General features: G+C 42.3%; 3 protein-coding genes across 5 annotated transcripts; all 3 read right to left on the reverse strand.

Annotated features, from left to right (window-relative positions):
- Positions 1-13504: 13504 nt before the first annotated feature.
- Positions 13505-73456, reverse strand: IL17REL (interleukin 17 receptor E like). The gene is made up of 14 exons (XM_056846484.1): positions 73450-73456; positions 71622-71725; positions 47881-47908; positions 45534-45683; positions 44543-44652; positions 40877-40991; positions 39028-39072; positions 31542-31681; positions 30294-30365; positions 27366-27420; positions 25722-25885; positions 24585-24629; positions 17349-17406; positions 13505-13683 (listed from the first exon to the last, which is right to left on the reverse strand). Exons 1-14 carry the CDS (start codon positions 73454-73456, stop codon positions 13505-13507), a joined length of 1272 nt encoding a protein of 423 aa, XP_056702462.1.
- Positions 73457-82616: 9160 nt separating this feature from the next.
- Positions 82617-108307, reverse strand: TTLL8 (tubulin tyrosine ligase like 8). Its single transcript, XM_056846010.1, has 14 exons — positions 108232-108307; positions 107375-107470; positions 102697-102788; positions 100285-100441; positions 97990-98057; positions 97500-97628; positions 96640-96754; positions 94904-95020; positions 92326-92506; positions 90002-90150; positions 88741-88987; positions 86229-86664; positions 84326-84800; positions 82617-82678 (listed from the first exon to the last, which is right to left on the reverse strand). The coding sequence occupies exons 1-14, from the start codon at positions 108305-108307 to the stop codon at positions 82668-82670; spliced, it is 2349 nt and encodes a 782-aa protein (XP_056701988.1). The 3' UTR covers positions 82617-82667.
- A 6962-nt stretch (positions 108308-115269) lies between these two features.
- On the reverse strand, positions 115270-132574 carry MLC1 (modulator of VRAC current 1). 3 transcript variants are annotated; one of them, XM_056846012.1, is made up of 12 exons: positions 132439-132574; positions 131257-131440; positions 128332-128421; positions 127035-127088; positions 126565-126666; positions 125685-125786; positions 121988-122059; positions 121778-121894; positions 121005-121061; positions 119804-119926; positions 116345-116509; positions 115270-115458 (listed from the first exon to the last, which is right to left on the reverse strand). In XM_056846012.1, exons 2-12 carry the CDS (start codon positions 131434-131436, stop codon positions 115384-115386), a joined length of 1137 nt encoding a protein of 378 aa, XP_056701990.1. In that variant the 5' UTR covers positions 131437-131440; positions 132439-132574; the 3' UTR covers positions 115270-115383. The 3 variants fall into 3 exon arrangements, with proteins under 3 accessions (XP_056701990.1, XP_056701989.1, XP_056701992.1); XM_056846011.1 differs by having other exon boundaries at positions 116345-116512; XM_056846014.1 differs by lacking the exon at positions 121005-121061 and having other exon boundaries at positions 116345-116512; positions 119804-119922; positions 121774-121894.
- Between the last annotated feature and the right edge of the window lie 7674 nt (positions 132575-140248).

Here is a 140248-nt window from a genome sequence, read left to right on the forward strand (position 1 = left end):
CACAACTTTTTCCCTGGCTTGCTTCTGGAGCCTCCCTTTGAACAGTAGTTATCCAACCTCCTCTGCGTTTGCCCACCTATCCATCCTAGTCTTCCTCTCCCTGCCCTTTAACATAGAACCTTCCCCGTTGGACCATGCCCAAGTGTCTGCCATTCTCAGCCTCTCTCTCCCCCGCCCCCACATTTAGTCCTTCTCACCCTGGGCCATGGCATGCCTGGCCCTCTACCCCAACCCCAAGTTTTAAAAGATAGGCTCAAGGGTGGCCTGTCCACTAGGCAGTTCTAAGCAATTGCCTAGGGTGCCAGCCATGGCAGGTGCCAGATTGCCTTCCCAGGCCCCCGCCCATCTGTAGCATCAGGGAGGCACCCCAGCCCAACTAGACAGTCAGCTCTGGGGAGCCTGCTCCCTCCCTCCATCAGGGGTGAAACAAAGTGGGCCCCCACTGATGCTTGGGGCAGGAAGGGGGCATGTGCTGGCTGCCAGGGACAAGGAGGACAGGTGATCTTCCTGCCTTCCCCATCACCACCACCACCACCACCACCTCCCTATGGCATGGTGAAAATCGAGGAGGGTGGACATCAGTGTGCTCTGCTGCAAAGTCTCACCCTGCTGCTGGAGGAGGGGAGGATGGACAGCATCTTCCCATCTCCCCCATTTCCCCAAGATACAAATAGGTGAAGAGGACCAGTCCTACCATCCTGCCTTCCCATGAGGGGCAGGAGGCAATGTAGGCCCCTTGGGCACCCTTGCCTAGAGCACCCCAAATCCTTGGGCTGTGCTTGGCTAGGCTCTGGAGAGCGTCCTGCCATTGAGCCGCTGCCACTTAGAAGGCCCTGTCTTTCATTGTCACCTGCCATGTATAGAAAATAGACATACAGAACAGAGCCTCGAATGGTGATAGCAGATAGGCAGGCTTCCATGAAGGCAGCAGGCCCTATTTTGCCTCTGACCATTTTAGGACTTTAAAATGAAGAAAAAATACTTTGATTTGTACCTAGAAATGAACTAGTAGTCAGGGAGAGTCTTTGAAAACTGACTAGATGCATTCTCCCTATCTTCCACCTGTTAATAATCATGGCTTTAATAGGAACATGGGTAGCCAGGGCAAGACCTTGCATTAAAAAACAAATAAACACCAATAGCCTTTCAAAGAAAGGCCCTGGGGGGTGAATTACTATTGCATTAACATTTCATCAATCATTAGCCTGACAAGCGTTTGGCAGAGAAAATTATTAACTTTTGTCATCCTTTTGCCATCCAAGCCAGGGCATGTGGGGTCACAACAGAAAATGTGCCCTTAGGGTGAATATCAGGGAAATTGCATCATATATACAAATGAGTTACAGAATTTCTTAGAAACGGTTTGGGGTGCGTGTTTCAAGCTGGCAGAGACTACACAGTGACGATGCGAGCACATTGGAATCAAGTTTTAAAATGGTTATGAAACATGGATAACTACAAACCAGTGTTTTATTTCTCATGCATAGAAATCACAACCCTCTGAGAGGGAAGCCTTCTCTTCCCTGATTAATCAGCACTGCAGGAAAGATGTGCACATTTTCAAGGGCATTATACACTACCTTCATAAGTTACTAGGTTCCATCATGTCATTGACAACTAAGTTCTGCTACTAAAGTAAGCCTTTTAGTGTAAACGACAGAGTGACATCGGGAACATTAAAAATAGTATTAAAAAACTGAACACATCCTGTTCATTAGCCTAAGTAGGGTATTTGATGAAATTAATATTAGCTTTGACTTTTGAACTGATTTCAGTCTGATTACAACATTCTTCTGGTAGCACCACAATGTCAGCTGTACAGTTTTGCTGTGCTTTCAGTTTTCAAGTTGTCTTTAAATGTCCATTTTCCCACATGGTGAAAGAAGACTCAGTGACTCAGCAGATATGCTACTGCCAGGCACTTCATCCCGCCAGAACACTTAACCTAAGTTTCTGCCATACAGCTTCAGCACTAGTTGGTGTTTTTCTGTAGTGTTTTTCCCAAACCCATTGCTGGCTCAGTGGCTTGTGGTGAGCTTTTGTCTGAGCTGTTTCAGTTATTGAGAAGTTAGCTTGATTTCAGGAATATGCAAATGCTTTGCTTACTTGCTGTAGGAGAAAGCACTAAGGGGAATAGAGAAAGGTTCCACAACTGTGTCCTATTTTCCCAAAAGACTAGGAAAGGCTTTCCTTGAATCCTCTGTAATGACTGTTGTATTCCTTGGAGTGAGATAAATTATAGATGGGAATGTGTTTTCTGTTGTATGTGGCACAATGATACTAAAGAACCTAGACAAAGTATTTTAGCTAAGGCCTTTTATGCCCAAGAGCCCTGTGGCGCAGAGCGGTAAGCTGCATTACCGCAGTCCAAGCTCTGCTCATGACCTGAGTTCTATCTCGATGGAAGACGGTTCCAGGTAGCCGGCTCAAGGTTGACTCAGCCTTCCATCTTTCCGAGGTCAGTAAAATGAGTACCCAGTTTGCTGGGGGTAAAGGGAAGATTACTGGGGAAGGCACTGACAAACCACCCCGTAAACAAAGTCTGCCTAGAAAATGTCGGGATGTGACATCACCCCATGGGTCAGGAATGACCCCGTGCTTGCACAGGGGACCTTTACCATTTTTTATGCACAGGTTGTTTCTGTGGCAATCAGCGCCCCCCCCCCCAAAAAAAAAAACTACTTCAGGGCTTTGGTTTCATTATGCATGTCTTTCTGACCTTTAGAAGTCACTTTGCTCTCTCCCCGTGAGGAAAACGAAAAGGTAAAGGGCTTACTTGTTCAGATAATGAACAGGAACACTTGAATGCATGAAGCTGCCCTATACAAGATCAGACTATTGGTTCATCATGGCCAGTACTGTGTACTATGGTCTCCATAGTCTTAGGTAAAAAAAAAAAAAATTCACATCACCTACTACCCAGTCCTTTAACTGGAGCTACCAGGGATTGAACCTGGGACTGTGCCACAGCCCCTCTTCAAACACATTGAACATCACAAGCACATATACCTGATACACATGAAGCTGCCTTATACTGAATCAGACCTTTGGTATATCATAGAATCATAGAGTTGGAAGGGGCCATACAGGCCATTAAGTCAAACCCCCTGCTCAATGCAGGATCAGCCTAAAGCAGGGGTCCTCAGCCCTTATGAGTTTCATCAGTCTTTGTTCCTCTAGTCTCCATTAACTAGCATCTTTGGCATTGTTCCTTCTCCTGAGACCTCTCTACCACTTTATCCTGTTTCCATTCTGATTTCCATCCTTTTCCATTATTGCCTCCTTCCATGGTCGAGAGGTGCAGCTTTCCTACAAGTCAACAGGCCATACAACATATACGTACCATCTTCCCTTTAGTTCGGAAGGTCAGGTTCTCCACAAAGCTACTACATGTATTTGAGAATAAACTTTATTTTGGATGTAATGAAATATTATACATAGAGAGCATAAATATAATAGCCAACTTTTGTCCAGAAATGTTGTACCTACACTTTTCAGTGCTCAGATATATTGAACAATGCAGCAGCTCCTGAATCTCCTGCCCCCACTGGTCCATTAGTCCTTTGCCCCACTTTTCTTCTATTCCCACAAACAGAAAGAATCTCATTTTGCAGACTGAGGTAGACAAGGGGCCCTGTAGATGGTGGGTAGGGGGTTGCAGCTATGGAAGCAACATGCTGCACTTTTTCCAAGCATATGAAGACCAAACAATCTTTTTAGATGCTTGGAAATGAACTGAGGACCATCACAGCTTCCTGAGCCATAAAAGACTCCAGCTGCCTCTGTGTATTAGAATTAATGCCCTATCTCAAGGGTCCCCAGCCTTTTTGAGTCTGTGGAGATCTTTGGAATTTTGACACAGGGTGGTGGGTGAAGCTACAGAATGGCTGCTGTAGGAGACGGAGCCAGCCAGAACATGACTGCCACAAGAGGCAGATCCACACACACCTAAGAAGCCTAGGTGCAGTGGAGATGAGGAGTAATTTTTAAGAAAATTCATTGGAAAAGAGGAATGAGAGAGAATAAAACCAATACTGTGGTGGCAGCTTCAACTGAAACATTTTCATATGCACAGCCAATCAGATTGACAGTAGCCAATTAGAAGCTCTGCTGGGCAAGAACCTCGCATTGCCCTACCTACTGTGTAAAAAACACTTGGATGGTACCAGAAAAGATGTTGGCAGACACCACTGAGCCCATGGGTGCCACATTGGGGACCCCAGCCCTATCAAAACATGTTTACACAAAAGTAAGCTCCACAGAGCTCAATTGCTCATTTTCTAGTAATCATGCTTAGGAGTGCAGCCATCTCTGGATACACAAGTCTGTCTCTGTATCTAAGGGTTGGGTTTCATTCCCTGGCAAGAAATACTCAGAAATAAAAACTCATAGGAAAAAAATACAACAAAAAAGTGTACATTTCAAACAAAAAATCTGTAAAAAAGCTCTTCTGTTCAATAACTCCTGGGAAGATGAATTTGAGTTTTATGTAAAGGCATACAAAAAAAAAAAGTAAAGACATATTGTGAATGACATGGTCTGCAAGCAATGGTAGTTGACATAGCAAACCAATCTGCACTGCTGGGTTTTTAAGTATCTTTCACATATTTCAGAAATGTGCTTATCCCACAGCACTGCTGTAATATTGAAATGCACACCACAAACAGGTTGGCAAGACGTCAGGACACTGTGCAAGGCATTTTTTTCAGCAAAAACTTGACCCTGTGAATAGTCTTGTTGAAGTCGCTCCACGAGGATGACTGGCATGAGGGGACCAAACATTTCAGCAACAATTAGGAGTACAGAAGCAATTCTGTTTCTGGGAAGGTTGCCAAGGACCTTGAAATGTTCTGCTACATTAATTACTTCTCCTCATCAATGCAAAGAATGGATACTCTTCATTCTGGAAATGAAGAAAAAGAGATATGAGACTTCTGAACTTTCTCTGTTTAAAAAATCAGTCATGCAGTACCGGCATTACCAGAAACTAGGGTTGCCAAAACAATTACTGACAACCAGCTAATGTACTTGATATGTCAACATAAGAAATTGCATGGGTGTATTTGTTTAGAATGTTCCATAACATTCCAAAATTACTGCTCACAAATGAAATTTTAAAAGTAATTTACTATTAGATGAATTATGGCAAAAGACCTCCAGAAAATTGCAGCCCTTGCCTAGTGATGCTCAACTGATCAGTGGGCAGAAATGGGGCCAAACAAGAGGTACAATTTTCCTGGGGAAAGAAAAAGAAGGCCTCAACTATTTACAGAAGTTCTGATTATAACGTTCCTGACAATTCTTAGAGCTACCAGGAAGTGACAAGGGTAGATCTAAAATTCACCAGAAACTCTATGTTTATTTTACCATAGAGTTTCTAGAGATTGCAAGAACTACCTAATCACTTCCAGGTAGCTCTAGGAATCACAAGGAATTCTATGGTCAGAACTTCCTGTAAGTAGGCAAGGCTTTATTTTTCTTTTTAATTTTTCTCCTGGGACACTGTTCCCCCCACAGTGCTCCCACTGGTGCCTGGCAACCCTGAGAAGAATCCATTAAGATGTGAAGCTATGAAGTTTTTAAATGCATTCAGAGTAATTGAATCAACATCATGAACTTCAACTGTCCCCCAATTATATTCTGATCCTAAACGAACCAACCAATCTGTACAGCCTAAAACCAAACACAAGTATATTAAAATTTATATTAAAATTTATCAAGGTTTCTGCAAATTGTGTATCAGAGGTGCCCAAACATGTTGAGCCTATGGGCATTGTTGGAATTTTGAAGTCAGGTAGAGGGCACCACCACAAAATGGCTGTCAGGGGGAAAGAATTGCAAAATGCTGGAAGATTCCAAGGCTAGCATCCTCCAATGTTGAATGCAGCTGTTACTGAATGGGTGGTCCCTGTAGACCCAAAACCTGTAGACCCAAAGGTAGACCTTATGGAGTTCTCTGAAATACCTCCTACTTCAATGAAATGGAAGAAAGTCAAGACTGGACCTTTACTTTAAGGAAGAGATGTTTTGAGGAGGAAGCAAGTGGGTTCCAGGAAATGCAATGAAGGGTATTATGGCACCTACAGGCACCGCAGTGGAGATCCCTGCAGTATATGTTTCAGTTCTTTCCATAGAACATTGAGTTTTGAATATGAATTAAAATAATGTTGAATTAATTGAAGCAGAAGATTTCAATGAGGGCCAGAATCCCAATTCCAGTAAATTAATGTGAGCCATACCAAATATTACCCTAAGCATTGCTAAGTAGACTGCAAACCAGTAATTTATAAGAGGTTTACAGGTCTTTGAATGTCATTATTGGATACTGCCCTTTTTTTGAATCTGTATCACTTTTTTGAATCTGCCCCATAAATTTGTCCAAAAAGGTGTGACACTGTTTCAGCCGCAAATCTAAGAAGAATGTGTTGCATGAACGTCTACAGCCATCATGGATGGGTTTGATCCATGACCATTGCCATATGTCTGTCTGTTTTTGGTATTTCAAGCCCCACTAGCTCATATTGTAAGGGCTGTTTTGAAAAAGAGCATATGCCTACCTCTGTGTTTTGATATGTGCTGCACCTTTTCTTTCCTGCCTCTTTCTGTGAAGAACTGCAAAACAAATATTATCAGTGAATATACTCTTTCAGATTCATTCAAATAGCTTTCTGTCTGACACATTAAAAAGCCCAGTTAGAAATAATCTACTATGAATCTTTGAGAGACTTGCCTAAATGGGTCCTGAAGAGTCAGCAGGCTGACTCGCAAGTTCAGACAGTGACAAGTTTAGACAACTTGGTTTATAACAGTGCGAGATGAGAAGGTCCCTTCATATTTTAAAATGGCTCATTCATCCACAAACATCCCCTGATGACAGCATCATCAGATTTGCATGTGTGAAACAGTCATCCCACAATGCTCCTGAAGGGAAGAGATTAGCAATTTCAACCATGAGTCAAATGATAAATCACCTCCTGGGACCAGGTCATGCCTGTATGAATCACCCACATTTTGTAATTCTGAATGGATATATATTTAAGCCCCTGACAACTAAATGCAAATATCTAGCGGAATGTCCAGAATGTGCTTTTCAGGGATGGTTTAAGGGATTTTTCTCACCCCTAAATTTTATTTATTTGTTTATATAGTTGGTGGAAGGTGCTGTCAAGTCGCAGCTGACTTATGGCGACACCATAGGGTTTTCAAAGCAAGAGATGAACAGAGGTGGTTTGCCATTGCCTGCTTCTGCGTAGCAACCCTGGAATTCTTTGGGGGCCTCCCATCCATGTACTAACCAAGGCTGACCCTGCTTAGCTTCCAAGATCTGACAAGACTGGGCTAGCTTGGACCATCCAGGTTAAATAGTTATACCCCATTTTTGCTCAGATTCAAAGTAGCTTACAACATTGTTCTCCCCTTTTAAAAAGTGATGCAGAAATGACTCAAGCATCAATTTTCTGAGGTCCCACTGTAACATGCAAAGAGGGTATTTGAATGTCTTCCTGACAAGGCAATGAGGTCACAGCTTGCACATCACCTTTCCAGAAATGCAGAACAGAAGATTATGCACTTCCTTTATCAAGCAAAGCTACCCTGAGAGAGGGCACCTCTCTCTTAGCCCAGATGACAATGCTTGCAATTCTCAACTTCCTACTCTGTTTAACAAGACATCTCTAACAAGGGGCTATTTATCATTTTGCTCTAACAAACTCTCCCCTCTACTTCCTCTTATTCAGTATGCAGCAGCTTTTGCTACTGTTGTTGGAACAATAACTATCGTGTGTATGGGCTCGCACAATAGCTATTTTAGGTCCTCAGCAATAAAATAATAAAACAAATACAGGGCAATCAGAATAAATGGGACTTTCTACTGAGAGAACATCCAGCCTTCATTAAGTGGATGAGTAATTGCTTTGTGTTTTCATTGTAATATCCAAAGGAGAACTTGCATGGTGGAAGTGGTTGAGCTACAAATTTCCATACAGTCTGAGCATCCTTCCTTTTTTACTCTTTTGGACATTTTGGAGGATGCAATAATGCCAGGATCATGTACCACTGCCCATCCAGAAGATGAAGAAGAGTTGGTTTTTATATGCCGACTTTCTCTACCACTTAAGGCAGAATCAAACCGGTTTACAATCACCTTCCCTTCCCCTCCCCATAACAGACACCCTGTGAGCTAGGTGAGGCTGAGAGAGCATGACTTGCCCCAGGTCACCCAGCTGGGTTCATGTGTAGGAGTGGGGAAACGAATCCACCAGATTAGCCTCCGCCACTCATGTGGAGGAGTGGGGAATCAAACCCTGTTCTCCAGATCAGACTCCACCGCTCCAAACCACTGCTCTTAACCACTACACCACCTTTTGGTACTTTTAAAAACAGGTCAGTCCTACCTTTATCCTACCACTCTACTGAGCAAACGTTGAAGCCTTTCTCCAGCCTGAGGAGCCTTCCTCCAATTTATGCTGGAAGAAGATGCCTTAGACTGGAGGAAGGTTCCTTGGGAAATGGTTGGATCCACCCCAACTTCTAAAACTGATCTAAGCCAGGACTCTAGTCTCCACTGAACATTCATAACCAGAAACCCTCAAGCATTAGGTTGTCTGTTAAAGCTGTACAAAACCTTTTCTATAATAATATAGCTCCACACTCTCACACAGTGAATAAATCTCTTTTTTCTCACTGTCTCTCCTGCTCCTCCAGAACTCAGGGTCCACATTTTCTGTCCACATATTAGTACCTGATAAAAACTGATATCCGAGGAGAGCAATCATAATGGCCAAGACAGCAAGCATTGCTACAGCACAGAGGATGTTGAAGGACATCTCATAATGTTGTTGACTTCGAGATGAAAAGGCTGCAACATTTTCAAAAAAAGTGTCCTTGTTTCTTAGTGAAAATATACAGATCGGCTCTTTAACTACTTGGGAAATTCCCAGCAGGCTAGTGTCATGCAGGGACACGGAAAGTCAGGAGCAAGCCAAGTTAAGCCCATTGTTTCTGGCAGCAGCTCTGAGCATGGTCAGTGTGGACCCAGCAGGCAGTCCCCATGACAGGTGTAGACTTCCCATCACCTCATCCTGTGCCACCACCAGGTAGACCAGCATCACTCAGCTCAGTCCTGGCTCATGGTGGCAGGAATTTTCATTCATTCATTTATTTATTTAGACTTATACCCCGCTCCCTATCGTAGCCAAAGCCAGGCTCAGAGCGGCTAACAGCCATTAAAACATAATACAATAATACAACAGAGACATAAATTAAATACAGATTCCAATTTAAAACCAGGATTTTCTGATAATAAAATCAATTTGGTGCCTAATTTATCAGCATACAGGTCCACGGCGAGCCCAGGGAAAGCAATCAGGGTCCCCAAACTGAATAAGATGGAAAAATAAGGAAGGGAGGCCAGCTATGATGGAAACCATTGCTGTCCTCAACTATAGCCCTGGCAGAACATCTTGGTTTTACAGGCCCTGTGGAACTGCACAAGTTCCCGCAGGGCCCTGGTCTCACTAGAGCAGGGGTGGGGAACCTTTTTTCTGCCAAGGGCCATTTGGATATTTATAACATCGTTCGCGGGCCACACAAAATTATCAACTTAAAATTAGCCTGCTGTATTTGGTCAGACGTTTAGCCAAGAGGCACGACTGGAGGCGGCTCCGAGTGTCTGCCACATAGAGCGACTCGCTTTTGAGCTCTGCTGTACCCAGCTGGGGCCAAGAGATTCAGGCAGGGCCGCATCCTTCTGAGCTAGAGATCTGCCAGGACCCATGAAGGGCCAGACCAAATGATTTCGCGGGCCTTATACGGCCCCCGGGCCTGACTTTCCCCACCCCTGCACTAGAGCAAGAGTGCCACCAGGCTGGGGCCAGGGACAAGAAAACCCTGGCCCTAGTTGAGGACAGCCGGACACTTTTCAGACCAGGGACCACCAGTACATTGTAATTTGCCAAACATAATGCTCTTTGGGGGGTGTACCAGGTGTAGGGTTGCCAACCTCCAGGTACTAGCTGGAGATCTCCTGCTATTACAACTGATCTCCGGCTGATAGAAATCAGTTCACCTGGAGAACGTGGCTGCTTTGGCAATTGGGCTCTATGGCATTGAAGTCCTTCCCATCCCTAAACCCCACCCTCCTCAGGCTCCACCCCAAAAACCTCCCACCAGTGGCAAAGTGGGACCTGGCAACCCTAAGCAAGAGAGAAGGTCCCGCAGATATGATGAAAGATGCAATTGAGGAATCTGTGTCCATCATTATGTGTTTATTTGTATTTTCATCTCTCTGTTCCTCCAAGGAGATTAGAGTGGCATATAACAAGCTCCCCTCCTCCTTTTTACCCTTATGACAACCTGTGAGGCAGGTTAGGCAGGTTAGGCTGAGCACGTATGACTGGCCAAGGTCATCCTTTACAGAAGTGTGGAGATTTGAACCTGGATCCCCCAGATCCTAGTCCAGTATTCTAACCACCACACCATGCTACACTTGTTGCTGCTAGCCAGGACTGAGTCAAGTGGCCCTAATTGGGGGGGGGGGCTGCTTAGCTCAGCTTGCTCCTGTGCTGCTCTAAAGGCCATCTGCCCCTGTTTAATAAGCAGACCCTTAATATCAGAATTTTCTTCATTAGAACATTTAGAATACTGGCTACTTTGTTTCCTAGTGATTTCAAGGAGATTGTTGAACAATGAATTGTTGGTAGTATCCAGTAATACCATTAAATATTTCTTATCTATTAATTCCTTTCCTATTTTCCCCTACTTTCCTAAAAAGGAATAAGTACTATAGGATCATATTGATCTTTGGGCCAGGCTACCCTACTCCCAAGACTACTTGTTATCCCTTTTGGCCCAATCATGACTGGCCTACCCAGCAGAACAGGGGAAACAGCTTTGATCTCACATTCATAGTGTAATTCACTTCATTCTAAGCAAATTCACAGATGATGGAGAACCACATGTAAAAACTGAGGAATCCTTGGGTCTGCCACCATGATTCCAGAGAAGCCATGCTTGCCAGCTAGGATTGCCAGCTCTGGGTTGGGAAATACCTGGAGATTGTAGGGGTGGAGCCGGAGGAAGGCAGGGTTTGAGGAGGGGAAGGACTTCAGTAGAGTGTAATGCCATAGAGTCCACCCTCCAAAATGTCCATTTTCTGAGGTGAACTGATCTCTGTTGCCTGGAGATCAGTTGTAATCCCAGGACATCTCCAGCTACTACCTGGAGGTTCGAGCTGAAACACTATGCTATAATTAGCCAACCTTCAATAAGCAAAAAAAAAATTGCTTCAATATTAATAATGATATTGATTACGTGGGTAAATAAAAATGAATTTATTTACCCACGTGCCGCCCTTTCTTCCAGTTTCTACTAGGTTACTATTTTTATTTAACTACCTGGAGGTTGGCAACCCTATTGCCAGCAAGTGCCATAGCTAGGAACCAATGCCTACACCTAGGCAGTGTCTGCAGGGCCACTGAAACTGCACTGGCCTTTTTGAGCCTCTGCCGTTATGGATGTATTTGGGCTCTGTTCACTACTCCAAAGGAGGTGCAAGTCCATGTGGCACCTTCATGTGAACACCGCCCATATAGGAGCCTAGCAAAGGTCCCCCACTCTCCAGAGGGGATTACATGCAAGCTGTTGTCATATGGCAACTAGCCCTGATCATAATGTTCATGTATAAATCTGCAGAGCAAAGGATGAGTGCAACCTCATGGTGGTCTCCAAAACCAACTGATTCTGCTGCATACCTGAGGGCACATTTTGCTTGTTTTTATGCAGCAGCTCTATTATTTCCAACACTTACCACAAGGCAAATCACAGACGTATGTAGGAATAGAATAATCCACATCTGTCCTCCACCCCTTGTCAAAGAAAGGAGGAAAAAGTCATTTCCATCTGTACAGTTAATGAAGGCTTATTTTAAACACAGATGCACACTTTTTTTTTCTTGCAACCACTGCATAATGTTGGGGAAACAATCAGTTTAATAAATAACATGTGGGAAATTTAGGTCAGGAGCAATAACCTGCATGCCTTTCAGCCCAGTTTATTTTATTTTCCCTTTACATAGTCTATATATCTCAGCTCAGGTTTTCTCAGGGAGCTTTAGCAGCTTCAACCCAAGGAGAACGAGAGAGCTGGGAGAAGCAAGGGTGATCAGAGCAACAAATTGTGTTCATGACCAATGACAGTGTAATTTCAGTTGTGATGCTGGAATGAAGCCACAACGTCAGGAGGCAGCAGAAGCATAGAATCATAGTTAGAAGGGGCCACAGAGGCCATCTAGTCCAACCTCCTGCTCAATGCAGGATCAGCCTAGAGCATCCCTGACAAGTGTTCATCAAGCCACTGCTTGAAGACTGCCACCTCCTCCCTAGGCAGTTGATTCTACTGCTGAACTACTATTACTGTAAAAAAAAAACTAATGTCCATCCGGTACCTTTCTGCCCATAATTTAAACCTGTTATTGCCAGTCCTACCCTCTGCTCCCAATAGGAACAGTTCTCTGCCCTCCTCTAAGTGACAGCCTTTCAAATGCTTAAAGAGAGCAATCGTGTCCCCCCTCAGCCTCCTCTTTTCCATAGAGCTGCCAACTCTGGGCTGGGAAATTCCTAGAGATTTGGGGGGGGGGGGTGCCTGGAGAGGGCAGAGTTTGGGGAGGGGATTGATTTTGCTCAACGTTGACCCACTAAAAATAACAACTATTTATCACTCTTCCCATCCTTTTGATGCTAAAATTATAAATTTAGCCTAATGATTAGCCTAATGGTATTTCACCCTCACAGGTGGTGTGCCAGTTGGAAATGTTTTTAGGGGGGAAATATATTAATTAAATAATTCATAAAAGCACAGTTTGGGTGAGTGGCAGCATGTTTAGATGATTAATAATGCTCTTTACAAACTTCAGACATATCATACTCAGAGCCAGCGTGGTGGAAGCAAACATGATGCTCTCCCCTGCTGATTGCTATTTCCACACAGCTACAGAATGAACCTTAAAGGCAGAATTTGTACCTGAATGCAGATATTCAAACCACATGTTTTTCCTGAAATGTTGACATATGCTGAAGTCAAACCACCCTGAAAAAAATCAAAAGTCCATAAGCCTCAAGGCAATGAAGATGAATAATCATGTCTCATTTCCTTATTTGATGCCTCTTATCTTAATTAAAAATACCTACAACGGTTTGCATTAGACCACTTCTTTTGTTCATTGTGGGAAGTAGCTGGAGCAGCTGACACAAATCTTGTTCCTTTAAGCCTTGTGCACTGTCTCAGGTAAGCACATGAAGCTAGCTTATACTGAGTAAAATCCCTGGTATATCATGGTCAGTATTGTCTACTCAAACTGGCAGTGGCTCTCCTGGGTCTCACATGGAGGTCTTTCACATCACCTACTACCTGCTCCTTTTAGCCAGAAATGCCAGGGATTGAACCAGGGACCTTTTGCATGCAAAGCTGATGCCCTACCACTTAGCCACATTTCCACCCCTAAGAAGCTTCAAGGGCTCTGTCTGGACAGGATGGCTACAATAGGCTGAAGCACCACTCGAGTGTCAGTGAAGATCCAGTGCTTCTGGCCTCTGTTGTAAGAGGTGCTTGAAGGCCAGTCCACATGCATGCATTTCACAACTTTCTTATTTTCTTGGCACGTGATACCAATCCTGTGATTTCTGAAAGCTACTTCAGAAAGCAATATCAATATTACCAAATGTCATAAAACACTTAAGACTGCATTCAGGCATCACAAACCATCATTTGTTTTTGTACAAAATCCAGCCAAAAATCCTCAGACTTGCACAGCCCCACCCCCAACCATATCAAGATGGAAAACTTTGTGGTATAGAAAGTCTTCCATCCAATTATTATTTGTTGAGGTGTTCAAGTTGAGTGTTTTAACAAACAGAGTTTTATTTCTTGCTTACAAACCAGAATTCTAAGCCAAGAATGAACTGTTTAGATTCTGAGTCTGTGGATAAGAAATTTATTCCAATTTCAGATGCCACAACACATTGAAGTCAGATGAAAAACTTTCCTCAGCAGGGTAATCTTTCAGCTCCACTTGCAAGGGGACAAAGAGGAAAGAAAGAAGGGAAGTGTTTGGGCCCAAGGATTTATGGCTCATTTTCTTAAGGAATAAAATGTGATTTGCTTGTGGCATTTGAATGTATATGAAGAGCCATGCTGGATGAGACACTGGTCCCTTTACTCCAGCAATTTTTTTCCCACACAGAAGCCAACCAGTTTCCCTAGAGGGTCAACAAATGGGGCATACTGGCCAAGACATTCACATGAACTCATGAAGCTGCCCTATGATAAATCAGACCATTGGTCCATCAAGGTCAGCATTAGTGGTGTGTATTAGAAAATGGTAAAATTTGGATTCGGGTATATTAGACCTTGTTCTTGTTTGGAGGTTCTAGCAGGGGAGCGCAGCTATCGTATACCCTTAATATTGTTTTATGGTGATCGTATGTTATTTTGATTAGATCAAATGACTGTAAATTAAAGATTGATTGATTGATTGATTGATTGGGTATATTCGACCTGAAAATTTTCAGGATTGCCAAAAAATCCCAAATCCTCTACCAGCAGGGGTTCTTTCGAAGGGCAGGGGTAAATGTCTGGGATTGAACCTGGGACCTTCTGCATGCCAAGGAGATACTCTATCAATGAGCCATAGCTCTTTCCCCTGATGTTGCCTACTAGCACTGGTATTCAGTGTTTTGTCCTTCAGATAAAGAAAATATGACATATTTGACCATGGAAGCTTTTTCTTGAGATCCCAAGCCCCCTCATCTTTCTTCATTTCTAATATAAAGACAAGTCTTTCTATTACAAATATATATAACTGATAATGAAGTGATATTATGTTAAGGAAATAACTCAAAAACGAAAGATAGTAACTCAGTGTAATAAAATCTACATAATTTCCCACAATCTTGGGCTGTACAGAACATAATGTACTTGAGAGTTGTTATTTAATGTAATTTTAAAAAAGAAAACATCTCATTTCACAATGTTATGTAGTTGTTCATTGTTATTAAAATATCTTGGGCTATGAAAATGTACAACTTGAGGTTTAGGTGTACTGAACTGGAGTACACAGATGTTTCCCACGGCATACCATGTTTTCTAACAATTTTGCCTCAAGCATGCTGGATGCAGCCAGGAGTTTTTAAGAAACAAAGATGGCACAAACCATTGAGACGGATTGTTGTATTCCAGCAGAGTCACACGAAGATGATTCAGTCATGTTACAAACAAGAACTGAAAACTGTGCCTCAACATTTGACATGAAGGCAACTTGTATCTGTTCTTCCGTCGTAAAGACTTTCATTGTCCAAGCTGAAACAAAAATAAATACATCAGTGTCACTGACAATGTGATCCAAATGAATTAGGGATTCTTTTATTATCAACATGCAATGTTGAATTGGATTCCATGACCTGTGAGCACAAGAATCAGGACTCTTTCTCACATTGCTTCCACACACAGTCCTATCCAACCCCAGAAAAGTTGATTCCCAGTTATCCTGGGGGGGTGGTATCCATGCTCCCACACCAGTCTTCTGACCTTGTCTTCCACCCAGTCCTTTTTCATCCCCCATAGATCAAAAAGTGAGGAAGGTCTCCACCACCTGAATTTTCCTCCTTTTTTTACCTGCATCCTGCACTGAGACAGCAGTTGGATGCCTTCCCATCAGCTGCTGTCCTGACCTTTTTAAAGAAAAAGCAACAAGTTACCTATGCTCCCTTAGAATGTCCAAGTTCTCATGAGAACTCCCATTCCACCAGACACTGGACTCTCTCCCAGCTTCTTCTATAGCTCTGCCCCACCACCCTCTTGAACAGCTGCTCAGTTGATAGAGCAGCAATGACCCAGAAACATCCTCCACTGCAGCAGCTGCTCAAACTCTCCTCCATCTAGTTGGAGGCAGGTAAGTCATCATGGCCAGACAACTAGGTCATGACACCTGCATGGACTAATAGCCACACTGATTGGGAAGCTGCAGTGGGGAAGGGGGATACAGTCAAATGGTCCCCTCTCTATTTTATTAGCAGAAGCCCATGCAAGTCTCTTGACCCAGAAATCAATTTTCCCAGGGTTGGATGGAACTGCTGGAGGGGGAGAGAATGTGAGAAATATCCATAACCATCAATGCCTTCTGCTGGCAGACTGAGGGATCTTTTTGACCAACATCCAACTTTATCTCTGAGTCTCAGCGCTGATAACCAAATGTCCATTTCTTCTCACAATATTATGATACTGTTATTATTTATTATCATTTATGGACTATTTACAGATGGGATTATGACCAATTACACAACTCTATCTCATGCATCAATGTCTAAGCTTTGAACACAGCTTGCAAAGTTCCCAACCCAGTGCTAATTCTATGAGCCTAATTTCGAAACCTAAGAGTGGAATCCCATGAATTTCACATTTACAACTTCTGCAAGACATACAGGCACTTCTACTGCTTCTTCCACAGTAGGCGGTACTAATGAAACTTACTAGTGTTTCCAATTTGATGGTTCTTAAAATCTATTCTTTTAAACACCCCTGAGATATGACAGGGTGTAGACTAGTGTGATGACACCTCCACATCTCCAGACCTAAAAACTAGGGATTTAAATTTCACACCCTACAAACTTCTTATGCTTGTTCTTACACTTTTATTTTTATATTTGAAGCTTTGGGGACTGATTAGCCTTCTCACCCTTAATGAGGGCAATGCCTGGACTCAAGGTCTCACCCAGCATTCTCTTGGCCTGTTATGAGGCGATTATAGCTTTGAAGGAACCACACAGTAGGCTTAATGAAAATAATGAAGAACCAGGGCTATTTCATTCGTATGTGCAGCTTGATTGTTTTGTTTGTTTGTTTTCCTTCCCTCCAGCCCTCTCAGTATTACAGTAACAAAGTTACTTGCATGCTGGGGCCTGTGAAAGCACAGACATGGTTTCTTGTTTGACTGTCTATAACAAGAAACAAAAGGGCTTTTAACTTTTAATTGTTTTTGACAGGAACAGTACCTAAACCCTACCTATCTTTATAATGCCAAAAGTCCCTAACGGACTCCTTGCTTAACCAGCAGACCTCCTAACCCTTCTCCCACCAAAATCCAACAACCCCCAACTCATGGGCAGACAACTAGGTTAAAGCAGTTAAACCACCAAATGCCACCATTTTTTTCAACATTCCAATCCACCTTTGGAAAGTGATTGAACTTGGAACAATCCATCAGAGCTAGGCAGTTTTGTTGTGCTATGGTTACTGTAAATCCAATAAATCCATTATTCATGTAAGGAGATATTTTAGAACCATGATGAATGTTTTACCTGGGGCAGTTCCACGAACAAACGGGCATCTAACCCAAGAGCCATGCTTCGTTGTAAACTGAAATTTTTTTAAAAAGTGGTTAGTTGCATGAATTTTACCCAGTCTGAATTTATAATTTCAGTAGAATGGTACAAAAGGTACATTGTTTACTCACCGAGAAGGTCCTTTCTGCTCTGAAGTAGAAGGTCATCTTGAGCTTTGGGTGTTTCTCGTCCCATTGCTTGGAGAGGCAGGACTTAATTTTAAACTACTTCCTGTCTCGGGGCGAGGAACGCCCACATTTCCAGTTTTTCTACTAAAAGCTCACGAGAGACAAGGAAAACAAGGAAAACCAACATAACAGCTAACACATAGTAACTGTCTAACTCTGTAACAGGAATGTAACAGTAACCCTTATAACATAGGAACACAACTCAGTGGTTAAACCACAAACATTAACAAGGACTCTATGCATTAGTATCATTTATCTTTGTATACCAGTAACTGCTTGGCTGAGTCCCGTTGGTCAGCCACCCTGGAAGATGATGATCTATCTCCGGGTGGGCAAGATGACCTTCTACTTCAGAGCGGAAAGGACCTTCTCGGTAAACAATGTACCTTTCCCGCTCTGAAGGAAGGTCATCTTGAGCTTTGGGATGTCTAAGAGCAATTGAATCGGGTGGGAATTAGTTGTCATCATCTTCCACCACGAGTTGTAAAATCCGTCTCCCAAGGGCTACTTCTGCCGATGCCATTGTATTGATACGGTGTTGCCTGATGAACGTGGAGACATTGGACCCCGTAGCCGTCTTACAGATTTCTTTTGTGGATGCTTGCTTAAAGAAGGCCACTGAGGTAACAGTACATCGCAGGGAGTGTGCAGTGATGCCGGATGGTACGTGCAGGACGCTGGCCAGGTATGCTTCTCTGATACGGCCGCGAATGGTCGAACTTATCGCTTGGCGTGACATGTGCATGCCTTTGTTGGGAGCTGATATTGAGATAAACAGAACTCCGTTTTCCTGATTGTAACTGTTCTTGAAATGTATATACTCAATGCCTGACGTAGATCTAAGGTATGCCAGTTACGTTCTTTGGGATTGGTTGGATTGGGGCAGAAGGGAGGGAGATGAATCTCCTGAGCATGGTGGTAATGCAAGTTCACTTTGGGAGTGAAGGAGGGGTCGATTCGAAGGGCCACCTTGTCTTCGTGGAATATGCATAGATCCTTGTGTATGGAAAGTACTCCCAACTCCGACACGCGTCTGGCCGAGGTGACCGCCATTAGGAACATCTTCAGTCTGAGGAAACGTCGTTCTGCGGAAACGTAAGGGAACTTTCCTCATTGGCTCGAATGGTTTCTAGGTGAGAGCTAAAGGAACCATGTTAAGCCTCCGAGTTGGAAAATGATGTGCCAACATGGGGAGTGGATTGCGCCACTCCCTTGATAAGGCTTTCACCTCCAGATGAGAAGACAGCGGAATCCCGTCAAGCTTTGGACATATTGAGACAATAGCTAAGATTGCTTCCGGAGAGTGGATGCTCTGAGATTTTGACGTACTCCGTCCTGTAAGAACACCAACAGTTGTGGCAAGGAAGGTGATCTGGGGTTGGCCGACTTTCATCCACATCACCTGGAGAAGGTCTTCCAAGTATACTCATATATCCTTTTAGTGGAAGGTTGTCTGGTTTGTAAAATGGTTGAGACTACATCTTGTGACAGGCCCGGGTCTAGAAGCCTAGTCCTCTCAACCTCCACGCGTTCCACTGGAACCATCCTGGGTCCGGGAGGATCAATGGACCTTGACGTAGGAGATCCCGGCTTATCGGTAACTGCCATGGAGTACGAATTGACATTTCCATCAGAGCTGGGAACCACGGCCGGCATGGCCAGTGTGGGGCTACCAGTATTATTTCTGCCCTCTCTGACCTGATCTTTCGGATGACTTTCGGAAGAATCGGCAGAGGAAGGAACCCGTACATCAGACCCTGAGGCCAGGGGAACAATAGATTGTCCGCTTGCTCCACATTCGGGTGGAAGAACCGGGAGAAAAATCTGTGAACTTGTTGATTCTGCGCGGAGGCGAACAGGCCCACATCGGGATACCAAATCGGTTGGTTATTAAGAGGAAGATGTGAGGGTCTAATGACCACTCCCCTTCCTGGATGGACTGGCGGCTGAGTCAATCCGCTTCTAGGATGTGTATGCCTCTGACATGTTCCACTCTCAAGGAAAGTAGATGTTTCTCCTCCCAGATCATGATGACAGAGGCTTCCTGATGCAAGCGTGAGGACCTGGATCCGCCCCGTTTGTTGATATGGGCCTGGGAGTCCACATTGTCGGTTTGTATGAGGACATGATTGTTCTTCAGGATGTGATGGAACTCCAGCAGAGCTACCTCACCGTTCTTAACTCCGAGAGATTGATGTGGAGTTGGTTTCTGAGGGGCCCAAATGCCCTGAGCAGAAGACTGGATGGGAGTCTCATGTAGGTAAGTCTGGCCCACTGTCAGATTGGTCTGGTCTATCCACCGTCTTAGTCTGGATCTGGCTGCTGGCCAGATGGATACGCTTGTCGATCTTGTGCGAAATGAGCAGCTTGAAGGGTCGTAGAGCTACCTGAAGGGGCCTGGTGTGGAACCGGGACCAGGGCACTAAGCCGATGCAGGATGTCATTAATCCTAGAAGTCTTGTGAGAGCCATGAGGTGATGTTGTGGAGCTTTGCCTGTGGACTTGGCCAGTAAAGCTATCTTGAGTGCCTCGGCCTCGGGTAGAAAGACCTTGGAGTCTATGAAGGCCCCCAGGTGAAGGATGCATTGGGCTGGAATCAGGTAGCTTTTGGCTCTGTTGATTAGGTAACCAAGACCCTGTAAGGTCTGAATGATTTGGTTGGTGTGTCTGGTGGCTAGCTGCTTGGCAGGTGCGCATACGAGGAGGTCGTTGAGGTAGGGATGCAGCTGGATCCCTTCCTTCCTCAAGGGGCGACAGCAGTCACTAGGACCTTTGAGGCGGATGTAAGACTGGAGGGCAAGGCTTTGAATTGCACCTGGAGGTTCATGTAATTGAACCTGAGAAGGCGCCGATGGGCAGTGTGAATAGGGATACGCGTATAGGCTTCGGTTTTTAGATCTATGGAAGTCATGTAGGTGCCAGGTCGCAGGGCTTCGACAATGGTTCTCAGCATCTCCATATGGAAATGACTTGTTGGGATGAAGCGAATGACAAATTTGAGATCTAAAATCGCCCTCCAGTCCCCGTTCTTTTCCTATTTGAAGGGAGGCAAAATGGCCTCCATAGTTCTCTTGTGTTTGTCTTTGGTTTGATATTGTGGGGACTTCACACTTCGATCTGGTGATTTCCTTTGAAACTCTATTGCATATCCCTGTTGGATTAATTGCAGAACCCAGGCATTCGCCTGGGCTCTGCCCCACTGTGGGAGGAACATTTGCAGTCTTCCCCCCACTACTGTGACGTTGGCGTCACTGTTTGTTCCTTCTTGGGAATTTGTCCGATTTGTCCCCTCTGAAGGTTGGGACTTGGGGGGTGCAGTTGAATCTATTGAACCTTTGAAAGGAGCCTCTCTGGGAGGGCCAGGAGGGATGCCGTTGATCCTGTCTAAACCTAGACAGCGTATGGGAGGAATGAAAGGACTGTTGGTATTGATTTGGCCTATAGTCCTTCCTATGGTTCTTTAACATATATCTGTTCTTGTCCTTGGTGTCGAACAGCATCTTATCTAATCTCTCTCCAAAGAGTTTTCCTCGCTTAAAAGGATGAGCCAGCAAAAATGGATTTAGATCTATAGTGAACGTGCCAAGATCGTAGCCACAAGGCCCTTCTAATAGCTGTGTTAGAAGCCACAGCTCTGGAGGCAAAGACTAGGGCATCTAGGGATGCATCTGCCATGAAGGAAGACGCCTGTAGAACTCTAGAAAGGCCTTCAGCCACCCTATTATCGGCTGTGGGCAAAAGCTTAATAAGCTTTTTTTTTGGTCCAAGCATTAGTGGCTCTGGCTATGAGTGCTGTGGTCGCGTTAGCCTGAATCGCCAAGGCTGAGGCCTCGTGCTCCTTTCTAGACAGCAAGTCCATTTTTCTGTCCACATATCATTAATAAATCCTCCCCCATCTTCAGTAAAAAAATCAGAAGACTGCAGGGCTGTAACTGGGGCATCTACAACAGGTAATTCTAGCATACCCATGGCCCCAGGATTAATCTCATACAGTTTCTTGGCATTGCCAGATAACTGTTAGTTATGGAGTGGCTTTTCCCACTCGGACCTTATTAGGTTCTGAAAGTGCTCTGGCAATGGAACCTTAAAAATGTGTGAATAACCTTGAGGAAAATAATCCTTGGATCCTTAGCGCCTGGCTTTTGGTTTGGGCTCATCAGAAGCCTCTGGCTCGCTTAATAGATCCAGGGCAAATAAGGCTTAGGCTAGCAGGGATTGAATAATCATCAGGGCTAAACAGCTTAGGCTGTTGCTCTTGAAATACAGGGAGCTCTTCGTCAGAGACAAAACCTCCTACCTCCTCGGTTGCAGATCCCCGGCCGAGAGAAGAACAGTCGTCACCAATGGTCAATTCATGCCTACTGGGGACTGATTTTTAGGGCGCCTTAGTTTACCATTGTTTGTTAGTGATAGAATGGCTGCAGCATGGCTCCTCTTGCATGGGATCTGAGCCTGCATAGGACTGAGAAGAGACTGAGCCCTGTACTCTCCCTTGAGTGTAAACTGTGGCGCCCCCTGGGTTTGGGATAGATAAAATCAAGGTCTGCAGCCTTTCAAAATGTCGTTTGAAAGTGTTTTCCACTATGAAAATCACCCTTTTCTCAGATAAACCCTTTCCTCAGTTAATTCCCCTGGGGCCCCACTCCCATCCGGGGGTGGGGGTACTTTACCCTTTGAAGTCTTGGAAGTATTTTTGCCAACTAAGCGATCGGAGGAACCAGCAGGGACCTTGGAAGGTTGAGGAGGCACTCAGCTTAGTGTGTCGTCTTGAATGTTTCCCGCTCTTTTTCGCGGTCGCCTTTGCCGCCACTTTTGAGCTTCCTTGGCTTCCCTCTCTGAAAGCCCGCCAGAGCGGCTAACAGTGGGAGCCGGCTTGTTATGGCCACTAAGCGCTGCATTGTGATCTGTGTCGGAGAGAAGTTTGACTTCCTCCGCTACTGCAGTCGCGGCGTCCATTTTTGGGCGCGTCTTTTTTTTTTTTTCCTTTTCACAAGCCCGATGCAAACCGCCTATGCCGCTGCGGAACGGAACGGGAATGCAAGACACACAAAGAGACCCAACACAGTACAGTTAGGAGGGGAGGAGGGGAACAAATGGAGTAAAACAAGAGGATAGAAGAATTCACCTAGCTAATCTCCTAAGATCTAAGTTCCAGCTATGGCTGGAGCGTCCTCTCTCCAGCAAGGCAGGAGAATAACTGGAAGTGTGGGCGTTCCTCGCCCCGAGACAGGAAGTAGTTTAAAATTAAGTCCTGCCTCTCCAAGCAATGGGACGAGAAACACCCAAAGCTCAAGATGACCTTCCTTCAGAGCAGGAAAAGTTGAATAAATTAGAACTATCACTGCAAATCTAGATCTCTTTTGCCTTAAGATGTATTCTGGTACCATTAAGCCCAAATCCCATTAAACCAAAATGATAGTCCTTCATAGATAATTACTCAAGCTCATTAAATCCTTAACCAAAAATCTGGGTCAAATCAACCTGGGTCAAATGCCTCCCCATAATTATTTTTAAATTGCAGGGTATACTGAGCTGAATATTCATACTCCTTCCCAAACTGTATTGAAAGAGAAACTGATCTTTTTCATTAGTTTATTTTTAAAAAAATAATACTCCCTAAGATCTTTGTGTTTTTCTAGTCCTTTACTAACAATGGGAATTTTTTTTAAAGGTTAATTTTTAATTGGTTCTTGTAGGTTAACCGGGCTGCGTGACCGTGGTCTTGGTATTTTCTTTCCTGACGTTTCGCCAGCAGCTGTGGCAGGCATCTTCAGAGGAGTAACACTGAAGGACAGTGTCTTCAGTGTTACTCCTCTGAAGATGCCTGCCACAGCTGCTGGCAAAATGTCAGGAAAGAAAATACCAAGACCACGGTCACGCAGCCCAGATAACCTACAAGAACCAATGAACTCTGACAGTGAAAGCCTTCGACAGTTAATTTTTAACTTGGCATTTCAGTGCAATCACCCCAGATGTTTATTTTTATGACTTGTTTGGAGATCCACTCAACTCCCTTATCAAATTAATAAAATACACTTTTATTTGTGCAAAGGTTGGATGACATATGACTGTATTATTACTCATACTCAAAGCAGAGCTACATAGGAAGTGATCTACACTATTTTGAGCTGAGCCCAAGACAAAACCCAAACTGGCGCTGGGCACTTCTTCCTGTCAGGCTAAATAATTCAAATAGAATAATAAAGTATTCATAAGATTGATGCTTTGTGTACTGCTCATCAAACTATCTGTCAGCACCTTACTAATGGTGATTGCCCTAGTTGTTCAACAGAGCCACAGAGGAGGTGACAGAGAAGGATTCCCATGCCTTACCTTGTAATGGGACCAGGGCAAAATTGGAAGGGTGAGGTTGCTACACTTTACTGAGGTCTGGGAGTTTAGGATGGGTAGCCCATACTGCAGAGCCATTAGTGAATTAGGTTCTATTTGTGTGTCTGTGGGTATAAAGTGCTGTCAAGTCACAGCAGACTTATGGTAACCCCAGCAAGGGGCTTTCAAGGCAAGTGCGAAACAGAGGTGGTTTGCCATTGCCTTCCTGCACAAAGTCTTCCTTGGAGGTCTTCCTTCCAAGTACCAACCCTGTTTAGTTTCTGAGATCTGATTAGATCGAGCTATACCATCCATGGTTCTACTTGTACCCTGCCCTCCCACCCTGGTTCTACTTGTACCATTGGATAAATCAAATAACACATTTACCCCATGATTTATGAGATTATAAAGAAGGAGAGGGGACCCATGTTATAAGTCTCTACCAAAACAAAGAAATTATGCTTCAATCTTACACAGGGAAAGAACCACTTCTTCTTCTCTTTCCTTCCCAGTAGTACAGCAAATGAGCAGTGATAAGGAACAAAAGGAAGGAAGACAGAAGTGCTTTCTGTCCAACTACACACATCAAAAAACCATAATCCATCAACCAGAATATATTTTTAATAAGCTTGAAATTGTAGTACAATACAATACAATGGACAGAAAAAAGGTTAATTCAAAAGAAGTAATCTACCTTCATGCAAAGTCTTGGATGTGCATCAATTCGAGAATATTTTACCTGAATGACAACAGTGATTGGATAGTTAGCTACTGGCATCCTCCAAAAAGACAAATCCATCCCACACATTTTTAAAGGCCTTAGAAAGTATATTCATTTATTTAAATTTGGATAAATGCATTTACTGAACTGAAAACTGAATTCAGCCAATGAGAAGCTTAACTTGGTGTACACCAACCATAGACACCATGGAACAATTCTGTGTATAAATATCACATGAGATGCTCCATATGGAAATTGAATACTAATTCCATGGAGGAACTTTGTGATAGAAATGCAGGACCCATGAGGACTCACAAGTAGGATCTCATCCCCCCCCCCTCCGTCTTCCTCTCCACACTATTTCTACTTTTCCTTCCCATGGCAGCCTCTGCAGCATTTCTTCTCAATCAGCATCCTTGATTTTCAGTTCCCCTTTTCATCCCTCCTTCTTTCCCAGCAACCCCTCCCAGCAACTCCCACAACATCTCCTTTTGTCCCTATTTCCTCTTTCTTTCCATCTTTCTGCTGTTCTCAGTTTCTCCCCCCAAACACAAACACACACTGGCTAACATAAACCAAGGCATGGAAACCTCAGCAATATTGGTTGGGGTTGCCTAGCAACCTTCCAAATGGCTGCTGCGATCTCATGACATCATTTCCCAAGATCTCAGTTGCCATTCTGTATTTTTAATTGTCGTGTCTACAATGGGAGGGGACAATAAAAATGACAGTGGTTATAATGGCAAAAACTGAGTCTCAACCCTACCCTTGCCTGCAGTGAATGATGAGCCCAAGCACAAACAATACCCATCTGCCATAGACTTCGGCTGTTACCGCACTTGCATTAAGAGTTTGAAAACGTTATAAAAAATACTGTTTGCACTTTCTACGTATTCCCACCGATGTATTAAGAGTTTGAAAACATTATAAAAAATACTGTTCGCACTTTGTTTGTCCCCTTTAGCTGTGAAGACATTTTCCAACCATTTATAAGCCGTAGTATCCAAAAAACCCTTTTAAAGTAGTGTTTTTTATAACATTCTCAAACTCTTAATACATCGGTGGGAATACATAGAAGGTGCGGTAACCCCCATACTTATCAGTACTTACTTTTTCTGGAGCTGTTTTTGAAGAGTTCAGCAGATCAACACATTGATTGTTTGTCTTCATGAGCCTACAAAGGCTGACATTGACATGAATAGGGCAGGCAGCTTCCCAAGTCAGAGTTTGAGTAACAGGATTATAAATAACGTCATCCCACAGGGCCTTAGTATCTAAAAACAACACACAAGGAAATGAGGAAAATGTAAGACACAACATATTTCTTCTGTACTGGAGATAGTGATGTGAATTCGTTTTTCTCAAATACAAATTAATTGCTTATCCATGAACAGATGAAGGGAAGGTAGGGTCCCCAGCACTGCCTCTGCAAATGCTGGGAGCTTTGGGGAGGGGGTAACTGGAAGGATGGAGTTTTGGAAGGATGTGATGTCATGCCTGGTGATGCTCTTGGCTGCCTACAGCAACGCTATGTGGAGGACATTTTTCTTGGGGGTGAGAAATTGGAGATAAGGATGGGTAATTCCCCACTCTAGAAGGGTAGATGGGAGGCCTAGGGAAAGCCCATTGCCCCTAGCTGTGGGAAAAGAGAGGAACAAGTTCTATCCACTCATTAACAACTGTATGAGATGTTACAGGAAGAGGATATTGACCTGGCTTGTGTTATAGAGACATGGTTGGAAGAAAATGATGTGGTATGTTTGTGCCAACTACCAATAGTGTGGAGAGAAAGACTGGGGGGGGGATTAAATCTCACTTGTGAGTCCTCATGGGTCCTGCATTTCTATCACCTAGTTATTCAGTCCTACATCAACCATGCACAGTTGGCTGGGGAGGTATGGCCATTATCCTCTTTGAGTACTTCACCTTCCATAGGCTTCTAGTGCAAACCGTCACAGGCATTGACTGCTTGCTGCTCACATTAGTAATTTAGGATAGATTAGGCATTCTGCTTCTTTACCAGTCACCTAATTCTACAGTGGGTACCTTGTTTGAATTGGCAGTGGTGGTCACGGATGTAGTGCTGGAGATACCAGGACTCATTGTTCTGGGTGGCTTCAACATTCATGCCAAGGACACCTCACCCAGGCCTACCCAGGATTTTTTATAGCTTCTTTGTCAGCCTTGGGTCTCTCCCAAATTGCGACTAATCCAACACATGAAAGAGGCCACACCCTGGATTTAAACCATGGGTTTAAACCACTACTTATTCAACACCAAGGTCAATGTGGCTCCAACACCCCGCAGAACAGGGGGCCTGGTTAAAACAGCCTACTCATGGAGGCTTATTACTCCTACTGGATTCCAAAATGCTCTAGGGAATTTTAGGATTCCAAACACATGCTCTGATGAGGTTCACAGTAGAAGAGTGAAATTTGAAGTTCCTTGAAGCTATTGACAAGGTTGCCCCTCGACAATCTCTCCTTCCCTTGGGACAAAGCCCAGCCCCCTGATTTACTGGATGACCTGAAAAGTGCCAGGAGGTGTCTAGAATCGCACTGGCAGAGAATTCATACTGAATCTGACTGATCATGTTATAGAATTCACTGTAAGACCTATGAAGCAGTGGTGATGGAGGCTAAGAAATGTTATTTCTCTGCTACTATTGCATCAGTTATGTCACCCTGCAACCTAGCGGCCATTCAGAAAGAGCATAGTGAATATTCAAAAATACAGGAAACACAGTTCACTTACTATTTGTAAAAGGACACATCTGCATTCGCCGTGCATCTGGAATCGCTGGCCAAGCCTACAATTAAATTTTTTCCCATTAGTTAAAATCTAATTCCAAATCTGTTTTTATGTCATCTTCATTTGTGTCCTGTCTATGCTCACGCATCACTCACAGTACAATCCAAAGCAGAGTTATACATTTCTGAAGTTCACTGAAGTAACTCTACTTGGGATAGCACTGTAAATGCTGGGACAGCTTTAGGCAGTCTCTATGGGATAGGTTTCTTGTGGAGGAAAGAGCACTGGATAGTTTTAAATGCCTGAAAAATACTCTGTTCATTTACTGAAGCACAGGGCAGATGGATGCCTTAAAAACGTGGAAAAGCCAATACCTAGACAGGTAAAGAAAATGCCAAAGCAGTGTAACTCCATATGCCCACCCAGTTCAGAACCAGCTCCCTCCCAGGCAAAAGTGCTTTGTTGCTCCTATAGGTTTTATGGGAGGAAAACTAATTTCAGTCTCTCTCTCTCTACCATACAGACAGGTTTAAAGGTTTCTTCCAAGGAAGCTTTAGACCAGGGGTGGGGAATCTCCGGCCCCCGGCCCGCCTGCCAAGGCCTGGAGCGCCATGGCCCACCTGCCGAGACCGGGAGCTAGCTATTGCTAGCCAGGCCCTTCTCCCGGCGCTTCAGGCTTTGCAGAGAGGCAGGAGAGCATGCTAACGAAACTAAAAGCTGATTGGGTGACTGTGGGGGTGTTTCCCCCAAGTCTCCCTGCTTCCTGTTCCTAGAGAGAAAGTTGTTGGGGGCACCCGAATCTCCTGCCGCTCTCCCCTGCCTGCGCCCTGGCGGCGGCGGTGCATTTTAAAGTTGTTGGGGGCACCCGAATCTCCTGCCCCTCTCCCCCACTCTCATTGCCCTGCCGATGGCCGCGCTGCACCCTCCGCTGGCTTGGTGGACTCCTATGCAGCCTTCCCCTCACTCTCCCCCGAGGCCAACGTACATGAGTGTGCGCAAAGGCAGGGGAAGCCGCAGAGGTTTCTCCCCCATCACTCCCAGCCACTCGTGCAGCTGGGGGCTGGCTTTTGTGTGTGTGTGCGCGCGCGCATGAAGCAGGGGGAAGCCGCGGAGGCTTCTCTCTGATCGCTCTCGGCTGCTCATGCGGTTAAGGGCTGGCTGGCTGGCTGGCTTGCATGTGTGTGTGTGTGTGCGCCCACGAAAGCGGGGGAAGCCGCGGAGGCTTCTCCTCGATCGCTCCCGGCTGCTCGTGCCCGGGGGTGGGCGGGCTTGTGTGTGCGCACGCGCACAAAGGCGGGAGAAGCCGCAGAGGCATCTCCCTGATGGCTCCCGGGCATGCCTGTGTGTGTGTGAGGGGGGGAAGCTGGGAACCCCTCCCTTTCTCTCTCTCTTTCCCTCCCTCTCTTTTCTTCCTTCCTTTCCTTCCTTCTTTCCCTCCTTCCCCTTCCTTCTCTGCATAGTTTCTCCAGGTGGTGGCTGGAGACCTGGCAACTCTGGCCTCTCCCCCCCCCCGGATACCTGCAACTGGTACCTACAACTGGTATGGCCCTCGAATGATGTTATAAATATGGAAATGGCCCTTGGCATGAAAAAGGTTCCCCACCCCTGCTTTAGACAAACACAGCCACGTACTGAGTATCCCTGTGAGTATAAAGGAAAGGCCTACACTTCTTAAATAATCATTAAATAAACTATCCCCTCAAAAAAAAGTGTCCATGATCCATCATTAACTACCTAAAACTCTAAAGGGAGTCCTATTACTTCACTTTGTATGATGGATGCAATGGGCTTGATCTTATGCAAAGGGCTTGTTTCCCTCTGGCACGTGAATATTTCTAATGGAGGTAGAGGAGGGATTATTTTTACCAATTCTCTCTTCCCTCTGTAAACCTTCACATCCTGACTCTCGACTGTTCCTGGGGATCTTCTGAACTACAAGGGCAATAGTGTGTGTGGAGGGGGTGGGAGCTGCTGATTCTATTCATGCACCACTGGATTAAACCCAGTCATTTTAATAGTATCGTTTTCTTTTTTTTCATGGGCACTTCCAAAACATTTGCAAACTTACTCTTTAGAAATAAGATTATGTTTACATATAGCCAGGGTACAATTTCTAAAATAGAGGTCCTGGGCTTTGGAAAGAGCTCAGCTAGATTAAATAAAAGGAATTTACAGCCCATTCCTGAGCTGACGGCGTACGCAGATGGCAGGGAAGAGGTGCAGCTGCGCCTCCTCCTAAACCGTTTTGCGTATGCCGTTAAACAAAAAAAAAGCTATTTTGCGGCTGTTTGTTTGTTTGTTTGTTTAACCAGGGCCTTTCGCCCCATAAGGAACAGCACTGCCGTTCCCGGTGCCGGCGTACCAAGCCAAACCGAGATAGGAAGCCACCTAACCGTCGGCTCCTCCCCCCGGCCCGCCCCTGGAATCCCCCCCTGCGCCGACGCAGCCACTCTATGCTGTGGTCCCGCGGCGCTTGGCCACCAGCGGGACTGGCCTCCCCGCCAGTGTAAGTGTGTGTAAATCCGTGATTACACACACTTATGCTGGCAGGGAGGTCATGCCGCCTCCTATGAAGTTTTGCCCAAATTCTCAGGAATGGGCTGTTAGAGACCAATAAAATGTTTAATGCATGAGCTTTTGAGAGCCAAAGCATCTTTTGTCAGAAACCTCTGATGTTAGAAACACTTTCCCTCAATCCTAGATCTGTGGGATTCCATGAGGAATTCTCCTCACACAATCTAGGACTTAAGTTGATGGTAAAATAGAAGTAGCATTGCACACAATTCTGGAAAGATTTCCGCCAGCATTTTGTTTGTTTGGTTCCTATTTAGAGATTTTGTTCTCTCAGAAAAAGCATAATGCCCTTTTAATGAGGAATTGCTTTTTTAGCCCAAATTACACATCCTGACAAAACAGGCTGAAAATACTTACCTCGATGCACAAGCAAGGCAACAGCTGGGTAAATGGCAAAGAAACTGATTTCACCAGGTCATTCCTTTGAATCTGAAATTGAAAAAAATAGCAGCAGCAAGTCAAGTATTTCTTTGTTTGTTTAGGTTTTTTTAGACACCTCTATCTGTCTTGTGTCTACAAACAATTTCCACTTTTCTCAAAAACTAGGTCAAGATGTAGGCTATTTTCACAGAGCTTTTCTGGTATTAGCGTATTATTTTGAAAGCCTGTGTTTGACTCAGGTTCATTCCAGATATACCACAAGCAAAATATGTGTTGCCTTCTGGTTGACTCAGAATAAATCAATCTACAGTAATATGCTTGGTGAGTACATGGAGATAGTTTGCAGGCCTCTGTTATGGACTAGAGTGGCCATATGAGGAGAGGGAGGGCTTCTGTAGCTGCACTGATGACAGAATTTTGGCAGGTCCACATGACAACCAAAATAGTACAATAGCATTTGTACAGTACTTAAAGTGTTCAACTCACATAGCAACATCCCTGTAAGGAAGGCCGCATTATTCCATTCCCCCCCAGAGGGGCTTGACTCTGGTCGCTTAATGAGTTTGTGACAGAGATGACAGTTGAACCAGCAACCTCTTTGATCACATCTCATTCTCTTAGCCACTATGCTATTCCAGCCCCTGAATAAGTACCTTATTCTACAAAACTATTCAAGGAACAGAAGCCCTATCCTTTCCATCTGGTCTCCTCATTTTTAATGCTACAAAGAAACAAAAAAAAATACAGGGGGCAGAGAATCCAACAAAAGTCAGCACAAGATTCCACTTCAATCCATGGTTTTCAATCTTTTCAGAGTCAGGACCCACTTCAAACCTGCAAACTGCAGCATGAGATCCACTAAGCCACAAGTCTGTAACATCACAGTCACATGACAGGAAGAGGGCCAGCCAAAGTTATGACCTCAATAGTGTCAAGACCACGAGTATGGGCAGGAGACCAAGAGAGTCACCGCCCATCCTAAAACACAAGGATCAGAGCTACAGAGGAATCCTCTTGACTGCTGAGCGATTTCACCTCACCATCCTGCTGTTCCTCTCAGTACAAATGCAAAAAGAGAGACGTGATACTCTTGCTCACTTTTCAGCTGATGCTTCCGAAAGACAATAAAAAATGGCAGCTCTGTGAGGCATCCCATGGGCTGAAGACCACTGGCTTAGATGAATCATTTCCACAAACCATTTTCAGTATATAGTAAGCACTTACCAAGGTGACCGGTCCCACATCCTCACATAAGAACCGCTGATGGCATAAACGAACGTAATAATCAGTGCTTTGGGCCACATCAGATACATTCACCAAGATGGTTTGTCTTGCTCTGTCCACTTCATAAGCCACTTTTCCAGCTGAAATTTTTTTTCAAAATGAACTCATTACAATCATAAAGATTCCCACTTGTATCACTTGTGTTTTGTAAACTTTTGTCAATGTTATCCAATATTATTAAAAGCCTGAAATTCTAAACCCAATGGAATATAAATATCATCTGATTTTCACCAGTGTTAAGGTCACTGAATTACCTTCTTTCTATGTAGGATTGCCAGCCTGCAGGTGGTGGCTGGAGATCTCCCCTTATTACAACTGATCTCCAGGAGACAGATCAGTTGCCCTGGAGAAAATGGCCACTTGGGCAATTGGACTCTATGGCATTGAAGTCCCTCCCCTCTTCAAACCCTGCTGTCCTCAGGCTCCACCACCAAATCTCCAGGTATTTCCCAGCCAAGAGCTGGCAACCCTATTCTATTTGACATACAATATCCATAAGGTATGACTGATGTCTTGCCCTGATTCATGAAGCCTTTTCAAGAAGAAATCAGCAAAATCTTGAAAGTACAAGGTTCCTCTTTTTAATATAATTTGTTGGCTCTCATGCTTCAAGAAAACTAGTTAAACAGGTTTGCCAGAAGCTTAGAAATGGGAACTGGATCATGAAATGGTCTCAAGACATGAAGCTTATTCTCGCCCAATCATTAAGAGAAAATATCTACAAAATGATATATAGGTGGAAATGTTGGAAATGTAATATGGAAATAGGCTCATTCCACCACATGTAGTGGACTTGTGACAAAGCGAAAAACTTTTGGGACATGATCTACAATGAAATAAGATTGATTATGCAGAACAATATACCTAAAACACCTGAGATGATGCTACTTAGTATGATACCAGATTCTATTTTAACTCAGAGATCATTTTTAATTTATGCCACCAATGCTGTAAGACTGATTTATGCAGCTAAATGGAAATCACCGGACATTCCAGACAAAAGAGATTGTATACAAAAAATGATGGAACTGGTGGAAATGGCAAAACTTACGGCATTGGTAAATCAAAAAGACAATGGGCAATTTATGGGTGAATGGGAGGCATGGAGAACTTACTGTGAAAATGAACTTCAATTAGGGGAACTTAAGGGTTACTCATTGATCTAATCTGCTTTTTACTGTGATTAAGGATGTTCTTTTTGTGATTAATATATATAGTTACTATAATTAAGTTGATTTGAAGTAAGGTAATAATTATATATGGTTTGAAATAATAAGAAAATATATTTTATTTTATTTTTGGATAAAGAATTATAACTATATATATGTAACAATATTAGGATTAGAATTTAATACAAAAGAGTATATACATTTATAATGAGATAGAAGGAGATGAAGGGGAAATCTTCATATTTTATTTTAGTATATTTGTATTTTCAACAATAATTCATTGCTTTTACCTTTTTTTACGATCTTTATCAATTGTTGAACTGTTTGTTTATATATTTGAAAAAATAATAAAAATTATTTTTTTAAAAAAAATGAAATGACCACAGGATAGAAATATTGTCATTCTTCACACCGCAGTGGGTTGGAGCCTATTGATAGGTTCAGCTAGTGAAGGAGCCTTCCTCCAGCACAAGGAGTCAAGGAAGTGTCAAGGGAAGAGGAAAACAACAGATTTGTGGGATCCAACCCAATATACCTCAGCATAGTTTCTAGTTCTTGTCTTAGTGCCCCTCCTTTATCAATCTTTATCGATCTTTATCAATTGTTGAACTGTTTGTTTATATATTTGAAAAAATAATAAAAATTATTTTTTTAAAAAAAATGAAATGACCACAGGATAGAAATATTGTCATTCTTCACACCGCAGTGGGTTGGAGCCTATTGATAGGTTCAGCTAGTGAAGGAGCCTTCCTCCAGCACAAGGAGTCAAGGAAGTGTCAAGGGAAGAGGAAAACAACAGATTTGTGGGATCCAACCCAATATACCTCAGCATAGTTTCTAGTTCTTGTCTTAGTGCCCCTCCTTATCTGTCATGCATGTTCACACAACACTTGTTTCTACTATGCAACTCCCAGCCAAATCATAAAACCAAAACCATCCACTTTGCAATAAGTACTGCCCTATATTTACACAATGGGGGTTAATTATTTTGATCACAGAGTTTGAGTTTTATGACCAATAATAACACAGGTGCCCCTGATCTTAAGCCATGTGTTTAGGACTGTTTACAGTGGCTGTCAAGATAAACTATCTAGGCTAATCTTTCCAGCCTGTTTTTTTTTTCTTGGCTAGCAGGTGAAGCACCCATCCATCCCTATTCCCTCCCCATCCATGCAGTGGAGGAGACTCATTAGTGTTCGAAACCGCTAACCTGAGACTTTGCTACTCTTGTTGCCTCCATATGGTCCCAGTCCTTTTAAAGCATGCTGTGGTTCCCGATGACCCAACTCTTGCCTGTTTCATAGCACCATAGGGTCAGAAGAGACCCTCCAACTCATTCGTCAACTTCAAGGCAAGATCTACCATAAATATACCACATGCAGATTAATCACAAAATCCAACAAGGTGAATGACATGAAAGGTCTCTACTGAGATGTCTCCGGGTATTTAAAGTCTTCTAATCTGTGCCTTCACAGGCAGTAATTTTAGGAAAACCTTCTGCCATTCCCCTGCACAGAGATTATCCAAGGTAATCATGTGATGCTTTGGGTGGGACCATGGATTAGTGGTAGAGCATCTGCTTTGAATGCAGATTGAAGAAGTTATCAGTTTCAACACCAGCATCTCCAATTAGTAGGATCAGGTAGTAGGTGATGTGAAAGACCTCTGCCTTAAACTCTGGAGAGCTGCTGCCAGTAGAGTAAACAATACTAATGTGGCTAGACCAATGGTCTGACTCAATAGAGGGCACCAAGAGGAAAATGGAATAGTATAGTACCCTTTTGGTCCAAGTGCTGAATGAAAGGCAACATCAACCTGTGAAGACACTGCTGTGGCAGGAAATAAAAAGGAGAGGAGAAGAAGGGTTGTGATGGCCAAAGCAGCAGTTCCATTCATGGAGGGAATGACACCAGTGACACCTTCTGCTCTTCAGAGAGGCAGCAGTATCACACCAGAAGCTGGCTACCTTGTGTTCCCAACTTGCAGCCTGAGCCCATAGGAGAGCAAGACTGCATGCCTGTGCAGGATAGAACCAACTATTGGAGTGGAGCTTCTGGCATACCCTGGAGCAGGGCTAAAAGCTACTCCATTTGATGACATCACTGTTCATAAAAGTCTTGACTATGCCCCTGCGTATATGGTGCCCAAAAAAATTGGTCTGGACTGCTACTATTTGGCATGTGTTGGGGATTGCCTACCCTGATTTAGACTGCTGCTTACAGATCCCAAAGGTTTCAGACAGAAACACACATACTTATTTTAATCTTTCCTTGAACAGAGAATGTTGTTTTCAATTATTTACAAAATTTATATCCCACCTTTCTGCTCTCAAAAGGGACACCAAGACGGCTTACAATTTAAAACATACTAGATACAATTACATTTTAAAACCATGAAAATCAACCCCCCCCCAACACACATCATTAAAACAAATTTAAGCAGAGTTAAAATATGTACAGACATAAAAAAAGCAGTAGTAGTAGTTTTATTGTTACAGTCATAGACCTGCACATATATAAAACACAATCTTAAGCTGACGCTTATATGAAATACAATCAACAATGCACATTTAAAACATTACATAAACCATCATAAAATTAAAAATTGCATACATCCATAGCCAAACATGTATCTGGTTAAATATAAAAAACCTGTGCAGCAAATAGGGCTGTTGATTCGGTTCGACCCGAACTGAAAATCAGCCGAATTTCCCTTGATTCGGTGGTTTTTAGTTCGGGACGAACCGAACTCAAAAATGGCGGGCAACCGGGGGGGGGCGAATTCAGCGAGTTCGGGAGTTCACGAATAAATCCAGCAAATTCGCCAGTCAGTAAGCAGCATAACCTTCAGTAAGCAGCATTCTCCTCCCCCGGCCAATCGGTGGCCAAGCTGGGTCTTCTTCTAGCCAATCAGTCAGGATTAAGTACTGGAGGAATCAGCTGATGTGCGGCCCGGCCGGTGAGAGAGAGAGAGAGAGGGAAATCTTCTTGTGTGTGTGCGGGGGTGCTTGTGCACATTCACTCCTTTCCGTGGCTGCAGGGGGTGCATTTTTTGGGGTACAAACCCCAAACTTTCAGGGGATATTCAGACAAGCCTTCTTAAGAGACCACCCAAGTTTTGTAAACATTGGGTCAGGGGGTCCCGAGATATGGGCTCCCCCCCTTTTTCTTTCCATGGCTGCAGGGGGCACATTTTTGGGTGTGCCGACCCCAAACTTTCAGCAGAGCATCAGACAAGGCTTCTTAAGAGACCCCCCAAGTTTTGTAAACATTGGGTCAGGGGGTCCCGAGATATGGGCTCCACCCCTTTTTCCTCTCCCCCCTTTTCCATTTCCGTGGCTGCAGGGGGCGCTTTTTTGGGGGTGCAGCCCCCAAACTTTTATCATAGCTTCAGACAATCCTTCTTAAGAGACCACCCAAGTTTTGTAAAGATGGGTTCAGTGGGGGCAGAAATATCGGCTCCCCCCTTTTCTCTTTCCATGGCTGCAGGGGGCGCATTTTTGGGTGTGCCGATCCCAAACTTTCAGCAGAGCTTCAGACAAGGCTTCTTAAGAGACCACCCAAGTTTTGTAAACATTGGGTCAGGGGCCCCCGAGATATGGGCTTTCCCCTTTTCCCTATTGGGATGAATGGATCACCCTCGAGAGATGCATACATATGGATCTCATATTGGATACAAATGGAATCATATTGGATTACCCAGCCTCCCAGCCGCTCCTGATGGAACAGAAGACAGCCACAGTAAGACCCCTTTGGGGGCTTTAATCTGTAATTTTTCTTTTCTCTCTGTGTGTGGGGGGGGGGGAAGCAGAGTCTGTGTGTGTGTGGGGAGGGAGCAGTTTCTGTGGGGGGGGGAAGCCAAAGGGGGCTTTTGCCGGTTCTGCCTGGGGTGTGTGTTCCCCCTCCAGTCTCTCTCTCCCTGGTTTGAGGGGGGGCTTCATTTTTATGTCTTCAGGTTTTTCCTCATTCATAAGATCAGGTAGGTTATTTTGATGCTTGCTCAAAACTGGTTTTCAAATGGTGACTTAAAGAATGCATCTGCCTGGTCCCAAGTCCAATGCAAAAGGAGAAATTCTACCCCCTTCTCATTATGCATAGCTAGCTGCCTCTGTCCCTTTCCATGGTTTGCAAACTCCCAGGTGTCAGGTGTTGCTTTGCACTGTTGCAAAGGTGCTTGTGTTGCTTTGCACTGTTGCATTGCATGCTTGTGTTGCTTTGCAGTTGTATTGTGTTGCTTTGCACTGTTGCATTGCGTGCTTGTGTTGCTTTGCAGTTGTATTGTTTTGCAAAATTCTTCACACCTGCCCCGCCCTTTGCATGTTTGCAAAGGTGTTGCTTTGCAGTTGTGTTGCTTTGCAAAGTTCTTAGCACCTGCCCCGCCCTTGCTCTCATCAGCTGTTTGTCGGGGCTGGGAGCTTTGTGCATGGGCTGCAAGCTCTGCCCAGAGATGCACATTAAGGGGGGGGACCCCTTTCGGGGCCCATATCTCAGCCCCCCCTGACCCAATCTTTACAAAACTTGGGGGGTCTGGCAAGAAGGGTCCTTTGAAGCTCCTCTGAAAGTTTGGGACCTCTACCCCCAAAAATGCCCCCCCCAGATCCGTGGAAAGGCGCGGTTGTGTTTTTAATGGCTTTATTCAGCCGAATTTTTTTCCCGAACTTTGAATTCCCGCCGAATTGCATGGACCCGAAGCGGGGGAGTTCGGACTTCGGCATATCCCGAATCTAAACGGGCCGAATTCAGCCGAATCCGAACTATACCGAATTTTTTTTAATTCAACAGCCCTAGCAGCAAATCTGCTATAAATAAATAATGTAAACCATCACTTCGGCACATGGTTTTACTATGTATTAAAAGTTATTAGCCGTCCTTCTTTCTTACTATGTCATTTCTTTTCTTGATGGCCAGGTGACAGAATTTTGCCACAGCATGAGACACATGAGCCACCTTATCTTCCAGTAGGTATTTAATTTTATCTAGCTCTGTTAACCACGAGTAATAACTTCATTGCTCAAGACGGGCTAACAGTGGGGAAATGATATTAGTTCTAACATCAGTGTAAAATCCACACTGCAAAATTGTATGTGATATTGTTTCAACCACGTTGGCTGAACATGGGCAACGCCGTTGCTCCAGAGGTACATGTCGGAACCTTCCTTCCAATACGGCAGACGGCACAGCATCAAAACGTGCTCTCAAAAAAGCTTATCTATATTTAAAATACGAGATGGTTGACAGGTAGGGGGCCGCTGTGGATCTAACACAGGGTTTCAATACACTGTAAGATTTTGGCAATAGTGGAAAATTGGATTGACTTTCGATATCCACAAGGCGTTGATGGACCAATGATTTTGCTTGCCTCAAGCCTAACTCCAGGAGATGTTCAGGATTTAACCCAACCATGTGTAGTTTATTGATTATTCTGGATGACCATATTGGATATGGAATCGCTGCTAGAAGGAGAAGGAGTAATCCATTGTGATTTAAATGGACTCTCAGCCAGTAATTGATGGAGATTTGCCAAATCTTTGTTTCAACCTTAAGCAAACCAACCTCCTGTCTTAGTACGACATTAGATGTATATTTGGGTACTTTAAATAGTGCTCTGAGGAAGTCTGATTGGACCCTTGCCAATGCCACATAGTTGGTAGCGAATCCTAGTTGAAACCCATAACTCAGCTGAGCTAATGATTTGGCTGAGTAAAGTTTTAAAGCTGAGGGAATGTGCCCTGCCCCTTTGGTCCTAAAGAATCTGAGGATAGCGTTGACCCTTCTCTGAGCATTAAGAGTGTTAGATCGAATATGTGCAGTAGCTTTTCCATTGTATTGGAAAAACTCTCGCAAATACTTAAAGTTTTTAACCTTTAAAATGCAAAAGGAGTCAAGGAAATGGATGGGAGTCTGTAGATGTTATGGCTGTTCCTAGAGTGATGTGACATCACTTCTGGGTTTTTCCTGAAAGTGACATAATGCTGTTGTGCAAAAGCCTTTTGTTTTGTTTTTGTTGCTGGCAGGCAAAGGGAGCTGGGGGCAGTAGATCTCCCACCCCTAACAGAGAAATGCAGGACATCCAAAGCTAGGACATTCCTGACAAAATGGCCACCTAACCTCTGCTTAAAGCCCTCCAGTCATTTAGCCAGTGTTCACCAGTCCTGATTTACCAAAATATACATCTATCACAGACTAGCTGAATTCAGAAGTAATAACAGTATTCTAAAACCATTACATATAATTTATACCTCCTGGATCTCAGCTTACCAAAGCAGCCTGGAATATTTTTCCCCACATCATTGTTTCTGCAATCTGCAAAATAAAAAACAGATTTTTTTTTCAGATAACACTTCTTTTTTGGGAACATCTGTTGTCTATACTCTTGAGGCCTATCTTGCATCAACAGAAACACCTCAGTAGTATATAAAGAGGACAGGATAGGGTGCAAATGTGTGTAGAACTGATGATGTATCAGAGACCTCTTCAGCCTGCATAAGAGAAAACCAGGAAAGGAGAAGCTGTATTTTTTCCCACTCTTGTTGTTTACCTCCATTTTGTTTGCCATAAACCTTCACAGCCTAGGGCCCACATATCTGAATGATCATCCTGGAAATCCACTGCCAATCAGACTAGACAAAACTGGGCTAGATGGACCAATGATTGACTCAATATGAGAAAGCATCATACATGTCATTGGGAACTCAGGATGTGATGCAGAAGCGATTTGGAAAAATATATAATTATCAGTTTTATCAATAAATTTTGTAAGCTGAATTGAGTCCTGCTGTGTTGGAGAAAAGTAGGATAAACTGCCTCAAAAATAAATGAAAATAAAAATTAGCTTTCTAGTGTCTTGTTTTTTGGTGAAACCCTTCCTTTGTTTCCAAGTCTCCTGGAAAGGAGCAAGAGTCCAGTAGCTTCCAAATTACTAAAAATAACCAATAGTATCAATACAAATTGAAGGCATAGACTGTCACCACATAAGAAACTATTTGGACAGGACGGGGAGGTAACCTGTTGTGAGCCTCCCTGAGCAGTAGGCATCATTCCGGGGATGGAAGTAAAGGCCTGGCCCGTTGACGCACTAGCAACTTACCTCGCAAATCACACGCATCCAATACACAAGAATCCAGACCGCCTTTAAATTCCTGTTCCCACTGCGCCTCCTTTCCCTGCTGCACTTGAAAATCCCCAGACCGGCAAGCTTCCAGGCATGCCCAGTCGGCGCTCCAAGCAAGGACAGTGATTGGTTCAGCTTTAGTAAGGGAGGTGGGGGGAGTGCAGGGGTTGGCTGGCAGCAGAATTGAGGACGCATTGCATGTTCCCACTTTAAGGCACCGAGTGTGGAGGACGTTTTATTTTTTTAACTCGCCTTATCAGCGGATCCTCTTACCGCGGAGAAACTGCACTCTGGAGACGTCCTGGGAATCCTTCAGGTGAGATGAAGTGGGAACATGCAAGGAAACCCTGCAGAAATCGGAGCTGCAAATGGTAAGTGCGGACACGGCCCTGCACTCTCCAACAACCCCCCCCCTTTTCTGCAGCCTCTGTGCTCTCATCTCAGCAACTGTCAGGAGGAGAGTGCAGAGAATACAGAGTAAAACCATCACAGCACCACCCAAGGAAACAGCAACTTAGCCATAGTGGACTGGGTGGTGGTTTCACTTGGCTTTCTCCATAGGCAACCACTCCTCCTCTGGGCTCCTTGGCAATCTCCCTCTCTCACCTGACCTGCTGTGCCTCTTGCTGAGGAGGGAGCAAGAAGGCAGAGAGGGAAGCCCTTCCCCTCAACCCAGATACACAAGGGCTGGCAACAGTTCACCAGTGCTGGGAGAACACTCTGGTAATTTAAAAAGTTATAGCTACATATAAAGATTAATAGTTGTATCTTATTGTATTGTATGTTTGGAGGGGCAGCACACAGGGCAGTGATGTGGCTCTCTTGGTTGGTGGGAATTGCAATTGCGGATCTCCATGCACTGCGAAGCAAGTACCATTGGTTTAGGGGTTACAGATCTAACAGAGGGACCGTGCCAATGTCCTGGTCAGTGTGAATCTTCATTTTAGCATTAATGACCAACTCAAGACAATCACTCCTCTCGATATCGATTCCTACCTTCAACGTAATACTCTTGATTCAGTTGGACTCCACAGTAATTTGGAATCGTTCTCATGGTCACATAGACATGCTGCCCTGCAGCGACTTCAAAGCAATTAAATTGCAATTTCACCTGTTTGGAGTATATGTAAAAATTAGATGAATTCCAGACCATGCAGGATGATTAAAAAACGGGAACAAGAGTAGATAATGATTCTCAGGAGTTCTTACTGACCGCTTTGTTCAAGCTTGTAAAAAGCTATCTGCTTCGTTGCATGTCGTAATTTTGAATCATTAAAGATATACAAAGATAAGAGCATCCTGGCAATTAAGAGCATGTTATTTATTTCTTTATGCCAAATATTGGTTGGTGGCTCTCTCTGTAACAATGCTGAATGGTTCCCAAGTGCTTTCTATTTCAAGAAACGCAGAAGTAAAGCACTAAGAGGGAAATTGTTGGGAGAACATCTTGCCAGGTGCACTACATCTCAGCTGTGTTTCTGTCTCCTTCCTGTCTACAGATATAAAGCCTAGGCATGGATAGAGCTCTTTAGCCTTGGCTCTTAGCCCATTGTCATTGAATGAGCAGGCTACTGGATTCAAGATATAGTTTTATGTTTGTTAATTTTCTATGTTTATTCATTGGCTTGTGCTTGTTTAAATTGTTGTTTGAGTCTATCAGTTTCTTTTGTGAGGCAATTTACAACCTGGGGTTGCCAGCACCAACTTCCTCCCTAGCCTGTTCCTGGGACTTCCTTCTTATCCTCTCCCAATTCTCCTCCCACCCCGCTCCGTCCTATTCCCAGCTTTTTCCTCGCCCACTGGAAGTAGAGTTGCCAGGTCCCTCTTCGCCATCAGCGGGAGGTTTTTGGGACGGAGCCTGAGGAGGGGAGGGACTTCAATGCCATGGAGTCAAATTGCCAAAGCGGCCATTTTCTCCAGGTGAACTGATCTCTATTGGCTGGAGATCAGTTGTAATAGCAGGAGATCTCCAGCTACTATCTGGAGGTTGGCAACCCTAACTGGAAGTCAGCTTCCTGTCCCATGCCACTCACCCAGGTTGCCTTCCCATTGGTCCCTCAATCCCAGCCTTCTAACCCCTCCCCTGTGTCTCCTTATCCCAGCCCACACCCATCCGGGCTGCCAACCGAGTCCTGGTTGTGTGGGAGGGGCAGCTACCCACTCTTGTCTGGAAGCCAAGCCTTTGGGAAGACAGCATGGCATAAATATACAATGCAATCCGAAACAGTTATGCCCTTCTAAGTCCACCAAAGTCAATTGACTTAGAAGTGGGTTAGTCTGTATAGGATTGCCCTGACAGTCAAAACAAGAATATCAATTACCGTATATACTCGAGTATAAGCCGAGTTTTTTAGCCACGATTTTTGGCTTTAAAAACTCACCTCGGCTTATACTCGGGTCAATACGGTAGTTCGCCTGCCGGGCCCTCTCCCAGCGCGCTCCCGCCGGCCAGCTGATGGGCGGGCTGTCCTGCCTTCTCCCCCCACCCGATCGCGCCTTCTGTGCGGCGGCAGCGGTTTCTTCCCCCCCACCCGATTGCGCCTTTTGCGCAATCACGATCACGCCTTTTGCATGATCGTCGCGATTGCGCCTTCTGCACGGCGGCAGCAGTTTCTTCACCCCCACCCCACCCCCCCACAACCCCCTCACCTCACCCGGGCCGGTCCTCCCACTTGCCAGCTGACCCTGCGGGGCCTCCTGCGCACAGGGAGGGGGCCGCTACCACCGCCTGCCCGCGCGCCTTCCCTGCCGGCCAGGAGCGGCCTGCGGGGCCTCCTGCGCGCAGGGAGGGGGACGCCGCCACCACCACCGCCTGCCTGCGCGCCTGGAGCCCGGTCAGGTAAGCCTTCGGAGTGGGAGGGGGTGCATTTCCCCCTCAGCTTATACGTGGGTGCCTAATTTTCCCCCATTTTTGGGGTGAAATTAGGCACCTCAGCTTATACTCGGGTCGGCTTATACCCGAGTATATACAGTAATTATCTTGTCAGATCAAAAATTGTGAGACATTTTGGCTGGAACAGATATAACTGCGTTCTCATGGATTATCATCTTTTAAAGATTTTTTTAATGAAAGCATCTGGGGACAATGGTACAAAAGTGCCTCAGCCCACACACACACACACACACACACATATGCACACCCAGAGTCATGATAGTGTTTTCATAATATTAATGCAACTATAAGCCACATCATCTTTCAACAGACAGACAGAAAGATGAAAACAAAATGCCTCCCCCTCTTTTATCAGTGCTGAGGACCATACTTAAATAATTTCAGTCTCACTTTCTGTGTGCCATCAGGTATACTCTCAAGGATTAACACTGGGTGATCTAAGGCAAACAGCCAAGATGCAGGAGCTGCCTGATATCGCCAAATAAGAGGTCATTTCAGGAATGATCTGGAAAGTAAATGAAAACAGCTCTGGAACAAGCTAGGCTGAGCAGTGCCTGAGGCACTACAAGCTACTGCTACAGGAGCCTCTCAGCTCAGAGTCACCAACAATGTGCTTTGCCTTATCCTTGGCTTGAGGGGATAATTTGTGAGCTGACATCAGTTACGGTTACCAATGAGGGCTCAGAGGCAAGTGTCTTCTCAAGTTCTACCAGAGCTGCCAGGGATTGTTTTTAGCCGCTAGTGGCCTTTTAAGGCATTGGCCCACTGGGAAATTTCCTGGTAAGTTAAGTGGCCAGTCCACCCCAAAGCTACTTCCGGGCTAACTTTCACTCAGGGTGTTTTCCCTTGCTTTATGCTTCCAAACAGTTTAATACTAATAGCAGTGGGGGCTGACTGGGTCCAGTAGGGAAACCTGCTGGGTGTGTGTGTGAGAAAGAATGTGTGAATTAGAATGTGTGAATTAGAAGTGTTAAGCATATCCACCCTCTAATTCTGCCCTCCCTGTATCCATGTCAACATTACTAGTCCAGGGCAGGTTCAAGATATTTTGTTATCCCAAACAAGATATACTCATCACTTCTACCCGTATCACCACCAACTGTGTCTGAGCTTAGCTGGCTCAGCTGGAAGCTGCCCAACAACGGTATGGATTCAGTGTGGTGGTAGAAAGTATCATCAAGTCACAGCTGACATATGGCGGCCCCGTAGGGTTTTCAAGGCAAGAGACGTTTGGAGGTGGTTTGCCATTGCCTGCCACCACGAGAGCTGAGAAAGTTCTGAGAGAACTGTGACTGGCCCAAGGTCACCCAGCAGACTTCATGTGGAGGAGTGGGGAATTGAACCCAGTTCTCCAGATTGAACCTGGTCCATCACTCTTAACCACTACACCATGCAGGCTCTCTATTCAATATGGATTCAGTAGGTGATGTTTATCACCTTCCAAGATAGGGGAATTCTTGGGAACATATTTTGCCAATGTATATGAAACCTGGACTAAGCTTTTGTTTCCTTTTCTGTTGCAGCTATTTAAGCCGGGGTATGACTTGACGGCAAAAAAAAATTAAAATTGCCCTGACCAGGAGCTACTGCTGCCCCTTCTTCATTTGTTTGTCCCTGTCCCCTCCCCCCATGCGTTCAATTTTTGGAAGGTGTGAGATAGGACAAGGACAAACAAATGTAAAAACAGCCACGCGTTAAAGGCCAATCTTAGCTTTCCCTTAAAATCTCAAAAGTGTAATAATTTGACAATGCCAAAACCAAACTTTTACCTTCTTTCCAGTAAGTTTTACATGTGTGTTTCTGGAAACCTTCACATTCACACACTGGGATTTCTGAGTATTCACTGAGAGGGAGCAAATTTCCATTCCACGCACATTTTCTGAAAGTAATGAACAAAAATAAGTCCTGTATTATTTTCAAAGAAAAAAGCACAATTTCACATGGGAAAATACATTAGCCATGTCTGAAAGCATGTGGCCTTTCTTGTAGGAAATAAGGAGCATTCTGAATGAACCGTGGAGATAAAAGGCACACACATACACACCAGGCAACCTTTCTATGCCATTTTTCTTAGAAAACTCTACTCAGTGTATTACCAGCACCATAATAACCCCCTTTGTGTTGCGGTGCACCAAATTAAGAGACAAGTAAAGTTTAATTGAAATTTTGTAAAAGGATACATCATATGCTATTTCGCAATATGCTCGCCTGATGATTTCATTATTACTGACTCAGTGGTTTGCCATTCAGTAGCTGAATCCACATGCACAAAATCATTTCATTGTTGCAAAGGGGACTTGCCTATCTCTGTCCCAATCAAGCAAAAATTCATCAGGAGATGGTTTTCTCACCGCTACGTCAGGAAAAACTGCAATTTCCTTTTCATGCAGGTAACAGAGCCCAAGCCTTTCCCGCAAAAGAATGGTAATAGTGGCCTTTGCCATGAGCCAGACTTGAAGTCAGACCATTAGGACACAAGAACATAAAAAGAACTCTGCTGGATCAGACCAGTAGTCTGTCTAATCCAGCATCCCATTTTATATAGTGGCCAACTTGTGGCCAACATTTGGTCTATCAAGGTGAGTGTTGTCTTCTCGGACTGGCAGTGGCTCTCCAGGATCTCAGGTCAAGGTCTTTTGCATAAACTACTTCTTGATTCTTTTAACAGGAAATTTCAGGAATTGAACCTGGGGCCCGCAAAGCAGATCCTCTGCCATTAAGCCAGATCCCCTCCCCTTCCCAGCCAATCTTCTGACTAACCATTAAGATGCAGTGTCCCCTTAATGCTTAGGTGAAGAGAGCATTGATGTCCTTCTGTGCATTTCATTGCAGTCCAGAGCTTCATGTTTCTCAGCGTGACATGAGAAAGAGAGGCAGGAGCCGGATGGCAAAAACTGTTAAAAAGACCAGCTGTGAATATTAAAAAAAAATGTATATATACATAAATGTGAAAATGTAGTGCTGAATAGAAACACAGTATTTTGAAGAAGAAACAATCTAAAAGCTTGACTTCACACAAACACAGAACTTGTGTGATTTCTACCCTCAGCTGGAAGTAGTACAGCTGAGGAGAAGCTTTGCCACTTAAGTTTGCTGTTTGTTTTAGCTGAACCCTTAATTTAAATGTGACTCTAGTGAGGAAAAGTTCTCACCTGTGAGACTGCATGTGCACGGTATATCATTTATACCGCCCCACTACCCATACAAAGAAACTGATACCAATTCACATATTACGGATTACACAGGTTGAGTCTTGGGTCCCTACCCTGTGTGACATCAGAGGTGAATTACAGGTTCTCTGCAGTTTTCACATGCCCAGTGCCCAATTCAAATGTGGAGAAGGGGCTTCAGGCTTCCTTTGTGCCATTTCCTGACCTGAAATGCTATGGCAGTGCTATTTGGTCTGTTGAGCCAAATAGCTCCCCCAGGACTGTTACATGTGGGGACAATGGTATGGGGTGGGGGAGGCTAAAGCCCTTCTCCATCTGCACTCTCCTCATCTGAATTGGGCACCACATGCATGGTAACTGAGAAGACTCCACAACTCATATCTGATGGTTACACACTCTTCAAGTATGTTTCATATGAACACTAGAGATACATAGCCTTGCAGATGTTGCCCTGGCATGTTACCTAAAGCTGCTTTGTGTGGGTGGCAACTAAATGAGATTCTGTGCGTGTGCATACTCCTACAGAAAAGTACTTTTTTCCCTCAGCCAGTGTCTTGTTTAAATTAGGTCTGACTCCCAGAGAAGGGATGGCCAACTTCTGTATTCTTAACAAGCTTTCTCTTATTTTCAGACAGGCTACTGGGAGCCAGGAAGGTATTTAGCCACAGAACCGAACCTTTTCACAAGTATTCCGGTTCTACAATAAAGTCAGGACCACTTAGCCAGAAAACTGTATCATTATGAGGCATGTATGACCTGGCAGCAGGAGGTCACTTGAGGGGAGGTGAAGAAATCAACACTTTCTAATTCAACATTTTATCTGTCTTTTCCAGCTTCTGAAAACAACTGGAACCTTTTACTTATGAGTGAAGAGGACGTTTTTACCACAGAGTGATTCACATTGAATGTCCTGGGGAGAAAGCATCAAATTGCTTCCCAGGCTGTGTTCAGTCAGGTGATACCAGTTGGCCATTCCTGACTTAGAAAAGTCAAGACTAAGCCTGTAATCGGAGTCCACTGGCCGACATTAAGGGCTTAATTAATTAATACACCCAAACATGTGCACAACCAGACTCACAGTCAGAGATGTACATAGGTGGGTCTCGCCTTAAAAAGTACGTTCGTTCAGCTCTGTGAGGGAGTGCAGCAAGGGAGGGGGAAGAAGCTTTCAGTTTTCCTCCTACCCTGCTTCTGCCAGTGGAAAGGGGTGCAGAGGAGGGCTTTTTGTCCCTTTTCTCTGGCCCACCTGCCCTAGGAAGCTTGATCCTAAATCATCAGCTCCAGCTTAATAACAGCCAAATAGATCTATTCTGTGCAACCTGAATCTATTAGACTCTTAACAGGGGCACATGGGATCTCAAGAGGAAGCACTCCTGAAAAAAATGAAGAGGTCCTACCTGCGGCCAGCCAATGCACAAGTGCCATTTGATTTGGACCTATAGAAACCTAAAAAGCCTGGTATCAGGATGTCTGAAGGACCTCTTCCTCCTGCCCATTAATTCAGATTATCATTTCAGGTTCTGTTTCAGGAGTCCCTGTCTTAAGGGACTGGGTGGGTAGGCTATTAGGGGTAGGGAATTTTTTGTGATAGTATCCCAGGTCAGCAGAGCCTTCCCTGACACCAATTTGGAGCCATGCTTCCTATCCTTTAGGTGTCATATTAAAACTTTTCTCTTGAGTTTTTAGCAATTAATTATATGGTCTTTTTCTCTATAGTAATTTTTTTTGGTCCATTCTTTCTATAAAGAGCTCTGAATGGTGTAAATAATATCTTTCACACTGGGCCTTTGTCATCAGAAACCTTTTGGGAAACACTGAATTCAAAAAAATGCCTCCAGTCACAAAGGGGATTTCTGGGGAAGTTGTTTTGTAGTTTGGTTAATTATTCAGATATTTTGTTCACTGGAAGTTAAAAACAAGGGGAAAGTTATACTCACTGGAAGTTTGTGTTTTGCAAAGAAATCCCTGGAAAAAAATCAAGAGGCCTATTAATGAAATATTTGTTATTTTGGAACAAAATATAATCTAAAAAAATTAATTATGTACTGACAGATTCACTGTAGCAGCTCAATCAAATGAAAATGGGTAGCATAAAATTCAAGCCCATAGCCATAATCCAACATACAGTTAGATGTATCCATTGATTTCAGAGGTTCTAAGCACATCTCATTCTGTTTGGGGGTTGTGTATATGCCAAAGATAAATGTTTACTTGAAATGCTAACAGATCAAGTCCAAGGTAGCCGTCTATTCAATAAGGCTTTGTATTATTTTCAAACCATAGTAAATTACAATCTAAATATAAGCCAAAACAGTCCAAGGCAACTCAGCCCATCTAACATAGCTTTCAAGCATGCTTGTTCATTACTAGGGTTGGCAGGTCCCTCTTCACCACCGGCAGAAGGTTTTGCGGGTGGAGCCTGAGGAGGGCGGGGTTAGGGGAGGGACTTCAATGCCATAGAGTCCAATTGCCAAAGCGGCCCTTTTCTCCAAGTGAACTGATCTCTATCGCCTGGAGATCAATTGTAATAGCAGGAGATCTCCAGCTAGTACCTGAAGGTTGGCAATGCTATTCATTACTTCAAGACTGGAAGAGACCATGTGCATGTGTGGCTGATCAAAAACAGAGGCAGTGGGCCCATTAGGTAGTTTTGAAGCTGAGGCCAACAGGCCAGGCTAGCATTCTGTGTGACCCAAATATACAAAACCAAATATACAGAGCCCTGTCCCCAAGGTCTGCTGCTGCTTGCAAGTTCCAGGTCATATGTACCTGGAGTTGCGTGCATAAAAGCAAATGTGGAAAGTATCTGTGAAGGGCAATGCATTTGAAAATGACTGAGGTAATATATTAAGAAGCTGGAGGTGTGCATGAATTGCCTGATAATTCCCATGAAGCATTCACTGTGGGAATTATAAGAGTCAGAGAGGGCCCAGATGGTAACATATACATCAAATGCAAAGCACATACTGAAATCTGGCAAGTTTCTCACATCCCATCCTATCCATAGATTAACACACCTAGTATAATACTACTTAGAAGTAAATCCTACAGTACTCAGGGTGTCTAGATACAGTCTCCTTTCAGGACCCCCTTATGCAGCTGGTGATGTGGGGCTTCCATTCCAACATTAGTCAGTGGGTTGGATCCAGCAGATCCATTCTGCTAGTGGAGTGCTTTCCTCTGGTGAGAACAGCTTTCCCTTCAAGAGGTTTCCTCTTCCCCAGACGAAACGTGAGTCCCTTTTATTGTAAATTCTGTTTTGGCTGCTGTGTAAGAAGGAAACAATAGCATGGGAACATTGCCTCCGGGAAATCATTGCTGTGACCTACTGTCCTACATTCAAAAGTAGCCCTAGTCTAAACATGAATCATAGCTTTAATAGCCAGGAAGTATTTTTCCTCATCATGTGTACTAAATCACAAATATTGCCAGTAATGATGATGGACACACTAAAACAGCCTCTAGAGCAGAGGTCCCCAGCATGGCACCAATGGGTGCCATAACACCTGCCAACACTTTTTTTTGTTTTTAGAAAGTGAGTGGGACCAGGTGGGGCTTTTGCCTAGTAGGGCATCATATTGGCAACTGGTGATCTGATCAGCTATACAGATTTTTAAAAAATGTTTCTGTGGCAACTGCCACCACGGTGATGGTTTTATTCTCTCACTCCTCTTTCTAGGTGTTTTTTCCCAATTACCCTCTCCTCCCCTGTGCTTAGACTTCCTCTGTGAATGTGTGCGTGCGCTCATGCGCATATGCATGTGCGGCTCCACCTCCTGCCATACCCATTTTGTGGGTGGCTCTGCCTCCTGTGGCAGCCATTTTGTGGTTGTGCCCAACACCCTGTGTCAGAATTCCAAAGGTGCCCACGAGCTCAAAATGGTTGGGGACCATTACTCTTGAATAACAATTCTTGTCAAATGTATAGCATTTTACCCCACCATTGCTCTCAAGGAGTTCCGGGAAACCCTCTCATTTCATCTTCACAACAGCCCTGCAAGATAAGTCTAGCTATGAATGACTAGCTCAGAGTACTCAATAAGCTTCATGGCAAGCAGGAATTTGAATCTGGGTCTCCCTAATCCAACCTCTACCCTTATTCCAGAATGGCTCACTAAAAAGCAAGCTGCACTGTCAAATATGGACTGTGTGCATACAAAAAATAGACTTTATACATTTATTTGTCGCCAATCCTTCCAACAATAAATATAAATATATAGAACTCACCCTCCGAAGCTGCCATTTCCTCCAGGGCAGGGGTAGGCAAACTGCGGCTCGAGAGCCGCATGCGGCTCTTTGGCCCCTTGAGTGCAGCTCTGGGCTGCAGGATCGTGGCCGCCCACCCGAGAGAAGCCACCTTCCCTGGGCGCGTAGGGCGCGGGGGGGACTGGTTTCTTTTGGTGGAGGATTGGGGCTGCACATCATGGCGGAGGAGAGCCTGGCATCCCTGCCCTGCCCCGGCCGGGCTCTGCGCACACGCAGAAGTCCCGCAAAAGTTCTCCGCCTTTCCGCCAGCCCAGAGCCGCCGCCGCCGCCACGCCTGGGGGGGGGATCTTTGCAACATGCTGGCCTGAGCACTGAGGAGAGGGAGGGAGGCCCTGATCCAGCACACACACACCCTCCCTCGCCTTTCTCACCTGAAAGCTCCGGCACGTCACCCTCGTGGCCTGCCCTTCCCTTCCGCTGCTGGAGAACGCCAGCGAGAGGGGATGGGGGGAGGACACCCCTCCGCCTTCCTCCTCTTCTTCCTCCTCCTCCTCCTCCTCCTCGGAGGCCGAGGCGCTGAGGAGGGGCGGACAGCAGGCCGGCCGGGGAGTAAAGGAAGGAAAGAGCCCAGGCGGCGTGGAGGAGGAGGAGGCCGAGAGGCGAGCGCGGGAGGCCAAGGCAGCCGGGATGCGCCAGGGTGGCCGCCGAGAGGTCAGTGGGGGTTGGAGAGATGCAAGGCCATTGTTCACATTAAGTGTTTGTCAGTCATTGTCATGATTTAATTTTATGGATACCTTACTTACAATTTAATTTTTATCAATAAATAAGATCATTATTAAGTATGATATCAAGTTTTATTCAGTGTACCTATAGTTTAATTAAGACTTAAAACTTTAATTAAAGTTTATTAAGTTAATAAACAGTGTACCTACCTATATAGTTTAAGTTTAAGAAATTTGGCTCTCAAAAGAAATCTCAATCATTGTACTGTTGATATTTGGCTCTGTTGACTAATGAGTTTGCCGACCACTGCTCCAGGGGAACCAATCTCTGCAGTGTGATCAGTTGTAATTCCATAACCCCAGGTAGGGTTGCTACCTGGGAGTATTTAGGGTAGTGTTGCCAGCCTCCAGGTGGGGGGTGGGGATCTCCTGGAATTACAATGGATCTCCAGATGACAGAGAAACTGGATGCTTTGGAGGGTGGATTTTATGGCATTATGTCCCACTGATGTCCCACCCCAAAAATATCTTGCCCTCCCCAGCTCTACCTCCAAATCTCCAGGAATTTCCCAATCTGGAGCTGGCAACCCTAATTTGGAGGGCATGAGCATTTGGGGGCAGAGACTGGGAAAACAACATCATGGTATCAGCAGTACTCTAGATTAGGGGGGGTCCTAGAGTGTCCCCCTAATGTCATCATGCCCCCTATTTTGTTCCTACTGCTCTATTAAGCCACAGTGAGGGCCGGAGTGTGGGTGCTGTGGTCAACAACTTGGTCACCCTAGCTCCAGGATCACTTCACAGTACTTTGAAGCCAGAAACCCTAAACCCAGCATGTACAGAGATACCTTTAGATGCCTAGAACACGCTAAACAGCAATCACTATAAGGCAGGGATGTGCTCCTGTTGGATGCAACCTGTACCCTCCCCCCCACACACACACACACCATGCAGCAACTTTGCATTCAATAAAGCAGATGGGTGTGAGTCACTGGGCAAACTTATGCAGTGTTATTCCATTCCAGATCCATTAAAATCAATGACTGGCGTAATTGTATTTAGGATTGCATTACAAATCGGTGCTGCACATTTGCTGGACTTGGAACCAAGCTTAGGTCTGACACAGTTAATTCAGATCCTGGGTAGGGTGGAGAGAACGGCATTGTTCTCTGACTAGATTCTTAAGACAAAGAGAAAATGTGGGATCAAGTAAGCATGTGGGACTTGTTACGACTTACCCACCCACATGTTTACTCGAAAGCTTCGCCATCCCAGAAATCTGGCATCAGAAAACCCATCTGCTAAATATTCCTTATGTAAGAGGAATGCCTGAAATGTAGCGTGTTTGAGCTGAGCTACATTGGCAAGAGTTCATAAGCAAAGCATATTATAAGCAAAGGCAAAATTATGGGTCAACAAAACTGCCCGCAATAAGGAAGTTAGGAAGCTTGTTGATTTCAGGCCAACCTACCTGACTGTAAATGCATGGCTGTCTCCAGAAAAGACTCACTTTGTGCCTGGTTGCCACTAGCATGCACTAAATCTTAGGAAAAGTCATTTTCAGCATGCCAACACAACCATCCAATGATAGCCCATTGCAACAGCAGGCTAAAAGCCAAACAGAGCTCAGAATGTACCATTAGCATTCCTCGACCTTAGACTTGCCATTTGACAGCTGACTTCAGGCAATTCCACACCCTCAGTGATGGAGGAATGAGAGAGAAATGGAGTGGAAGCATCAATGATGATGCTCTAAGAATTTCCCCAATCTCTATGGTAATGACTATAAAAATTGGAGGGATTCCTAACACCTCACCCAGAAGTGACATCACATCCTCCAAACCTCCACCCACATCCTCCTTGGGTCTCTCAGAATTTCCCATCTCTAGGGTCTTAACCAGATATTAGAGAAATCCCTAGAACATCTTGGAGGATGTGATGTCATACCCTTGAAACCCCACCCATCCCAGGCACAGCCCCCCAAAGCTCTGGATCCAACCGCTCATTAACCCCTGGTCTCTTTCTAGGGTTTCTGACCTTAAGGTGGAGCCTGGAATTCTCTCAGAATTACAACTGACCTCCAGACTAGATGGATCACTTCCTCTGGAGGAAAGGGCAACTTCAGAGGACAGACTCTATGGCATCACATCCCCACTGAGCTCTCTCCCCTTCCCTAACTCCATCCTTCACATGTACCACCCGTAAACTTCCAGGACTTTCTCAAGCCTATCTCCCAACCAACAAACCATATTTCAGAGTCTCCTGTGGTTTGCCAGTTTCTCACATAAGAGATGGCTAGAATTTTTAAAATGTAAATTTTAAAAGTAAGGTGTGGTGGGTTGTTGCCATCTCAAAAATGAGAACCCAATTAGCCTCTTCCTTGGACATATTGGCTGATATGCAAAGTCAGACTCCACTTCCAGGAACAGGAGAAACAAGAATGTTGAGTCATACGTCTCTGGACAATAAAGAAAGCACTGGACATATCTGCTTATCAGCAATATTGAGCAGTAATTCAAGTTCACATATTCTACATCTGGATCTCAAACATTTCTATTCTATTTCCCATTTAAAACACATATGATATTTTGTGCTGTATATATTTAAGTCCCTCATTTTGCTGTTCTTCATTGTCTTGAAGGCTGAATCTACTGGATATGGCACTTTCGTTGCATTAGAGCAATATTTACTCCTGAACTGTCTTATAATTGCAGGAAAAACCACTTGTAAATGACTGATAATGCAACAATGGCAAAATATCCATCCATGTGTGGATGCAGCCATAGAGCACAAAGTGAATCAGAATGGAGATCAGTTCCAGAGGGCCAGATAGGTCTGCCTGCCACGGGAAAAACATGAAAGAATCACCTGAAGTCAGGTGTACACAGGTGATATAATAATATTGCACAGTGGGATCAATAGACCTGGAAAAATGCAAGAAACAACAGCTACAAATTCAATACAAATGGGAGAAAAACAAAAATAAAAACTTAAAGTCTAGCAGATCTGTTAAAACATAAGGTTTCACAAGCCACTTCATCAGATGTATAAAGGAAACCCTCCCAGGGGGGTATACATGCATTATGTGTCATCATGTTGCAATTGACTTATGGTGGCCCCAAGCAAGGTTCTTTCATGCTCATTTTGCATTTTGTTTTCTTTTGCTTCAAAACATAGGTGGGTCACCTGTCTACGCAAACAGAAAAAACTTGCCATGTGTAGATGGCAGCTCTTTTCTAGCTGCCACTAATGATGTCCGCAAGAAAAGAAACATGATGCATTTGAAATCAGCAGCACTTTCACTTACTGAGAGAGAGAGCCATCTATCATGGAAGAATGTGTGTGTGTGTGTGTGTGTAAAGTGCCATCAAGTCGCAGCCGACTTATGGCGACCCCTTATGGGGTTTTCATGGCAAGAGACACAGAGAAGTGGTTTGCCAGTACCTTCCTCTGCACAGCAACCCTGGTATTCCTTATTGGTCTCCCATCCAAATACTAAACAGGGCTGACCCTGCTTAGCTTCTGAGATCTGACGAGATCAGGCTAGCCTGGGCCATCCAGATCAGGGCTTCATGTAAGAATAACAGATGTCAATGGAGGAGATATTTTCATAGATGTTGGAAGATGTAGAGAGAAGATGTCACTTTAGCTGGATTAGAATCATAGAATCACAGAATTATAGAGTTGGAAGGGATCACCAGGGTCATCTAGTCCAACCCCCTGCACAATGCAGGACATTCACAACTACCTCCCCCACACACAAACCCAGTGACCAGAAGATGGCCAAGATGCCTTCCCTCTCATCATCTGCCTAAGGTCACAGAATCAGCATTGCTGACAAATGGCCATCTAACCTCTTCTTAAAAACCTCCAGGGAAGCTTACGACCTCCCGAGGAAGCCTGTTCCACTTTTCTCTGTTAGAAAATTCTTCCTAATGTCAAGACAGAAACTGTTTTGATTTAATTTCAACCCGTTGGTTCTGGTCTGACCTCCTGGGGCAACAGAAAACAACTCGGCACCATCCTCTCTATGACAGCCTTTCAAGTACTTCAAGATGGTTATCATATCCCCTCTCAGTCTTCTCCTCTTCAGGCTAAACATACCCAGCTCCTTCAACCTTTCCTCATAGGACTTGGTTTCCAGACCCCTCACCATCCTTGTTGCCCACCTCTGGACATGTTCCAGCTTGTCTACATCTTTCTTAAATTGTGCCCAAAACTGAACACAGTACCCTAGGTGAGGTCTAACCAGAGCAGAGTAAAGACTTGCACTAACCTGGTTCTATTAGCCTCACCTCTAGTATACAGTTTGGCCCACCAAATGTTATCATGGTTGCCTGGCCTATGGAAAGACTGGGATGGTAAGATTGTGCATTCAGACTGCTGACGAAGGAGCATAAATTCAAGAGATGCCTCATCTAAAAAGCTTCTTGCATGTAGAATGTTACCTGTAGATTCTTCAACATGCAATCTATTTAGAATAAACATCTTCTTGGGATGCCCGTTGAAAGTTACTGTGCTGGTTCTCAGGAGAACATATGAAATCATATACAAGTAGAGAGTGGGAGAGCATGAGCCAATGCTCATACATATAAGAGCATTATACATATAAGAGCATTATTTACGTGCGTAGATGCATACAGCAGAGTCTTTAAACCACATAAAGTTCTTCAATTTGAGTGAAAGTGATGCATACTGAGTGGGCAGCTCATGACCTTTCTTCTCTTTCCCAAGCTTCCATCAAATACAGATCTAGATAAATAAGTGATCTTTCTAGTCCAGATTTGTTTACTCTGATAGATAGTCTTCCAAGGTCCCAAGGAGGGACTTTCCCTGCCCTGTTTTAGCTAGAGTTATCACGAGTTGAACCTGAGACCTTCAGCCTGCAAAGATGATCTTTCCTGTTGAACTCTGGCTACTCCCATATCTTATGAAACATAGCTTGTACAGATGGTTATTGTGCAAGGTGTGCACTGAATAGATATTTGAATAAAGTATGGATTGGAATTGATTTGTAAGGTACATACTGTAAAAATATTTTCATATTATGCAGATTATGGTCATTTTTTTCCAGAACAGTTGTAGTTAGCTATGGTATGTGCACTGTGAAACTTGAAAACAGCTTCCAGCATTAATTAACATTAATTGGATTAACAAGTGATTGGACCATCCAGTATTAAAATGGTATTAGAACTCAACTACACAATGGTTCATTGGTAAGAACCCTGTGCCATGGTTAGTCCTCAAGGTGAATGGTCACTCAGTGTGCAAATACAGAACCCCAGACTACATGGTCCACCCACGTTAATTCTTCCCATCTTGTTATATGAAGACACTCAACAAAAGGCTGGCTGACATTGTGCTTTAAGTCATTCTGCCCATTATGTCTTTTCAGAGACTGTGGAACTTCTGTGGCTGAAATGTGGAAGATCTGGAGAACTTGACTCTGTTACTGTATTACTAGGGTTGCCAACCTCCATGTACTAGCTGGAGATCTCCTGCTATTACAACTGATCTCCAGATGACAAAGATAAGTTTACCTGGAGAAATGGCCCCTTTGGCAATTGGACTCTATGGCATTGAAGTTCCTCCCCTCCCTACACCCCACCCTCCTCAGGCTGTGCTCCAAATATCTCCAGGTATTTCTCAACCCAGAGTTGATAACCCTATGCATTACTCATGTGAAAGGATCACCCCTGTGAGTGAAGGCACTTCATCACAGTTTAGGGCCCCATGTTCTGTGAGAAAGCACATTTCAGGTTTTGTCTCTGGCATCCCTAGCTTAGGAGGTTCTCATGAACAGGGGCTAGGAAAGAACTTGGCCTTGAAGGTCTGTTGTCTGTCACAGATGGACCAATGAGTTGACTTGAAGAGTCAAACTACAGATTACCTTAAATGTCACACCATTCATCTCCTAGAAATATTCAGGCAAAACAAGGCCATGATATGATATCCTTTCACTCTCAGAAAGCTGCAACTAGTGTTCTAGTAGGGAAATGCTGTGTCATGTGTTTGCTTTAACTACACATTGCCGGGAACATTTAAGGTGATGTGTAATTTGATTAGAAAGCCTCCCCATATATTCATCATTTCCAATATGTAGCAATATCATTGTAGTGATTATTGTTGAGAACATCTTTTCCCATACTGTACCACACTCTACTTTGAATCAAGCCTTCACATGCATTTGGGAGAAGCAGGTTCATCTATGCCATAGATTCTATGGGCTGTTAGGGAAAGAGAAATGGGCTCGGTTGCCTAATCATCTAAAACCAAAACAGAGCTCTTTAATTCTCACTGTGCACATGAAGCTGCTTTACGTTGAATCAGACTCTTGGTTCATCAAGGTAAGTATTGTCTATTCTGACTTGCAATGGCTTTCCAGAGTCTCAGGCAAAGGTCTTTGACATCATGTACTTCCTGATCCTTTTAACTGGAGATGCCAGTGATTGAACCTGGGACCTTCCACATGTACAGCAGATGCTCTACCTTGAGCCATGGCCCCTCCTGCAGAGTTCATCTCCCACTGACAAGCTGTTTGATCACCCGCACCTCTGCAGGTCCATAAGGAAGGCAGTACACGCTAATCCAGAAAGCTAATTTGCTAGTGTATAAGGAGGTATGTCGTATGCCATGGCACCCTATATCTGGGGCAAAAGCAGGGAGAATGGGTGCATTTTTTATGGCAGGAAAGGACAATTTTTGATTGAACCAGCTTTAAAATTGTTCCAGACCAGAGTAAGGTCATTCCACCAGGGCCATCTTAATGCATGGGCCCGATAGGCACTTGCCCGGGGGCCCCACGAGCATAGGGGCCCTATGCTAATCTGTGTATGTTAAGTGACTTGCCATAAATAAATACTATTATCGACCATTTATTTTTTATTCCTGTGAGTGGTTGTTGTAGGGGCTCCAGCACACTGGTTTGCCCAGGGCCATAATGTTGTTAAGATGGCCCTGCATTCCACAGCTCCTATATGGTATAGAGATCTGGAGCTAGAATGAACATTCGATCACGACCCTGGAACCTATTTGAAATCTCTTTTTAAAGAGAATTTTAGCTTTGCCTTGGCACTCCAGGAGCTTTAGTGCAACTTTAGTTCACCCTCAGTTAGAGCCCGCATGCATGCCACCCTATTCAGATTCTGGAGAAAGCAAAGGAATCTATCAGTCTGCTTTTAAGGCAAAGCATTGCACTATTGCGCTTGGATGCTGCTTTTGTAGCTGGCTTCAACAATATTCTTTGTCGTTATTCCCTAATGGATGATTTTTGAGATGTCCCCTTCCCTGGTTTCAATATATGAGATTGGATCTTTAAGACTGATGCTACATTGGACAGAAATACAACCTCTAGATTTTCTCCCTGGTTCAAATTGTTTAAAAAGGACCATAGCAGAGTTTCTTATCTGTCCAACAATACTTTCCCCAGTCTTAGAATGGCTGTAACATCTGTGCAATTTCAAACTATGGCTTCTGCCATTTTAGCAGGTTGCTATCCAAAAACACTGACCGCTGCTCATCTGTGTATTTGTGAAGCCATGGTCCCAGAAGATCTTCCACTTTATATTTTGTTTTGCCTTTCATATCCGGAGCCCAGAGATAAACTTCTTTCTGACATTCTAAAGGGTATAAATTCTTCTCCTGTGGAAGTAGGGTTGCCAGCTCCCAGTTGGGAAATACCTGGAGAGTTTTGGGGCAGAGCCTGAGGAGGGCAGGGTTTGGAGAGTCCAGTTGCCAAAGGGGCCAATTTCTCCAGGTAAACTTATCACTATCAGCTGGAGATCAGTTGTAATAGCGGGAGATCTCCAGCCACCACTTGGAGGCTGGAAACCCTATGTGGAAGAGGAATTTGTTGTCTTTCTTTCCAATTCAGATCAGTATGTCTATTTATAGAGTGGCACAATTCGCCTTGGCAATCAAGAAAATACAGGTCAGAGCTGTGTCTAAAGGCTGAATTGTTTTACCAGTATATTGTAAAGATATGTACATGTTTTTAATTGTGTTTTTAAGGGCTTTAAACATTATTATGTTCTTGCTTTTCTCTACATGTCCTAATTGTAAAGTTTTGCCTGCCTGCTTGCTTCCTTGCAAAACTGCAGAGCAACAGTAAGGACAAAGCAGGGCCATAAGGATAACTAAGAGGCAGGAGGGAGGAATGGCTAGCTGCACTGTCCTCCTCAGAGGTAACATCCTCCTCAAAAAAAGGAGTCTTCTCAGGAGTAAGCTAAGAGTTTCAGGAAGTAGGTGTGTCTGGGAGGAGGTGGATAATAGGGGAAAGCAGATGGGAGCTGGTATGTGTGTGTGTTAAGTGCCGTCAAGTCGCTTCCGACTCATGGCGACCCTATGAATGAAAGTCCTCCAAAATGTCCTATCTTTGACAGCCTTGCTCAGATCTTGCAAATTGAAGGCTGTGGCTTCCTTTATTGAGTCAATCCATCTCTTGTTGGGTCTTCCTCTGGTATAGCTTACTGGTATTGGTGGGAGGTTAAGGGTTCCCAATGAAGAGAGGTTCCCAATGAGGTTCCCAACCTCGTTGAAAATCCTTTGGATACCACTTCTCCTACAATTGAGAGAGACTCTATGAACATTAGCTGTGTCATTTAGACACTTTTTTCCACCTTGTACAGTCACGTTGTTTGTCTTAGCTTGTATGTTTTAGCTTAGTAATGTATATAGTGTGTAATATTGTTGTTAGGTCATTTGGTAGCTTATAAAGTTTTTTGCACTTTGTATACACTTCGCTCCTGTACTGAGTTCCTTAACCACCAGGTAGTAGCAGGAGATCTCCTGCTATTTCAACTGATCTCCAGCCAATAGAGATCAGTTTACCTGGAGCAAATGGCCACTTTGGTAACTGGACTCTATGGCATTGAAGTCCCTCCCCTCCCCAAACCCCGCCCTCCTCAGACTTCGCCCCAAAAACCTCCCACCGGTAGCAACCCTAGCCACAATCCAAAGATTAAATGTGTGTGAAAGCATAAAAAGCAAGAGTTTGCTCACTGTGTCTGTTCCCCGTTTTCTTCTTGTTATTTTCTGTTCCTGGAGAGACAAGCCACTTTTTCAACTGAACACTGGCTTGTCTGTTTGACAGTAAGAATACCTCCCCGCCCCATCAAAAAAATCAAAGAGTTCCTTGCAAGAGCTGCCCTTTTTCCCTGTCAGCCTATCATTTGGGGGATCATATGATATAGGATTCAAAGAATGCCTATTGTAATTCATGGAATCACGAGAATTCTTCTCTAGCTGTAGCTGAGTTTTCCAGTCTGTTTCTGTTTATTCAGGAATATGTTCCAGTAAACTCAGTGAGGCTTCCTAAAGTATGTGTTGGATGGCAGACTTTGTAGAAGAAAGCATCTTTTTTGCTCTTTCAAGTGGTGGGGCTGTCCCTATCCTCTTTTGTTGTCTTTGACCAAGCTGAAGCGCTAATAAAAGTTCAGTTACGAGTAAATCCATCATATATCCCGGAAACAGTTTACAAGGAAAACCAAATAAATACTGGCTCTTTTTACCAGCAGCACTAAAACCTACAAGGAAGCAGTGTGGAAAAATACTGCCAGAAATAAGGATGTCAAACAGGTGATGAAAATGGTTTGTGTGAGAGGAATTCCTTTGCAAAGAGAGCCAGCGTGGAGTAGTGGTTAAGAGTGGTGGTTTGGAGCAGTGGACTCTGATCTGGAGAACCGGGTTTGATTCCTCACTCCTCCACAGGAGTGGTGGAGGCTAATCTGGTGAACTGGATTTGTTCCCCCACTCCTACACATGAAGCCAGCTGGGTGACCGCTAGTCACACTCTCTCAGCCCCACCTACCTCACAGGGTGTCTGTTGTGGGGAGGGGAAGGGAAGGTGACTGTAAGCCAGTTTGATTCTTCCTTAAGTGGTAGAGAAAGTCGGCATATAAAAACCAACTCTTCTTCTAAAATAAGATGATAGTGCTTACTGTCCTGATAGGGGAGGGGCCATGGTTCAGTGGTAAAGCATCTGCTTCTGCTTTGCTTGCAGAAGGTCCCAGGTTCACTCCCCGGCATCGCCAGTTATAAGGATATGGAAGACTTGAGACTTCTTCTTCCACTCACACTGTCAGCATCTAACAGCCACTCTCAACCTCGACTCTCAACTGCCACTATTCCAGGTCAACAATAGAATTCTTTTTTGAACCCCTTGTCAATCAGGGTTCTCAGACAGGTATAAGGCTTTGGCAGTTAGCTGTCCATCACAAGGGCCTTTGGCAGTTTTCAGCTAGGCACTTTTGAATGCTTTGCCCGCCTCACAAAGGAGGCATTGGCAGCAAGAGAACCCTTGTCATTTTTTAAAAAATTAGCTAGCAACTCTACTTTGATTGGTCTTTGAAGTTCTGTGCTTATTTGTCTGTCTATGTTTAGCATAAACCTTTTAAATGGATCTTTTTCATTTATTTATTTATTTATTTATTTATTTATTTATTCGAATTTATAACCCGCCCTCATCCCCAGCGAGCCAGGCTCAGGATGGATAACAATGATTAAAAACAGATTACCTCCAGAATACATCTAAAACATCCTTAAAACCCTTATTTTTACTTATATCCCACCCTTTATCCCGGCCAAAGCCAGGTTCAGGGCAGCTAACAACAGTTAAAAAAACATAAAATAAAATACAATAAAAACATTCAAAATTCAATTCACTATTGATTTAAAAACCAGCAATTCTAACAAAAAAACAAAACAAATGGGGCTCAGTTTTGGCACACAGGACCACAGCTGGCCCAGGGACAGCAGTCAGGGTCCCCTATTTGAATAGTGTAGGAAGTCATCTGACTTGCTGGGCTTCTTCCTCAATGATCGGGTACTCATGGCCATGCTTAAAGCCTTTTTGTGTGTGTTAGATGCTGTCTAGTTGATTCATATGGCTACCCTATGAATCAATGTCCTCCAAAACGTCCTATCGTTAAAAGCTTTGCTCAGGTCTTGCAAACTGAAAAACCTTTTTACATGCACACAATCTCACAGCAGATCAAGGCTCTGTGACTTTAAGTTTTAAAAAAAAAAAGCTGGGAGCCGCAGAAATGCACACACGTGGATAGAAAATTACTGTTGTCCTTTTCATTGACTAGGTAGGTGAGTGCAAAGGATAGGGTCTTCTCAGGTGAGACAGTCTTTCCCTATAGAAGTTTACCTGACACCAAATTATCAAGATGTCTTTACTCTCCCAAGCCTATTAGCTCCCCTCTCTCTTGTGGTAGTATAACAGCTGTCCTACCTTGAACCCATTGTTGTTTTTTGAAAGGTGGTGTCTCAGATTTTAAAGATCTCAGACTGTGACTCAACTACTTGGCCAATTGCCTAGCCATTCACCCATGCAGAGATCAAACACCTGGCCAAGCTCGAGGGTCAGCAGATGGCGAGGATAGCAATCCTAAATGCGTGCTCACACACAAACACGCCACTTTTGGTGAGCTAGACCACTGAAAGAGAGAACAGGGAGCATAAATTCTGACTGATGGCAGAAATCTACCTAGGGTAAAAGAGCGTGGGCTAGGGGTTTCCCTAAAAGCGGGTTCAAGTCCCCTTGGACACTCTGTAAAAGCTTTCAAGCCCATCAGGTCTTTTTGTCAGACTAGATGTTACAAGATTTTAAAAGACAGAAGGATAGAAAGCAGATATCTCAAGCACGGTGAAAAGTGCTGATCTTCCAGGCTTCCTCAGTGAGATGCCAGTTGGCTATAAGCGTAACTTTGTTGCTGCAGTGTAGTTTGGCCCACACAGTTTTAAAGCTGATGCTGGTTTTAATTTGTCTTCATTTTCTTCTTTATTTTCTTATTTTTTGCTGCTGATCTTAGTTGTTGTGTTTGTTATTTTGTTGCTATTTACTTATGGGCCTGTTATTTATTGATATAGCACCTTATAGATATAGATACAGAGAGATAAGATATCATCAATATATCAAATACATGAGAGCTGGCATACCAATAGTGGTTAAAGTGTTAGACTAGGATCTGGGACAACCAGGTTTGGATCCCTGCTTTGCCATGGAAGCTCACTGAGTGACTCCTAATAGGGTTGCCAACCTCCAGGTGGTAGCTGGAGATTTCCCGCTATTACAGTTGATCTCCAGGCAACAGAGATCAGTTCCCCTGGAGAAAGTGGCCGTGTGGAAGGTGGACTCTATGAAGTCTCTCCCCTCCCCAAACCCCACCCTCCTTATGCTCCACCCCCCAAAACTCCAGGTATTTCCCATCCCGGAGCTGGCAACCCTACATCCTAACCTATCGCAGAAAGATGTTGTTGTGAGGATAAAATGTAGGAGGGGAAAACAACATGATATGCCACTTTGGGTCCTGAGTAGGGGGAAAGCGGGATATAAATAATAAAAGTGTTAAAATATGGTACAGTTTTATGGGTTCGAATTCCTCCTTCTCCCATTAATCACTTGCGATGGAAGAGATTAATTGCTATCCACAGCTTTTTTGTGTGTCTCCTTGTCTCTAGGCTATTTATGGAGGAACTTGTTACACTGCAGTTCAGAATGACGAGGAAGTCGGGGGGAAATTAAGGAAGCATCGCTTAGGGATAAAAAGGGGAAAATGAAATTCAAAAGATTTGGCCAGTGTAGAGTGAATTTCAAGCCTTACTTCCTCAAACAATATTCTGAGGCATGATAATTAATATGTGTTGTTGTTGTGATTCATGACGCACAGACCTATGTAGGCAAGTAAGGGCAATGTCAAATAGTCCTTTCTTCAAAATAGAATTCTAGGCAAATAAAGCAAAGCAAATTTTCTCTAAGTTCGGAAATTCCTTTGTCATCAGCAACAGGTAGGTCATTGGCAAAGAATGAGTGAAGAAAAGATGTGTAAGTGGCATGAAGGGATTCTGATTTGGTACGAACTAATGCCAGACCAGTGGTAATGAGTATGCCGCGTTCACCTACCTGAATTTCTGCATAGTTGTGTTGTAATATAGCAAAAAGGTCAATAGAGACTGAGCGCTGATCTCTGGTATCATTTTTTCTGCTCTGAGATGGAGCAGAAGCTTAAAGAAGATTTGGAAGTGATATGTTCTCACTGGTGAGATTCTAAAACAAATTCCACTGCACATTCAGTGTTACTCCTCTGAAGATGCCTGCCACAGCTGCTGGTGAAACATCAGGAAAGAAAATACCAAGACCATGGTCACACAGCCCGGATAACCTACAAGAACTGATCCACTGCACATGTTTGCACCTGGTTAAAGGTGGGGTGTGTGTGAAATGGTCAACTCTACATGACACCTCTCTAATGGTCACCCCAGAAGCTGAAAATGTAGATGTGATTTGAAATGCACTTGATATTCTAACACGCAACATTGCAGGATGTTGCTTGGAGCAGTTCATGGACTACACTTTTCCAGTACAAGCATGAAGTCCATGTAGTTCTGAAGTGCACATAAACACACAAAGTTAAGATCTAAGGGATTGGACCCAGCCAGCTTTTCCTCAGGTGAAAAATGGAGGAGAGAGTCCCTTTTGACCACCAAAAAAAGTGATACTATAATCATGGAGCCTGCAAGGGCAAAAAGCATGTGCAGTAGGTTTGCCAACCTCCAGGTGGTTACATCATTTATAAAATTGTAATCAAAGTGCCCTATCTAGAACCCTATTAAGCTAGCCTAACTAATTACAGAACAATACAACACACCATAGGTAATAAGACCTTGAGACCTTGCTTGTGCCAGATTTCCGGCTGCAGCTGTTAGGATCCGTAAAGAACTCAAGAAGGAGGAAGATTAATGGGTTCCAGGTTTTCTGGGTCTGTGTTTATGTATTCTGTTTTATAGGGGTTATTTTTTAGGTATATGGTGCAAAGTATTGTTTTGTATTGACAGCTGCGTATTTTGTGTGTGGGGCTATAATGGTCTCACTTGACTTATGCTGGTTAGGTACCACAATAATAAAATCTTGAGTTGTCTTGAATTGAGACCTTGAGACGATGACTCAATGAGTCTTATTACGCATGCTGTGTTGTATTGTTCTGTGATTAGTTAGGCTAGCTTAATAGGGTTCTAGATAGGGCACTTTGATTACAACTTTATAAATGATGTGCACAGACTTTGAGACTGCTCTTGTGGGTTATCCGGGCTGTGTAACCGTGGTCTTGGTATTTTCTTTTCTGATGTTTCGCCAGCAGCTGTGGCAGGCATCTTCAGAGGAGTAACAGTGAAGGACAGTGTTACTCCTCTGAAGATGCCTGCCACAGCTGCTGGCGAAACGTCAGGAAAGAAAATACCAAGACCACGGTTACACAGCCCGGATAACCCACAAGAACCAATGAACTCTGACCATGAAAGCCTTCGACAATATTTTGAGACTGCTATTTTTTGATTGCGTAGGTATTATATAGCCATAGTGGCTGCAACTTTTGTGTAATTCTAATCTGCAGCATAAATTTGTCTTTTGGTTTGATAATCTCCAGGTGGTGGCTGGAGATCTCCTGCTATTACAACTGATCTTCAGGCAACAGGGATCAGTTCCCCTGGAGAAAATGGCCGCTTTGGCAATTGGACTCTACAGCATTGAAGTCCCTCCCCTTTCCAAACCCTGCCCTCCTCAGGCTCCTCCCCCAAAATCTCCAGGTATTTTCCAACCGTAATGTGCAGTGAGAGCTGGAATAAGGAGCAGTGAGATTAGGTGCTGTTGGGTGCTGGGAGGGAAACTAACTGGAACCAACCCAATGAGTTAGATCGTGGGATCTCAGATTCATATCACCTACTGCCAGATCCTTTTAACTAGAGATGCCAGGGACTGAACCTGGGATCTTCTTCATACAAAGCAGGTGTTCTGTTACTGAGCCACAACCCTACATTCTCACTCACATAAATTCAATGTGGGAACCAAATTATGATAGGTGTAGTCAGCCAAATTTCCTGTGATCACAAGAATCTCTGTGGCCGGGAAGATTTGTGGTGACAGGAATTTATGAATCAATGTAGGAGTGCTTTGATAGATCTGCAAAGGGTTCAACAGATCCATGTTCCCATCTCCTGATCCAGAGCTCTTCCCTCCAAGAAGCTGGGCTGCAAATGCCTTTTTCCCCTGAGCAATGAACAGTCCAAGATACCTCATTAGCTCAACCAATCAATACCAGAGGCTTCACCTGTCCAAAAGCAATATAATATGGATTATAAACTAAGTAGCATGGAATAAAAAGTGAAATCCTGTTACAATCTCATTAGCTTGGAAATGTATATAAGCTTACATGTATACTCCTTTTGCATGGGTAAATTTTGAGTTGCAGGGTGACCCAGTCAGTAGGAAATTTAAATCTAAGAACACCCCAGAAAACAGAAAATGTATGGATATCACTCCAAGGGAATGTCTTGATTCATGTTTTAAGGCAAGTTCCAGATTTTGGGAGACCCTGAGCAAAATGCTCTGCAGTACCACTCCTAAACATACCACTCTTTCATCCATATATGCACATGCTCATAAACATACATACACTCCTGGAAGAGAGATTAGAATATAACTTTCATACTCCTTTAATGGAGGCAGCAAGTAGAAGAAGAGCTGGTTTTTATATGCTGACTTTCTCTACCACTTAAGGAAAAATCAAACTGGCTTACGATCACCTTCCCTTCCCCTCCCCACAACAGACACCCTGTGAGGTAAGTGGGGCTGAGAGAGCTCTAAGAGAACTGTGACTAGCCCAAGGTCACCCAGCTGGCTTCATATGGAGGAGTGGGGAATCAAACCTGGTTCTCCAGATTAGAGCCCACTGCTCTTCACCACTACACCACGCTGGCTCTCTAAAATAATGGCTCTAAAATAATAAACTGAAATGTTTAACCCCATCCTGACCCCATAATTATACAAATACACTGTAAACAGAACTTTTTAAAAAATGTGCAAGCAGGTCCAAGGGGGAAAGCTGTTTTAAGGGGGGGAGTACAGTTCCAAATAAAGGGTACAGTTCAAAAATCCAAGTCATCTACATTAGTGCTGTCAAATTCACAGTTCTGAGAATTTTCTTCCACTCTGGGTAAGATTCTAGATGTCATAGATTGTGACTCTTAAGCAACAAAGCAGGAGCACAGCAACAAGAAAATGCACAGGTGTGTTGCAGCTGTTCATGCACATTGAAATTGCATACTACTGTGTGGTTCTAAATCTTGCTTTTGAAAACACCTTCCCTTCAAATGATCAATTTCTTCCCTGCATTATGCTTCAGTGTTCTAGCCCTTTTCATTGTTTAATTTATCAGGCACGTTAGGGTTGCCAGTTCCTCCCTGGCCACTGGCAGGGTATGGGGGGATAGGGTTGCCAGATCCAGGTTGGGAAACTCCTGAAGATTTGGGGATGGAGCCTGGGGAGGACAGGGACCTCAGTGGGGTACAAAGCCATAGAGTCCACCCTCTGAAGCAGCCATTTTCTCCAGGGGAACTGATCTCTGTCGTCTGGATAATGAGCTATAATTCCTATGGATCCCCAGGTCCTACCTGGAGGCTGGCATCCCTAGCATGCTTAACTCTAGGCCTGCAGCCAGATCTTCAGCAACTCTCTCTTAATTCCAGGCAATGCCTTGCCAGTTTGTAAAACTGCAAACTTCTGAGCTAAGGAGTGCCCTACATCTTTACCGCTACATGACAGATCTGAATACACAGCCATACACATACACACAAACACCCCTAGTTGTTTACAATGCAAGAAATCACCCATAGGTTACTAACATGAACCCATAGCAAAGGTTAAGGGGCTGCAGCCAAATCAGATAAGGAGAGAAACAACCCTCCTGGCTTGTTGGCTGTTCTCTGGGACAGGGAAATCCCAGTTTAGAAGGTTCTGTTTCCTCCTCTACTCTTTGAGATTCTTCAACTTTTCAAGGGGAGAAAGTGAAATGGTTCATATTTCTTGGTGTTTCTCCTCTGAATACAGGAGAAGTCTTTAGTTTCCAATTACCGTAGCCCAAAATATGATGATGAACGCCCATTCCTTCTTGGGCAAATCTATAGCCATATGAGTGACACAAGGATGTAATTAAAACCAGGGAATTTCCCTGCTGGTTTCATTTCTGAAGAGCATTAGGTAACAAACCTTCACTGTCAAACACCCGGAACTAACCCAGTTTCTTCACTGCAGCACCTCAAAGGTTGGCTTCCCTTGCCAGTTTTTGCAAGTCTTTGTTTTTAAATCACGTGTTTGTTACAGAATCAAAGCAAAAAGCATAGTTTTCTGTTTCAAATTAAAACAGGTTGCCTAAAAAGGGATCTATGCAGCACAGAGAATAATTTGAGCACATGCTCAACATAAAATTCTTTCTTAACCATTTGCTGCTTGGACTTTTGCAAGCTAAAGATGGCGACCCTAGCTGACAGGAATCTGCGCCTACAACAGTATTCTGTCTGTGCAAATATACATGCATCCATTTACAGGCATGCAGTTGGTGTTGTGTGTTCTGTTCTATCTTTAGCCACACAAAAACATTTTGTGGGGGGGGGGATTTACAATTATCTCTTTAAAATAGGAGTAGGTGGCTTTTTTGGCTTAGGTGCCGGGGGAAAACATTATCTATCAGTAAACAGAAAGGGGGGGGGGGAGGTGAAGCCAAGGACTGCACTTGACTATATGCACTGGGAGCAAGTGGAGGACTCACCCTAGGCCCAGCTGCTGGCCATGTGGGCATAAATCATGCCAATAGTCTTCACCATTTTCCCAGGTGGCACTGTCAGCAAGTCAGGGTGTCACCTCAGTAGCTTAGGCAGAAAACCTGCCCTGTGTGTCTAGAAAAATGCTCTGGGGTACTGCTAGGCTTGCCAACCTCCAGGAACTAGCTGGCGATCTCCTGCTATTACAACTGATCTCCAGCTGATAGAGATCAGTTCACCTGGAGAAAATGGCAGCTTTGGCAATTGGACTCTATGGCAATGCCCTCCTCTCCCCAAACCTCACCCTCCTCAGGCTCCGCCCAAAAAATCTCCAGGTATTTCCCAACCTGGAGCTGGCAACCCAAGGTACTGCTGTTCAGCATGCGTGCCTAAGGTGGCCCACCCCTGTTCTAGGTCTGTTTCACATGGAGGTTTTCCTGCAATTTATATGCAGAACTGTGGCATTTTTTTTCTTCAACTTTTCTCACATTGTCTAATTAGTGTCCTTTCATGATTTGGTTATCATTTCTCAGTGCTTTCTCAAACCACTTTTGATCCAATTTGAGGAAGCATTGAAGAATGACATAGAAACCTCAGAAAGACAACAGATTTTAAAAAATGACGCAGTTCGAAATCCCAGAGAAAAAACACTACAGCTAAGCAACCAAACCATGGGAACAGGTCCAGATGAAAAGACCCATCATCTGAATAAGCAATGTCTGTTCCCTTGTGCATCACTTGACAAACACCCCTGATTCAATTGCTCTCTTCTGCTAGGCAAGGAGCCATAGGCTCATGCAAGGAGGCTCAGTTCTTGAGAAATAAGTTTGCTCTGTCCAAGGAAGGCTTTCTGTGTTGGAAGACGCTGTCAGCCATACATATCCAATAGAAAAATCTCAAAACCCACATTATTATCATAATAAGATAATAAGACAATGGAATGAAAACAGTGTAGCAATATTCAGCAATAACACTGAAATCTACACTCCAAAATATATTTTCAAGGAATAGGAACAACATAATGCATTCATGAGCAGTCAGGGGACTGCACTGAGATTGGGCTTACCAGGTTCTGTCGGTCCATGGGCGGGAGGTTTTCTAGAGCATGTGGTGCATGCGCCTAGCGTAATACACGCACGCGTCCCACGCGATGCACCTACGTCACTTCTGGGTTTACTCGGAAGCAATGTGGACGCTCTATTAATCTCGGCCGAAACTCTATGGAAATCATAGAGCTTCAGCCGAAGTTGCTAGAGCATCCGCGTCACTTCCAGGTAAACCCTGGAAGTGGTGCATGCGCTCGTGCACGTGGTGCCCACCGGCCCTCAGCTGGTCGGCGGGCAGCCCGGTGGATTGGCGGGATTTTACTCGCCACCACTGGGCACTTGGCAACCCTAACTGAGATACTTGTAAATAGAAGTACCGTACTGTTCCCCCCTAGATCCTTAAGTCCTAGTTCTACAGTGCTAAGTCCGGCGTATTTAAAAATGAAATTGACAACAGAAACAGAGGGTAGTTTCAGTTATTTGTTTTTGTGGCATTCTCTCATTTGACTTGTCTTTTTATTAAAGCCATCAGAATCCGTTTCATGTCCTGAAGTGGTAGAATGACATGATGGGTAAAAAAAAATATTTTTCATGTGGCACGAATGCAGTTTTTTTAATACTTCTGTGCAGCCTATTTGCATCAAAGCAATTTGCAGGCTATTTTTCAATGCAGTCCTAAACAAGGTCATTCCAGTCTAAGCCTGTTGGTTTTAAGTGGGCTTAGACTGGTGTAACTGTGCAGGGGGTTGAGCTGTCCTTGCATCCTACCAGCGTAGTCATTTGGGCCTTTCTCGTCATTAATTCCAGACCCTTAGCAAAAAAACACACACAAAACTATTATGTTATTTCACACCGTCTTTTTCCCTTTCACCATAGCAATTTAGTATTTGTGTCCTTATTACCACCTGTTAGCAATCACATCTACCTTAACAACCAAACTGAAAACTTTACTATCATAAAGCAGTCAGCGGTATTTGGTATCTACGAAGTCACATGTGAAATCAGTACATCTACAAGGCTGCCCCCAAGTGGGGATATCTAAAAACACCATTTAAGTCAATGTTCTTAAAGCATTCATACCATTATGGCACCACAAGAGCACAAGCCAGTTCCGAGATTGTTCTGGTGAAGTGCACCCCAGTTAATTTAAACAGGCTTAATAGCTTAACAATTAATGATAAAAATGTTATTGCATTTATTGCATATTTATCACACACTTTCTCCAAGGATCTCAGGGTGGTTTTTCTCCTTTTCTCTTCACACCACTCCTCAAAGGTAGGTTAGGCTTTGTGAGAGTGACTAGATCTAGGTCATTCAGTAAGCTTCATGTCTGAGTGGAGATCTGAACCCAAGTCTCCCCGACCCTAGTCTCCCATGCTGACCACTGCCTCAATCAGGACTCCTTGCTGGTTAAACATTGCATTTATATATTGAAAACATTCCTTTTAGATCTGGAGGCTTCTTACACATTTAGACTAACAATTAATGAAATGAATGAAAATAGTACACAATCTCTAGAACAAAATAAAGTAATAAATGCTTCACATGAATCCAGATCACAGATGAAACTATTAAAAGGTCATATGCTGTGTAAAGTTACCATGAACAGTTTTATTCAGTAATTTCATAAATGTATATCTTTTTATCTCTGCAAGTGTGATCTGTACCTTACCCAAAGATATGTGTTTTTTATCACTCTTTCTGATAAAATTCTTTATCTCTATGAGTCTTTAGTATAAGGGCATGATTGAACTGGTTCAGCAATTCTTTCACAAGATGAAGTGTCCATTCCTGAAAGCTTTTGCTAAATTTACTGTCACAAATACGTTCTGCACTCTTAATTACTCATGTCAGTGTTCAAGAACAGCTACAGGAGAAAAAAATTCTTGGCAGCCATGAACAAATGTCTTGCTGAATAATCTTATTTTACATTTTTCAGGGGGGTTTAGAGGGGAGTCTATTGAGACACATTCAATTGCTTTAAGGCCTCTTTTCAATGTGATGTGTAATCCTGGGCAAAACTGAGGATCAGAAAATCAGGCGCATCCATTTGTTGCAATAGCAGTCATTCATCCATAGACAGTCGATACAGACAAAATTTTAACATACCTGAGAACATGTGAGTCCACATTCTTCTATCCTGGGGATGAGCTGATAACCATATGTTCCCCAAAGCATTGCAAAAATCTGAAGCTTGACTATCATCCTCATTTCTTTATTTTAAAAAGCACCCTTTTTCTTTTAAGGACAAGTTCTTTCCCCTACCCCCAAGTTCAAAATAAGCCACCTTTTGGGTTCCCACCCCCCCTGTAGAAAGAGCTTTTCCACTCTGACAACTCATTCACTTCTGCCAAATCTTTAAATATACTGCCTCAGGACTAAGTCCCACCTCCACCAGCTTTTCCAGCTGGGCTCCTCCTCTTGCTTAGAAATCAAAGTTGATGTCTAGTATTTAAAAACTAAGACTTGCATCAGACTAACAGATGAATCACAATTTTTTTTTAAAAAAAGTTTTTTACGAGAAGCTGGTAAAATATACTCCCAAATCATAGAGAATTTGAACTTGCTTAGTCAGAATAGATTTTTTTTGTGTGTGTTTGGCTATAGAGTGTGTAAATATTTTCACTCTGATGAAATGCAGAAAGCGATCCTCAGCTAAACAAGAGAGAGCACAGAGGTGGAATTGTGCAAGCCTTCTAACAAATAACAGATTTCTAACAATGAGCAAGCTAATGAGTTCCATTTGAAGCATTTTGGTGAATGGAGCTTATATGATACATTCAATGGTAGTTTGGCACGTATGTTCCAGCCTTCCATGGGAACATGCTGCGACTCACACACTCCTCCCTCTTACATCAGCATAAAGGGACAAAATTAAACTGTGGCAAGGATGTCCATTGTTGTTACCCATAAGGTTAGGGAGTGGTTCAGTGGTGCAGAATCTGTTCGGCATGCAGCAGGTCCCAGGTTCAATCCCTGGCAACTCCAGCAGGCAGCCCAATCCTAATGGGGGGGGGTACTTCGGCTCGGGGACGGCACAGCTGTGCCACCTCTTGAGTGGCTTGTAGTGGCACAAAAGCTAAAATAAAATAACTCCTCCCCCAGCCCCGTGAAACTCCTCCATTGCCAGCGCAAGTAGCACTAATGCCAGCAGCGGGGTCAAGCCGGCTCCTATCCCCTCCCCCCCGATTAGGATTGGCCCATAAGTCTCCTATCTCTTTTCTTTGAGTTGTTTTCAGTGAAAATGGAAAAAAAAGAGTTAAGGAAGGCCAAAAGACTGATAAACCAAAAAGTGTTTTTTTTTCCATAGAGCCGAGACAAAACTCTCTCCAGGAGATGAGGAAACAACACAGCAAGAGCCTGATTTTCAGCACAGAAGTGGCTGGCTTGGTGCAGGTTAAGCACCCTATCCTCCCCAGCTCCTCAAAACTGCAGCTTCCAAAGCTGTTTTTCTTTTCTTTTTTTTTAATGTTGGGGTTTTACTCTTTACTCACATTTGCATGTAACGCTAGTTTGTCAAAGACAAAAACTAACACTGAGTCACTGCGTAAATATTGTGCCAGAGGGTTCAGTATTCTTTTACTTTAAACTGTCTACTCACCTTACGGGAACATCAACTGTCTGTGATTGATGCAAATACTGTGCTTAAAAACAACAATAACAAATTGCTCGACAGACCTTAAAAGATAATTTGGTAATATTCTAATTTGGTAATTAACAAGACTTGTGTATATAAGAATCATATATTGAAATACGGTGTAGAATTAAGTGTAGAAATATAATGATAGATGGAAAGTACTTTTTTCAATTCAGAAGAAATATAGTGATATAATGACTCATAAATGATAAAGAAAATACTTGATTACAAAAATGAGTAATGATAGGGTCACAGGGCACACACAAAATGTTATCATATCATATTATGTTTCCCTTTTACCTATCATCCCTTTTATTTTCTGTATATTTGAAAAAACAATAAAAATTATTTTTAAAAAAACAATAACAAATTGCTCAACATACCTTAAAAGATATCCAGACCCCCATATTCACAATACTCTGTGGGTTAGACTAAGGCAGTGGTTGGCAACCTTTATTCACTTGCATACCCTTTGGCAGCCCATTTCCATAAATTGTACCCTCATATTACAAAATGTTTGTAATTAATATAGCTGCTGGTATTTCAAATGCCTTTTCGCGTCATTATTCAATTTTTTGGGTACCCCTAAATGTCCTGGTTCATATCCCTGGGGGTACCTGTACCCCAGATTGGGAACCACTGGACTAAGGCACACCATGCCAAAATATCAGATGGAAACAGAATAATAATGAAGCAATCTAGACTGGTACCCTGGGGTGGCCAACATCTCCCAGAAAGACAGTTTTGGCCCATGGTTTCTCATTAGGGTTGCCAGGTCCCTCTTTGCCATCGGCGGGAGGTTTTTGGGGCAGAGCCTGAGGAGAGTGGGGTTTGGGGAGGAGAGGGACTTCAATGCCATAGAGTCCAGTGGCCGAAGTGGCCATTTTCTCCAGGGGAACTGATCTCTATCGGAACTGATCAGTTGTAATAGCAGGAGATCTCCAGCTATTACCTGGAGGTTAGGGAGAAATTAGACACCACTGTACCAGTATCAACAGATAAGGAATTTAGTACAGGAGCGAAGAAATACCAGAAGTGCAAAATATATTTATAAGCTACTGTGTCTAAACAAATACGCACAGACAATTATACACAATCTTGACAAAATTATCATACATCAACAATACATGCCATCTCAGGGGCGGCAGAAAACAAGGAAAGTATAACTATACAAGAGTGCAATGTCTCTCACTGTATGTACATCATTTACTGTATAAGTATCATACAGGTAAGTAACCAATTTTGTAAATGTTGTTGTACAGTTCCAAAGGGATTTGTTTCCAGGAGGATTGCTTCAAGGAAGATACGGCCGTTTCAAATTCTTTAAATTCTTCATCAGTCCATTTCCTGCAACTCCTCCAAGGCCTGAATCTCAAATGCAGAAACAAGCATGCTACCCTCCTCTTCCAAAGGTAGAAAGACTGCTATCGTTGTTCGCTTACTTTACCCCCCAAGGATGACGCTTGGGGGGTAAAGTAAGCGAACAACGATAGCAGTCTTTCTACCTTTGGAAGAGGAGGGTAGCATGCTTGTTTCTGCATTTGAGATTCAGGCCTTGGAGGAGTTGCAGGAAATGGACTGATGAAGAATTTAAAGAATTTGAAACGGCCGTATCTTCCTTGAAGCAATCCTCCTGGAAACAAATCCCTTTGGAACTGTACAACAACATTTACAAAATTGGTTACTTACCTGTATGATACTTATACAGTAAATGATGTACATACAGTGAGAGACATTGCACTCTTGTATAGTTATACTTTCCTTGTTTTCTGCCGCCCCTGAGATGGCATGTACTGTTGATGTATGATAATTTTGTCAAGATTGTGTATAATTGTCTGTGCGTATTTGTTTAGACACAGTAGCTTATAAATATATTTTGCACTTCTAGTATTTCTTCGCTCCTGTACTAAATTACCTGAAGGTTGGCAACACTGGCTCTCATATATAAACTCTTGTCTCTCATCCAAATACCGACCCTGCTTTGCTTCTAGGATTTGATGAGATCAGGCTATACCATACTGCCTTCTCTCCCTTACTTTTCATACATAGCATCAAAATTATTGGGACAAAAAACTGTATTTAACCTTTTTCTCAATAGCATACCATAGACCCGAAAGGAGTAAGAAATACATACAGCAAACACATGGAAACCAGAATAGAGTTAATGCTTGATAAACGAAAAGGAAAGGAAATATCATGAACTGCAATGTGAACCAGAGATGTGCCATGGAGCTTGAGGTTGCCCTAGAAGGAATTGAAAGGCATCCCACAGGTTAATAATATTCTATTATTATTTTCAGCCCATGGAACAGTGGCCACACTATTGGCACTGCTAAGTCTCTGCATATTCTCTGCATATTCGCAACTACAGCCAAGAACTGAATCCGGTCAAATTATCGTGCTAGAGACCATAGTGGGAGACATGGCAATAAATAACAGAGCAGGAGAAGATTAAATATCCCAAAGGTGAACAGAGATCAAATCTGGATAGAAAGCTCGGGCAGCCCATTCCTAGGGGGTGGGGGGTTGGTCAGAGTCAGCACAGCCACTGAAAAAAGAAGTAAAAAGGATTTTCCAGGGGGGAAATCCTACGAAACCTCCCACAGAGTTCCATAGGGCTGTGCCACAATTTTGAAGGCATATCTTGATGCCTGCAAAATGGGGTGTTTTCAGCCCAAAAGGGCTTAGGAAGCTTTCTAAAGGCAGGTCTTCCCCCAGAAATGCCCCCTGGACACTGGCACAGCCTTTTACGCCAGGACAATGCTTCCAGGGAGGCAGCACCAGTGCCCGAGGCCCACACCACTGTGCCATTCCCAGAGGTCTATCTAGTCCAGCATTTTCTTGGACACAGTGACCAACCAATTGCTCTAGACGACCTACAAGCAGCAAATAGATGCCAAAGCCTCCCCCCAATGTTGCCCTCTTGACTGATATTCTGGGGTTTACTGCCTCTGAATATAGAAGTGTTTTCTTTTGTGAAGTTGTTTCATCCTCTTTTAAAGCTAATTATACTGGTCACCATCATTATGTCCTATTAAATCCCACATGTTAACTACTCTGAGTGAATATGTCCTTTGTGGCCATCCAGGTAATGTTACCTGTATCCACATTGTAGCGTATGTTTAGTGTTGCCACCTAGTGGCCTAGTTTGGTCTTTCTTGGGGAAGTTGTTCCTATTTCCAGGCTGTTCTAAGAGGCCTTGTGATATAATCCGCTATAAAAATAATTATACCCACACTGCTTGGCTGATTTGGACCTCCTACATTACACTGGCAATGAGCATGGGTTTAGCCAGTATCTTCACAGTACAGTACAGCTGCTTTGGGATACACAATGCCTTCCTATGGGATCAGATATAGAGAACTGGGTCCAGTATGCAGAAAGACTCAGTACCTCATTGCCAATGATGTGACTGATGGGGGGGGGATTTAAAGGGGAGATTTTGCTGAATATTTGTGGAGCAAAATGAGAAGCTAGGTAGCACCTGAAAAGCCCACAGCCAAATCCTTTGAGGAACTGATTAAATTGGTTTCAAATCATCATAACCTCAAACTATCAGAGATTATAGTGTTTTACATTTAATAGTTTTTCACGACCCCCTGGAATGTCTGTAGCTGTTTTTGTAGCAGAATTACACCAGCTCTCAGAGCATTGTGGTTTTAGGGACACCTTGAATGCCATGCTGAGAAATAGGCTGGCCTGTGGCATCGATGATGAAGAACCAGGCATCGATGATGAGAGGATTCAGAGAAATCTACTAGCAGAATCCAGTTTAGACTTTACGAGTGCCTTAGACATTGCACAAGTCATGGAAATTACAGCCCAACATGCTTTAGTTTTGCAGAACTCAAAACAACCTAAGGATGTCCAGGCACTCACAGCTGTGATTCATAGGTTGTCCTACACTACGATTGTTACAAAGAAATCTCCAAGGGAACAGAAAGGCTCCACCAGTGGCAGTCCTGTTTTCCTGTGGGGAGAAACATGATGATCAGCCATGCCCCCACAGGAATAGTGAGTGCTGGATATGCCAGAAACAAGGTCACCTAGATAAGATGTGCTGTACTACAAAGGCAGAGAAAAAAGGACAGAAAGATTTCAAGACTGAGGTTCATCAATTTGATGGTAGAGAGGAAGATTCTGGAGGCACGGATGAACTTGTTTCAGGGCATGCCACGTGTGTTTGTGCATCTTGATGACACCCTGATCACGGGAAAAACTGAGGCAGAGCACTTGCAAAACCTACACTACATTTTGACCAGCCTTTCATTGGCAAGCATGTGCTTCAAGAGTGTTTCTCAGGCCCCTAAAACAGATTACCTTAGACACAAGATCATTGCAGCATCTATGCAGGCCTACATCCTGTGGAAAAGGTACAGGCTATTACACAGGCACCATCACCACGGTCAACATCAGAACTGAAGTCTTTCCTGGATCAGCAAAATTATTATGGTAAGTTCTTACCTGATATGGCATCAGTATTAGCTCCATTACACAAGCTTTTGCGAAAAGGGGTCAAATTCCAGTGGGGCCAAGAGCAGCTTTTGCAGAGGCAAAATGATTGTTGAAGTCATCTACTCTCCTAACTCATTATGATAGTCACAAAGAACTTATTTTGTCTTGTGATGCCTCCCCATATGGAATAGGAGCAGTGCTGGTTCACCAACTGCCAGATAGATCAGAGCACCCTATTAATTATGCATCAAGATCCCTGGCCCCAGCTGGAAAAAAATTATTCACAACTAAAATGTGAAGGACTAGCAGTGGTTTGGGGGTAAAGAAATTCCATTCATACCTCTATGGCACACATTTCATCCTCCGTTCAGGCTATAAGAAGGAAAACAAACGTACCCCCATGGCATCTCTAGAATTCAAAGATGGGCCCAGACGCTGGCTGCCCATGATGACTACAAATTTGAATATAGGCCTGGACAGGCCATGGGTAATGCAAATGCCTTTAGCAGACTTCCACTACCATATAGTCTAGACTCAATACTGCAACCTGCTGACACTGTTTTCCTGATTGAAGTGATATCTACATCTCTAATAGATGCTGCCCTGACCTGGATGGCCCAGGGTAGCCTGATCTTGTCAGATCTCAGAAGCTAAGCAGCCCTGATTAGTATTTGGATGGGAGACCACCAAGGAATACCAGGGTTGCTGTGCAGAGGAAGGCACTGGCAAACCACCTCTGTTAGTCTCTTGCCATGAAAACCCCAAAAGGGGTCGCCATAAGTCGGCTGCTACTTGATGGCACTTTACACACACACACAATAGATGCTGCAAAGATCAAACCAGGAACTAATCAAGATCCTCTCTTGTCTAGAGTACGAAGGTTGGTCACAACTGGATGGACAGAGAGAGGGGAAGCAGATCTTCAGCCTTTTACCAGCATTGAGTCTTTGAGTATCCAGGATAGATGTTTGTTATTGGGGTCCCGGGTAGTTATAACACCCAGGAATCGCTGTGCTGTGCTGCAGTTGCTACATGATGCACATCCTGACATAGCATGCATAAAGGGGCTAGCACAAAGATGTGTGTGGTGGCCTGGGATAGATCAACAGATTGTGGCAGTGGTGTGACAGTGTGGAGTGTGCCAATCCAACTGTCATGTTTTTCTCCAAACACCCCTGCATCCATGGAAATGGCCACAACGACCCTGGACAAGACTTCACATCAACTATGCAGGTCCATTTTTGAATCAAATGTTTTTATTAATAATAGATGCATATTCCAAGTGGATTGAGGTGCACATTCTGTCTTCCTCTACAGCTGAAGCCACTGTTGATAAACTCCAACTTACATTTTCTACTTTTGGGTTCCCTGAGGCTATTGTAAGTGGCAATCCACAATTTCCCAAGAATTCATTAAAAAAAAAACATTAAGCACATACGAATTGCACAGTACCACCCTGCTTCCAATGGTTTAGCCGAGAGGGCAGTACAAATTTTGAAAGAGGGATTTAAAGATGGCGAGTGACAGCTAAGACACCAAATTGGCTCAATTCCTTTTTCAGTACCAGCTCACACCACAGTCCACAACAGGACAACCACCAGCAGAACTACTGATGGGCCAGAAATTACGAACTCATCTGGATTCTTTACATCTGGATGAAGCTACTAAAGAATGGCAGCGCCAGGCAGTACAAAAGTCCTATTATGACTCAAAAGTGATATCTAAGATGTTAGATGTGGGCAATATGGTTTATGCTCTAAATTTTAGAAATGGTCCTAGCCGGCTTTTAAGTCACAGTGGCATTACCACCATATTCAGTGACAATATAACCATGTGTGGTTGCACTATGCTGAAGATCTCCCTACTGAGGGGCCACAGTTCAAGGTGGAGGTGTCAGTGAGTGACCACAATGCCCATTTGACACAGCAGAGGGGCAGAAACAGCATCAACTTCTGCACCCCTGGCTCCTACAAACTCAGGGGACCACCTAACTGAAACCTGTTCCGAACCTGGAAACTGAAGATACCTGCCAAAAGTGCAGGAACAACAGTTCTGCTTCATCTTTCCAAGAGAGTTGCCAAATCCAGAGAAAGATTAGACTTGTAGCCCTGGGAGTCTGATAGTTCTTGTTGTTAATATAGTGAATGAGATCTTTCTTGACTTATTTTACTTTATTTGTTCTTACCTCTTAAAAAACTGGAAGGAAGCATTATACTTAGTTGTAAATTGAAGCAGTAAATTGTAAATTGGTGTAGTTAAGGTTGCCAGCTCCAGATTGGGAAATACCTTGAGATTTTGGGGGTGGAGCCTGAGGAGGGTGGAGTTTGGAGAAAGGAGGGGAGGGATTTCAGTACCATAGAGTCCAATTGTCAAAGCAGCCATTTTTTACAGGTTAACTGATCTCTATCGGCTGGAGATCAGTTGTAATAGTGGGAGATCTCCAGCTAGTACCTGGAGGTTGGCAACCCTAGGTGTAGTGCATGTTCACTGTTGCCACTTAGTGGCCAAGTATGATCTTTGTTCGGGAAGTTGTTCCTATTCCCAGGCTGTTCTAAGATGGAGGCCTGGCTGAGACCTTACGATTTACATCAGCAATAAATATAATTACACCCATTCTGCTTGGCTGCTTCAGACCTCCTACATTGTACATATGCATGTAAGGTCTAGCTTAACCCTGAAGAGATCTATTTGTTAGTTAAAGCATTTCTTTTCCACTTTTCTCCCCAATGGGGACCCAGAGAGGATTACATGAAATATCAATACTATTTAAATAAACAAATTAAATTGACAAAATACAATGTAAATAAACAAAAAAATCCCACTAAAGGTAACTAAACATCCTGAGCTGGATCAGGATCTATTGGGGTGGTTCATCAAGGCCACAGGCTGCAAGCTATGGGCTAAGAACCAAGGATCAAGAACCCTTTGGCTCTTTCCCTTTCTCCTCGCTTCAAAAGGCTTGCATTTCTGGCCATCCCTGGCTTTAACTACCTGCAACAGGAGGGAAACGGAAGCTCATTCTGACCACACCCAAATTAGTTTGATATCTGGAACATGGTGTTAATGATGCAGGCACTTATTTCTGTTATTTGCACAGATCCCTTCCACCAACTTCTTTACACAGATAACCATTTGAGTATTTTGGAAGAGAAGGTAGTTATACAAAGAAGGTCCTTAAGCTCAGCTTTAGGGAGTTGGCTTTTAACAAAACACTTTCTCAAGGCATTTTGAATAGATTCAAAAGTATTTTGGGAGACTATATCTTGGCACAGTCAGTCTGCTCTTTGACATCTTTTCAGGAGAATATGCACTCATACGTATGTATGAACCTCCCTGCAATACAGTTGCACAAAAAGAGCTGCAGTGTTTACAAGATTTCTCCAGCTGAAAACCATCTCCACAAATTAGGCATGCAGTCTTCTTGTTTGCATTCTGCAGACCTTTAAATAAAGAGCAGACGTTAACTCCCATCAGTACTGAATTCTATTCTATGTCCCTTTACTGGGAATCTGTTTAAAATGCATGATATAGACCAGAGGTTCCCAAACTGTGCTCCATGGAGCACTTGGTGCTCCGCTAAACATCTCCTAGTGCGCCATGAAGAGATTGGAAAGAAAAACACTACTGTCATTTGGTTTAGTATATAGATGCTAGGTGAAAATTAGTGCTCCGTAACAAATGTCTCTCCTGAAAAACGTTCCATGATTTAAAAAGTTTGGGAACCTCTGCTATAGAGAAACAGTGTTTGCAGTCTGTCTTTCAAACAATGTTTGTAGTTCAAACCAAATCAGTGCCATGCTGTTGCTATTTGTTTCTTGGAACAAAATGTTTAAAAAGCCTGCTCTACCCCACCACCAGCCATGTCCTGCCACAAGGACAAGCTTAGTCTCTCTCTGCAAATTTAGTATAAATCCCACATTGCAGAAATATACATGTTATTTATCTGAGGGTACTCCTCAATTGTCAAGCTTCTGTGTCAATCAAAGGACTTTATATATTTATATATTTCATTAGAGAATTTATATGCCACTTGCTCAAAGACCTATTTGAGGAGTCTTCCAAAGTAGAAAGAATAAATAAAATAATAAAAAATAGCATTATCCATATTAAAACAAAAAAAACCATTATGTATCCTAAAATAATATTCATAAAACAGTCCTCAGGTTTGAAGCAGACCATAAAAACAGCTAAGAAAAAAGATGGTGCCCCTCAGCTAAAGGCTTAGGTTAAAAGGTTGGGGGGGGGGGCTGGTGCATAAAGCACAGTAAGGTGGTCCTTAAGGGAGGGATATTCTGAAGGTGCCACCACTAAAAATACCATGCCTCTGGCTGACACCCACTTTACTTCTGTAGGCATATACCACAGAGAGAAGGCATTGGACAGTAAAGAGAAGGATGGGTAGTGCATAGGGTTGCCAGGTCCCTCTTCTCAACCAGTGGGATATTTTGGGGGCGGAGCCTGAAGAGGACGGGGTTTGGGGAGGGACTTCAATGCCATAGAGTTCAATTGCCAAAGCAGCCATTTTTCTCCAGGTGATCTGATCCCTATCGGCTGGAGATCAGCTGAATTAGCAGGAGATCTCCTGCTACTACCTGGCAGTTGGCAACCCTAGTAGTACAGGAGGAAGTGGTCCTTCAGGACCCTAAGCCATACAGGGCCTTAAAGGTAAGTACATTTCTACTTTTGTGCCTGAACGTTGTCATCCTCCTTACTTCATCAATAAAAGATATCAATCCTTGTTAAATAACAAGATTTTATTAATTACAGATTTAAAATATTATTTGTCAACAGCTGCATGCTACTAGCTCTTTTTCTATCGAAGGGCATTGAACCAGTGGTCATTAATTGTAAACAAACTGGGTGCATTTTGTCAATACTCTAAGTGCATCTCTCCATGTTGTTAGTAGCTACAATCCAAAAGACCAGCGCACAGGATTCTCACTGATGGTTATGTAACAGCAGAGCTCCTTGAGCACACCAGAAACCTTCGGTTTCAATAGCTGACAATGAGAAAGCCCCAGATGTGTTCATGATTCTTGTCCAGTGGATCACAGTCCATGTATTTAAGTTAGGGCTGTCACCCAAAAAACACAAAAATAATTCATTAATTGTATGAGTTTAACTAGATTGAGTAGTTCATTAACAATGCAACCCTAAGAACACTTTACTAGGTGTAAATCCCATTGGAATAAATCTGTGTGGGATTCGGAGTAGGCCTGCTAGAGTTGCTGTCTTACAATGCCATCCTAAGCAGAGTTATACCCATCTAAGTCCACTGAAGCCTATGGGCTCAGACCTGTGTAACTCTGCTTAGAAGGGCACTATAATTAAATCAACCTAAATGTGCACCTCCATAAATAATAATTTTGAAGGTAAAGCATACTGTCTTTGTTTTGAAATTATGTCCATACATGCCCTGACCTGGATGGCCCAGGCTAGCCCAATCTAGTCAGATCTGGGAAGCTAAACAGGGTTGACCCTGGTTAGTACTTGGATGGGAGACCACAAGGAAGTCCAGGGTTGCTACACAGAGGCTGGCAATGGAAAACTACTTCTGTCCATTTATTGTCTTGAAAACCCAATGGGGTTATCCAGATGTTGTACAGCCATCAACAACTACTGCAAGGGCCTCTTCTAAGGTGACACCCCCTACCGTCTTTGCAAGTACTGACATTTTAAAAAAAAGAATAAACTGCTCAATTGATTAGGAACAGTTTTTGGATCTTTGATCCAAAGATTTTAGATCTATTAATTTAATCAATTAATTCACTAAGCACTTGAAAGTTGCAGTTATGATGAGATTTCTCAGAACTTCCCCTAAAGGAAATAATACCAAAATCGTTCAGCTGAAAGTATTATAAATAGCCCAAGTCCTAGGAATAAAAAGAAAGATCAAAGCCACTGGGATCATGTGAAGCTTTAGGGTGGTTACACACTAGTCAAAATTCACACAAGTACCAATGGTTGGATCCAACCAGCTAGTTTGCTGGCGAAGAAAGGAAGGGCAGATCCTCTTTGACGACCCAAAAATACTATGTTGTGGATTGTGGGACATCCATGCACAAAAGCCATATGGAACCAGGGCTGAAGTAGGGAGGGGAGTTGGGCAATATTCAGTGAAAAAGCTGGCTGGATCCAATCCCATCCTTAGCACACACAGTTGTAACAGCAGTCCCAGATGACATAGTCATCAATCTGCTGTTCTCCCATTCTTTCCCAGTCATGCTCCATGTTTTCCACATGAGGCATACATGAGAGTACAACTAGAATCAAATCAATCAGAACTGCTATGCAGATAGAGCTTAACAAGATTAGGTCCAAAGCATTATCTGCATATTTATTTATTTACTTACTTACTTCATTTATACCCCTGCCTTTCTCCCCATCGGGGACCCAAAGTGGCTCATGTCGTTCTCCTCCCTTTTCTCCTCATATCAACCCTGTGAGGTAGCTTAGGCTGAGAGTGTATGTCTGGCCCAAGGTCACCAACAGGCTTCTATGGCAGACTGGGGATTTGAACCTGGGTGTCCCAGATCCTTGTCTGACACTATAACCACTACACCACGTTGCTAAAGAGACCTTGTTCAATTTTCTTAAAAAAGAAATATTTAAGTATTGACTTGATATATATATATTATCATCTGACAGCTGTAGGGTTTAGAGTGATATTTCAGCGTAAGTAAGCTGTCACTTATATCTGGATCTGTCTATGTGAATTTACCTGTCTCTGTAGAGGGCTGAAGTAATGCCCAATCTAAGGAATGCATCTTTGGAGAACAAGTGGCTCCTTGGCTTCCATGCTGATGACTGGGCTCTTTCATTCCTGCGCTCTTCTTTTTATCAGTGAAAGGTGATGCTTCATGGCCATCAACTAAGCGAGGAAAGTCTATTGGCTTGACCAGCTTTTTCGGGACAGTTTTCACTTTAACATCTTTGTCTTGCGGCTTCTTGAGCGTCTTGGGCAAAGTGCAAGAGCTGCTGATTCTGTGTTTGGATCTTACATTTTGCTGCTTGTCATTGACAGGTGTCATGGACTCCCTTTTATTCTCTTGGTTGGTTGTAGACTGTGGCAAGCACATCAGTGGTTCAAGGAAATTAAAATTACTGAGCGTAGACATGTGCTTTTTCAGTCTCCGAACACTGATTCCCTCAACCAAAAGGTCTGTAGGATTAAATGGGGGTATGTCCAGCATAGGCTATAAGGGAAAAAAACAAAGACTTTTACCTGGTTTGTTTTTATTATAAAAATTGAAATTAGGGTGTTAAATTGTTTATTTCCACAACATGTACACAATATAGGATGCCTTCTCAGTTGCCACCTGGAAATAAATGGCACTCTATATCTGGTCGTCCACTAGATTTCAATTTATTATTCCAGAGTCTGAATATCTCCAGAAACCATCTCAAAACTTCTCCCCCCATGTTGGTTCTCATTAAGTTTATACCAAGGCCTGAAAGAGATTAATTCTATTCAGTTGGAGGCCGTGAGCTGTTAGTGAAAGGCGCTGATGGCCATAGTTTTTCCTATGTTCTCCTCTCCCAAGCAGTCCCATCTTACCACAGGAAAGCTGATTCCTGAGGCTGTAGAACCTGCATGGAACAATAGCCACATAGGTTGAGGGATGCAGTGAAAGGGAAGAATCACCTTTCCTGCCTTGTCCATCAGTCTATCGTTTGTCGCTTTACTCTCTTCAGCACATCTTCCCAAACTATATAGCTATTAGATTATATAGGTCCTACAGTTCTAGGAATCAACTTTCCCAAGGTTGGAAAGGACTGCTGAGGTGGAGAGACTAAAGGAAGATTTGTAACCCTTGCACTCACATCTCCCTGGATCCAACCCATTGTTATAACACAGAACTCTGCAACCTTTTGCACTAGAACCACATCTATCTTCATATGAAACCAAATATGGCTCTTTTAAAAAAGTGAAATCTTTAGTATATTTGAGGGGGTAGATGAGACACCAGTATGTGATAGGAATGGCCAACAAAGATCTTTGAGGAACTTCTTGGAGATGCTTTACAGAAAAATAAGGGGTAGAGGTGAACAGTCGCTAATAATCCAAATCCAAACCATGTGGAGATTTATAAAGGAGTACAAAAACAATCATGCAGGGTGCTCCTGCACATAATTCTTACTTATTGTTTGCCATTTCCTAATAAAGAACTTGCAACACCCAGTGTTTGGGCTGTGGAAAATTTATGGACTATCAATCAACATGTCAATTAACATTAATGTTAATTTGTATAGTTTAAGTTGTGCTAATGGGCTTTCTCCCTGACCTGGATGGCCCAAGCTAGCCTGATCTCATCAGATCTCAGAAGCTAGGCAGGGTTAGTACTTAGATGGGAGATCTTCAAGGAATACCAGGGTCACTATACATAGGAAGACAATGGCTAACCACCTCTGTTAGTCTCTTCACACACACACAGTGGGCTTCTTTATACTGAATGTTAATTTATCCCTTATTCTGAATTTTGAAGTAATTTGGTATTCCCTAACAGTATTCAGTCAGATTTTTAGGATTCACGTTTCAAAATCTACATCTAAATACAGTTGATTTGACTATCTGAAAATTTTGGAATCTACCAAAGTACAGATGAAAATTAATCAATACCTACCTGTCTCCAGAGAAGTTCATATTTCCCAATGTCACAGATTTTGTCATGCTTTCGGTCAATAATGACTTTGATTGTATCTTCTTGAACCTGAGTGCATAGATCTGATGTTATTGGGGTAGAAGGGAACATTGTTGGACTACTATTGATTTCAATCAACCAAGGTTTAAAGTCATCCCCTAGAATAAAATCCGCCCCATAGAGTTCAAAGCTGCTCCTCCGCGGTTCAACTTGGTCCTGCACCACCTTCATTGTACAGATTATATTTTTTTTCATGGATGGATAGATAGTATTATTCCAGATATGGCCAAGTCCTCTCTTCTTTAAATACTCTTGGAATTTGCTGCTTGTCCACATGTTGTGATATGGTAACTGGGGACTGCGGTCTGCGGCATTCTTGTAATTTTTCTGGATGGAATTATTGCACAGGTGAATGGAGCTGTGAAGAATGTACACAATAATTACTCACATGAAAAATATTGTGCAGAAATGAAGAATGAACCATCATCTTTCTAAAACATTTAGAGGAAATAGAAGAAGAATATATTCCACTTTCTTAAAACTACAATTCCATTTACTTTGTTTGATATTAAATACTTGAAATACTGCATTGAATGCAATGGTTCCTTTCTAGCGAGTGAGGGATTTACCACCAGAGGAAGACTTTGTCCATTGGAGAAAAGAGTACATCCGCCAATGGAAGAGTCCTCAGCACCAATTTGCATGCTGTAAATTCCACGTGGCGGACACATGGGTCGTTTATGTATGAGAGTTTTACCTGAGGATCGTTGCTAGCTGGACCCACACTTTCCTGTTGTGAATCTATGCACAAGCTCAAATCAAGAAGCATTTGAGTCCCCGCCCCTTGATACACTGCTTTGTAATTGGCTGTAGTGCTTACTGTGAGAGAAACGTCACCCTCCCCCCACAGAAACCCACGTTCTGTGTTAAAAAGCATTTTAAAAACAAAAACGAAACAGAGCTCTCTAAAAGGAATGGGGGTGGGGGAGAGAAACCCAAGCTTCTTTTTTAAAATCCTTTTTTTCCCGCTCAGAAAGAACTCCAAGGAAGCAGGAGGCATGTGAATTGCTCTGTGAGAGAACCATCACTCCCACAAGCTTCCATGTCCCTCACTTTGCCTTATGCATGGTGATTACACCCAGGCTGATTTCAAGGGAGATTGAAGAGTCGGGTTATTAGAGGAATGCGATTTGCGAGGGCTGGCTGCGAGGTCATCTCTAATGGATGGGAAACTCATGCATAACTCCAAGGAAAAACCGAGACAGACTGGGGGAAAATGTGAGTGAAAATACCCACGCATAAATGACCATGGGCTATTGACAGACAATGCTCTGGTATTCCCATGGCGGAAATCCACAGGCATGTGAGGGCCTGCATTGGATAGGAATGGAGGCATGTGGGGAAAGGGCTTAAGCCTTCTCCCAGTGCCCTTTTTTCAATTTGAGATATTCACAGTGCCACTGTTTGCCCTGTTGTATCCTTCAGTACACGTAAGTTTTTCCAACAGGGCAAATAGCTGTTCCCTAGGGCTTAAATTCCCTTTCCCTGAGCACCATGGTCCTGATCTAAATCAGGCCAGCACATGCTTAGGAATTAAGTTCCAAGCATGGTTCTCCAGGCACATGTTTTATCAAAAGTTCTCCAAGTGGGCTCATGAAGGAGCGGCATAAGGATCTGGTAATGCATGAATCAACCCTCATTTAGAGAAAGGGAATCACTGGAGTCAACCAAAGGGTACAGTCCAGATTTCTTGGCACTAGTACATAGTATTCAATAGAGGAGACCTGTTTTAAAATTGTTCTGTGCTGTAAAATGAAGGGATGTGGAAATTGTTATACCATAAAAGATGACTGGGTTACATGGCTTCATTTCCTAGCACCTACACTGATTTCTGATATGCTTTGCTGTTAAATTGATTTGTGTCTGAATCATTCTCAACCATAAAAGGGGGATTTAAAAATTCTTCAAAAATAAGGCAAACGTAGGGCAAGAGGTCTGATGCAAACTAGCTGAGACTAACCAGGCTCAACCAGTTTCATTTGTTGCATCGTTCTTACTTAGGAGAAGTTGAATGAGATCACATGCAATTAGCCATTGTTTCAGTTGGAAATTAGTACTAAAGAAGTTAAGCTGAGATTTTAGCAGACAATTGAAATAACATTATGTGCACTCTTCAGATAAACAAGGTCAATCTTTTAACTTTTCTCTGCTGTTACAATTCCATTTTCAATTCTACTTCCAAACTCCCTTCAACCTAAGGTACATTGCAATCCTATTCAGAATTATTCCAGTCTAAGACCATCAGTTTCCATGGGCTCAGACACTGTAAAAACAGCTTTATAAAATAAAACCAAATAGCACACATTGGCTTCATTAAATTGTAATGCTTTTCATAATGGCAGCACTGTGACAAGCAAAAACAAGATTTTGTCTCATTATTCATTCAAATGAATTTTGTAAAAAGTATTCTCCTCATATACATTCTCTCGGTTACCTGTGTAGATCGTCTAAGGAAAAACGCTGAGTGGAAAATCTCAGATAGCTTTCTTTGTAGAACCATACAGTCAGAGGATTCCAGTCTGTGACAAGAAACCACTGCCTAATATCAAACTTTGTATCATAAATCAACAGTGGTGACTCAATGTACTTTTGGACCACCCATTTATGATCCTTTATTGGAAACTGATCAGATGGTTCAACCAGTTTTAGTATATCCTGTAGTCGATTCTTACATACTATTTCTGGAAGAAGAAGAAAAACATGAGAACAAACATGTTAATATCTAAACGAAAGTATACTCTAAGAAATAAATGAAGATCTAACTAACTGGAAGTTAATTCACAGTGAGTAGCCGTGTTAGTCTGTTTGCAGTAGTCAAAAAGGGCAAGAGTCCAGTAGCACCTTAAAGACTAACAAAAATATTTTCTGGTAGGGTATGAGCTTTCGTGAGCCACAGCTCACTTCTTCAGATACAGCTAGAATGTGAATCCATTGGTCCTTAAGTAGAGGAACAGTATGTAAATGTGAATAGCAGGCTTGATGGGATTAGGTGTGATTGATATATATATATATATATATATATATATATATATATATATATAATAACTGGAATATGTATATGGCAGAGAAAATGAATACAGAGAACCTTTTCTCCCTCTCCCATAATACTGGAAGCTAGTGGTACCCAATGAAATTTATGGGCAATAGTTTAATGGTGGACAAATGGAAGTCCTTCTTCTCTTAAAAAGTAATTAAAATTGTGGAATTTTCTACTAACATGCATAGTGATGAACCACTAACCTAGATAACTTTAGTTGGAGATTAGACAGATTCATGGAGTAGAGGTCCATCATTGGCTGCCAGACATGGAGACTAAAGGGAATCTCCATAGTCAGAGGTAATAAATCTCTCAAACCCAGTGCTAGGAGGCAACATCAGGCAAAGACCTTGACCTTTATGTACTGTTTGTTGGCCCTACAGAGCAACTGTTTGGCCACTGTGTGAAGCAATATGCTGGACTAGATGAACCGTTGGTCTGATCCAGCAGGGCACATCTTAAGTTCCTATGTACTTATGTGTAATATTTGAAGCTCCTAACCATTTTCTTTGTAAATAGTACCTGTGTAGGGTCTTGCTTTGAATTACCATGAGTAAGGGAATATTTTACCCATGAGAGACACATTCATTTGTTTACCAATTCTAAATGAAGAACAACTTTAGTACAGAAGGGTAAGGGGAAAAAACTGTATGCCTACCTCTGCCACGAGATTTTGCTCCAGGTTTGATAATCCAGATGTTGTGGAGACCATCGATACCATGCTGAGGGTGTGCTAGCATAATTTTATGCAAAATCTTGTGACACTGAATGAAATAGTTTTCTGCATTGCAAATCACTGCGCCCTCACTGGAAACAATCCAAAAATATTAATATATTTATAAAATTTATTTTAAAACTTGGTTATTTCAAGCAAGGAGTTTGTGAATTAATAAAGAGGGGGAAATTCTGAATAAACTAACTTTTAAAATATTCTCCAAAAGCAATATTTGATTATGTTTTCACTGGAACACACACTTGGGTCCTCTTTTAATTGATTCAGGAACCATTGCATAGATTTATTGTGGATTAGAATTTTGATTTCACTCATAAGCATGAAGTGAAGCCACCATGTACTGGGCTGTATCCTTCCAGCATTTCCATTCATGAAAGAAAGAGGAAATGGCCCCCTTTTGAACACTTAAAAGGTTGTGTTGGAGATTGTGGGATTCCTGTGGACAAAAGTCACATGGGATGGTGGCTACAATGAAGAGGGGAACAGGAAAAGATTGAGTGGGAAAACTGATAGGGTCTAATCCATACTGTGTGTAGCTAAAGCTGTAAAGGGGTAACATGCATAATTAATTGTGCAGTTTGAACAGTGCGTGTGTGTATCCACCTTTCTCACTGAAATTCAAGGTGGGTTACAGTGTTATAAAAGACAATGTACTGTGTACTATAAGTACATAGTAAAAAAGTACATATAATACATATAGTAAAAAAGGCAATAAAATAAAATTACACAAATTAAAGAAAAATGAAATAAAAACAGTATAATATATTACATAAACTGGAGTTCTCACTTAGAGAACCAAGATACCATAAATTGGATGTAACAATTAAAGGATGCTGAACCACAAAGTATACTCCATCCAATAAACAATGCAGAATAAAGTATAGTTTAGAAAACCAATCAATTTATTTCTTTCTGCCATCAAGCACAGCCAACAGGTTTTCAAGGGAAGAGATGTTCAGAGGTGGTTTGCCTTTCCCTGCCTCTGCATAGTGACACTGGTATTTCTTGGTGGTCTCCCATCCAAATACTGACTACAGCCAACCCTGCTTAGCTTCCAAGATCTGATAAGATCAGGCTAGCCTGAACTAGCTAGGTCAGGGCACAATATCCATAGAGCTCCATTAGAATAGTGATGGGTGAAGTCTTCTTGGCTTAATTCAAAATAGGGAAATTCCATTTGGAAACCCAATGTGCTTTTGGTGAGTTTCTCAATGGCTGCTATGCCAAATGAGTCCCAACCTCTCCTAAGAGCTGCTGATCAGTGCTCCCATAGCTGCTTTCCCTGTTGTGTTACCTGTTCTTGCAACATTTTCAATCACAAAAGCAGTAGAAGCAGCAAAGGAGGAAATCTGAAGGCCCGAGGCATCTCCCTCGCTCCTCCCTCGCAGCTAGAATATTAATATCCCAAGTGCCAAGGACCCTAGGAAATACAGTATTTTACATGGGGAAATGCATGGGACCATAAGACCGATGCTTTCCTCTAGCCAAAAGGCTAGTATCAATGGAGAATAATACCACTGTTATGGAAAGACAGGGAAGGTTCCAGGGAGACTGTCTATACGGTAGCAAAGATATGGTACAACCAAGTGTTGCAAATAGCTCCAAAAGGCGGCATACCTTAGACTTACCCCTCTCTGCAAGAGGAACAAGTTATAGTTCATCAGGTATAGTTTAGGGATGAGCAATGTTGTGCCATGGAAACAATTGGGCTGGATGTCCATACCAGTCTTCCTGGGCATATCCAGTGGAAGGCTTAAAGCAGTGATAACCATTCATTGGTTTGGGAGCCACACATGGCTCTTTGACATGACCTTTGTGGCTCTTCTGAGGACTGTTCCCCAATCTGGCACTTGTCCCATTTTTCAGGCAAGTGGGCAAGGCAATTGCCCCGTAGGGAATGTGGTTGACAGATGATTCCACCTTGAAACGGCTGGCAGAATGAATAAGTTGCATGCCTCCCTGAGGTGTAGGTTTCACGCAAAGGATGGGAGTAAATGTGTCTGTTTCGGTTGATAGTGATTGTGAATGTGGCTCTCTGCAAGCAGCAGAGTGAGTAATATAGGGTTACAGGCACTTCTTCGATATTGGATGTATACAACATTCTGTTAAGAAAGTGGTCACTTGTTTAATCCCAGCTCCTGGTCTGTGGCTTTTTATTACTTTCCCTATGCCATTAGCAAGGAAGACTAAAGATACAACAGTTCTGCTTAGCATGGTTACTGCACTTTAACGGAGAAGAGAAAACTTACTGAACGAGGGAATAGTACTGTTCAATTAACTGATCCCATTCTGTGTCAGAAAGCACTGAGGAATTATCTGCCTCTATGTCAATGTCAGCATGTTCAAGTTGCTGTAGGTAGGTTTCGCACACTTTGAGAGCCATCTCTATTAATTTTCCTGGAAGTTCCTTAATGTCCGTTTCATTCGGATCTGTGAAACACAACAATTAACCAGTAACATACACTCTATTATTAAATCTTTCTGTGGTCAAGATTCCTTTGTTAGGGCCACAGAAGGGGAACCGCCGTTCAATCAGCATTTGAAAGCAGGGCACATGCAGTTAAGAAGGAAGAATATAGTGGCACACAAATGTGTACATTATAACGTGAACAGTACTTAGCAGAGATATTTTCCTCAAGCATCCACTGTTCATGCACAGATCCATGTATCTATCTGCAAGTGGAAATACCACATCTATGCTGCAACTGAAGCCTGCTTCAGCTATGTGAGGGGGCCTCAGAACTCTCTGAGGGCCACTTCCCCCCCCCCCATATACCACTTAGTATTGAAGCACCAGCCGGTATTGCATTAAAATCTCATTGCCTGAATTGTGACTGTTAGATCTGAAAATGTCCCATCTTGAGACTTTTCTTAATATTGGGCTGTTTTTGATTATGCATGTAAAAACATTTGAGTTTCCTGTTTATGGGGAAATACACATCTGATACTTTTGTGAGTCACTTACAATGTCATCCTAACCCAGTCTATTCATAATCCTACTAATGTAAGAACATAAGAAAGGCCCTGCTGGATCAGACCAAGGTCCTTCAAGTCCGGCAGACTGTTCACACAGTGGCCAACCAGGTGCCTCCAGGAAGCCCACAAACAAGACGACTGCAGCGGCATTACCCCACCTGTGTTTCACAGCACCTGATATAATAGGCATGCTCCTCTGATCCTGAAGAGAATAGGTATGCATCATGACTAGTAGCCATTTTGACTAGTAGCCGTGGGTAGCCCTATCCTCCATGAACATAGCCACTCCCCTCTTAAAGCCTTCCAAGTTGGCAGTTACTAAAGTCTGTTCAGTGGAGCTTACTTCCAGGAATCATAAACAGTGTCTTTTATTACAGAATTTGTTTTCTACTATCATTTTCTCCCTACCTCTCATAGGGCAAAAATTAAAGATTTACAAGCTATGGCCGCATAGGGTGAAACACTATATAACTCTTTCTCAAATATTGGGTATACTTGCCATTTTTCTTATAGAAAACAAATATATGTATACTATTAAATTCCATAAATATGCCAAATAGTACAATTTTATATACTGTGTTATAAACGATGCATTTTATGTTGTTAAATCAAGTAAACAAATTTTGGTTTGATAGAAAAGTATTGCACATTTTTCATTTTCCTCCCCCCAAATTTCTGTTGTTGTTTTTCTGGGAAAAAATAGGGAGGGGGAGAGTTTTTCCAAGGCTTCAGAATTTCCAGAAATTTTACATCCCTAGCCTTTCTTGCCAGAAAACTTCGAGAATGTGGAGTTTTTGTCATCCAAACAAACTCCATTGTTTGTTATGATCAAAGTTTCTTTCAGCTTGGAGAAAGTTTGCTAAATGAGATTATCCTAGGACTTCTGAGAATGCTATTGTCCTGACTAGTGGCTAAGAAGTTGAAATTCCTGGGGAAATGACTGAATTTAGAAATGTCTGCAATTAGTATTAACAAGGCCTGCTAGAAAAGAAGCTTCTCCACACTTTAAAACAGTTTGTGTCAACATAGAATGTCTAGGTTTCTTGGTCAAGAGTACACAGCTGATTTTTTAAAGGAAAAAATTAAAATATTCTAAAATAAACATCTCCTAAAATCACTATGACCACATGGCATAGAATGGTAAGCTGCAGTACTGCAGTCCAAGCTCTGCTCATGACTGGGGTTTGATCCCGACGGAAGTCGGTTTCAGGTAGCCGGCTCAAGGTTGGCTCAGCCTTCCACCCTTCTGAGGTCCATAAAATGAGTACCAGCTTGCTGGGGGTAAAGTGTAGATGACTGGGGAAGGCAATGGCAAACCACGTCTGCCTTGGAAACGTCGGGATGTGACATCACCCCATGGGTCAGCAATGACCCAGTGCTTACACAGGGGACTACCTTTACCTTTTAAAATCACTATCTAATAGTAAATTGGCTAAACCCTGTTTGGAAGATGGAAGCAACAAAACTAGGTCTCCTATAGATGGGGTAGGAGTCTCTACCTAGTCAAGAGACTTCAACGGAAAGCAGAAAAATATGGCTAAGAATTAACCCTCACACACATTCCACTCACACAAAATGCAATCCAAGCATGCATGCACAGTATTTTCCCCTACAGCAAAATGAATGGTGAAGACTATTTGGGCAGGAACTCCATGTTTGCATCGAAGCACCACACAGGACTTCAAACGAACAGCAAAAATGATTTATTTTGGTTGCTGGGGTGCATGCTATTATAGATTTCTGCACCTCAAAGAGAGAAAATTTTTGTACTTCTAAGCCAAGATTTGAATAAACACAAAAATGTTGAATGGATTTTTTGTCCTATGTTGGACTAATCAACATAAATGCTACCTGTTGTCTCATCTTTTTTATGAAGGCTTCCTGTACTTGGCTGGTCACGATCACCAGATCTGTCCAAATTGGCAACCCATTTGAGTATGGAGGATGCTGCTGTTTTCCTGAAGTCCTCTACAACAAAGCCCACAATATTATTTTAGACTATGTCCCATTCAATAATGCAAATGATAAAGAACACATTATCAGGAGATGTCATACAAATTTGGAGAAACCATCACCATATCCATAGAACATCAGTTAAAAATTCTGTTAGTTGCTTGCGCCATACATGTTAAACTGCAAGTGATACAGAAATCTAGTTGAGATTTATTTTATTTTGTTATTTGAATATTTATATCCTGCTTTTCTACTCAATGGGGACTCAAAGCAGCTTACATCAAGCTCCTCTGATGGATTTAAAGTACAGCCCATAAGCAACATCTCGAAAACAACATGAGCAGCTTATAATGAAATAGATTTGGGCACTTACAATGAATTACAAGGACAAAATTGCTTAACAGACTGACTGAGCTTCTTTAGTTCAGATCTTGTCATCTTAATTCTGATGTGATATTGCTGAGGGAGTTCCTAGGGCAGTGCTACAAGATTCAGCTTCTTTGGCTGGGAGAGAGAGAGCTCACTGGAGATTTACAGAGCAATTCTAAACTATACCATTCTAAGCCCATTGATTTCAGTAGACTTAGAAGGATGTAACTCTGTTTTAGGATTGCACTGCAATGGTATAATACTTGGTTATTTTTACACATATTCAGCAGAATATAATGGAAGCAAATACACTCCCTCAGCAGACAACACAGCCATTAATCATGTCCCATAAGACAGTAACTACATCTCAGAGTTATCTCTGACTTTCTCAACTTAACACTAAGTTGGAGAGGTACGACATTTTTAAACTTTGAAGGATAATCACACATAGGGATATTGCTTTCCCAACCCCAAGCTGGGCACCAATAGGAGCAAGATCTTCAAGTGCCACAGGAAAATTACCAGTGAAGAAAAGAAAGAGATTGGACTGGATTGCTGAGATAACATATATGAAACATAGTAACTCATCATAGAAATGCTAACTATTATGTTGTCCCACCCATTCCGGAGCATAGGGCTTTTCCACATTCTTTTGCCTCATCTCGAAGTTCCTGTTTCTTCAGGGGTTGTTTTTTTTAAGTTCCACACATGTTTTACTCCCTCTAGTTGTTGATTCAGTATAGAAGATTAAATCTAGTTTATTTCCCTGTTGGTTTATGCAGCAGCTTTTTACTATTCATGAAAATTGATGTGATATCGAATCAACCACTAGAGGGAACAAAACCTGTGTGGGATTTTTTTTAAGCAAACACTGAAGAAACAGGGACTTCGAGAGGAGGAAAGTGAGAGTGCATGGCAGCCATTTTGTAACTAGTCAGAACCCCGTGGCAACCATTTTTCTGGTGGTGCCCACTCCTTAGTCTCAAAATTCCAAAGTGTGCTCACTAGCTCATCAAGATTGAGAAACCCTGGAATATGCCAAGTAGAGATTGAGTATAACACATGCCAACATTGTGGTCCATTCTTATCCAAAGCCACCCATAAGCTCTGTGTTCATTGTCAGCTTGCAAAAGTCAGTGAGCACTGGGTCTTCAGGCAACAAAATAATTCAGCACATGTTAAACAGTAAACATAAAATACTCCATCATTTCAAAGCTATAACTCCATATCATTTTTAAGACTGAAACAAGAAATTCAAAACTCACGGATAAAATCATATTTTTCATCATCAACGCAAATGGCATAACAACGAGGGAAGAAAGCATTTGGGTTTGCTGACACATGCCATGGCAAATTTCTCATGTGCAAACAAAGTCCAATCTTTAAATGAAAGAAACATGTTAGTTATGATTTGCTGTATTAACATCGCATAAAAGTCAAGATGAGGCATAGTTATGTGGTTCCATGGAAGCAACTTTTTTGTCTGTGAGGGGAGAGTGCATGCTGGATTCTTTGACCTGGTGGGCTAGATGCTCTCCAAGCAAGCAAATTGGTGGAGAATAATGGCTTCAGGTTGGATCCAAACTAAATTTTCCATCAGCTTAACAGAACTTTCCTGCCTCTAACCTCCCACTGCAGCCCAATGATTGCCACAAAATGGTGCTCCTGTGGGATGGAGGATCATGAGAAAAGACATGATGGTAGTCTGGAATGAAAAGAGGGGAATGGTGGGAATTGCCAATTTAGTCTGGATCCATCATGATCAGGGAGTAGGTTCTCTGACCCCAAGAATTTTGTCTTGAAAGAAACTGGTGCACAGGATTACAGAAGTTGGCCCTTGTTGGGATAATTTGTTAGTTTAAGAGATTTTTGTCTCATCCTTCCTCCAGGAAGCTCAAGTACCTAGAACATGTTTCTCCACTTCTCCATTTCATCCCACAACAGTCCTGGTATATCGGCTAGGCAGTGGGAGATCACCTGACCTAAAGTCACCCAGTGAGTTCAATGATGAGTGGGGAGTTGAACCTGCCCCTTCCAGGCGTAGTCCAACTCCCTAACCACTATACCACACTGGCTGTAGGAATGTCATCATATAAGGATCCTCTCCACTATTTACAATACTCACTTTGGTAGTAAAGGAGCCTGTTCTTGCATAATGATTGAGCATCTGATCACTGTGGAGACTATAATAATCAACTGCATCTTTTTTTATAGTCCAATAGAAGGAGGTTTCTTCGTTTCTTACCAACCTAGACTGGCCGAAAAAGATTGTGTATTATGATTCCACATGGGAAATGTTACCCAGTGACAGCCAATATTATTGAACTGCCCTTTTTTTCTGCTATGCTATGAAAAAAGCAGTTTGTTCATTTTAGAGGAACACTCTACATCTAGTAACTGAGAGCCAAAATCAAAGCAGTTTCTATTCTTATGCATTCTAAAACTAAATAATCTGAGATGTCATTTTGAGTGTAAATCAGAATAAGTGTGCTTGGTCATCACTAAATGAGGAACACTGGGGGCTAAATCTAGCCCTGCAGCCTTTTAACAATCAGATGCCAAGGAAATAATATCCCCAGAACAAAATATTACAATAATTACTTCTGTAATCTTACCATTATATCATGGATGTCGCCTGAATTGTGATGACGAATTTCCTCTTCACGCGGGGCAGGTTTGCTCTCTTCAAGGAAATAATATAAAACAACAGAACAGAAATAAGCATTCTACAGACAAACAGGTTGCAGCAAAGCAAGGTAAACAACGGTTCTAAGAATATTTATTTATTAGTTTGTTTAAAATATTTACATCCTACCTTATCTCCTTAGACTCAAAGCAGTTAACAGTGGAGCACCAAGTTGCAAAAACAATGCAACAGTCCATTAACAGGATAAAAACAGTGTACTGGTATAAAATGCACACATTAAACATACAGCCAAATCTGCCAAAGCAGTTTATTTTCCACTAAATGCCCTCTGAAGGAACCCTTTTTTACGTGCCTTCCTGACGACAAAAAATGAAGGTGCCCTCCATACTCACTCCGGCAGGCCATTCCAGAGGACTGGACCTACCACAACAAAAGCCAATGACCTAGCTAGAGTTGCCATCCGCCTGCCCCAGCAGGCAACTGCCTGCTAATCTACTCACTTGCACAATAATACTAATTGTCTCAGCAGGATGAAATGGTGGGGATGCATTCAAACCGGGAAGTGATGGGTGGTGCTCTAGGAATCTCCCTAAATATCTATGGTAAGGAACATAAAGATTTGGGGGGGATTCCGAGAGCCTTACCCACCACTTTCAGGTTCAGATGCATTTCCTCCATGGATTCCCAGAGTGCCACCCAGAAGTGACACAATTCCCCACACACATGTTCTCTCACTGTAACAATCAGCAGGCCTGGCAATCCTAAACCTAGCTGTTGCTATACAGCCAATCCTACAGGAGGTCACCACAAGAAGAAGACTATCTGAGGCACATAGTTGATGCCTGGGAGTATACTTGAAAATGCAGTTCAAAAAGCATTAGGGGGTAGGTCATGAAGGCTTTAAAGTTAATAACCAGAGCTTTGAATATTGTTGAAGGCTTTCACGGTCAGAGTTCATTGGTTCTTGTAGGTTATCCGGGCTGTGTGAAATTAGCTTTGGATTTCACACATTAACAGATCACTTCAGGTTACAATGGTTCCATATTAACATACCACACCCTCATTAGCACATTATCTTGATACTTACAGGACAATGATTAGCACCTTATCTTTGATACTTTTTGCAGGACAATGATTCAGCTCAAACCCAACCCCTTTCTGACTATATATTATTCTTCCTACACACTTGACACTGAGAGACACTGTCCTTCAGTGTTACTCCTCTGAAGATGCCTACCACAGCTGCTGGCAAAACGTCAGGAAAGAAAATACCAAGACCACGGTCACACAGCCAGGATAACCTTCAAGAACCAAAGAGCTTTGAATAGTTAGTCAGAGCAATTTCTTTACATTCTCTGAAAGTATGTGAAATTGTATTCCCATCGCAGATTGTGACAGCAACCAAACATCTGAAACAAGGTATATATGGTAATTAGGGGTGCCAAGTCTCCCACTTGGCAAACCCGGGCCCCCACTGCTGTTTCATGGAGCAGTGGGAGCAAAATGGGGGGGGGGATTTGTGTCACACCAACACTGCAAAATCACTTCCAGCACAAACTGGAAGTGACGTCATTGCTTCAGTTCACTCCCATTGTGGCATCGGTGTGATGCCAATCATGTAGGTCCCCACCCCCTTGCAATCTCCTGCCAGGTTCCAGCACTGGGCTGGCAACTCCTGCTGTTAATACTGCTGTTAATACTGCTGTCATGTAGTTAGAAACGGTTTGACCAGAAACCCCCATGATGAAAGGAAGGTAGAGGTTCATATTAACTCAGGTTCACCAAGCCTGAGCACCTGAGATTGTTTGAAGTATATGGAGTCAGTCCTGTAACATATACAAAAGCTTTGAGCATGTATAGACTGTGTTTCTCTCAATTCCCGATAACTATCTTGAGTCTTGTGACCTAAACCTTTGGGATATGAAGTCGGCACTCTATCTTCCTTCCTTATTGACTTGAGCTCCACAACATTTTATTAGAAATTAAGAAAGGGAAGGAGACCAGCCCCACAATGAAGAATGCATGCCTATTATAAACTAAGGAAGACTCATGGGCCATTTATACTCTTAGAGGGGTAAGTCTGTAAAAATTCATTTGCATTTTTAAGTATTTTGATCAATGTTAGATGCAATCTTTAAAGACTACCGCTGTACCCATGCTTATTTTTAATCAAAAAATCATAATAGGGAAGTGAAATTTGAAAATTTTATTTCCAAGACATATCCCAACTTCAATGCAAATGAAAAGATATTTAAATTCCTACCATTTTTCCCACCATTGTCACATTCTGTTTCATTCCCATCTTCTTTATGTTCCTGAGGTTCATATTTAAGGGGGTACTTTCTTTCCACCCACCCTCTTTTCCTTAAAGAATTACGGATTACAGGGTAAGGTCCAGAGATGGTAAATATTCTTTTTTCCTAAAATCAAAGCAAACACACTTGAGTCAATATGAAAGAAGAACAGGAGAGATTAGAACAGTAATATAATGGAACAGCTCAGGAGGTCTCTTCTGTAAGGGATAATATTGTAGCCTTTTGCAATGTTTATCATATGTATCACCTCCCTTCCTTTACTGCAGTGTCCTCTTCCTTTGTAACCTTCCGTCTTCATTATAGTATTTCACGTCTTAGACCGTTTTTGTTGCCTTGGGCAGCTTGTATTTACATTTATTTCTATTTTCTGTAATCCCCAGCATTTCCAGTTAAGGAAATCAGGTAGCAGGTGTTGTGAAAGACCTTTGCCTAGGACCCTGGAGAGCTCCTGCCATTCTGAGTAGACAATACTGATCTTGATGGACCAAAGGTCTGATTCAGTTTAAAGCAGCTTCATGTGTACATGCAAAGCTGATGCTCTGTCATTGAGCCACAGCCCCTCCCAAAGTTAACATGGCTTAAAAAAGAAGGGAACCAGTGCATATTTAGCATTCAGATCAAATTTTGTTCAGCGCTTTAATGAAATCTTTTCCCATTACAGAAGTGCAGCATTAGGCACATATCCCAAACAGAGTTAAGTGTAATGAATCCCATTAAGATCAATGGGCTGATTTGCCTGCATGAGGGCCCTCTAAGTAGGTCTTGGTGTGATGAGCAAAGATATGCATGTTTTCACAGACTTTTGTCATCTTGGCCATCAATCAGAATTTAAGGTTTTTGGTATCATGCTGTTTACTGTAATTAAAGTTTGAGTGATGCTTCGATGCCTCCATCTTTGCCCCAGCCTTACTGAAAATTCTAGAAGAGTAGCCATGTTAGTCTGTTGCTGAACAACCAATTGGAGTTATGTGGCACCTTTAATAACTGCTACCACAAGTAATACAAGATTCCTTTTTATTTTATCCTTGCCCCTAGGGTTGCCAGGCATATGCTGTTACATCACTTCCTGGGAAAACCTGGGTTTGATGGAGGGTAGCTCATGCCTGAGTTTTCCCTGGAAGTGATGTAATGGCTCATGCAACACTGCCATTTAAAAAAAAAATTCTCCTGCTGCCACTTGGAGCAGCAGTGGGCAACAGAATCTGGGGGCAATCTATCTGGGGGACTGGTAAGCCTACCACAGTAACAGTGCATTCCTTAGGAGAGTTCTCATGAAATAGCTAGGGTACCCAACTCTGGCTTTGGACATTCCTGGAGATTTGGAGCCAGTGCCTGGGGAGGGCAGAGGTTGGGGAGAGCTAAGCAGGGATTTGATGTCATACAGTCCACCTTCTGAAGCTGCCATTTTCTGCAGAAGAATGTGTTTCCCCCAGATAAATGATAGCATTGAAATACGGAATGCAGCTTGAACTTTGTACCCTCGGGCTGGGGTAAAACATTTGCAAGGAATTGTTTAAAATTATGTGTAGTTAATGATTGACATTCTCATTGCTGAAAAAAAGAAACTGTGGGCAAGTGAAAAATCAGTACATGCACACATAGAATGACACAGGCCGCAGAAGATAAAAAGAATACTGTCAAAATTATAAAAGGATGAGGGGAAAGTTAAATGATTCTGCAAGAAACTAGTTAATGTTTATTATGGTCAGGATTTAGAAAAATAAGCCAAGACCATGCTTAATTTGAAAAAGGGTATATGGTTTTTACTTCCTTGATTTGGTTACAATTCAGTTTTGTGGAATTATGTAAACTGTTTGTTGGTCCTTCTTCATATTTCATGATCAATAATACTCTACCTATTTATTTATTTAGGGTATTTATATACACCACCTTTCTCTCAACACAGACTGAAGACTGGTGGTAGATTACAGCAAACAGTATATACAAAATAATCATGTATTTGAAAGTATTGCAAAAACACCATTAAGCAGATATACCAGACCCCACATCAATAACCTTTAAGCTACCACATAAGTTCTCTTAAACTGCTTTGTTTTACAGCTCCACCAGAAGGCCCCAAGGAGAGATGCTTGCCTCATCCTTTCCCAGAGGCTGTTCTACAGCATGGGGCACTTACAGAGGGGCCACTCCATAACCATTGTAGTCTTGAGAGCAGATGGACTGCTAGAACACCAAGGAGCACAATTGCTAGCTGATCATATCAGCAGGGACAATCCCTTCATCCATGTTCGTTATCCTTTGTTACTATAAAATCATTAAATGAGGCCAATAGGTAGGGCAGAAATGCAGTAAATAATAAAAAACAGTGTTGATAAAAACACATTGGTAATCATATATACCCTGATGGCCTTTTCCGTTAAAAATCTTGCCAGCTTGTATTTGTCTATTTTGGGCGGTGGTGGCAATTCATCCACAGATTTCTGAGTTAGATCTAAAAAATATAAAGAATAATGTTAGGTTACCTTTTGCAGAAAGTGCAAAAAAGGGAATCCAAAATTGGCTTAAATTGGTTCTCATTCGTATGCATTTAACCTGTACAGACACCACCATTTAGTGCCGGGTTGTAGTATCAAGTCGAGGGAAGATTTCAAATTTTTCATTCCAGGTTTAGTGCCCTTCACAGGAATGCATCATTGTGTGTATGTCTGTGTGTTTTAAAGGACACTCCCTCCCTCCACGCTCCAGATGAAGATCCCAGGAAAACACCCTCTTGCCAATTCACAGCTCCTTTGTCCTGTGAATAGGAGAATTTACTTGTCTCTAAAATGGGTATGCTTTCTTGTATCTGCTGGTAATTTGCATGGAGCATCTCAAGATGAGAGTTACAGCCCCTTACTCAGTGGGGTAAAATATCAACAACAACAAAATTCCCCTCCCTACAGCAGTTCTTTCTGACCCTGAGAAAATTGATCACCAGGGTCATGGGACCCACATGCAGAATGTAGAGACGCTTTGAGGATGGGAGGGGGGTGAAATCACCCTCTTTCTATCTTCTGCAAGTGCCAGTTTCACCTCCTCCATGCAGCCCCTAACTAGGGCTACCAACATCCAGATGGGGCCTGGAATTACAATTGATCTCCAGATGACAAAGGTCAGTTCCCTAGAGAAAATACTGGCTTTGGAGTGTGGACTGTATGGCATTATACCCCGCTGAGCTCCATACCCTCCCCAAGGTGCACCCCCCAAATCTCCAGGAATTTCCCAACCTGGACTTGGCAACCCTAATCCATGTGGCTATCAGTCCTCATGGAGGCTACACCCCAGGAAATAACTTTCCCTGGATTGGAAGAGACTGCAGGAGGAAAGAGTATGAGGGAAGTATCCACAATCATTTGTGCCTTCCTCTGTCAAACTGCATGATCCCAATCAGTGTATATTTTTTTCAAAGATATTAAAGAACAATATGACTCAAGTAAAACCCTGTTCCCAGCCTTATTCCCTAGTTTCTACTTTGCTGCTCCACATGGAATGGAGCTTTATTGGAGCGTTTCCACTTTTGGAATGTTGCCAGGGGAGAGATTTGGCAACAAATACAGTTTGGAACATTCTATACTAGCCACAGCTGAAGAAGCTGAAGGATTCTATTCCTATGGTTATTTCAGAAAGGGTTGTTGTGGGATTGCTATCCTGGATCAGGATTTCTTGTTCAGGAGACCTCAGGTTGATTCAGTTACACCACCTACCTGATGATCTTAAGCCACTGTGAGTTTACTATGAATTGTGAACTTTGCCCTCCTGATCATAATCACAATCCTGAAGGTTTTGGTCTAGACCCACACTTGAATTTTTCTTCGCAAATGAGGTAAGCCTGTAAACTTGTTTCTACATAGTTACACTCATGCTTGTGAGCCAATGGTTTGGTTTCACAGTGAGAAGTAAATGAGGTGGAGAGGCCATTGAGAAAACTGGAGGAATATCAGCTACATGAAGCAGGGGGAACTATAAGGAAAGCTTTGATAGTACTATTAGATTTCAAGGCTGTGACTCATGTATTTGTTACCTGAAAAGGGGCTCTTGCTATTGCTTTTGCCTTAATTAGCCATTGGTTGAGCCCTCTTGATTACAGAGTCATAGGCAAGCTTTCCTTGCTAGGTGGAGATGCCACATTTCCAGAAAAGGCTTCCAAGAAAACTCAAGAATCTAAGAGGCATTTAATCATCTACGCATTATTAGCATCAGAAATTTATAAGCTGAACACTAACGTTTTTAAGTTCATCTCTCTTAACCAAATATATGTTCCTTAAATTACAACCCTTTAATCACCCTCTTAAACTCAGTCACAGTAGGTAGGATCCTGCTTACATAAGGACTGTACATGTCTCCTACAATCCACTCCCTCAAACACTGGGAGAATTGATTCCCAGAATTTTAGGACTCAGGAAGACTAATAGTTCAAGGGGATGCAGTAAGGAGGAGGAAGGGGGAGAAATCCGCCTCCCTCTTCCAGAACTGTGGCTCCACAAATGGAAGTAGCAGCAAGGACAATTATCCTTTCTGCCTCCTCACAGAAGTCCACTGACCAACATGGCTAATTTTTCATGCAGATCTCACAACCTTAGCTTTCCTGGGGTCATTAAGGACTACTGGCATGGGGAAGTGAGAAAGACCCGCAACAATCAACACTTTCCACTAACAGATCACTGGATCCATCACAGTATCTAAAGAGAGTCCCCGCCTAGGATCACTTCAGCATGATAAAGGTGATAGTTATCTTGAAAAATCCATGCTGAACCTGGAGGGATCTTCAGTGGGCAGAGCAGTGGAGCAATTTGGAGATATCTCACTAGGGGGTGAGGTACCAATATCCACTTGTTTTTTTAAGCAGAAGTGTTCTAAAACAAGACATTCTTCCAATGAAAGTTGTTACATCTCAAAATTAAAAAGTCTTCACATTCTTCAAAAAGTATTCACATTCTTAAGTGGGACCAATCATTACTCCGTGTGTGCGTGTGTGTGTGTGTGTGTGTAAACACTTGCCTTACCCTAGCTTAGCTTGATTATATTAAAAATTGTAGACTATAGCCAATCAAGAGGTCATTATCTTGAATTTATTATCTATTTTTATTTCACCCTTCTTCCAGAGAGCTCCGGACAGCATACATGATTTCCCATCACCACCTTTTGCCTCAAAACAATCTTGTGAGGTAGGTTGGACTAACAGACATTTAATGACCTTGAATAATTCATTGACCAAGTACAAACAACCCAAGTACAACTAACTATGAGCATGGCTGCAATCCAGAGAACTGATTCATGCCCACCTAAGCGCAGGTACACCAGGTTTTTGACTTTTCCCATGAAACAGCACATGCCACACCACAAACTGATGTCAAAATTTCCTCAGAGTTACTGACTCCTTTGTTGTTGTTGTTTGTACAGCATGTTATAATGGTTAGAGTGTTGGACTAAGATCTCACAGACCCAGGTCCAAACACCACAACTAGGATTACCAGGCCATGCCTGGAAACTGGCAGGAACTTGGAGGGCAAGAACATGGCACACACATGGCATTGTGTGCAACATGATGTCACTTCCAGGAAAGCCTGGAAGTGACATAGGTAGCTCTAGGAATTGCTGGAAATTCTATGGTTTTACCATGGAATTTCCTGTGATTCCTAGAACTAATTGATGTCACGTTCAGGTTTTTCCTAGAAGTGACATCATGGTCCACACTACAGTAACTTTAAAAGAAATTCTCTTGATGTTATTTTGTGCGATGGCAGGCAACAAGACCTGCCACCAGAGTAGAAGGCCTAGCAACTTACTCCACACTTGGCTATGAAGTTCACTTGGTAACCTTGGGCCAGTTACCCTGTCAGCCTAAGCTACCTCACAGGATTATTTTTAGGATAAAATGGAAGAGTGAACAACACTGTACAATGCCCTGAGCTTCTTAGAGTAAGGGCACAATCAAAATGTACAGGGGATAAAATGCCTGGGCATGATCAGCCATATAGATCACTGGTGTTCCATTCTATTCACACACACACACAAACACACACACAGACAGAGGGTATCCTTCACACGCATGCCCTGAAACATTTCAGTTTGATGTGATCCCACAAGGCAGAGGCAAATATGTGGGTAAGATGATATCCTGCTTGGGTTGTCAGGTCCCCCACCCAGCTGCTGGCAGCTTGGCCCAAACTATTCTTTCACAATGGTAGCAGCCCATTTTCCTAACATAGAGCTTATAGGAAATTCTTATTTGCATATTCTTTTGCAAACTTAAAATCTCTTTGAATGAAGCTGGAGACAGTTAAGCAAGTGCTTCACTTTCCCACTTAAAGTAATGGGATTGAAAAGGGTTTAATGTTGGCTGGATTATGCCCAGTGTGGTAGCTGTTAGGTTTGGCTGTCTCCTAAGCAAGTGGCCTTGTCTGAGATTAGCTTTTGAAAGACTCCATTGATTATCAGACAAGATGCATCATTTTACAAACACCCCCATAAGGAAAGGGTCAATTCTCAGCAATTCGAGAAGGCTTGAATCAAATCTCCAAGGGTCCGATCCCATTGAATTACTTGTTGAATAATCTGTATGGAATCCCTTTTGTTTTGAATGGGTCCTATGGTGTATGGTGAACTGACCCTAGAAGCTAAAATGACTAAACTGAGGCTGTCGTACTTTGGACACATTATGAGAAGACAAGAGTCACTGGAAAAGGCAATCATGCTTGGAAAAGTTGAAGGCAGCAGGAAAAGAGGCAGACCCAACAAGAGATGGATTGACTCTATAAAGGAAGGCACGGCCCTCAATTTGCAAGATCTGAGCAAGGCTGTTAAGGATAGGACACTTTGGAGGACATTGATTCATTGGGTCACCATGAGTCAGAAGCGACTTGACAGCACTTAACACACACACATGGTGTAGATTAGTTAACCTCAAACTATTATTGAATGCTATTTTGAAGCCATTTTTCTCTCCATTCTCATTTGCTATCAGTACATTGCAACATTCACACACAACATTCAAAATAAATAGTCAAGAATGCCAAGAAAAGGGATCTGGAGACATACCAGGAAACAGTCCCTGGTGAGAAGAAACTACAGGAAGGCAATTGTCCACTGTGATTTTCAAGATTTTTTGAAGAGGGAGTTCCACCTTTGTCTGTCCTGTTAGAAAAAGAAAATGCATAGAAGAAACTACAGATACTGTGAGAGGATCTATAACAAAGGCAATTGAGATCCAGCATGATATTTTATTTATGGAACATAATACCATATTCATTTGTGACTACACAACAGTGAGGACAAAACCATCCAGCACATTGGTGGAAGAGACATCTTACAACAAAAACAATAAATCAACATAGCCATAATAATGTCAGATCACAAACTGAACAGAAATTTGAACCAAGATATTAGTGCTCTGATGATCCAAGGGGTATCTTGTCATAGTTCTTTTCACAGAAAATAGTTTTAGATGTGCACTTTAAAAAATGTACAGTTTGAATGTGACAAGTATGTGCATCAGGATAGATGGTGGTCTAGCTTCCTTTGAGTGTACTTATTGAAGCATAGGATCATAAAGTCACTTTTATGTAACATCATGCTGATCTATAACCGGACCAAATCTAGGACTGGATGCTATGATTCTCTTCTGCAAAGTCTTCCTCCAATAGAGAATGACTTTTTCAGATAGAGAAAGGCTTCCTCTGATGGAGTCTTTGCTTGTTGAAGGAAGTCTATCTTTGTTGGAAGAAGATGGTGGAAGTGGGATTCAACCCCTAGTGTTCAGCATCCGCTTTCCAACACTGGAGCATTATGTTCTCCAAGATTTCTATGGAAAGAACTTTCAAACCACGTTCTGTACCAATATACAATTTTTTCTATATGTTATTATCCTTTTTAAAAGATTATTTGCAAACACTAACGATTTTCTTCTTCATGTTTTGTTTCTTCGTTTATAGGTATCAGGAGTGGTTTTCTTTCAGCTTGTAGCCTGTTCATCCTGTCATTGTTATTTCACTTCTTGCTTTACTCCTGCAAATTAAGAAACACGAAATTATTTAGTTCATTTATGTATTTATTTATTTAATCAAATTTCTACCCTGCTCTCCCAGGCCAAGGCTGTCTGATTGGCTTTGATGAATACAAGCAGTCTCTCAACATGCAAGTAAAATATAATAGATTAACCTTACAGTAATGTACTTCCTTGGAATAAACCTTTCTTTTGTTCTCTCTCTCTCTCTCTCTGGCTCTCTCTCTCCCTGTCTCTCTCTATGTATTCATTGCTTGATGAAAATAATTCAATTTAAGAAGATTACTTTTGTTCAGGAATGTTTCCCCTTTCATAGAGATTGTAGCCATTTTGGTCCTCCCCCAAAAAATTAAGACTGACAAAATATCACAGAACAATAAAAAAAGGTTTTTTTAAATGTAAGGAGGAAAAAGATAATGCAAGTTCTGATGGACGGGCCTATTGTCTGCAGTTTGTAAAGTCTTAGGATGGGATACAGAATATGTTGCAGATAGGGTTGCCAGCTGTGGGCTGAGAAATTAATTATAGTAATTAATTACAGAGGGTACAAACAGCCACATTGGTCATCAGACAAATTCCAGAAAGAGAAGTTGTACAATACCCTTTAACAGGACCAACCAGAACATCACAAAATAGTGTGTGAGCTTTCAGGTTTCTGAGAATTCTTCATCAGACTGAATGTTCAGTACAAAAAAAGGGGGGGAGGAATAAATTACTTCAAAGCAAAGTTCAAAGTCTGCAGTGGTAGTCTTCATATGGAAGTATACACTGGATGAGCTTTGATGGTGCTGGGCATAAAACAAGTTTTAAAGTTCAAGTTGAACTAAGCTGCTGAGACAGGGAGAGAAAAGACTGGCATGGATTGCTGTGCATCATCTAAATGCATCATTACTTTTGTACATAAAAGGACTACCATCAGGTATTACATGTCTTTGAATTAACCATCCAAATCCATGACTATAACAGTTCCAGTGAAAATGAGAGCCAGCATGGTGTAGTGGTTAAGAGCAGTGGTTTGGAGCTGTGCACTCTAATCTGGTGAACCAGGTTGGTTTCCCCATGAAGCCAGCTGGGTGACCTTGGGCTAGTCACAGCTCTCTTAGAGCTCTCTCAGTCCCACCTACCTCACAGGGTGTCTGTTGTGGGGAGGGGAAGGGAAGGTGATTGTAAACTGGTTTGATTCTTCCTTAAGTGGTAGAGAAAGTCAGCACATAAAAACCAACTCTTCTATCTAAATATTGTCGAAGGCTTTCACGGTCAGAGTTAATTGGTTCTCGTAGGTTATCCGGGCTGTGTAACCGTGGTCTTGGTATTTTCTTTCCTGACGTTTCGCCAGCAGCTGTGGCCGGCATCTTCAGAGGAGTAACACTGAAGGACAGTGTCTCTCTCTCAGTGTCTCTCTTCTTCTATCATGTACCAGTTAATATGATCAGGTAAGAAACATGTCATTGAAATACATCCATAATTTTCCATTTATCTTCTCTTCTTAGCCAAAATACAATCTCAAATAGGAAACAACGTTGTGCTTCACAATCCTAAACTGCACTCGGTTGCCATAGTTCTCAATACATGAAGTAGTCTTCATTAAGGTAGCACAGGCTATCTGCTAGGAATTGAGTTCCTCCTGCTCAGCCCCTTTCAAACCAGACTTTTGTACCACCAACTGGATTGCCAGTGTATCATTTCTAATTGTTCTAGAAGGGAAAGCTCTGCTCATGGTTCTGTAAATGGTTTTATTTAGATTAATATGGAAAGCCAGTGGATTTCTTTCATAAACTTTTGATATATTAATAATTTCCTAGAGCATGCTAAAGTATATCATAGATCTCTGTGATCCTGTTTCCTTTGAGCCACTTGTCCATTCTAAGAATTTGTGTCCTACCTGGGGTCTCAAGCAATATTACTTTCTTGACTTATAAAGGCTTACCATGACAGATTGGAATCCTTGACTTTTCACTTCCAAATTCCAATATTTCCTGGAAGAAGCAAAGCTCCTATACTTGGTGACACTTGAGGCTCCTCCTTTAGTCCCTTTCCCTCTTTACCAAAGAGCTACATATCCTCCTCCTCCTCCCTCACTACCATTGTGACCTTTGCACATAGGCAACCCTGTGCATTCTGGGTAGGGAGGCTGGGTAGGGAGGCATCTGTGTTAAGGCTGGCATATAATCCATTTTAAACATGGACTGATGGCTTGTTTTATTCATTGACTGTTTCTTCTTCATTACTTCAGCCTCAACGCTAGTCAGCCTTTCACTGGTGGACTTAGAATCTACTGATGGCAAACAATCAATAGGAAGATGGCTGAGGGGTTTCAGCAGAATTTCAGGCCCCAGATAAAGCATGAATTTCTCCCTTTCCATGCTGACACAACCTTGAGTTGAACATGGCATCTGGTCCAACTCCAACCTCTTTCTTTGTCTTGGCTCAGTGCTCCCTAATTATGATAACATACTCAGAGTGACTTTGAACATTACCAGTGTGGTGATGTATGTCTGCCTTTACTTTGAAGATTTGACTAGATTTTTGGCCTCAAACTTACTGAGGAAACCATATTTTCTTGGAGAAGCCTCATGTTTTTCTTCTCAATGCTATAACTGGATGAGTGTGTTTGTGATGAGAAGCCTTAATTAATCTTGTTCCCTAAGACAGGAGTTGGTTTTGTAGAAGAAACCGCCATTCTGCTTTGTGAAAGTGTTTATTCATGTCCAGAGTTGGTCCAGGACCTGTCAAAAATTAGTTCTTTGGATATATGACATTATTTTAGGACTGTTTGATATACAACTACTATTAAAATTTTGAATAGCTTTCCCTCCTCCATGAAGGACTTATGATTGCTTCTGTTAACACAACATAATAACAATGCACTCAAGAGAGAAATTAGCGTATTCCATTTAGGCTCGTCTGCTTTGCCTTCTATTGTATTGCAGAAAGCCCCTTTGTGTCTTTCTTTGATTTGCTACCATGCATGTACATAAGAACAGCCCTACTGGATCAGACCAGCTGTCCATCTAGTTTAGCACCCTGTTTCAAAGAGCAGCCAGCTAGTTGCTCTGGAGGGCCAACAAACAGGGCATAAGAGCCAAGGCCTCATTCTGCCTCCTAGTGCCAGATTTACGTATAAGCTAAACAAGCTATAGCTTAGGGCCCCACTCTCCTGAGGCCTCCCAAAAAATTTAAAGAAAAAAAAAACACTGGATGTACATTGTGTTTCTAAAGGAACTTTTGTTTTTGCCAAATGCCAATGTGTTTGCATTATTAAGTTTGTTATGAATAAAAAACCATTTTAAATTAGAGCTTAATAATTATTTCACTATTAATATACTTCTTCTTAATTGTATTTCAGTTCAACAATTACTTTGATAAAATACATATTCTGTTATGTGCAAATGGCTTTAGATACCTATTAGGTCCATAAATTACCATATAGCATATATTCAACACAAAAAACAGCGACAATTTGTTGTTGACAAAGGACAGCTGGACATATAAAGGGCCCCATTACCTTCAATAGCTTAGGCCCTCATCAAACCTAAATCTGACCCTGCTCCTAGCACTGTCAGAGGCTTGCTGCCTCTGTATATGGAGGCTCCCTTTAATCACCATGACTAGTAGCTATTGCTAGATCAAGTACACTTTGTGTCTTAATAGTTATATTTTTCTTGAATTAATATTTGCTATCTCTGCGCCACAAATGCAGGAATCTATTGCAGGCGAGTTCAGAGAACTATTTTGTAGCTAGTACATTTTTATCATGCCCTTACTCCAAGAAGCTGAGGATGCTGTTCATGGTTCTCTTCTCCCCCTTTTTATTTGCCCAGCAGCTCTGTAAGGTAGGTTAGGCTGAGTATGTTATTCGTTACTGAGCTTTTGTGACAGTGTGGGGATCTTATTGGGTTTTATATATGGTTAATATGGCAGAGTTTGCCCAGTCATGGAAGTGTGATATTGAGTGCAATAAAATCAATCTTCCCAAAAAGTAAATTGCAAAAAGTAGAACTTACATTTATTCAAGTTTAGTCTGTTAACATTCTAGTTGCAGTTGATAAATGATAGAAAGCCTCATCTAAAGAATACATTTCCCTATACAAATGGCTAACTAATCCAGCGTCATGTGAGTGCAAGTATGATTGCATGTCAACCCAGCGTGCGGCTGCTGTAAAAAAGGCAAATTCCATGCTGGCCATAATTAGACAAGGAATTGAGAATAAAACTGCTAATATCATACTGCCATTGTACAAATCTATGGTGAGACCACACTTGGAATACTGTGTACAGTTCTGGTCACCACACCTAAAAATTATGCATGGTTTGGAGAGTGGACAGGGAGAGGTTTTTCTCCCTCTCCCATAACACTAGAACACAGGGTCATCTGCTGAAGCTGGAGGGTGAGAGATTCAAAACAGATAAAAGGAAGTATTTTTTCACACAGTGCATAGTGGAACTCCCTGCCCCAGAATGTGGTGATGGCTGCCAACTTGGAAGGCTTTAAGAGAGGAGTGGACATGTTCATGGAAGAAAGGGGTATTCATGGCTACTAGTTAAAATGTATACTAGTCATGATGCATATCTATTCTCTCCAGGATGGTGCTGCTGCAGTCGTCTTGTTTGGGGGCTTCCTAGAAGCACCTGTTTGGCCATTGTGTGAACAGACTGCTAGACTTGATGGGCCTTGGTCTGATCCAGCAGGGCTTTCCTTATGTTCTTATTGCATTGATTTTTACAGGAGAGATCTGTAGAAATGTCTGCCTCCATGCAGACCATGTGGAAAAGGAGAAAGACAAAATTACTATTGAGAGAGGAGGGGTTAGCGGGCAGTCCCCAGGTTCAGACAAAGAGGAACATCCCATTCAAGAGATAACAACTACAACGTTAAGAGTAAATTAGAGCCCCCAAATGTCCAGGCATGCTGAGTCGCTCTCACTCCAACAGATCTGAACCCAGGCCTCCCAGATTCTAGTCCAACATTCTAGCCATTACACCACAATGGCTCTATAGTATTGCTAGCTGTCAGTGTTTTCTCTCTTTATCACACCCAAGTGTGACAAACACATTGAACACATGAAGCTGCCTTCTACTAACTCAGACCATTGGACTATCAAGGTCAGTATTGTCTGCTCTGACTAGCAACTGTTGACCAGGGTCTCAGGCAGAGGTCTTTCACATTACCTTCTATCTGATCTTTTTAACTGGAGATGACATGGATTGAAACTGGGGCCTTCTGCATGCAAGCAGATGCTCTTCCACTGAGTCACCACCCCACCCCTGGTATTCCCACAGTCCCACTGTAGTATTCTGAGCTACGATCCCACCATTGGTATTCCCACAGCCCCATTGGAATATTCCCAAGACTCCAACAAACAGTACTCAGGGCAGAACTATGCAGATGATGGGTAAAGACTATCAACAGATTCAATTCTCAAGAGTCAAGTTAATTTTACAGCACAAAGTATATGGGCTGCAATTTGTGACAAATATGACAGAGGAGGAAAGCTTCCCTTTATACTAAACACTGGTTCACTAGTAGGGTTGCCAGCGTGGTGTAGGGGACAGCCATGTGGTGTAATGATTAAGAGCGGTGGACTCTAATCTGGAGAACCAATTTGATTCCCCACTCCTCCACATGAGCGGCGGAATGTAATCTTGTGAAGTGGGTTTGTTTCCCCACTCCTACTCATGAAGCCTACTGAGTGACCTTGGGCCAGTCACAGTTCTCTCAAAACTCTCTCAGCCCCACCTACCTCACAAGGTGTATGTTGTGGGGAGGAAAGGTGATTGTAAGCTGCTTTGAGACTCCATAAAGGTAGAGGGAAAAGGCGGGGTATAAAAACCAACTCTTCTTATCACTGGGGGGTTGGGGATCTTCAGCTTCCTTTGCCCAACACCATTTAGCTGAGCGGTAGGAGGAAATGTCTGGATGAAAGGGGGTGTGACTGGTGTCCCTGGCATGATGACATTGCTTAGACCATGACCCGGAAGTGACATCACACAGGTGGTGCTCTAACATTCACCCAAAACTACACAGTTAAACCACAGAATTCCGGGAAAATGCTAGAGCTGGTATGATGATGTCACTTCTGGGTTGTGCCAGAATGGTGTCATTGTGCTGAGGATGTCAATCCCCCCCCCCAAAAGAAAAACTGTAAGTCCCCACCTCCCTTCTCTTCCAACAATTGCCTGGCCATGCCTGGCAACTCCTGTTCACTAGGGCTATGGAACAAGTTTAGCAAGCTCCTTAAATACATCTCTTCAGTTTCTCCCACATAAATGAATGGCTATCCTTCACTTCCATGGTGGAAACTCCAAGGCCATGATGCACTATGGGAAAACCTGTCCATTACTAGTGGGTTCCTAGCTTCAACTAACAAATTCCTACTTCTCTGAGCAGATGCTTTGAAACCACCATGACCATTGTAATGACAAGGCTTTTGTGAGTTTTGCATAAACTGGGTATCAAACCATGTCAAGTCTCCTCTTGTGACAAAGGCTTTTATTTTATACAAAAAAGTAATAAGAAATTCTTAAAAACTCCTACAAAAGTGAAGTATAAGCAAAAGCATCAATTATACTATGCATCCATAACTTTACAAAAGCATGTGTTATATTAACTGAAGGCCAGCAGTTATATTAATCTCTCGCAATAAGCAAGGCCTACCACTTATTGTTATTTATGTTTATTTATTCAGATTGGCTATGTTTCAGACTAATGACTTAATTGCTGTAATGTCTCTGCAAAAAAACCTAAACAAAACTAAAAACTAAAAGCTACATTAAAATGTTAATAAACTAACATCCAATGAAATATTTCTTGCAACAAATTGTATCACATGTCCACGTTATTGGAAAGGCACACAAAAGAGGATTACAGTAAGGTGTTATATCTTGGTGCTAACATTCTGACTATGCACAGCAGTCTTCAAATCATTCTGAAGTAGTCCATGGGATAACTATGGCACAATTGGCTTTGTGATTGTGATGCTTGTAAATGCAAAGGCTGGCATGCCTAAATCCAACAACTTTCCTGATTCCATTTCCTAAATCTGGATTACTGAGCCATCTGTACAACAACAGCTTTCCAAGCCTTTTCTTTGTCAAAATCCTTCATGCTGTTATTGGAGACCTTAAATGGAAAAAAAAATCAAACACCATAACTGAAAATGATAGAAGCTAAATGCACAAAGTAGGTAGAACTACAAAGATAGTTTTTTTCCCTTAACCATGACACAATATATCAATAGTAAACATGAAAGATTATTTTATCATTAAATAACATTTTAAGTGAAACTCCTACTTCACAACAACGTTCCACCTATATAAATATAGCCAAATACCGATTGTGTGTGTGTGTGTGTGTGTGTGTGTGTGTGTGTGTACACACACATTAGGTATGGATTGACCATTATAGCTACCAGGACTTCTTCCAGTGAGCCAGTGCCCTCTCACCCCCACTTGGGACAAGCCAGTCCAGTGGCAAAAATGGGCCGCACAGGAAAGGCAGCACCTGGCCTGACAACCCATGGGAGGTGATGCCCAGCCTGCCCAGGACTTGTGTGGCCCAGGGGGTAAAAAGAGTTAACTGATTTAGCAAGAAATTAGCACATATTTATTACAGTCTATATTCAGAAAAATAAGCCAATAACAGTGCTTAATTTAAAGGTAAAGGTAGTCAGTCCCCTGCGCAAGCACTGGGTCATTCCCATCCTGACGTTTACTAGGCAGACTTTGTTTACGGGGTGATTTGTCACTGCCTTCCCCAGTCATCTACATTTTATCCCCAGCAAACTGGGTACTCATTTTACCGACCTCAGAAGGATGGAAGGCTGAGTCAATATTGAGCCAGCTACCTGAAACCGACTTTCATTGGGATCAAACTCAAGTCGTGAGCAGAGCTTTGACTGCAGAACTGCAGCTTACCACTCTGCGCCATGGGGCATATGGTTTTACTTCCTAAATGATCAGGACAATTCCCTAACAAAATTCAATTGTGAAGTATAATTATTGCTCACCTCTGTTGTTTTATACTCTTGTTTATTTATTTGTGGCACAACCCACAACGAATCATGTGTTTTCATTTTTGCCTTGAAGCTTACACACTGTATGACAGTGCCTGTGGTCAGGAAAGCTTGAATCAATAGCATCAGCATTAGAAGCAGCAGAAGAACATCATAGGACTGCTAAAAATCAATACATATACAGAACAGATTTTATGAATGCCTGTTATTATGGTATTTTATATCATACTTACATCACATTTCCTGAAGACACCTGTTGTGATTTTCCCATACTACCAATAGAAAATATTATTTTTCTTCCTTAGGCATAGCCACTTTCTGTCATTCTAGGAGAACCTCAGTTTCCAGACACTGCTTCAGAAGCAGGAAGTATATTTACCTCACAATTCAGCAGAACAGGCTTCCTGGTCATCTATTGTATTTGTTCAAGCACACAAATGTGTACACTTAATTATTACATACATGCAGGAGAGGTCTTAGCCAGTGGCCAACCAGGGCAGCTGCCCAGGGTCCCCTACTGAGGGAGCTCCCAACCACCCATGGCCCCCCAGCAAAGGGGGGAGAAGAAGAGTAGGTTCCCACTGCCACCACTCACACCTCCCCTGTCTGGAGCTTGGGCTCCAGGTGGTTTTCTCCTGCCTTGCTTGGAGCAATGGCCACCCCTTGCTGGGCCCTGCCGAAAGGGTGGCAATGGTTCTGTACTTTTGCCAAGGGCCCCAGAATTACTAAGACCACCCCTGCATAGATGTTAAATACAGAATTAGACAAAGGAGTTTAGCATCAAAATTGTAGAGTACATTTTTCGTACTTTTTTTCTTCTTACAGATTGAATTATGGGCAAACTTTCTATCACCCTTGGGCTAAAATTTGGTAGGACCACCAGGCATCAAATAAAAATTCCCCAGATCCATCAGTTGGCTGTTCCTGAACTGCTTGAACAAACCATCATTTTGCTCTGGCAACAAGAACTTGATTTACGAAGTTGTTATTACAGTCCTTCAGTTTGTATATACTGATGAAATAGCCTTGATTTCCATACTTTGTTTTGCAATCAAAACATGAGGTTTTCTTGTCTTCTAGGAAATGTACCAAGTACTCTTAGAAATAAAAACTGTTGTGAGCATATTGAGTGTTTACTCCAGATTCCGTATTCATTTCCTGCAGAACGGTGTCTGTGCCAAGTGTACTCAAACCCCAAAGTATGTCATCTGATATACATATATTTTACTTTACAATAATTTGAAGAATGCAGCCCAAACCAAAGTTCTTATTTTTAAGCATTTCCTAATTTATAATTAAGATTCTTGACACCACCTAAAATTCTTAGGATGTTAATTAAAGCAGGAAGTTTCACTAGAAATGTTTTAAATACAAAAAAAAAAATCAGTTACCGTTCACGTAGAACCTGTGGGCTACACTTTATGTTTCGTACTTATTTCTAACAGCTAAGGGTGCCCCCTGCATAGATGAAATATTTTGTATAATGGGGCTGGCCAGGATTAATATATAAATTTTCACACAAATACACAACAGGTTTTTTAAAAAATCTGTTTTTGAGAAACAAAAAAGGAGTTTAGAAGCCACAAACTGGTAAGTACAATTGTGTACAGAGATGGTGGGAAAATAACTGAAGTTCTGCTAGTATTTTGGGTTGCCATAGAGACCCCCCAATAGCACCTAACATTGCAATAGTGATTGTGGTTGCCATAGGTGGAGCAGCAGCAGAGATAGGCTTGCCAGGTCCCTCTTCGCCACCGGCGGGAGATTTTGGGGGTGAAGCCTGAGGAGGGAGGGGTTTGCGGAGGGGAGGGACTTCAATGCCATAGAGTCCAATTGCCAAAGCGGCCATTTTCTCCAGGTGAACTGATCTCTACCGGCTGGAGATCAATTGTAATAGCAGGAGATCGCCAGCTAGTACCTGGCAGTTGGCAACCCTAAGCAGAGAGAAGAGGGGGAAAGAGAATGTGGAAAGCTGCAAAGGAGAGCCAGCAAGAAGGGAGAATGGACAAAGTGGCAGCCAGTAACAGAACAAGGAAGGGAGTCAAACCAAATGAGGATAGGTTAATTAAAGAAGCCAGAGTAAGGAGAGTGGAAGGGAGGGAAAGCAGAACTGAAGGCAGAGGGGGAGGGGGTTTAATAAATGGGGGCCAAAAGAGCAGGAGGAAAGTGGGAGCTGAAACCAAAAAGGGAGGGTTGGGGATAAGCTTGGGGGTGAAAAAGTGGGAGCTGGCAAGGATGGTAGCAGTGCCAGAGCAGGGAGGGAGAATTATAGAGCAGAAAAAAGTTCTCACAATTTCACACGTATTATGTATCTCACATTCTTATTGACTAGTTAAAAAAGCTTAAAAACTTTATAGAGGTTGAAAAATACAGGGCAAATCAGCTGTATTCCATTTGCTTACTATGGATACCTGCTGAAACCAGGCAAAAAATGGTAAATATTCCTTAAAGGACAGTAACTCAACTGTGGTGTATCTTTTTCGTATGTTACAATGAACAGAAAGAGTTCACATTAATGCACATGATACAAAAGTAAGAACAGGGTATAAATCTAGTCAGCAGCAATATCATGTCTTTAAAAGAACAATGAATATACTCTTCTTCCAAATCTCTTATTTAAAACTGAAATATAAACAGATTGCAATCAAGTGACAATCATTGCCAAAGCAGCCCAAGAACTAGAAATCACACAACTGGCATCCAAACACTGACTAGCCTTGGGCTCTGATCAAATTGTATGATAAAGTGCTGCATAAAATGTAGAACAGCAGCCAAATAAAAACATGGGCCTTTTATGCATCGCTGTTTCCCTCGCGGTTACCTCTAGGGTTGCCAGGTCCCTCTTCATCACCAGTCCCTCTTCTGCTGGAGATTAGTTGTAATACCAGATCTCTAGCTATTACCTGGAGACTGGCAATCCTAGTTACCCCCCCCCCCCGATTATTTCAGGACTTTGTTTTGATTATGCATGCATTTTCTGACCTTCAGAGGTCACCAAGCTCTCCCCGCCCATTTCCATGCGTCTTCCCTGCATTTTCTGCATACAGAAAATGTGAGGGAAACGTGAGGGGAGAGCGACCTCTGAAGGTCAGAAAATGCATGCATAATCAAAACAAAGCCCCAGAGTAATCAGGGCATGACTGTGAGGGAAACAGCCATGTATAAAAGGCCACAGATTGCAGACTCTTTGTTGCCTCTTTAGGTTCTGTTGTTTCTTTAGCTTCAGGCCCACAATTCTCAACCCCAGGCTTCAAGGCACTTCTATCTCTGCACAAGGCACCTGTGATCTTATGCACTCTAAAATCAATGCAAACAATTGGTAAACCTCAAGGATGTCATTTATAAAAGCTTGCATTTCTTATAGTAAAAAATAGGTAATTTGCATTTAATATCATAGGATGATTAAAAGATACATTAATAGGCTACACATAAACATTTAGAACCAATACATACTTTAACAGCTGGTGGATAATTTTTAAAGATGTCAACAATTCGCATGATACTGAAGGACAAGTATCCAGAAGCTGTGAATAATAATGGAGAAGTGACACTGCTTATGGCAATCAGGACTTCTACCTACATTAAAGATAAAATGGTGACCTTAAAAATTATTAATCTGTTGAAAAAAGTTTAAGAATTTGTACATTGTTGAGTATTTGTATACATTTGTGTAAATGGAATATGCAGTTCATTATTTACAGTAAGAAACCCATATAGAATAGACAATAAGAAATAGTAATTAACTAAATTCATATTTAGGCACAGGTATTTGTGGGGGAAGTTCTGAAGAGCTAAGTCAAATACAAGTGATGCAGTTCTAGGACTAGTTGACAAAAACTAAGAAGTAATTGGGCCCCAATGGCTTATAGATCTTATAGAATTAATATGAGAAATTGCTGATCGCCTAACAATACACAATATCACTAAAATAAGCCATTTTATCATACAGAAGTTTGAAAAACAGCAAACATAACACTGACTTTTTTTTAAAAAAAAGGCTAGTCTAATGTATGTTCTGCTAAACTGATGGAAACTGTTATTAATAAATAAATTATTAAACATATAGGTGCCCTCCTCGCCGGCATCCAGGCTACTTACACTGCTGTAAGTGGCCCCTACACCAGTGGGGAGGCCCAGACGCCAGTATACTACCATGGCAGCACCACTCCAAGATGCCAACAGGGCCTTCCGCCAGTGTCTCACAAGCGTAAAGTCCCGTATTGGTGTTCCAGGAGGCATCCCGGCATCCCCAGGGGTGTTCCTGGGGCATGCCGGGGGGGAGGGAGAGCTGCCTTTAGGCAGGTCCCTGTCTCCTTTCAGCCCAGCACGCTGGTGGCGAGAACGGTGGTGCTGCACCTGCTTTTTAGCAGGCGCGGCCTCTCTGTTCTCTATGGGGCTAAAAGCCCCGTTTAAAATTTTAAAAGGCTTTTTTCGAGTTTTTGAGGCTGGGGAAACAGGTTAGGAGGCACTGCAGTGGAGCCTCCTCCCCGCATGCAAGGAAGAGAATTTAAGGTACAATCGCAAGGTCCAGTGGCTATTCTACTTTCTCAAAGAAGAAAAACATGTACCTATTTTCACTGCAACAGCAAAAATGTCAATGACAATATTGGCCCATTGAAGTGCTACCATCTAACTACTTTAATAACATACTTACCAAGCATTTACTTGGATATTCAGCAGCCACGTGACTTGCAATGGCACAGGGAAAACACTTAAAGGAAATCAAAGTTTAAGATCAGATATAGGATTCAAAATCTCAGACACACTTGGGTTTCGTAGAGCAATTAATATTAGAAAACATATTGATAATACCAACTGACCTTTCAAGCTTTACTTTCCTTTTTTTGTGAAGTAGAATTATACACAACATGTTGTCCATACATTATTAAAGTAACTGATTTAATGAGGAGTTACTAAAGTGTTATTTGCAAGCTCTTACATTAATTTCTTTCCCTCCGATTCATTCGGAGTCATTCTTGTTAGAGCACACACTTTTCTATATCAAGAACTGGAATACAACAGAATAATGTGGAAACTAAATTTAACTACAGAAGATTCTGTAAATCAGCACACAATGGGTAGGATCCAGACAATAGGCAAATTCCACTGATTTCCCCTTTTTGCTGCAGACACCCCTCATGTTCTCCCTCATGGCCCCATATCCCCCAGGACCAGCTTTTTGTGCAGATCAGTAGGATGCTGGGGAAGAGGGCAAGCCAGACAGTTCCTTTCCAACGATGGAAAGTTTAGTCTGGATTCAACCCACTTTCTCATGTCCCACAATTTCTAATGTGGGGGTTTAACAAAACAAAAAAACCCTGGAGTATCCAGTCCTTATTTCCTAATGTAAATGCATAGGTCAATGGTTTTAAATCAAAATGAGCAAAGTGTTTTATGAAAAGTTAGATTTAATGGTGTAACACCTACAGCCACTAAGATCCAAAAGAAAGTAACTGAAAGATATGGGCCCGAGACCAGCACATCCATATTCAAAGCAATTATTCCACCAAACACAGCAGAAATGCCAATTATCACTTCAATGACCTAAAAGTGCAGAAAGAAAGAAAGAAAAGTATTATTTAGATATAGTTGCTTCACTGGAGATTTATAGAGGTTAAGAATATGAATCCTTCTTACTGAATAGGATTTCAAGATCCGTGTAGGAAAACTGACATTATTCAATGTGCCGGTACTGTCATATACAGTCATCTAAAAGGAAAAAGGAAACCAGAACATAAGAAAGGCCATGCTGGATCAGACCAAGGTCCATCAAGTTCAGCAGTCTGTTCACACAGTGGCCAACCGAGTGCCTCTAGGAAGCCCACAAACAAGACAAGATAACCAGAACAAGCAAACGACTCGCCACATAATAGCGTTCAGGCTCTAAGCACTAACCAAATGTTGAGTGTGTGTTAAGTGCCGTCAAGTCGCCTCCGACTCATGGCGACCCTATGGATGAAAGTCCTCCAAAATGTCCTGTCCTTGACAGCCTTGCTCAGATCAAATGTTAGTGGACTGCTATTCATCTGTATTCACTTTCAAAAAAAGGAATAGAGACTGAACTCCTATTGCTCACAGAACACTACTTGTATATGTGCTATGTGAGAAAGATCTTTTCTCTCTTGTACTCTCATCCCTTTGCACACAGTGCTAACATAAATGTCAATTTGGCATAAAGAAATAAAAGACAGATCTCTCTCCCTCTGCCTCTCTCTAATATATGCCAGCTCCACATTTTGCTGAAGTCTCACTCATACTAAAAGACCACAACTGCACATAAATAAGTTTCTCCTGTTCAAATATAAATAAATGTATCCTAATACAAACAGTAAGGGGGGTGATAAAAGTGGCTTTAGTTAGACAATATCCATTCTATTTTCCATTCTCGTCAGCATAAGTGGTAATGGGAACAAAATAAGTTATATTCTGAACTATCTTCTAGGTTAAAAACCTCTAACCACTTAGCTAAGCCTTGGGGAGATTATTTTTGAATTGAAATGGGTCACTTTACTATTCTACAAAATTACAAGCAAATTTTTGTCTCATTAGCAAGTTTATTTTAAGGCCCTAGTTTCCTTGTGGATCTTTTGAAATGGAAACAAGATAGAAGTAATACTATTTTTATCAGTTTCATACATCTGTGGATGGATATGTCAGTGCAGTTAATTATGTACCTTGTCTAGATATATAAATCCACTATATTTACAACAAACATATTAAAGCAATGAAATTTTTCCTGACCTTTAGATATAATATAGGTATTGATTTAATTACTGGAAGCAGCATGCACTGTTTGAAATCTAAAAAGGAATCATGTTATCTTACTGCTAGAAGTCTGTATGCAAAATTTTAATGCCCAAATACAATAAAGAAAAAAGATGAGACTGAATTAAAGATATATTCCAGCTAAAATGTGCCCCAAAGGAACAATATTCAACAGAATACAGGGGACAGATACCTTAAGTGGGTTGCCACTATTCCACCTACACAGAATCATGGAATCATAATGGATATTTTTTCCCCTAAATACATATGAAAAATGTAGAGCATGTTCTGATAAAGAGAAAGGAGTAGGGTTGCCAGGTGTCCAGTTTTGAACAGGACAATCCAGTATTTGTCCTTTCCATCTGATAAATACATTGATAAAATATTAGACATTAAATGTCCAATATTTTCTAATTAAGTAAGCCTGATACCACAGCAGCTAAACTTCATGCATGCGCTCTTGCTTTTCTCCAAGGCTTGCTCTCCATCACAACAAAGGAGGATTGAAAAGAACCAAATCTACCACTCAGTGGCCAGGCAGGACATGCCCAGAAAAATCCTATTGGCTCAACTGAAGATGGAAAGGGAGAGACTTTTGCAGCCGACCAATTGACACCCCATGTTGGTTCCAGATGACTGTGCGGTATAGATGGTGGCAGGTCTGAACCTTCTAAAGAAAAGTAAAAAGAGATCTTGAGGGCTCTAGGCAGGTAAAAAAGAGCCTGAAGACAGCTAGTCCTTCCGAGGGCGGTATGTTGTCAGGGTGTATGCTTTGCACGTTTATCTTTTGTGCAGCCTGGGTGATTGCCAGTGCTTTGTTGCTATTAAGGTTTTAAGATTATGCACACTTAACCCATGAGTCAGCACCATTGAGCTTATTGAGGGTAACTTCTGAGTAAACATGGTTAGATAATTTTCTTTGTGATTTCAGTGGGAGAATTAAGTATATGTTGTTTCCATTTGAGGATATTGCGGATTTTAAAATACTTAGCTTTCGATGGATTTTATCTCTTATTACACCCGTTATACTGTATCTAAAGTATAATTTGTAAAGTATAACTTTCTAGACTATATGTGTAATATGCAGATTTACTCCTTTCTAATTATTTGATTTCAGTGAGCTTAGACTGCAGTAACTTAATGGGATTGCACTGTATATTATGTTAAGTATAATCAATATATTAGAAATGTGATATATTTTTAATTTAGAAATGAGTAAGTACAAAGCTACAATAGATTTGTTAGGCTTTATGGTACAATAGGACCCTCTGGCCTAGTTCTCATAGATATGGTAAACATATGTCTGGACTGTACCACTTTCAGATTCAAAATAAAATGCTCTTCCATATTAAAAAAAAGAAACAAATAACCCTTTCAGAACACAGAAAACCAGATGTCAGGAAGAAGAATCCAGATTCGTGTTTTCCCTAGCATATTAATTTTCTATGCCTGCTCTGTGCAAATGTCTCTGCACACATGGGTTGGTACTGTGTTATACCCCCCTCAAGTCTAAATAAAGTTGGGGAGTGAAGACATGCTGAAACAGTTTAACAGAAACTGACTTGAACCAGCAGCTGTGGCAAAACATGTGCAACACACACACACACGTGTGTGTATGTGCATTTTATTACTTGTCCCCTAGAGACCATAAAATGGTCAGAAACTCATTGGTTATGCTTTCCAGAAGGTATAAAATAGAAATGTTTTATTAAAAAACCTGATTATTAGCTTTCTCTGTTGAATTACTGCTGCACAACCATTTAAAATCCAGAAATTCCTGCATGTATTTGTAAGCATTAAGCGTGCAATCCAGAAGGGGGGCGGAGCTGCACAGGAACCAGCATGACCCCTATGCCGGCATCCATGCCATTTGTGCCATGCAGCCTCCTGGCATAGTTCTAACAGTGAAACCTTCCACACCGGAGTCCAGGGGGCATTCCTGAGGTGTTCCTGGTGGTGAAGCCACCTCTGCGCCACTTCCTAAGCCCTTTCGGGCCAGAAATGCCCCATCTGCCCTTGAGTTTATGCCACCGAAAATAGTGGCGTAGCACTGTGGAATGCTACAGAGCGGTTCCATGGGGCTTGCAGGTAAGGGCAGGATTTTTGCTTCAGTGGGGGACTGTGCCACTTAACTACCCCCCCTTGGGAATGGGCTGCCCATGGGGGGAAGGTATTGTGTAATAATACTTAGCATGCCAGACTAGGACTGAGTAGATCCTGGTTAGGGTTGCCAACTGCCTGGAGAAAATGTCCTGCCCTTCTAACAGAAGGTGCCTCATGTTTTCATTCCACAGAATCTTACCTCTAAGCCATTAAAGCTTCAATGGCTCTTTTCCTCATATTAAGCCTCTATTAAAGGGACAAGGCATTTTTTTATCATGTATGTGCATATTCTGAGACAGAACAAGGCAGAGAGGGAGGGACAAGGAAGGGAAAAATTGATATTTTTTTTTATTAAGTGTGTCCCGTATTTTTGTTGAAACCATCTAGTAACACTAGAAAGGTGTGTGCCACATGATTGAAAAAAGGTATTCGATTATTTTTTTCAAGCATTAAAGGGAAAACTTACTTTCTTCCTCCTGCAGCACTCTTCATTAGATCTAGCTGAAATTATTACAGTAGTTGCCATGAATATTTCCAGTAGAATTAGGAGAATCAAGTTGAAATTTATCTGTGTATAAAATACAATCAATAGGTTAACATACTGAATCTGTATACTTACAAAAAAATACATCACACAGCCCCAAGTTTAGCCCATGCATAAGATTAAGATTGGAGGGAAGGCAGCATGGTATCGCCCGATTTTGTCAGATCTCAGAAGCTAAGCAGGGTCGGTACGTGGAAGGGAGATCTCCAAGGCAGACTCTGCAGACCTCTGCTTAATCACTTGCCTTGAAAGCCCCTTGCCAGAGTCACTATAAATTGGCTGCGACTTGATAGCACTTTACACACAGAGAGAATTAAAAATCAGGCCCAATTCAAACATTACATTTGTGTTATTGTAACTATTAAAATGCATCAAGTTACCCAATTTCTGTGAACTCCATGAACAGGCGCCTGGAGCACTTTTGGGATGAATGAAGGCTAACAAACTGAAACCACCTCTGTTCTGGATGAGGTGGACTCCTCATAAAGGTTTGTAGCCTGGGAGTAATCTAGCACTGTGAAATCAAGTGATTGATATGTATATGTGAACCAGCCCAAGAACAGAAAATATTCTATTTAGAAAAAAAAATCAACTTCTAAGCATAATGTGTATATATTTAGAAGACTTACCACCTATGCCTGAAGCAATATCTGGTTATTTTGCTTATGGGCTCTATGTAAACTAAATTACAAGCAGAGTTATACCCTTTTAAATCCATTTAAGTCAATTGGCTTAGAAGTCTGTAGCTATGTCTAGGATTGAACTGTAAATATAATATTGATTTTTGTTATTTCCAACTCACGTTTATTGCTGTAGGATTCAAGACAAGTTTGCATCCAAACCAAACCAAACATGTTGTTGTAATTGCAAATGTAGAAACAAAGAGCATCTGAAAATTGGGTATCTGTAAAACAGTTTTCAAAATTTAGCATTTTAATTAACAATCTGGCACTAACACATGAATATATGAAGCTGTCTTATAGTGATTCACACCATTTTAAATCATTGGTCCATCAAGGTCAGTATTATCTATTCTACTAGCAAGCAGTTTTCCAGCACAGGTGAAGGTCTTTCATATCACCTATCACCTGACCCTTTTAGATGGAGATGCCAGGGGTTGAACCTGGAATCTTCTGCATGCCAAGATTTTGCTCCATCCCTGAGCCACACTCCCTCACGAAAATAGCATCTTAAACAGATCTGCTCAGAATTCTACTCAGTGAGACTTATGCCCAGGAAAATATTGTTAGGATTGCACTGTAATGCACTTACCATGTTAACTTTGTTTCTGGCTATGGCAAAACTTACAGCTGCTGAGGGAATACACTAGAAAAAAAAAATTAAGAGGAAAACTTATAAGTAAAACCAGAATTTCAATACAGATAAATATTCCCTATGAAAATGGTACTTATGATGGAGTAGGCAGTATTCAATTTGAACCTGTACTGAATTCTCACAGCTGAAGTCTGACTGGGTAGATTTGAGCCAATATATTTCAGCCTAAACATTCACAATGGGCTTCTGTGGTGTATTTGGCTATTAACTTAAGGCATAAGATCCCAAGAGCTTCTTTAGGTAAGCATGAAAGCTCAATCTTACCATGGAACTGCTGACCTTTTTTTCTTTGAATAGCAGAGCCCCCTGACACAGAAACAAACTGCTTTTGACACCTCTCCTTTCAGTTTCAATTTCCCACAGCTTACAATGGGAGTTCATCACAACAAGCAATGAGAAAACCCAGAACAAAACTTGGAAAATTTGGGGAGGGGACAGCATTTACCCCCTCATTTTTTCCCAGCATCCCCTCCCCATTTTTTCATGGGAAAAACTGGAAAATTTGGAGAGCACAAAAAAAAAAAGTCCAAAGAAGCATTTTATCTTAACCACCTAACATCACATTACAGTTTGTCTTTTAGTCAGAGTCAGCTGCAGGTTCCCACTGGAAATTCAATTCAAGCACATTTGGATCAGGAAGAAAATGGATTGGGAGAAGGTGCTCCTGGTCCCGCCCCCCCCCCAAATGCTAATTTCCTGAACTGATATTGCCTGGAAGGCTTTATTTACCCCATAGGGGATCTGCACTTGTACTGATGAGCTACATTTGGGTGAGTTGCACAAACTGCAAGGTAACAAGTTGCTACTAGGCCTGACCTTAATGAGTCCTCCATCCAGGGCAGGATAGGGTGGAGTAGGGGTGGAGCCAGAGGCCAAGTAGCCCTTCCCCCTCTCTTTTACTTACAGAAACCAAAATGTAAAGGCTGGTAATATTATTATAGTTGCCTGGCAACCCCCACAGTGGCCACTGAGGTCTCAGAGGACATTAATTTCTTAAAGATACAGGCACTGTGTCTATTATTTTAGGGGGGTTAGCTCCCCAGTGTTGCTTTTTAGATTTCAATTTTTTCTTTAAACCTGGGGCTTTTCTCATGTTTGTAGAAAAATCTGTCCTGGCTGTTCATGGCTCAGATCTCTGGATATAAGTATCCAAAGGTGGGCCATGCTGAGAATTAGACATATTGATATTTAGTTGAAACTTTTAGACAGCCACAGAAACAAACAAAATGCTTACTGAACCTGCTGCGCAGCGTAAGTAATCCATTTCAGATGGAAAAACATTCCCCAAATAAAGTGAAAATCCAGAAGTAACAAGAATGCAAGTCTGAAATGCAACAATTTGACATAAATCAGTATTATAGAATAAAGTGAGTTCCTCTCAGAATAAAACACACTGCACCCTTTAATAATCATTTCTTTGTACTACTAGTACTGAAATCAAGTATCAAAAGATTTAAAGGTCAAAATAACATGTTTTGTTACTTGTACGTTCTAGAACTATTATGCAAAGACTGTACTACAATATAAAAATAATAACTTGGAAATTAATCATGCTTAATTATGGAAATATAGATATCAATGAAAAGTCTTGGGGTTTAAATATACTGTCAAACCATGGCTGAGAACATGCCCGAAGTCTGACATTCTCTCTTTCCTTTAATGCATGTGTTCCCTCACTCCTTTTCTATTTTGCAACAAAACAGATTTGCTGTTACATCTGAAATGTAACATAGTTTGCCTGAAATTAGGATTGAAAATGGTATCGAATTGTGGTTTTCAGCTCTGGTTTGCAGGTAAACAATGGCTTATCGAAATAATAGTTTGCATGAAATGGACAACTACTACTTGCTGCAAGCCAGGGAGGGAAGGAGGGAATTTAAGCATACAACAGATTGAAGGAAGCACATGACTTAATGATCATTCATATAACGCTAGCCTACGGCTTGGCATTATGGTTGACCTGGGGCGCTCCTAAGGGCTGCCTGTGCTGACCATTAGGAAACCAGCACACATAATAGGTCAGGCACCCCAGATGCTAGAAAGGCTGCTGTTTGGGCTCCTCCCCCGTTAATGATTCCTCAGCTTGGCAACCACTCAGCCAGGCTGTAGATGCCTAACCAAGGGTGTAGAGGTGGAAAGAAGCCACAAGTTTTGAAACTGACAAACGCAGCCAAATGCAACTGTGGAAGCATATGACAGCCTCAGCCACAGAACATAGAGGAATACAGGGGATGGCCAATCAGCAGTAGGCACTCCAGGGCACTCCCTGAAAGTGGAGCCTCCCAAGACTGCCTCCTGATCCCACATTTTTCAGGCTTTCTCCAGGGAGCACATAAACAACCTCCCGACAAGTGACAGGAAAAATCAGGTGACTTGTACACATGTGTGTGTGTTTTGCCATTAAGTCACAACAGATTTTTGTGACCCCTATAGGGTTTTCAAGGCAAGAGACATTCAGAGGTGGATTGTCATTGCCTGTCTCCAAGTCAAACCCCCAATATTCCTTGGAGGTCTCCTATCCAAATACTTGCCAGGATTGAGGCTGAGAGTGTGCGACTAGAACAAGCAGATTTCTATGGCAGAGCAGTGATTTGCCACATTTTTTTGTTAGTGTAACTTTCTGGGTCCAACAGGGGGTGTTCCCGGGCTGGAAGGGCTTAGGGAGCCAACTAACTCCAGCTAAACCCCCAGAACAACCCACAACCACGCCAACACAGGGGCCCAAGCCTCAGTTGCGCCAACTGGTGGCCACTGCAGGACTGTGCTGGCGCCAAAGAGCAGCAGATTGGCACTGGGGACCTGCGCCAGTGTAACTGGCTCTTACACTCGCGTAACTTGAAGACACGCCAGAGTAAAGGTCAGTTGGCTCCCTGAGTACATTCACCCCCTCCCCGGGATTGTTTCCTCCACTGAGAGCAAGAATTCAGCAACAATTTATCAGTTGTGACACTGTATAAGAAAAGAAAACTTCACTAAAGTACTAAATTAAAGCTAACTAAAGAAATAAGTCCTACTTTGGCAAGCATGCTGACAAAACATTTAAAACATCGTACCAAAGGCAGACAGCTTGTCTGCACCTTGGGACTATGCAGTTGTGCATTCCAAAGAACTTTTCAGCTGCTGGCTAAATGAAAGACTCCTGGAGCCTCAGTGACTGCTACAGCTACCAAGAATTTCATAAATGGTGGCAGTGTAATAAGAACTGCAAGGAACAGAGCACCTGCTAATAAGCAGGTAGATGATTTTCTTTAAATTATGGTGGTTATATTTGATACATGGCAGATTTTTAAAAAAGGAATTGCAAGACCTCATTTTCTTCATCCTCATTAGACATATCAGAGTCCCCAGAAATTGATCCTACTGAAATTATATATCGAGTACTGCCACAGACCCAGCCTGAACACTTTTTGGAAGCATAATAAGTCTAACCTGTTTGAGATTAACTTTGTGAGCTAAACTGGAAAGGCTTGCAGCCCATTCTTGAAGGAGAAGAAAGTTAGGCAGCCAAAATGACATTTTAAACGACTTTAAAGTAAAATAACAGAAAATGCCCCCACTGAAATCTGTGAGTGTATGCCACCTTAAAAGTGTATGCCTTGCTGCAGCTCAAGGGGGCATTCCTGGGTCCAAAGGAGTTAGGAAGATGCCTAAAGGCATCTCCACCCCCAGGAACACTCCAGAAACACACACACACCCCCGCTGGCACAGGCTCCTATTTCCAGCATTTCACTTTAGCATCGCCAGAGGCAGAGCCCCGCACAGCAGCGTGGCTTCCAAGCACCGGCATATTTGCCCTTGCACCAGCGTAGGTGCCACAAAGAAGAAGTGACTATTGTTTCTGTGAATATATATGATTGTAATGATTGTATGCTATATTTATTGTGTGGTTTATCTTCACCAATTTGCGAGAAGATAGCATGGCACTGAACTCGTGGCAGTTTGCACAGTCTACAATTTACACTTAGGTGAAGCACTGCAATATTTTAGGATTTTTTAAAATCAATAATATTAAAAAAATGGCAGTTATATTAAGTGTCCCTTAACATCCAGTGGTTTAGTAAAACTGGTAATGATGTAAAAGGATAATTTTATATGCTGTTATCTTACACAGCTGTAACTATTCAGTCCTGTGTGAATCAGAATAACTTATGGTACTTACCCCCATCAGTAAAGAATAGATCCAAGCTCTATAACTAAAACAAGGATGAAATCTCTTTGATAGTTGAAGATCACTAGATTTCATATCTGGAACATAATTTCCGTTTTCTTGTTTTCCACGTTCCAAAGTTGGCATCCTGTCATAACTAAATTCTTCCCTATAAGCTTCTTCCTTGGTCATAATACTTTAAAGAAAAAAACAAATAGTCATTTAACTTGGGTGAATTTGGAGGGGCATCACTAAATGTTACTCTGTTTTCCCAGAAAATTAATTTTTCATTCGTATGAATATGAAACCTCATACTGTATTAGTGACTGAGACAGTTGGTCAAGCAAGAACAGTATCATTTGCTTTGACTGGCAGAGGTTCTCTGGGGTCTTAAAATGAGGTCTTTCACATCATCATTTACTACCTGATATTTTTTACTAGAAATGCCAGGTATTGAACCTGGAACCTTCTACACATCAAGCAGAAGCCCTACCACTGAGCTCCAACCCTCCGAGAATCATATAGTTTATGTCCTGCCCTAAAAAGATTATGTAGAAGCTGTCCTACGCATTTCAATAGACTTTTCATCTAGTCTGCTTAAGACTGAGATATCCAAGTATGGTCCTAAATATACTTTATAAATATATTTTCTAAAAGTATACAAATCCCTTTAAAATGAAAGACAATGACTTCCAGATGTTTTTAGGCATTAGGTATAAATTGTTAAATAAATACAGTAAATAATGTTGGAAGATATATTTTAAATCTATTGAGCAAGTTTTCCAAGCATAGTTGGCTATCACAGCATGGAACCAAATAAACAAGTACAGCTAACATTTTATATAAGCTGGCCTCTGTTAAAAGTTGAGTCTCATTCTATATTTCTAAAGTACTTCCCAGCAACTTCTACGCTTTACCAAGAAACGAAGGACTATTCTTTCATACACAGGGTCCTAACTTTCATTTAGCAATAATTAGCAAAAAGTAGCAAAGAAACATAATTAGGATACATAAAAACATTCAATCAAAACACTTCAGTTGCAGCAGGTGTTGCTATTTGGCAAAACTGTTTGTTTTTTTAAACACAACTTACCGTTTTAAGCTTTGTTTCTCAACCATTTTGGACTACTTCTGTAGGCAAATGACTATAGTTTAAATATGTATTTATTAGCAGTAAAAATATTTCCTACTTACCTTAAATTTACTACGTAGTAGTCTGCTTCAACTAGTTTTGTGGGTAGAGTTGTCTATACACTTCGTTAGTCTCACTGTTTAGTGATTCATGCTCCCTTTGAAAAGTTTGGTCATCCACTTTGGCTTTCAGGAAGATCTATTCATATGTGGAACAAAAGCACAGCAAAAACCACAGTGAAGCCAGAGAACAGGGAAATGCCAACTGAATTTTAATGAAGAGAACATACTGGAAATGTTCTGTACCATATTCTAACAAGGCTGGTTCTGTCGTCCTCTTAAGAGAAGCAAACGTTTTAACATGATAAAGATTTTACACTATTAATGATTAGAATACGGAGTGCAAAATTTAATACAGTGATAAATCATGACATTCCAAAGAGCACTATAACATGTGTGATCCAAGTGTGTGTGTGGGGGGGGGGGAACCTAAGACCTAAACATTAGTGTTGAGATTCTGAGTGCAAACCTAAGCAAGTCTACTTAGAAGTCAGTCCCAATGGGATTCCTAAGTATGTTTCATTTTTTGGGAAAGAATATTTTATATTGTTGTTGTTGTTGTTATATTATATTATGCAATAATAATGCAGTCTTAACCACATTACATAAGACTTGCAGTACAAGCTTAATTAAAATGATGTGATGGCTGGGATAATGCAGAAGATTTCCATCAGCAGAGCATGACTGCCCCTCCTGCTAAAGTACAAAATGCCCCCCCCCCCGATGCTGCTTGTGTGGACAGGAAACCACCAGGAACAGCATGAAAAGGCTGTTGGAGCTCTGCAGTAGAATGGGAGAGCCAGAAAAATCACTCCCACCTTCTATTCTAGTCTTCCAGTGGATCCAAGCCCATATATTTAGACAAGAGTAGGTATTACACTGCCATCTTAGCAATACTTCATGTAGAAAAATACTCGAAGAATTGTTTCTACACGTTTTCTTCATGAATACATTAGGCTTTCTAGAGTAGAGTAATTCATAAAACAAAACAGATTAAGTTTGTAGTAGGCAACAGTATGTAACAACCCTGGTAGTGTCGAATTATTTCCTCCTCCCTACTTGGAAACCACAACAACATTATATACTCTGAAGGCCCTGGCATCTTGTCAACTAGAGAAGTGAAATAGGCTTTTATACAGTCTTAAAATTCTTTTTCCACTAGGAACAACTGCAGCAGACTACATTGAAAAGGCAACTTTGAATGTAGATTTTTATGGGCTTTTCCTCTTTTTGTCAGTTCTAGATCCGTAATGCTTCAGTTTACCCCTTGATTTCTGCACAAATTTTTGTGAGTTTAATTTTTACTTGTTTTTTCTCCCTGGGCTTTCCCCCATTTCTTTTGAGACTACTTTTACCCCAACCTTTTTATAGAAGTCCATTTTGAGTTGTCTTTCTCCTTATACATAATGTTTATGTTGGTTTTCTTTGTCCCGCCCATTCACCTCCAGCCCACTGTTCAATGATTGGACGATCATCATCATCAAGCCACTCCTTCTGCCCCCTTCCTGAAGAGAAGTGCTTTCATTTTTTATTTTTTTAATGGCACTAAAATAGCAATATATCAGTCTACTGCTGTAGTGATAAGTCAAGCAGGTTCTCTGAATTCCCAGCTTGCTTGCTTTCTTCTTTTTTAAGTAAGTCACTAGCCTTTCCCTTGTGGAGATAGGCCTTCTTTCTTATATCTCAGTGAGGAAAGATGCTAGAGACCTACTTTTAAAAAAAGCAAAGCTGGGAATCCAAAGAACCTGCTTGACCAATCATTACAGAAGTATATCAATATATCGTTCTAGTGCCTTTTTAAAACCATGACATCAATATATCAATATATGCACATACAATAAAGAAAAGGGGGTGCTGTGACACCACCACTGACGACAGCATCCTCCATTGAAAATCCTGATTATTTAATGCACACGCAGAAAAAAATTGAGTGACTCTACAACTGTGAAAATGCAGAGAGGGTAGACATGCAAAAGAACCAACCATGCCTGAACAGATTCCAATGCTTGTGCATTGACCACCAAGAAATGTTGAGCATGCAGAAAATTCCTAGTAACAGGGAAACAAATGTAAGATGTTCTCATTTTTCATGCCATCAAAAGGAATATAAGCAATGCTTAAAAACCCAATAGTAATAGTTTTGAAGAAGATTTTAGCATGTCATCAAGCACTAAATATGCCTAGTACTCAATGCAAATATTCCCATGTAATTAAATCCATTCTCATTCCTAGAAACAAATTGTTCTAATTCCTGAATCTTCTGCATCTGTTTAAAATTGGGTTTCACTAATAAGCTACATTGTTTCTGAATCTTGGGATAACTTCTAAATACTTAGCACAGAAAACAAATTAAATATATTAACGTACCATGTTTTAGCACTGGCTATTGGCCCTGGTTAGTATTTGGAAGGGAGACCACCAAGGAATACCAGAGTTGCTACATAGAGTTTGGCATTGTCTCTTCCCTTGAAAACTTCCCTGAGGTCACCATGAGTTGTCTGTGACTTGATGGCAACCCCTCCCCCCAAAAAACAAAGCAAAACATTTGAAACATCTCTATATCTAGTAGCCATGTGTGCAGCGCTGAATCTTAAAAAATCTGCAATGGGGCTACCTAGGTCCATGGTATAGATTTCTTGAAACTCATGGCAGTCCCCAAGCTTGCAGAAAAAACATGGATAGCTTTTCGAAACTGGGAGTTAAAAAAAAAAACTCCAAACAGTAAGGAGCATGGGATGGACAGAGGAAGAGGAGTAGGGAAACAGAAAAGGTGGATAGGGAAATGGACAAATGACAGCAAGGAGATCTGTGGGGAGGTCAAAATGGAAGTGGAAACACTAGAAGAGAGGGAGGAGGTGGAGGCAATTAGGAAACAGGAGGGGTGGGGGAACAGAGCAAACAGCAGTGAGGAGATACGGTAAGGGGGTAAACAAACACAGAGTCAGCAAGAAGGCAATGGAAGAAATGGAGAAAGTAGCAAAAGGAAGGCAGGACGGTGTGGAAAAGTGGATTCACTAAAGAGAGTGGGGCTAGTGGTTGTGGGCAAAGGGATTTCCCCTCCCTTGCAAGTGCTCAAGGGGCCTCGCTTGTAATGTAACATAAGCACATGAAGTTACCATATACAGTGTCATCCCACTGGTCTATCGAGTTCAATACTGTCTACTCTGACTGGCAGGAGCTGTCCAGCGACTGTAATTTGGAAATGTCAGGGACTGCATTTGAGACCTGCTTCCAAAGAAGATGCTCTGCCCCTTCCCATGCAATAATCCAGATCTACCTAAGAACTGAATGTGTCCAGTGGTTTCTGCAAATCATTAGAAGATGAAAGCATACTACACATGGATACACAAACTGACAGTAGTTCCGTAAATATTAATTGGCCATCTGGCACCCATTAAAGCAACATTACATTTATTGGGTACAAGACTGGATTTTTATTTAATTTTGAAAAATGCAAAAAAGTGCAAAAAATACCTTGCAGTTCTTTTTCCTTCATTCTGAGTAGAACTACTTCAATCCCCTTTTGCACCTAGTACACACAGAGAGTGGATCTTTCCAATGGAATATAAGCTGGAGATGTCAATAGCAAGGCACGGAAGGAGGCATTGTTAAATATATAACACACCTTGAATCATTGCATGGTCCTGCAAATGATATTTGGATTATAAAATGGTGTGTCTGAATTGGATTGTGTCCTTGTTGTAGTAACAACTACTGTGGATTAAGAATGCGCTTGACCAAATTAAAAATATGCTTACATGCTTACGCTTTCTGCTACATGGCAACTGTGCAAGAAATGACTCAATAAAATTGCAATGCTATATGGGAGCTGAATCCTATGAACACACTGGCCATTTATGCAGGGTCAATTTTGATGCTTGCTCAAAGCTCTTTTTTAAATGTGACCTTTAAAATTACAACTGACTGCAGGCAATAGAGATCAGTTCTTCTGGAGAAACTGATTGCTTTGAAGGGTGGATTCCCTGGCATTATACCCGACTGAGGTCCCGCCCCTCCTCAAACCCTATCTTCCCCAAGGTCCACCCCCAAATCTCCAGGGATTTCCTAACCCCAAGCTGGCAAAGGGCTTGCTTCTGGATAAACATGCATAGGATGATATGCGAACCTGATCTGAGGAATTTCCAACCAAATGTTTCCTCAAGAGTCAAACTACGATGTAATTAGTATAGCACCTGTCTGGGTAATGAATACAGTTGCCAGGTCCCTCTTCACCATTGGCGGGAGGTTTTTGGGGCGGAGCCTGAGGGCGGGGTTTGGGGAGGGGAGGGACTTCAATGCCATAGACTCCAATTGCCAAAGTGGCCATTTTCTCCAGGTGGACTGATCTCTATTGGCTGGAGATCAGTTGTAATAGCAGGAGATCTTCTGCTACTACCTGGAGGTACAGGGCTCTAATATTGTATGAAAAACAATTCCAAAAATTATATAAGTGCAAGTGTATAACATGGTGATTTACTTATTACATAACAACCAACACAAAAAGTGTACAGTGCAAATCACAAACATATTCATAACATTACACAATGACATACAAGACAGAACATAAAGGTCCTTCTATAGAGGTTAAGTATAAAGTACACTTTTACTGCAAAATTCAGTATATTTTTGCTGTAGTTTTGTTTTTGCAGGTATCTTCATATATTCAACTGAATCAACCGTTGGACAGGATTTGGTGTTCCAATATGATTCAGTTGAATATATGAAGATACTGGCAAAAAAGCAAAAACAAGAAAGTATAACAAAAATATACTGAATTTTGCAGTAAAAGTGCACTTTATACTTACCTCTATAGAAGGACCTTTGTGTTCTGACTTGTATGTCATTGTGTAATGTGTAATGGTATGAATACGTTTGTGGTTTGAACTGTACACTTTGTGTTGGTTGTTGTTATGTAATAAGTAAATCACCATGTTATACACGTGCACTTATATAATTTTTGGAATTGTTTTTCATACAATATTAGAGTCTTGTACTGTTACTTTTGCTAACCTACCATCCAGTAGTAGAAAAGAGCAAGAGTCCAGAAGCACCTTAAAGACTAACAAAAATATGACTGGATGAATTTGTCAAATACACGTTTGCTAGACTTGGAAGGTTATAATAACTTAAGCGGATGGCATGGCTACTTGTGGTATGATAAAATTAAGTTACAAGCAACATTTCGTAATCATATAATCAGGTCCTCTTTACTCCGTATTTGGATGAGATATAAACACATCTTGGAACCGGAAACACCGATGTGGATATCGCCTCAAGAAATGCTAACATTATGCCCACTTAGACCAGACAAATTTATTACTTATCAAGACCTAATTAATTGGGACGTAAAGAAATGCTCACTAAAAGACTTTCAACTTCTTAAGGATGATTTACAATGGCTCCAATACTACCAAATTAAATCAGTTTTTGTACAAGATGTTAAAAAAGGCTTTTCTAAAGAAAAATCCTCTTTTCAAAGGATTCTATTAGACAATAATACAAAACTGATTTCCAAAATGTATAATCTCCTTTTAACAATATATTGTGAGCAGGATACGATTAAACCAACTATGATCGACTGGGCTCAAAATGTGGGACATGATATTGCTTTAAATAAATGGGAACGACTATGGTCTAAAGACTTAAAAGGAATAAAAGCACAGTCAGTGCGAGAAAATATTTATAAAATGATGTATAGATGGTATTTAACACCTAAGAAGATTGCAAAGATTTATAAAACAATGTCCCCTATTTGTTGGAAATGTAATAAAGAAATTGGTTCCTTTTATCACATGTGGTGGACCTGTGACAAAGCTAAAGATTTTTGGGACATGATTTACAATGAATTGAGAATAATATTACAGAAAAATATACCCAAAACACCAGAAATGATGTTATTGAGTATGATTTCAGACGACTTATCAACACAAAGAACCTTTTTGATTTATGCCACAACAGCTGCGAGACTGCTTTATGCAGCGAAATGGAAAGGGACAGAAATTCCCGAGAAAAAAGACTGGATTGTTAAAATGTTTGAAGTGGCAGAAATGGCAAAACTCACAGCTATTCTAAATGAAGAAAATGATGCTCGGTTTTTGGGGGAATGGGGGGCGTGGATGCATTATTGTGAATATGAGTTAAAATTGGGAAGAATGGAAGAATATTTTCTAATCTGATCCAGAGGATTTTTTTGTCTTTTCTATAATGAATAAATATAATTATATTTACTAACAGATTATGGTTTTTTTTTTTCTTTTAAATGGTATTGATAGATTATTAAGATTAGATTAATTACGACGGGATGAACTTTTTATTAAGAGGCAGATAGAGGTGAAGGGGAAGTCATAAATTTTCCAATTTTTTTTCTCTTTAATATTATAACAACTTTAAGTCAGAACTGAAATTTTATATTGTTATAGATGTTGTTTATTGCAATGGAAAATTTGTAGTATAAAACCCAATAAAATTTATGTAAAAAAAAAAAAAAAGACTAACAAAAATATTTTCTGGCAGGGTATGAGCTTTCGTGAGCCACAGCTCACTTCTTCAGATACAGCTAGAATGATTTTTGTTAGTCTTTAAGGTGCTCCTGGACTCTTGCTCTTTTCTACTACTGTATGGTAATTTTTGTTAGTCTTTAAGGTGCTCCTGGACTCTTGCTCTTTTCTACTACTGCAGACAAGACTAACACGGCTACCCACTGTGAACTACCATACAGTATTGGTGATATTTTGATTGTACTACTTGGAGGGTGGCAATCCTAGTAATGAATGTGAATGGGGGATGTTAAGCAACCATTGGGGTGGGGGGTGAGCCACTGTGGTATATTTGGGTAGATGCCAGACTAGGGTTTAGAGGGCTGCTAACTCACTGGAGATTTGGGGGGGGGTTTCTGGGGGGGGTTTCTGGGGTGGGTGTGGGGGAAGGGACCTCAGTGGGGTATAATGCTATGGAGTACATTCCTCAAAGCACCCATTTTTTTCAGGAGAGGTGATCTCCGTAGTCTGGAGATCAGTTGTAATTCCAGGAGCTCGTCAAGTCCCGCCCTGAGTTTGGCGACCCTATTTAGTAAACTCGGGCTACAAATCCCCGTTCGGTCAGCGAAGCTCCTAAGGTTGCCATGAGGTCAAAACGGAGGTAAGGGAGAAGCTGCTAACCGCCCTGCTTGAGATTAAATCACGACGCAGGGTTGTGATTAACCGTGTCAGCCAGGCGCCTGAGAGAAACAGGACGGAGGAAGAACGCGCGCTAAGAACGGGACGGCGTATGAAGGGAGGGAAGGTGCCTATTAGTTTCATGCGTAGCGGAGTGACGAATCAGGGTGAGGCGAGACCCGACAACGGCGAGCGAGCGAGCGGTCGTCGCCAGCACGCAAAGAAGCCGCAGCTGCTCCCGACTGCGCTTGCGTGGTTCGCCCCGCTGAGAGCCGCGTGCTTCGAATGCGCGCGCGACCGTTTTCCCGAGGGCGTGGCTTCCTGAAACGCGCGCGAAGGCGGTGGGGAGCGGCTTCCGCGGCTGCCTCGGTGGACGGAGTTGGGAGGGAGCCGGAGCGCGTTGCCTCAGGGGGCTCTCTCGCCGGGAGGGGCCCGCGACGATGCTCCGGTTCTTGTCGAAAGGTCTTGCGTTCTTCTGGCGAAAGGCCGATCTCGACGAGCCTCAGGCGGCCAGAGGTGGGCTCAAATGACCACCCAGGCTCGTAGGGGCGGGGCGGGGAGGGGAGGTAATGGGCAGCCCAACAGAAGAAAATGAGTCTTCCTTGTCCCAGTGTGCCTCTGACGGAGGCTTCCTGTGCTGAAGTCTTCCTCGGTTCATG

This window comes from Euleptes europaea, chromosome 3 (assembly GCF_029931775.1).
Source record: "Euleptes europaea isolate rEulEur1 chromosome 3, rEulEur1.hap1, whole genome shotgun sequence".
NCBI lineage: Eukaryota > Metazoa > Chordata > Lepidosauria > Squamata > Sphaerodactylidae > Euleptes > Euleptes europaea.

Excerpts from the sequence above, each read along its gene's own strand:
- IL17REL (XM_056846484.1), bottom strand. Across the intron at positions 47,909-71,621 it reads GTGGACTCACATGTTCTCAG|GGATTTCTTTGCAAAACACA; the intron begins GTATGTTAAAAT and ends ATTTTTTTCCAG. Across the intron at positions 44,653-45,533 it reads GGGGACACTGCATCTTAATG|AAAATGTGCGTGGAATGGAA; the intron begins GTTAGTCAGAAG and ends CATTACTTTCAG.
- TTLL8 (XM_056846010.1), bottom strand. The coding sequence starts at position 108,307 with ATGAACAGGCTACAAGCTGAAAGAAAACCACTCCTGATACCTATAAAC. Across the intron at positions 96,755-97,499 it reads CAGGCTCCTTTACTACCAAA|ATTGGACTTTGTTTGCACAT; the intron begins GTGAGTATTGTA and ends TTTCATTTAAAG. Across the intron at positions 90,151-92,325 it reads CAGTACTATTCCCTCGTTCA|TGAGGGCGCAGTGATTTGCA; the intron begins GTAAGTTTTCTC and ends GATTGTTTCCAG.
- MLC1 (XM_056846011.1), bottom strand. The coding sequence starts at position 131,436 with ATGACCAAGGAAGAAGCTTATAGGGAAGAATTTAGTTATGACAGGATG. Across the intron at positions 121,062-121,777 it reads TCTTTTGGATCTTAGTGGCT|TGTTTTCCCTGTGCCATTGC; the intron begins GTAGGTGTTACA and ends ATTTCCTTTAAG. Across the intron at positions 116,513-119,803 it reads ATTATCCACCAGCTGTTAAA|CAGTCCTATGATGTTCTTCT; the intron begins GTATGTATTGGT and ends ATTGATTTTTAG.